General features: G+C 45.1%; 6 protein-coding genes across 15 annotated transcripts in view; 3 read left to right on the forward strand and 3 right to left on the reverse strand.

Annotated features, from left to right (window-relative positions):
• Positions 1–3,301: 3,301 nt before the first annotated feature.
• Positions 3,302–24,456, forward strand: MAP1A (microtubule associated protein 1A). 3 transcript variants are annotated; one of them, XM_036734760.1, is made up of 7 exons: positions 3,304–3,399; positions 13,570–13,652; positions 13,920–14,060; positions 14,294–21,543; positions 21,640–22,160; positions 22,339–22,559; positions 22,800–24,456. In XM_036734760.1, exons 4-7 carry the CDS (start codon positions 14,444–14,446, stop codon positions 22,953–22,955), a joined length of 7,998 nt encoding a protein of 2,665 aa, XP_036590655.1. In that variant the 5' UTR covers positions 3,304–3,399; positions 13,570–13,652; positions 13,920–14,060; positions 14,294–14,443; the 3' UTR covers positions 22,956–24,456. The 3 variants fall into 3 exon arrangements, with proteins under 3 accessions (XP_036590656.1, XP_036590655.1, XP_036590654.1); XM_036734761.1 differs by having other exon boundaries at positions 3,302–3,399; positions 14,294–22,160; XM_036734759.1 differs by lacking the exon at positions 3,304–3,399 and adding an exon at positions 9,555–9,627 and having other exon boundaries at positions 14,294–22,160.
• A 930-nt stretch (positions 24,457–25,386) lies between these two features.
• On the reverse strand, positions 25,387–67,937 carry PPIP5K1 (diphosphoinositol pentakisphosphate kinase 1). Of its 6 annotated transcripts, none has more exons than XM_036735320.1 (31): positions 67,886–67,918; positions 63,958–64,132; positions 63,263–63,458; positions 62,802–62,892; positions 62,502–62,587; positions 62,104–62,258; positions 61,857–61,958; positions 61,102–61,263; positions 60,829–60,950; positions 60,564–60,665; positions 60,243–60,329; positions 60,080–60,155; positions 59,821–59,930; positions 59,639–59,721; positions 59,291–59,422; positions 58,993–59,114; positions 58,498–58,680; positions 57,312–57,453; positions 56,876–57,099; positions 56,419–56,546; positions 56,099–56,213; positions 55,805–55,912; positions 55,098–55,214; positions 54,834–54,998; positions 50,111–50,201; positions 46,905–47,030; positions 46,223–46,285; positions 42,472–42,654; positions 40,661–40,792; positions 40,278–40,391; positions 25,518–27,333 (listed from the first exon to the last, which is right to left on the reverse strand). In XM_036735320.1, exons 2-31 carry the CDS (start codon positions 64,102–64,104, stop codon positions 26,516–26,518), a joined length of 4,482 nt encoding a protein of 1,493 aa, XP_036591215.1. In that variant the 5' UTR covers positions 64,105–64,132; positions 67,886–67,918; the 3' UTR covers positions 25,518–26,515. The 6 variants fall into 6 exon arrangements, with proteins under 6 accessions (XP_036591218.1, XP_036591219.1, XP_036591215.1 ...); XM_036735321.1 differs by lacking the exon at positions 67,886–67,918 and adding an exon at positions 64,392–64,429; XM_036735323.1 differs by lacking the exon at positions 42,472–42,654 and having other exon boundaries at positions 25,387–27,333; positions 67,886–67,932.
• Positions 67,938–72,573: 4,636 nt separating this feature from the next.
• On the forward strand, positions 72,574–77,061 carry LOC118828858 (creatine kinase U-type, mitochondrial). Its single transcript, XM_036735745.1, has 10 exons — positions 72,574–72,867; positions 73,013–73,037; positions 73,451–73,709; positions 73,954–74,049; positions 74,473–74,694; positions 74,856–74,941; positions 75,063–75,186; positions 76,098–76,232; positions 76,426–76,551; positions 76,834–77,061. Exons 1-10 carry the CDS (start codon positions 72,711–72,713, stop codon positions 76,948–76,950), a joined length of 1,347 nt encoding a protein of 448 aa, XP_036591640.1. The 5' UTR covers positions 72,574–72,710; the 3' UTR covers positions 76,951–77,061.
• Positions 77,062–77,365: 304 nt separating this feature from the next.
• STRC (stereocilin) lies at positions 77,366–93,580 on the reverse strand. Its single transcript, XM_036736798.1, has 29 exons — positions 93,517–93,580; positions 92,391–93,173; positions 92,274–92,298; positions 90,462–91,716; positions 89,059–89,121; positions 88,789–88,899; positions 88,418–88,584; positions 87,727–87,913; positions 87,310–87,425; positions 86,099–86,231; positions 85,527–85,709; positions 85,157–85,195; positions 84,858–85,025; positions 84,639–84,704; positions 84,034–84,159; positions 83,588–83,646; positions 83,029–83,152; positions 82,788–82,900; positions 81,407–81,542; positions 80,807–81,003; positions 80,513–80,603; positions 80,149–80,305; positions 79,511–79,680; positions 79,145–79,300; positions 78,558–78,700; positions 78,232–78,380; positions 77,907–78,004; positions 77,677–77,824; positions 77,366–77,454 (listed from the first exon to the last, which is right to left on the reverse strand). The coding sequence occupies exons 1-29, from the start codon at positions 93,578–93,580 to the stop codon at positions 77,366–77,368; spliced, it is 5,316 nt and encodes a 1,771-aa protein (XP_036592693.1).
• A 24,453-nt stretch (positions 93,581–118,033) lies between these two features.
• Positions 118,034–134,494, reverse strand: CATSPER2 (cation channel sperm associated 2). 3 transcript variants are annotated; one of them, XM_036734335.1, is made up of 11 exons: positions 134,425–134,494; positions 133,048–133,151; positions 132,741–132,900; positions 132,026–132,196; positions 131,727–131,795; positions 123,367–123,539; positions 122,914–123,069; positions 122,527–122,651; positions 120,840–121,018; positions 119,114–119,302; positions 118,034–118,181 (listed from the first exon to the last, which is right to left on the reverse strand). In XM_036734335.1, exons 2-11 carry the CDS (start codon positions 133,051–133,053, stop codon positions 118,150–118,152), a joined length of 1,260 nt encoding a protein of 419 aa, XP_036590230.1. In that variant the 5' UTR covers positions 133,054–133,151; positions 134,425–134,494; the 3' UTR covers positions 118,034–118,149. The 3 variants fall into 3 exon arrangements, with proteins under 3 accessions (XP_036590230.1, XP_036590229.1, XP_036590231.1); XM_036734334.1 differs by lacking the exon at positions 134,425–134,494 and adding an exon at positions 134,125–134,263; XM_036734336.1 differs by lacking the exons at positions 133,048–133,151; positions 134,425–134,494 and having other exon boundaries at positions 132,835–132,888.
• Positions 134,495–134,501: 7 nt separating this feature from the next.
• Positions 134,502–141,008, forward strand: part of PDIA3 (protein disulfide isomerase family A member 3) — a 19,972-nt gene continuing 13,465 nt past the window's right edge. Inside the window, exon 1 of the mRNA XM_036734333.1 lies at positions 134,502–134,841. Within this exon, the coding sequence (XP_036590228.1) occupies positions 134,666–134,841 (176 nt within the window). The 5' untranslated portion in view covers positions 134,502–134,665. The remainder of the gene's footprint in view (positions 134,842–141,008) is intronic.

Raw genomic sequence — 141,008 nt, forward strand, 5'->3', positions numbered from 1 at the left:
CATCTGCAGTTTGATCTCTTTGCCTGGCTTGATGAAGTAGTGAAACCTGTAGCTAAATGCTGCTAACCCCTATTGCAGGGTCTAGCCCTAGACAAGGGCCTCATCTCTAGCACGTTGCCATAGGAACTGCTCATTCCTATTCTTCCTGGGCTCTTCACCAGCTCCATATCATCACTTGGCAGTGTTTCTAATTCAAAAAAAAAAAAAAGCCTATGATACGCCCTATCCTTTTCCCCCTGTTCAGGGGCAGATTTAGAAGGCAAAGACCAGAACTGGGGCCCTGTTTCATGTTGTATCAGATGTAGAACCATCCATCCCTACCCCAACTCCCTTTCTCCTTTGTACAGGCCCATCACTGAAGCTACTGATTACCCCACTATTCTCAGCCTGGTCGCAGAGCTAGATGTCTGGTTTACTATAAAGCTACTAGTTGTAAACAAGTCCACTATCTTGCCATCTAGCTATTGACAAAAATGCTTTTACTACCATGGCTATGATGATTGATTGCTCTGTCATAAAACTAAGGTTATATTATCAAATGATGATAAAAAAACATCACTTTTTAAAAACTTACTTCATTGATATAGGTCACCATTGATATCCCATGTAAAGAGGACCATTCTAAGGGCCAACTGGGTAGGAGTTAACCTGAGGAAAGGTACATCTCAAGGATGCAAAATCTTTTTTATTAAACCACTGGCCACCTTCCTTCAAGCTTTCCAGGGGTCAGGGGAATCTGATACAGAGTCCATTTTTTTAAATAGCAATATGAAATAGAGATTTGTGGTTTCATAGACAATCCTCTTTTTGTGTTCTGTTGTCCTTTTCTTTCCAGAAATGCTTAAGTTCAAAATAAAAAGAAGTACTATATAATCCATCTGTACCCTCTCTTGCAGAATCAATCAAGTTCTCCCTCCCTCTCAGAATGTTAGGCACATGGGACAGAAAAAGAGTACCACTGCAATTTGCTGAGTCTCTGAGGATTATCTCCCACAGTATGAACACTTGGTTAGAGTCTCCTTTGGAAGATGAGCAGTCTACAGACCTGAATTAGAATGAGTGTGCTAACAGAGGAAGAACATAGGATGCGGAGTGAGGGAGCAAAGAAATTCACATCGTTCAGCCTCATACGCAAGTATATTCCTGTCCATCACGCACCATTGTTGGAGACTTCCAGAGGTCACCTCTTCTCTGCTCCCGCAGTCAGAGAGTTAGCCTCTTCCCCAGCTCAGAGAAGTCTCTGCACCCCCTCCCCCACAGTCTGGAGAAGTCTTGGGTCTTATCTAATTCCCCCTCACTGCAGTTTGAGCTCACTCTCTGGTGTCCGGCTTCTTCTTAAAGACAGAGAACGGCCCCCACCATCCTCTAAATCACAACGTCCCCCTAGAGATTTGGGCATGGAGGGGAGGCCCTGCCTGCAGCGCTGGGGTAGAGGGAGGTGGCCGAGGGGATGAGCATGAAGGGGAGACCCTGTTCAGGGCAGGTGAGGTTCAGGGCAGGGATGGGAATGATGGAAATCAGGTATCGCACGCCTCAGGCCAGCAGCGCATGAGACGCTAGCCCAGTGTAGGATGACAGAGATGAAGAGAGCCAATCTGACAGAGATGGAGAGAGCCAACCTTACAGAGACAGGCTTCGGGGAGCAGCAAGATGGCTCCCCCCTAGGCCCCAGGAAAAAGTCCTAGGGATCAGCTCTTGCTGCTGACCAGCCGGACCCCTGACCCTTTCCTTTGGTTCCCTTACCTCCCTCCGCCCCTGCCTCGTGCCTCAGCCCAGGTCCAGCCGCTGCAGGTTCGAGAGAGGCAGGTGGGAGGAGGAGGGGGAAGGGAGCTAGGGATGAGGAGGGGAATCCTGGGGAGGGAGAGGTGGGGAAGGAGGGAGGAAGGTCCCCGCCCCTGCGCATACAGAGCCCCGCGGCCTCATACTGCCCGGTCTTCCGACTAGACCTTCGGCCCCGCCCCTGCAGTGTCGGGGCCCCGCCCCCTGACGGGATTCAGCCAATGAGCGGCCTCACCCGTAGCCCTTTAAGAGCCGCGCACTCTCCCCTCCGCAGCCTGGCTCTCGCTGGCCTTGCGCGCCAGCAGAGGTTTCCATGGAGACCGAGGCTGGGCCCGGGAGGCCTGCCGGCGTTGCCATGGAGACAACTCCCGGGCTGGGGTTCTGCAGCCCCGGCGCGCGGTTGGTTCAGAGCCCCGGGGAGGTGCCGGGCGAGGCTGGGGTGGCGGCCGCACGCTGGGACCCGCGGAAGCACTCCATACTCATCGTGATCGGAGACATCGGCACCGAGAGCCAGCTTCGGGCCGTTCGGGTCCACCTGGAGCAAGGTGAGAACCATGGTCCCGGCTGCGCTCAGTGCATCCTCCGCCCCGTGTTGCTAGTCCTATCTGCATCGTCTAACCCGTACATCTTCATCCTTCATCTCAAATCTCCACATCCCCAGCATCCTCTGTATTTCATTTGTCTATACCATGTACCTAAGGTAGCTTCCTTCTCCGTCCTATACATCCTCTATTTCATTCGACACCGGCTTCCCTCATGCGTTAACCATGCCTTTTCCGCACTCCCCACTGCTCTCCCGCAGTCTCCAGGGGCTCTGTACAGCCCCTCACGCCTGCCCGGGCTCCGCCTCCCCACCCCCATATCCCGCAGTGTCTCAGGACCGCGAATCTTCCCAATGGTCCATTTGCCTTTCTGGAGAGTTTTTAAGGTGGTGCAGCTCCCAAGTCCCATGCCAACACCCTCAGCCATGGCCCCTGGGGGATGGGGGAAACACCAGGGCTCTTTTCAGTTGCCTCAGACAGGTCTCTGAACCTCTGGGAGCTAAGGTGCTAGCTAGGGACCATGATAAGACTTCTGGGGCCAATGGCGCAGCACTGCAGAGACACCACCTGCGGGGGACTCTCAGGCTACTGTGGGGTGGAGCGGAGGAGGAGGGGGCAGAGAAGGAGATTCTAGAATCTCGAGTATCTGAAAGATTTGAAGCAGGAATGACAGCAAAGTGAGGACAAAACTGGTTTTTTGGCTCCTACAGTATTAAGAAAACTTTTATAGAAAATTCTTAGATTAAAACTCATTCTTTACAAAGTTTATACCACCCTGAAATAGCCTGAAGAAGGTGAAAGTGAGGACAGATAGGAGAAATTGTTCTTAGCATTTCAGAGATATGGGTGAAGCTGATCTCTGCGACTATATTCTTACCCCTTCTGCATGCCTTGCGGCTCTTTTCCTTCCTGCACCTGCTACTTCTCAAACCTTGACCGTTTTGACCCTATCCCTCTCTCTCTTTTTGTCTCTCAGGGATTCTTTCATGGAACATTGACTTATCCGCCTGCAACCTGAATCAGCAGCTGAGACTCTTCATTACCCGGCACTTAGCCCACTTCTCCTCAGAGGTCAAAGGTCAGGTCCATCTGCAATTGTCTATATCCTTTGGGTGAGGGCTAGGCAGATGGGTAGGACAAGGATCTTGGTACTGGGACTTCAGACCAGAAAGGGCTGGGCCTTCTGGGAATTCCAGGATCCTTGACACTGATGGGGAGGAGCCCAGGGCTTTATTGGGGGGGGAGGGGAGAAGGGGAGGGCAGTGAAGATCTGGCTCAGCCAGAAGAGACGGATAATTTGGTGACAAATGTTACAATGACATTCATTAGTCCTATACCTGGGAACTGGCCACTTCTCCAATTTAAAAAAAATAATTTGGCATGCAGAACTTGGTCTTCTTCTACCTTCCTCTTCTCTTTCTTCCATTTTCCTTCTTCAGAGCTCCCATAGTCACTCCCCATCCCTTTGCTCAGCATTTTTCTTCTGGTCACTCTCATAGTCCATCTACCAGTCAGTCAGTCAGCAAACATTTATTATGGGTTTACTATGTCAGTATGCTAAATACTGGGGAGATACAAAGAAAGGTAAAAATGATCCCTGCCTTCAACCAGTTTCCTTGTTCTTCCTGTTTATCGGCTCAGCTCCTGTCAGGGTTGAGTCCTAGGAACCAAGAGTGAGGAAGATCTCATAGGTTTTCAGTGAATCAGAGGTTCTTAGGTCCATTATTATAGGGCCAGTCACATCTTGGGGGAAAAGCTAACTCATAGAACAAAAGTCAAAGGTTGCAATTTCTTAACTTCTTGGGTTGGAGTTAGGTTTAGAGACTTTGGAAAGCATAATTTTAGGAACTCTGATCCTTAGTTGCAAAAGCATTTTCATAGATTCCTAGGAGCCATCTAGTCCTAGGCTATGAGGAGACTGGGGATAGTGTTACAATCCCAATATAAAGCCACAAAGAGTCATAGCTCACAAGAAGCATGAGTAGGCACATTATTGGCAAATTATTGGCGTATTGAGTTCAAGTAGCTCTAGCTTCACAGGTATACAGCATCAACTGCACAATCCCTTCATCTGATTATATTCACACCCTGAACAGTCAGCTTCTAAATTATCTAGTGTATGGATTATCCAAAAAACTCTCCCTCCTCTTCTTCCTTTTCCTATTCTTCCCTCCTATTACCTGCTCACTGACACCTCTAGAAATAGTGCTTTTCCCCCCCCCCTCTTCTTCTTTTTCCTAATCTTTCCTCCTACTACCTGTTCGCTGACACCTTCAGAGATAGTGCTGGAGAAGGGAGAGAAGAAGGTTAATATAGTCAATTCCCCATTATCTCCATATGGGTTGTATATTTGATGGATTATCTGCAGCAATTTTTTTTAAATCCCAGGCTGACCTCCCTTGGAGACCCAGCATACTTTTGGGCCACATAGTCCCTTTGCTGTCAGATGGTACATGCTTGGGGAATGACAACTAATTTTCATACCAGGCTAAATAAGCAAAACTTGACTAGGTAAATTTGTTTTCTAAAAATAAAACAATGTTGTATGAATTCAAACATAAATTGTTTTTGGATGACCCTCTGAATTAGATTATCCACACCAACACTTCCTCCATTAGCAATGATAAGGGAAAAAAAAGCAATTTACCACTTTTTACTACCAGATGCTCTGACAAAAACTGGATGGGAGGAGAGCAGAATAAAACTGACACCAGAATTGAGGTTTGGGGTTCTCTCTTCATCTTAATTATCCATGATTAACTATCATTCCCTTATGACTGCGAAGAGGCGATTACAATGATGATGACATAATTTACGTTTGCGTCTTGCTTTCCGTTTAACAAAACGCTTTCCTACGTAGCATTTCTTTTTAACTTCCCAGCAGCCTGATGGAATAGACAGGCATTACTATTCCCATTTTACAAAGGAGGAAACAGAAGTTCAGCTTCCTGATTTCTAAATTGCCCAAGGTCACAGAACTAAGGATGAAAAGCCTGATGCTCTGAATCAAGAGTAGGCTGCGTTGAAGAATAACAAAAGAAAAGCAGATCAGAATTTAAACCAAGCAACTGAATCATATTTTTAAGTCAGGATACAGAGGAACACAAAGAATATCACATAGTCACACTCAGATACTCTCAGACAAAAATGCAGATACTCAACCCAGCCCAGGTTTTTTCAGCCACAGGCCTTGTCATGGGAATTGGGCTCAGATATCCTAGGATCAAAGCTTCTCTCTCTCTCTCTCTTAGAAAGTGTACTGGTAAAAAAAAAAAAAGTGTACTGGTACTATTTTAGACATCAACATTTGTTTGGTGGCAGATCAATGTCCATGAGCATAGGGGTGGGGTGTCCTGGAGAATTTCCAGGAAAAAAATAAGACACTGCTGAAGACAGTCCCAGACTCACCCTGCTCTGTTTCCCCTCCTCTCTTCTCCAAGCCAAACACTTTCAAATACCAATAGAAATACATACTACATCCTCACCAGCTGTCTCAGAGATACCAGCCAGGCCAGAGCAGCTGTAAACACTTCTGGGATGTTTGTGGGAAAGCAAGGTACAGATACAGTCATAGAAATAGAAGAAACCCTGTTAATCATCTAATCTAGCCTCCTCCTTCTTCAGATGAGGAAAGCGAGGTCTAGAGTGGAGAATTGTCTTACTCAAGGTCACAAAGTGAAATTTATTGGCCCAACCAGGGACTAATATATTATGACATTTGTGTATTGCTTTAAGTTTACAAATCATTCTATAGTATCTTATTTGAACCTCACAATAACCCCATGAGGTAGGTATATATGGTTTTTTTAAATTATTTCTGAGGGAACTAAGACCCAGAGAGGTTAAGGGACTGGCCCAGGATCACACAGCTAAATGTGGAAGGAGGGGAGTTCACATCCAGGTCTTCCTGAACCCAAGGCAAGGTCTCTCCAAGGCACCACACTACCCTTCAACACTGTGCTCTGTGTCTGATCCCCTGTGCTTATCCCACAGATGTCCTGAACCTTTTCTCCGCCCTCCTCTCCCCACAATGCCATGACACAACCCTATTCCAAGAAACTACTGAAAAGGATGGAAATTCTTCTTCCAAGAGTAGAATAAGGGAATAACATCTCCTTGCCCCTACTGCCCCTGGGAAGAGTGGTCTTCCCTAAGAAGGAAACAGCATCTACCTGCTTAATGCCTTCTGGTGGTCAGAGAATGTTGTTGTTGTCCCAGAGGATAAGTCCCGCTTTACAGAACATGAGCCATAAATGGTTACCTGGCATCTGTCCCTTCAGAGCCTTCATGAGCCGCAGTTCATAGGATCATCGCTTTAGAACAGGAAGAAACCCTAGAGGTCATCTGGTCCGAGGCCTTAATTTTACAGAGGAGGAGACTGAGGCCCAATGACTTTCCCAGGGTTACACAGGTAAAATGGCGAGACCAAGGTTCAAATCTTGGTCTTTTGGCAACCATTCTAAGCACCCTTTCCATTGCAAAGCAATACGATATTTTAGTTTTATTAGCACAAACCTAGAACCAAATAAGCGTCATGGATTAGGATGACCTTCCTACTGCTGAGTATTGGCAGGGGGCTGAGGGTGTGTGAGGTAGGGTGCAGGGGTCTGAAGAGAAAGAATATAATTCTGAGGTTGATTATCTGGGATGGGGGCCCTGGGCTACTTGTTTTAAAGAGCACAGATAGTCCTTAGAGCCTGAGAGACCTAGGAAGGCTTCCAGATTCTCTCCCAAGTCATTAGCAGGTAAATTTATCTAACTCTTCAGAAACCACAACCAGGAGCCACAAGGTCTAAGCTGTTGTCTGACAAAGTGGAGGGCTAAAGGGTGCTGACCTGCCCCTTTGGAATCACTGGACTCACCACAGACCTTTCCGGACCCCTCTGTAGTATTCTCTCCTTCCCTTTAAAGGGAAATAGAGTAATGTGCTTTTGAAAAATTGTGCTTAAGTAGGCATATGTCTTCATCAGTCTATGGGTTTTTGCTCTGCTCTCTTCAAAATGTCACTCCCTAAACAGGCCAGGGGCTCAGTGGGTGGGTGGAAGCAGAAGGAGAGCTATAGGAAAACTATTGTCAGAGCTGAAACTGTGTCCCCAGAGTATCCCCCTCACTCGTTTCTCAACACAAGGTCCCTAGAGATATGTATGAGCGGAGCAGGGAGTGGGTAGAAAATGCCTTTTAAACACCATCGGGGAATAGGCATGGAAGATTGGTGGAGAGGGCGTTTCTTGCTGTTATTCCTATTACTGGTGGTAAGAACCCAGCCTAGCCAGCCTTTTGGCTTAACTTTCCATGTTTTACCTTCTTAGCCCCGCCCTTCCCCGATCCTACTCCCCCTCTGCACTGGGGAAGGGTGGGGGCTCACCCCACCCTGGTACTGTGGCTATTTTACATCCCTGGATCTGGACGGTAACCCCTCCCCCTTACTAGGGTACTCCATGACTCAGCTCCTCCTCTTACTGCATAGTTAAGAGGGGGATGGGAGATGCTGGCTGTCCAGGACCAGAGACTGATTTGCTTTCTGTGACCTTCTAGTGCTTGCTCTCTGAGGTCCGGGGGATAAGATTTTTGGAAAGAGGTCACACAGTAGAGTGGAAGGCAGCAAAGAGGGTGGGGAGATGATGCAGGGGAAAATGGGTACAGTTGTGGGGATAGGTTGGGAAAGAGGAATGACGGACGGAAACAGGGGAGGAAATAGCTCGGTGAAGAGCCTGAAGACTTTGCAAATGGAATGAAAGCATTAAGGTTCAATAAGATTTCACCCCGATTACTTAGAGCATTTCACTTAATGTGAGACAGAGAAAGGACAGCAGGAATACCGAGGCTGGGGGAGGGTAGTTTAGGGAGCAAGACACCAAGCATTCAGAGACAGACCCAGAGGGAGAAAGACAGGGAGTGATCCACCCCACCCCACCCCCCATTTTCTCATTAACATCATAAAACATGTCATTTTTAAGTGGATGGAAAGAATACATCTTAATGCATAACTTATGTGAATCATCGACTTAAGGTAAAAGAAGCTTGAGAAGTGAGTGGGGGAGTGGGTAGAGAACTGATGTGAAGTTAGGATGTCTCAGGTTCAAATCTCTCCTCTTGATAGGTGCTGGGCAAACCACCTAACCTCTCAGTGCTCTCAGGCGACTCTCTAAGACTCTTGTTGCAGATGAGTGGAGTATCTCCATTAGTGAAGAGAGTTTCCAGACTGGAAATTCTACTTCTGTGATCTTGGGCAAGTTAGTTAAGCTCCCTGGGCCTTAGTTTCCCTACTTGTAAAATGAGGGGATTTTACTAGGTGTCCTCTGAGGTCCCTTTCAGCTCTAGGTCCATGACCTTAGGATTAAATCACAGGTCCAGACAGACCCCCCCCCCCAAAAAAAAAGAATTTGACTTGGGTTTGACTTCTGCAGGAATTCTCATAGAGGGCATAGCAGCAGATCAGAGGCTCCTTTCTTCACACCCAGTAACTGGAGAATAATGAACCCTGGAGGAACTCTAGGACATTTCCTCAGCCACACTTGTCTAGGAATTCACAGGGTGTTGTCCCTATGCCCTATCAAAACAAAAACTGCTTTAAGTCCCTGCTTTAAGATGGGCCTCATTTCCATTCACTCCTTAGTTCAGCTATAAGTTCAGGACCTGACGTTGCTTCATGAAGCTTTGCACTTGGTTCCCTCTCACTGCTTCCCCCACTCCCCAATGTTCCCTTTGCTCTGTCTGTCTTCCTCACCATCCTTCATGGCCTCCCTCCCCTCCAGCCTCCTTTTCTCTTACTGACTCCTGGGACATGGGGAGTGCTTCCTTGAACCTACCAAGTGTAGAGGAGATGGTGCTTGACAGAATGGGGGAAGGGACAGTCATCTCCTGCTTCTTCGAATCCCCCCACCTGCCTGCCCCATGCCTAGCAGAAAGTCCTGTGCATACAAAGTTCAATAAATATGTCTTAATTGACAGTGTTGGGGAGAAGCCCATGCTGGGAGGGCTGGGGGTGAGAGGGAGAGGTTGTATCTCCTGCTTCTTTATGGCCCCTAGAATCTCCCCAGATTTCTTTCCCTCAGTATCTTCCCAAAGAGAAGTGGAGACACATAAGCAGCTCTAAAACAGAGTAGAATATAGTGAGGGTGAGGAAAGAGTTAAGACTCTAGTGCCTCGTCATGGATCCAGCCCCCCATCCCCGCCCTGATCCCGCCTACCTCCCCCCAACCAGCCTAGCCCTCCCCCCCCCAAAGTGCTGCAGACTCTTCCCTATCGCTGCTGGTTGGGGCTGAAGCCACCCGCCTCCATGAGGGCCCCCCTCCCGCACCCCAGGGTAGGAGCCGGACTGGAGGAGGGGAGGGGAGGGGAAGGCTAAGGATGGGGGACCGGTGGGCACAGGAGGAAAGGCTAAAGAGGAACTGGGGAGTGGGCGAGGGGAGGACAAAGTGGGGATAAATAATTTGGGACTCTGGATTCTCAGGGTGGGGTAGCAGACAGGCCCAAGGATGGTCAGAAGAGGGAGGAATTCAAGGGTGGGAGACCAGGGAGGACCAGGACTGGGGCAGGAAAGCAGCCTAGTCTGTGTCTGTGACAGTCCTGATATAGACCGGGTGGAGCTGGAGGGCTCTGAGTCGGAGGATGTTGCATGATGATCCCAATACCTAAGCCAGGACCCTCACTCCCTGCGCCTCACCCCCCTCCACCCCATCACTTAGTAGCCTGGGATGACACAGACATGGAGGGCAGAATCTTTGGTGTAAAAGGAGGGGATTTGAGGGGGGGCGGGGAGGGGCAAAGGCTGGTATAGGGAATGTGCCTTAGTGGGAGGGTCCCTGAGCCTCAGCTGCCAGATTTCCCAGCTGCTTGGGGAGGTGGGGGTGGGAGGGGGCACGGAGGGAGTGGAGATGGCACTGCAATGGGCTTCTGCATGGGAGGGAATACGGTGAGGGTATTGGGGGGGCGACTGGAGGAGGGGGTCATTGAAACGTGGCAGGAGCGTCCTCCAGGACAGGCTAGTTTGTAGACGTTATCCTTTACTGTCAGTGAATGTCAGTTCTAGGCTTCTAGAAACCCCTTTCACTTGCACCCCCTGAGGCCCTCCCCCTTGACAGGCTGGAACCATGGCTGAGATTGGGAGCCTCACCCTCACCCTCAGCCATCCTTACTCTCCCAGACTGAGCCCTTGAGGTTTCCAGGCCAATCCTTGCCTGTGATGTCCCTGTAGACCCCTCCTCATCTTTGCTTTTCATTCGCAAAGTGAGGGTCCTTGCTTCGAGGGGCACACTCTGTTCCTGCTTCTCCCACACACTCCTACCCCTCACCCCACCCCCCTTGCAGAGACAGCCAAGAAAATGACTTGTCATGGTGTGGGGGGGAGGAGAGAGAGGAGGAGCCGGAGCTGAACACACACACACACACACACACACACACATACAGACACACACACACACACACACACACACACACACACACACACAGACACTGCGGCACACTGCAGCTGCTGGAGCCATCCCCCACACACACCCGGCCTTACTGCGGAGCCACCTGCCTCCTCCACTGCCCTGGCTCAGCACCCCGCCCCCACCTCCCACCCAGAAAAGGGCCCCAATATCCCTGAGCAAGGGAAGCAGTTAGGGAGCCTTTCCTAAAGGAAGAGGAAGAATGGGGTAAGGTCCTATACCCTAGGCTCCTCACTCCAGTGAAAGGAGTTCAGAGAAAAGGGGAGAGAGATGAGGACCCATGGGAGTATGGGGGCAATGAGGTAGATAAACATGCGTTTAGTAGCTGGCACTCTGGGTGTGATGGAGACAGAGGGAGGGGGTCTTAGGTACAGGGGACTGGATTGGACTCAGAGAAGACCATAAGAATAAAGAAGAAGGGGGGGTTCAGGTTGATTTCTTAGGGCCAAATAGAAATCCTTAAGAGTGGTGCCGACCAGATTGTTTGTTTTTTACCTTTTCGATTGTAATGTATGACCTTTGGAGTGTGAGGAGGGGAGATGGGAAGAAGGCTCAGGCTCTTTCCATAAAGATAAGTTATGGCTGACCCCTCATATTTCCCAACCCAAACACAGTCCAACCTTTTACTCCCAGACCAGCTCCCCATCAGCTGAATAGATTCTCCCTCCCCCCACCCCCCAAGTTCCCTTCCTCCTTTTAAGATTCACTCCTAAATAATATTGGATTTTGTACCCTCTCCATATCTCTGGATTTCCTACCCTTCCCTCCATTCAGTTTGGTCTTGATATCAATATTCCTCTTCCACATTCCTTCCAAATTACATCTTGTGGTTTGGGGTCAGATGCATCTTTTTCAGAAATGCCCTTATTCCAAATCACCCTGGCCTGGGGAGCTGGAGAGGGAGGGCAAGAGGGACCCAGGACTAAGACTTATCAGGCAGAGGCTAGGATCCCACCTTTATGTCCCCTCCCAACCTAGACCCGTGATAACTCTTCTGCTACCTTGAAATCCATGATTAAAAGGCTAAGGGTAAGCATAGGGGGTGCTGGCTCTTTATTCATCTGCCTGACTCACCACCTGATTTTTCTACGCCAGTTTGATTTCTTGCTAAAATTCCAAGAAATGAGACAGGATTTGAATTTGCAAATGGGCATAGAGGGAGAGAGGAACTGGAGCATTTCCTTTCTCTCCTTCTCTGCAACCCTTCTCTGCATACTCTGCTCTCTGTGCCTGGACACAGGGAACATAGTTAGGAGATGGTCAGAGGTGGGAAAGGGGAATCACAGAATCACAGAATTTTTGAACTAGAAGAACCTTTAGAGATCATGTAGCTCCGGTCCCCTCATTTTACAGGTGAGGAGACTGCATCCAGAGGTTAAATGACTTTTCCAAGGTCATACTGCTCTTTCAGTGGCAGAATCAGCACTTAAACTTGGGTCTCCTAATTCCTAGCCTGGAGAATTTTTCTATTTACCACAATGCCTTCTCAGATCACTCCCTGTCAGGATTCTTAGGGAGGTTTTGTATTTTTTTTTAATCAAACTGGGACTCTTGGGGGTTTCAGAAAGTGATACGGGACAGGAAAGCTCTGAGACTGGTTGGTGCTTGGTATATAATGGGACTTGGGGTGTCCAGTATGCCCACAGAACAGAGTAAGGGAGTAGGGCCGTCTTTCTATTTCTGATCTGTTAAACATAGGGATCTAGATACTATGGACTTCTCTGAGCCTTTCTAAAAAGAATCCTGAAGTGCAGTGGGGGTGGGGAGAGAGAAGGGAAGCCCTGGACACTGCTCAGAAGATACCATCTATCCATTCCTAGCCCCACTGAAGGTATAAACGTCCATGGAAGGATACAACTGGTGGGAGGGAAGCTGAGTGAGGATTGTGGTCTTGGGGGACCTCCCAGCTGGCTCCCCCACTGCCCAGGCAGCACCAGGAGCACAGGGCTCGAGCTGGACAAAGGCTTCTTGTCAACCAGGGAGTCAGAGGCAGGAGTCCCAGTAGACAAAGCATTGGGGTGGGAGGGTAGAGGGGGAGGACTAGGAGTATGCCTGGGTAACTAGAGGAGAAAGCGATAACCAGTTTGGAGGGGGCGAGCTAGAGGAGAGGTAGGGTAGCAGTCCCTGAAAAGGCTAGGAATGATTAAAAATAAAGATAATAATAGCTAGCATTTACATAACACCTACTATGTGCTGGGCACTGTGTTGAACAGCTCTCTCAGTTTTATCATCTGTAAGATGGGGGTGATAATAGCACCTGCTTCCCAAGGTTATTGTGAGGATCAAAGAGATGCTAATTGTGAAAGCCTTAGCACAGTGCCTGGCACATAGGGAGCACTATATAAATGTTAGATTATTTTGGGGTTTTTTAAAGGTGTGTCAAATATGTTGAGCACTTTACAAATATTATCTCATTTAGTCTTCACAACAACCTGGGAGATAGATGCTATTATTATCTATAATTTACAGTTGAAGAAACTGAGTCAGTATTTGGTAAATGTCTGAAGCTGGATTTTAACTTAGGTCTTCCTGACTTCGGTCCCAGTGCTTTATCCACTACACTATCTTGCTGCTTCTAGAAGAAGGGCCAGCTACAGAGGTCCAACATACTGTACCCTTGATCCAGCCAGCTTCTTTTCTTTCCCAAATTCTCATGCTCCCCAGTATCCTACTCCTTCCCAGCCCTGCCTTCCCAACCTCCATCATACATTCATCAAGTCAATGATTTATCTTTTCATTTAACAGTCCTATACTACCTCTTCCCACCTTATTCTGACCCCCCCCCCATTTCAAAAATGTTTCTCTCTCTATCACAGGCCAACGGACCCTTTGTCATCAAAGTGAGACCCTCGAGACAGTCATCCTGGTAAACCCCAATTCAGGGAGCATCAGCTCCGAGGTGAGGCAGCAGCCCAGTGCTTTTCGTTCTTAATGCTGAGATACCCTCTCCCCCCACTCCCTACCACATGGCTAAGAGTCACCACACATGACCCCCAATTCTCCTTTCCCACCATCTCTGGGTCCTCCTTCCAGAGGTATCATACCAATCCCAGTCTTGATCCAAAGTATATATGCATAAAGGGGACTAAGGAATCATCCTACAGGACTGAGTAAGGTGAAGAGAAAAGTACAGTTGTCTTTTTGTCCATTTCTTACCTCTTTCTAGGTTTACTCCCTCCTTAGCAGCCCATCAGCTCACAAGCTGCTGATCTTGAGTGGACAAAGTTCAGAGCCTGGTGGGGACCTCATCCTACAGAGTGGCACCTATTCTTACCAGAATTTTGTCCAGGTCCTTCACAATCCAGAGGTAAGCTTCATTTTGGAGTTTTAGGTAAGGGAACCTAAAAGCAAGCAATCGCTAGGACACTGGGGACTGAGAAGGAAGGAGGGCCATGGAAGACATTTAAAGGTTCTTGTGTTAGAGCCCTCAACCTTGGGAAGGATGGGGGTGGGGACCCTGGTCAGAAGTGGAATCCAACACCCAGTGAGAGGTAGATCAGCTCCAGTGACCTTGACTGGGTATTTATGCTGTCCCTTTAGGTTGCACAACTGCTCAGCAACAGAGAGCCTGGTGTTCAGGCCTCCCTCACTGTGTCGTGCTTGGGCGAGGGTGACTGGAGCCGCCTGGGCCAATACAGCTCCCAGGAAACCTTGCATCTTCGGCTAAACCCAGAACCCACATTGCCCACCATGGATGGTGTGGCTGAGTTTGCAGAATATGTCTCTGAGACTGTAGATGTGCCGTCTCCCTTTGACCTGCTGGAGCCCCCCACTTCTGGAGGCTTCCTCAAGCTTTCCAAGCCCTGTTGCTACATCTTCCCTGGCGGACGAGGGGACTCTGCTCTCTTTGCTGTCAATGGTTTCAACATCCTAGTGGATGGTGGCTCCGACCGGAAGTCCTGCTTCTGGAAGCTGGTGAGGCACCTTGATCGCATAGACTCGGTCCTGCTCACACACATAGGTGCAGATAACCTGCCTGGCATCAATGGGCTACTGCAGCGCAAAGTGGCAGAGCAGGAGGAGGAACAGTCCCAAGGCTCCAGCAGCTACAGCGACTGGGTCAAGAATCTCATCTCCCCTGAGCTTGGGGTGGTTTTCTTCAACGTCCCCGACAAGCTGCGCCTGCCGGATGCTGCCCGAAAAGCCAAGCGGAGCATCGAGGAGGCCTGCCTGACCCTGCAGCACCTGAACCGTTTGGGCATCCAGGCAGAGCCACTGTACCGGGTGGTCAGCAACACCATCGAGCCACTGACTCTCTTCCACAAGATGGGTGTGGGCCGGCTGGACATGTACGTCCTTAATCCTGTCAAGGACAGCAAAGAAATGCAATTCCTCATGCAAAAGTGGGCAGGCAACAGCAAGGCCAAGACCGGTATCGTGCTGGCCAACGGCAAAGAGGGCGAGATTTCGGTGCCCTACCTCACTTCTATCACTGCCCTGGTGGTCTGGCTACCAGCCAGTCCCACGGAGAAGATCGTACGGGTGCTTTTCCCTGGGAACGCCCCCCAGAACAAGATCCTAGAGGGGCTGGAGAAACTTCGTCACTTGGACTTCCTCCGCTATCCTGTGGCCACGCAGAAAGACCTGGCCTCTGGGTCTGTACCGGCTAACCTGAAGCCCGGTAAAATCAAACAGCGGGCCGACAGCAGGGAGAGCCTCAAAGCATCTGCAAAACCCGCTGTGGGGAAGCTGGCCAAACGAGAGGAAGTGCCTGAAGAAGGGGCAAAGGAGGCCCGATCAGAGCTGGCCAAGGAGCTAGCCAAAAGCGAAAAGCGGGCAAAGGAGCCCCCAGAAAAACCTCCGGAGAAGGCAGCCAAGGCTGAGAGGGTCCGAACCGAGTCCAGCGAAGCGCTGAAGGCTGAGAAGAGGAAGCTGATCAAAGATAAGACTGGGAAGAAACACCTGAAGGAGAAGGTGTCAAAACTGGAAGAGAAAAAGGACAAGGAGAAAAAAGAGATCAAGAAGGAGAGGAAGGAGATCAAGAAGGAGGAGGGAAAGAGGGAGGAGAAAAAGGATGCAAAGAAGGAAGATAAGAAGAAAGATGCTAAGCCGGAACCCAAGAAATTTTCTAAGCCAGACCTGAAACCCTTTACTCCTGAGGTACGAAAGACACTGTACAAAGCTAAGGTCCCAGGCAGGGTCAAGACAGAAAAGAGTCGGGCGGTCCGTGAGAAGGAGGTCTCCCTTGAACCCCGGACCCCTCCGGCCCAGAAGGAGGTGGCACCACCACCAGCAGTCACTGCGCCAAGAGAGCTGGTTTTATCCTCACCGGAAGACCTCACCCGAGACTTTGAGGAGATGAAGCGTGAAGAAAGAGTTGTGCTTGAGCAAAAGGACAGTGACCTGGAGGTGAGGCCCCAGCCTCCTGAAACTAGGGAAGAAGGGCTCCCCAGCACAGCTGGTCCGGATGCTGTGCCTTCTGGCCCAGGCCTGGATCGCGATGAGGCTGTGAAAGGAGAGAAAGAGGTTGCCCCAGAAACCCCTGAAGGACCCACCTGCAAGGTCGGGAGCCCCGGTTCTGGGACCAAAAAAGAGGAGGGTGAAGATGCTGGGGAGGTCCAGGATGGGAAGCAAAGGGAAGCTGAGAGGTTTCTAGAAGGAACAGAGGCCAGAGAAGAGAGCGAACCAGAGACGAAGGAGGATGTGATTGAAAAGGCTGAGCTGGAAGAGATGGAGGAAGTACATCCATCAGATGGAGAGGAGGAAGAAGAGGAGGAGCAGACAAAGGCTGAGGGTTTCTACCAAAAGCACCACATGCAGGAATCACCGAAGGTCACCTCACAGGGCAGGGAGGCCCTTGGGGGTCGGGAACTGGGGCCACAGGGTAAGGCCCCTGAGAAGGAGACATCATCATTCCTCAGCAGCCTGGCTACTCCTGCAGGAGCCACAGAGCATGTCTCATATATACAGGATGAAACCATCCCTGGCTACTCAGAAACAGAGCAGACCATCTCAGATGAGGAGATTCATGAGGAGCCTGAGGAGCGCCCTGCCCCACCCAGGTTTCCTCCCAGTACCTACGACCTCTCAGGGCCTGATGCTCCCAGCTCCTTTGAGACTAGCCAGCCCATTGACAGTACTACTGTACCTTCTACTCCTGCCAAGGGTTATGGGGCCCCAGAGACAGAACTCCTCACTTACCCTCCTAACATGGTGGCTGCCCCCTTGGCTGAAGAAGAACACGTATCCTCAGCCACCTCTATCACCGAGTGTGACAAGCTGTCTTCCTTTGCCACGTCAGTGGCTGAAGACCAGTCAGTAGCCTCACTTACAGCTCCCCAGACTGAAGAGACAGGCAAGAGTTCCTTGCTGCTGGACACAGTCACCAGCATCCCTTCGTCTCGCACTGAAGCTACTCAGGGCCTAGACTATGTACCATCTGCCGGTACCATCTCTCCCACCTCCTCCCTGGAGGAAGACAAAGGCTTCAAGTCTCCACCCTATGAGGATTTCCCAGTGCCCAGTGAGACTGAGAGGAAGGGAGAGATCCCAGGAAGAGGCCTTCCTGGAGAAGGAGCTGCAGAAGAGGAGGAGGAAGATGAGACTCCCAATGTGGAGCTGTCACAGAAACTGCAGGGTCATTATGGGTCCCCACTCTTTGACACTTCTGGATCCACTCTCCACTCAGGGGAACCAATCCTTGGGGAACCAGAGGAGCGCTGCTTCAGTCCTGATGACAGCACAGTCAAGATGGCATCACCTCCCCCATCAGGCCCACCCAGTGCTGCCCACACACCATTCCACCAGTCCCCAGTGGAGGATAAGTCTGAGCCTCAGGACTTTGATGAAGCAGTTTCCTGGGGTGAGGCTGGCCGAACACCAGGAGTTGGTAAGGAAGACAGTTCTAAGGAAAAGCCCAAATCAGAAACAGTGGAAAGAGAACCAGAAGAGGAGAAAGAGCACACCCCAGTACTCAAGAGCCCTCTCACCCAAGAGACAGCTGTGAGCAGAATCCCAGAGATGCCAGAACAGGACAGAGCTGCCATCTTAGAGACCGTGGAGGCTCCAGCCCTGATTCCTACGGCAGAGACCCTTCCTAGAAGTCTGGAGGCTTCACTCCAAGATGCAGACAGAATCCAAAGAGATGAACCACCCCAGGTTTCTAGCAGAATCCCCTCACCAGAAGATTCTGAATCCCTCTCAATACCCAAGGCAATCTCCCCAGACTCTGCCAGCAAAGGACCTGCTTCACAGTCTCCTCAAGGCTTAGCAGAACATGACCTACCCAAGGACCACTGGCCAGAAGTCTCCCCTGAGGATACCAGGTCACTTTCTCTTTCAGAAGAGAGTCCTAGCAAGGAGACCTCTCTAGATATCTCCTCCAAGCAGCTGTCACCAGACAGTCTAGGTACTCTCCAGTTTGGGGATCTGAGCCAAGAAAAGGAGGAGAGAGTGCCTCAGGCCCTGGCTGAGCACACCCCTCATCACCTGGCCCCTGCGTCTGACCATCCAGCCACAGGGCTTCCTTTCGTGGAAACATCCCCAACACACGCTGCTCAGAGCCATGTCCCAGATGACAGCCCCATCAGAGGGACATCTGCCAGTCACTCCTCTCACACTGAGGTACTGGGAGACTTGAAGCTTTCTCCCGGAATGACTCCAGGCCCTGGGCAGGACAATCTGATCCTGGACAGCTCTCTAACTAAAGGCCCTAAGCCCCCTCAGAGCCCAGCTGTGAAAGATGCAGTCCCAGGGTGGGAGAGTGAGGCCCTAGGGCAGGACAGTAAGGCCCTGGAGCAGAAGAGAAAATCCCCAGAACCAAAGGATGAGGCTCTGGAGCAGTATGAGACCTTTGAAGAGAAGGGCAAATTATTGGAGGAAAAGGATGAGGCCCTGGCAGAAAAGAGCAGGGATCTGGAGAAGGGCAAATCCCTGGAAGAGGACAAGGCCCTGGAGAAGGGCAGGGAACTGGAGGAGTATAAGGCCCATGAGAAGGACAAGGCCCAAACGGAGGCCCTGAAAGAGAAGGACAGAGTCCAAGAAGGGGAGGACAGAGCCTTGGGAGCGGACAGGGACTTAGAGCAAAAGATCCCAGTGGGGGAGGAAAGAACCTCAAAAGAAAAGGATGAGGTCCCAGAAGACACAGACCTAAAGCAGGGGGATAAATCACCATATGAGGCCCCAGAGCAGGTAAAAACACAGAAAGAAAATAGGGTCTTAGAAGAAAAAGACAAGGCCCTGGAGCAGAAAGAGAAGACTCTGGAGGACAAAACCCTAGAGAAGACCAAGGCCTCCATCTGGGAATACAAGTCCCAAGAGCAGGAAGAGAAATGCTGGAGGGAACGGGAAGATGTGAGCAGCGAACGGCAGGGCACAGCCCCAGCGAGGGAGTCTCCAGCTGGGGAACAAAAAGAGACTGCTTCAAGGTGGGAAGACAGGGCCCATGAGCAAGACAGGTACTGGCAAGACCCAGAGGACAGGGCAGCAGAAGAGGAGACATACTGGAGGGAGCTGAGTTGTGAGAGAAAAGTCTGGTTCCCACATGAACTGGACAGGGCCCCAGGCCAAGGGGCCCGACCCCGGTACAGTGAGGAACGGGAGAGCACCTTCCTTGATGAGGGACCAGATGATGACCAAGAGGTGCTCCCTCTGGATCATACACCCAGGAGCCCCTGGATCCCAGATTATAAGAGTTTCCAGGAGGCGTCACCACAGGGTGAACTGGAGATGGAGCGCTGGCTCTCAGAGTCCCCTACTGGACTTCCGCCAAAGGAGGAGAGGGTAACTCGTTCCCCCTTTGAGATCATTTCTCCTCCAGCTTCCCCACCTGAGCTGTCTGGGCAGATGGGTTGCTCAGTCCTGGATCACACTGCTGCTCCTTCAGTCCTAGGCCAAGAGACCCCCAGCCCAGAGCCCAAACCAATGCCCACCACACATAAAGAACCTACTACACCTTCATGGCTGGCTGAGATCCCCCCATGGGTCCCCAAAGACAGGCCAGTCCCCCCAGCACCTCTTTCCCCTGCTCCAGTCCCCCCCACGCCTGCCCCAGAGCCACTCCCTCCTGCCCCTTTCTCTTGGGGTATGGCTGAGTATGATAGTGTGGTGGCTGCAGTGCAGGAGGGAGCAGCTGAGTTGGAAGGAGGGCCATATTCACCCCTAGGAAAAGACTACCGAAAGACTGAAGGAGAAGGAGAGAGTGAAAAGGAGGACGGGACTTCCGACAGAGACCCTCAAAGCTCAGAGGTTTCCAAGGCTAGGGAGTACTCCAAAGCCAAGGAGCCTGAACCCACAGAGCCAGAACAGAGGGAGCCCACACCATACCCCGAGGAGAGGAGCTTTCAGTATGCAGATATCTATGAGCAGGTGCTTCTGTCTGGCTTCAGTTCAGCTTGTCCAACCAGGGAGCCCCCACTGGGTGCAGTAGGGGACTGGCCCCCCCGAATCTCAGCCAAGGAAGAGGCAGCTGGCCGGCACACCCCTGCCGAAAAGGAGCTGTCATCTCCAGTCTCCCCTAAGGACCGAAGTACAGACGTAGCCTTCCACTACGCAACATTTCCTGGACAGGGTGCACTGAGGCAGGAGATGGAGCAAGACCAGGATCTGGAGCCCAGTCCCATCCCTCCAGCTGTGCCTCCCCGAGCTGCTGCTCCAAGCAAAGCCCTTAGTCCCCTTCCTGATGGAAACATCCTGAGCTGCAGACCAGAAGGGGTGACCCTATCCCCAAAGGAGTCAAGTAGAGGGCAGGCAGAATGTTGGGATGAACATGCCAGCGACTCTGAGCTGGAGAAGGGAGCTCGAGAGCCGTCAGAGAAGGAAGCCCGGCCCTTAAGTCCCCCATCCCCTACCCCTGCTGAACCTTCTATCCCCAAGGCTGGCTCTGAGGTGCCTACCAGTACTTCCGCTGGCTCACCCCCTGCCCCAGCTCGGCCTAGCCTGGACTTTCCTGCCTCAGCCTTTGGTTTCTCCTCATTGCAGCCATCTGCCCCACAGTTGCCCTCCCCAGCGGAGCCTCGATCTGCACCCTGTGGCTCCCTTGCCTTCTCTGGGGATCGTGCGCTAGCTCTGGCCCCAGGACCCCCAACAAGGGCACGGCATGATGAGTACCTGGAGGTGACCAAGGCACCTAGCCTAGACTCCTCACTACCCCAGCTTCCATCCCCCACCTCTCCTGGGGCTCCTCTCCTGTCCAATTTGCCCCGTCCTGCTTCACCGGCCCTTTCGGAGGGCTCCTCATCTGAGGCTACCACTCCCGTCATCACCAGTGTGGCCGAGAGCTTCCCCCTAAGCTTGGCAGCCGGGGAGATGGCAACAGGAGCAGAACCAGAAGGCAGAAGCCTCTGGGACCTAACCGCACTGAGCCCAGCCCCTCCAGCCACACTGAGCCCTGCCCCTGCCCCCAGCCTGCCTGGGGACATGGATGATGGTACTCTGCCCTGCCGCCTTGAATGCTCTGGAGCAGTCACCAAGGCACTGGGATCCTGCTCAAGCCCGTCCAGGGACTGTGCAGCTAATGGCCCTACTGAGGCCAGCCCCAGTCCCCCAGGGCTCCCCACAGCCAAAGAAGTTGAAGAGAAAGCTGAGCTTCGCCCAGACTGGGAATGTGCAGACTGGCCCGAAGGAGCGGAGAAATGCACCCGGCCAGCCACACTGTTATCTCCAGAGCGGCCCTTGTGTCCAGGAGAATCCATGAGGAGCCGGCCTAGTAGTGCCTCCCCTGAGCCAGAATCTGGGCCTCAAGGATGTGCTGCTGAATCTTGGCCCAGCTGTGGAGAGCTGTCCCCATCTTTTCTCAACCCTTCCCTCCCCAGGTCCATTGATGATAGCGATCTATCCACCGAAGAGGCACGGTTAGTTGGGCGAGGGGGACGGCGCAGGGTGGGGGGACCAGGAGGCGTTGGGGGACCAGGCCCTGTGGCTGATGAGACACCTCCCACTTCTGCTAGTGACTCGGGCTCCTCACAATCAGACTCAGATGTCCCCCCAGAGACTGAGGAGTGTCCCTCCATCACAGCTGAGGCAGCGCTGGACTCGGACGAAGATGGTGACTTCTTACCCGTGGACAAAGCTGGGGGAGTCAGTGGGGCACACCATCCCCGCCCTGTCCATGACCCACCCCCAGCTCCCCAACCTGACCCCCGCCCACCCCCTCCACGCCCTGATGTGTGCATGGCTGACCCTGAGGGTCTAAGTACAGATGCAGGGCGGGCTGAACGGCTTAGAGAAAAGGAGAAGGAGAAGGGGCGGAGTGGGCGAAGGGCCCTAGGCAGGGCCAAGCCAGCCTCCCCTGCCAGACGTCTGGATCTTCGGGGCAAACGCTCTCCCACTCCTGGGAAGGGCCCCATTGAACGCACCTCCAGAGTCCCACCTCGGCCCCGTGCCACTGCAGGCCAGGTACCACCTGAAGAAAAGGACGGACACAACGTTCTGACCAAGGGACTGGTCAATGGGCTCAAGGCTGGTTCAAGTAAGTAATAAAAAGAAAAGGAAGAGAGTTTGATCTGGGATAGGATATAGAAAGCTACTGCCTGAAAGAAGGTGGTAGTATAACAGATGTGGAGAGTTAGTAGGAAGAAGGGAGAGGTGGGTCCTGTTTTTGCTCCCCTTTATTATAACCAAGAATTCTGACATTTCTTTATCTATAGCTGCCACAGGCCAGAAGGGTGGCTCTGGCCCTCCAGTGTATGTGGACCTTGCTTACATCCCTAATCACTGCAGTGGCAAAACTGCTGACCTTGACTTCTTCCGCCGTGTGCGGGCGGCTTACTATGTGGTCAGTGGAAATGATCCTGCCAACGGAGAGCCAAGCAGGGCCGTCCTGGATGCACTGCTGGAGGGCAAGGCACAGTGGGGAGAGAATCTGCAGGTGAGTGGAAGCAGGAGCTGGCAAAGAGGGCTAAACCCTAGTTGTGATCAACTGTCCGAAGCAGAGATAGAACATAATCTGAATCTTTCTGGGGACCTTTGCGGGGAAAAACCCACTGGATTTGGGAGGATACAAAGATTTCTCCCATCCTTTCACCCATATCCATTTTTAGAAATTATCCTATCATGCTCTTACTTCTCCTTGGCATATGTTTTTCCTCCCAACCCTATCCCCATTCAGGTAACTTTGATCCCTACCCATGACACAGAAGTGACCCGTGAATGGTATCAGCAGACACATGAGCAGCAGCAACAGCTGAATGTCCTCGTCCTGGCCAGCAGCAGCACTGTGGTCATGCAGGATGAATCCTTCCCAGCCTGCAAGATCGAGTTCTAAAGGGACCACTTATCCCTCCCTTTCATACCCCTTTCCCCAGCTTTCCCAGAGAATGGCTGAGGCTGAGTCCTTTGGGAGTGGGGGGCTATGGAGGCTGAATGAGTTCTGGGGGCTGTGTTGAGTGGGAGGCATCATTCCTCCCTCCTCCCCCCTCCCCATACACAATGTCTCCTTCCCGTTTATCCACAGGCCTGAGAGAGGTCTCAGAACCAAAGGATTTCCCCAGAACCAAAAGGAGCAGGGAGGTGGGGTAGGCACAAAATGGGGACCTGGGAAGGTCACTTGCTGCCTGGGGACCTTGGAATAACTTGATTTCTTCAAGTACCGTCAAGGGCTGGAGTATAGGAGTGGGAATAAGTACAGGACCCAGGGTTCTCATGGAGAGCAGTCTTCTAAGCATAGAGGAAGATCACTCCCCACTCCTAGGGGACCTCCCTATCTCAAAAGTATTTATTTTGCATCCCAGGATTTACAATTATATGACCTGGGACATGATACTGTCAGTTAAATGCCCAGAGCTACAACCCTGTCTCCCACCCCCTTGCACCCTCTAATTCTGGCAGGAGTTGGGGGTGTCTTGCTGCTACCCTGCCCCCAGGATTCCTTCACATCTGAATGTCTCAATCCAAAACTTGAAGCTCTTTTGACCAATGGGCCGAACTGGGGAAGAGGGGACGTTCTAATTTCCCCTATCAGCCTCTGCCCCTCATCGGTAGGCAGCAAAGGCAGGGATCTTGCCTCCAATCCCATTCATATGCCAAGGGCCTAATGCCCAGGCCAGGCCTGTTAGGCAGCACAGGGGATGAGGGAGGAATCAGACCAGCCCAATCCCAGAGCTTTCCCAAGCCCCCGGACTCCATGGCATATTCCCTCCCATGCTCCTGTCCAAACCTTTCCTGCTTGGCTTCTATGCATGTGGCCATCTATGCTGGCCTGGTGTGTAATGGGTGAAAAAAATGCCACTGCCTGAACCCTAACATTTGACATCCCAACATTGTGCAATACCCCCAACATTTTCAATACCCTACTGCCATCCTGTAGTTGAGATGGGGATACCTACTTCCTCCCTAGCCCAGAGTTCTCAGAAATTAGAGCTGGGAGGTGGAAGCCATAGCAGAGGAAGACTGGGATGGGGGAGGTGGGCAGTGCAGGGGAGGAGGTGGAGCTAAACTACAGCTCACCCCGGCAGGATCAAAATAGGCTGAACATGGCACCTTAGAAGAAGGGACATCCTCCCCTCCCCCAGAAAGTCCATGTGTTGCCCTGCCAGTCTGCTGCCAGATTGTGAGGCCCAGACCCTGACACAGTTGGTTGAATGGGCTCAGCTCCTATCCTGAAGGGAAGAAACCAAAATCAATTATTTTCCTTGCTCCCTCCCTTTGCTGCTTTGCTCTTCATCCCTGCCCAACCTTCCTTCCCTGGCCCCCCACACACTCATCTTCCCACTCTTGTAAAGGAGCCACTTTGAACGTTAACAATAAACCAACTTTGTGGCAGTTACCACCTGGCCTGGCCTGGCTCTTGTCGACTTCACATATTGCTTGGTCCATGGACCCCAGTTTCTCCCTCTCTGCTCCTCCCACTGGCGCCCCTTCTCCCAAGGGGACTTAGATCTCGTATGATTCACCATAGCTTCAACGGAGGGTGACTAGAAGCTTCCAAAAGACCACGTAGGTGTTCGGGAAGGGATGGGATATCCCTGTGCCCCACTGTGCTGGTTTCTGAGAACAGGTAGAAAAGCTTAAGCATAGAAAACAAGCGTTTATGAGTGGGAAAGAGTCAGTGACAACTTAGGGAGCATTCCTAATCAAGGGATTTAGAGTCCGGGAAGCAGGGTCTGAAGATTAATAATGAACTAGGATTACAGCCTAATTGTAGGGCCCCTCACTGACCCAGAATCTCCTAGAGTTCAGATCCCACCATGAAAATTCAAACCTATAGAGCAGACTATGGTAAAGTGGGGAGCTGGGTAGGGTCCCCAGTAAAGCTATGATTGTACAGACCTGCTGTAAGTGGTCAGGTTGCAAGGGGTGGGGAGAGAGAAGCTGCAACTATAGGGACTCTCACTGTCCTGGGAATAGGATCTACACTTGGATTGAAGGAGGTGGCAAAGAAGGCATAGCCTCTCCCCAAAATGTTCCTATAAAATTCACAACCAAGTTCAGGGATGGCGATCCACAGTAGGGTGACTCCACCAATCTAGTAAGAAACTGTGTAAGAAACCCAGAGTTCTAGTGACTCAGATACCTACACCCTCCTTCCTGACCCCCACCCCACTGGCCAAACTCCTCAAGGCTTCCCCAGGTTAGCTGGTCCACAAGAATCTGCTAGAATAGCTGGCCTCCATTTGCTTTCTACTGCATTCCGATCCAACCACATCAGTTATCAACACTGAATCTTATACCAGTCATCACTCACCCAGCGACACATGGTATCACACTCACACTTAGACCATCATACCATTGAAGTCATTATTTTATATTTATTGAGCACTCACAATGTTCCTGCCCTCACCCAACCCAAATGACTGTATCTCCCTTCCCACCCTTCCCTCCCCCCTCCCCCCACCATCTTTGGGAAAAGCTTCACAATCACATCTGGCCCTAAGGACACAGAGAAGCAAGGATGAACCTCACAGGGACCCTAGAGTGCTTGGTCCCCAGTGGGCCCAGCCTCACTACAGAAATATATATATATATACACACACACACACATACATACACACAGAGGCACACACACACACACAGGCACACGCGCACACACATATATATATATATTAAATCTTTGCTCCTGTCTGTACAATAGTGATCTCTTCTAATTGCTTAAAATAAAACCTGATTCTTTCCTCTATAGACTCTCTCCCCACACTAAGCCAAGATACCCCTTAGCAGTTGGCCAAGGGTCCCCTGAAGGCAAGATACCCCTAAAGCAGCTTTAAGTGATTACTCTTAAATCTTTAGAGCAGTCTGATACCCATCCTATGCCAGAGCTGTTGTCCAGATGGATAGGAGGGGGGCACTTAGGGATAATATGGGAATATCTATAGCCCAATTTCAGTATCAATGGCCACCCGGGATGGTTATTTGGGGAATGGGATCCTCTTTCCCTCTCCCAATTTGATTGGCCATCCTAAACCTGCCCAAAGAACACTGGGTAGACCTCTTGAATGCCCCTGGGGCCCAAGGGACGTTAGGAGGTTATTCACCCTTTGCTAGGGCATTAGCCAGAATCCAAGGCCCTCACCTGGGATTCCTTCTCTTATCTGTGCTGGTCCTCAATTGTCTTTAGCAACAAACGGACATTTCATTCAACTCCCAGTTACCCTCTGGCCTACTCTGAGGAGTTGAGAACACTAATTAGGCAACCAAGGGACCCTTAGCAGAGTTGGCTCCACCCCAGCCTAGCTCTTGCCCCAATAATACACCTCTTAATGAGGAGAGAGGTTGCTTCCTCAGAGCCCTCTGGTTGGAGCCAAGGCCTGTAACTGGTAGGTGAGGTGGCCAGCAGAACTGCTGCTGGTTCAAATGACTGGTGCAATGTGACCACTAATGGCAGAGTGCTTAGTCATGTGGTGCTGGTGGGAAGGGAAATTGCTGGTTGAAGGTCAGGAATTGGTCTAAAGGGTCTGGGTCACTAGACAGGTGTTGGTCTTGAAGAACATTCTTTCCAAATAGCTGATCAACCTCCTTCGTACCCTCTTGGATTGGCTGGTCAACCTCTTCAAGACTGTCTTGAGACAACAGGTCAGCTTTCTCGGGAGCCTCCTGGGGCAGCTGATCGACCTCCTTACTACCCTCTTGGGTGGACTGGTCAATCTCCTCACCAGCCTCTTCAGTGTACTGGTCAACCTCCTCATCAGCTTCCTGGGTTGGCTGGTCAACCTCCTCACTAGCCTCCTGGCTCGGCTGGTCAGTCTCCTCAGGAATCTTCTGGGACATGAAGCCAATTTCAAGGGCTTCTTTTGAAAGTGGGTCAACATTCACAGTAATCTCTTGGGAGGGCTGATCAACTTCGATAGGGCCCTCCGGAGACAGCTGGTTGACCTCAGAGGCTCCCTGAGTCAGCTGTTCAACTTTCACCAGAACCTCTTGGGATGCCTGGACTGTCTCTTCAGGTAGGGCTTCCTGTAACAGCTGGCCATCCTCCGCAGGCATTTCCTGAGATGGCTGGATGATTTTAGAGGGCTCTTTTCCCATCTCTGTGGTCTCCTTGTCCCCATCCTCAGGGATCTCCTGAGGCTGCCCATGACTTTGATGCTCCTCACTCACTTGAGAACTCAGGTTTGGACGGTCACTGAAGCCAAAATGTGAGCCACCATCTACTGAAGTAGGGGAAGAGGGGCCAGCACTAGACACAGTGCTAGAGGGACCACTGCTATCTGTAAAGCAAAGCAAAGGGATTGAGTCAGGATAGCCAGAGGACTATGCACCACCCTCTACATGTAGCTAGAATTGCCAGACTGGATGGGTCAGTGCCAGTCTTGCTCCGGGGGAAAGAATGGGCCCTAAAGCTCAGGGGTCTGAACTCTAACTTATCAGAAATAATATTTAGCGTCTTTGACTTTTATCACCCTATTAAACTGTAAACTCAATGAGAGCAAGGACCATGTTTTATTTAAACACCATAGCTCTCCTAAGGGCCTAGCACAGTGCACTCAACACAGCAGGCACTACATAAATGTTTCGTAAATATCTTAGTGAAAGAATGAAATGAGTCAGAGATAAGTTAAGAATATACAATTTTTAGGGGCTTGGCACTATAGAAACCTTCAAAAGAGAAAGGAGCAGGGCAGCTGCAAGTTCATCATGAGACACCCTAACGCTCAGAATGGAAATGTTTAAGGCCACATAGCAAAGTACCTTCAAATGAAACATCTGCAAAGCACTTAGCACAGAGCCTGGTGCATAAGTATTTGATAAATGCTTGTTCCCTTCCTCCTCCTCCCCAATCCTTCCCCAACCCTGGGTGAACTTGTAAAGCCTGGGGCAGCTGCAGAGTGGAAATGCGTCATAAGCGAGGGTTGGAGGTGGGGTCAGGGGGGTCCCCATGCAGGCATAACAATGTGTAAAGATACACACGTATGTATGTGTATATATATTTTATATGGAAATTGTGCACATATACACATGTGTTTATGATCATCTATAACTCATATAGGTAATCACCCATATCTGAGAGAATAGAGATAGAAATAGCAACTTGAGGCTTAAAAAGTACAATCTTGTAATACAAGGAAGCATGTTTTGGGAGAGACTTTCCACTCTCCCAGATCTGGCAGCACTACCAAACCAAATCTGCCCTGAGATTGGATTCTGAGGAGCTTGTTAGAACATCCACCCTCTCTCTCACACAAGAATGGAATGAAGTTGGGGCAGCTAGGTGACGCAGTGAATAGAGCACCAGCCCTGGAGTCAGGAGGACCTGAGTTCAAATCCGACCTTAGACATGTGACGCTAGCTGTGTGACCTTGGGCAAGTCATTTGACCCCCATTGCCTTGCCTTCCCCCATCAAAAAAAAAAAAAAAGAATGGAATGAAGTGAGAAAGGAACTGAGCCTGGGAATCAGAAGTGTGCTGCATCAGCCATGCCAGTTTGGGATTAGATTTTACTTATTCTGGGCTAAGAAATCCACATACAGTTGCAAAGAAAGGGATTAAAACATAAAACTTGGTCCGTGACCTGTGTCAGGTTGAATTCTGATCTGAGATGATGTGAATACTGTAACTATTTTGGATTCCTTTGAATTTCCCTTGGTGAGGGAAGGGGAAAGTTAGCTAAGGTAAAAAAGGTAGAGAACTACAACCTAATATGCCATCAGGAAGCTTTCAGATTGGCTGAGAATTAGATAGATGCCCAAACTGGCCAAATAACTAGTCAGGTCAGACTAACCTCATTTCCATTTATTAGGGTTAGTGGATCAGGAGAATGCTAAAAACATGGTACACCTGGATTTCAGCAAAGCTTTTGAGAAAAGTCATTTATGCTCTTTATGGACAAGACTGAGAGATGTATACACCAAGGCAGATTCATAACTAGCTGAGTTATTAGACCCAGAGAGCATTAATTAATGTCCTGAGGTTTGGAGGCGTCTTCAGTGGAGTGCCCCAGGAATCTGTTCTTGATACTACTCTACTCAAAATTTTCTCATTGGTGACTTTGATGAAAACATGCTTTATCAAATTTACAGATAATACCAAGCTGGGGGTGGAGAAATAGTAAACAGAATGAATGTCTGAGCCTAGCTTCAAAAAGACATTAATGGGCTACAACATTTGGGTAAATCTAATAAGATGAAAAGTAACTGAGAGCAGTTTGTGTCAGCAGAAGGGAGAAGTTGGGGGGTTGGGAGCTGCTGTCCCTTGACCAGTGAGACAGAATGAACTAGCCCAGATCAAGCACTGGTTTGGAAGCCCCTCCCCTGAGGGAATCTATTAGATTGGAAACTATCACTCCATCCTGAGTCACTGCAACAATGATGAAGCCAGAGTGGAGCTGCTATGGCTTAACCAAAGTAAAAGTCCCACTTGGGGGTTGGATTTGGGGGCCTCTTCTCCTCCACGGCAGCCTAATCTACCTTGAGTCATTACAATAATACTACAGCTCCCCATTACCACCAAACAGCCAACCAAGTGGGGGCTTCCACTAACAGGAAAGCTTCTGCCCCAACTGCTATTCCCCCTCGAACTCTTTATCATTGGACCTCCTGCCCATGCTTGGTCTGGGGGCCTTCTTGCTCTTGACCAATGCCCCACTTGGGGACTGCCCTACTCGACTATGTGCCATCATACCAAAACTACAGCCCTCCATTCAGCATCAAGGGACAGGGGGACCAAAACTTTTGTTCTAACACCAATTCTTCCATTCCCTATCAGTGATTCTGGGAGAGTAAGGCAAGAACTCCTATGCCTCTCAGGGACTGGATTTGGAAACCACCTCATTCCAGCACTTTGCGGAAGCTGTGTCTGCCCAGTCTTGTATCAACACGACCTTGCAGACCTTCCTTACCAATATATGCCCAGAAAAAAAAAAGCAACAATACCTTCATCCCACTCTTCCTACAACCCCCAATAACCATAAGAACCTGGACAAACCTCCTGCCACCAAGATCCCACTCAGGGCTTCTTGCAATCAGGACCTTGTTTAGGGCTCAGACATCAAGTCTGACCAGAAGTCATTCATATATATCCTGTGCAGAGACTGCATTATGCAATGTCCCCTGCTACTTTAGGATGAGGCAAAGGAGCTGGCACTGAAAATAAATTCAGTCATGCTTCTGAAGATCTGATCACCAGATATGTAGAGACCAGACCCAGACAGCCAATTTGATATCCTGTATTCCCCAGTGCTTGAGAAAAAAAAAATCAATTGATACTGCCCTCTGTCATCATATGACACTTGCAAGTAGAAGCCCTAGCCCAGTGGTATTTCCCTATCCAATACTTAGCAAATTCCTACTTTCCTCTTTCAGAAGCACTAGCTGCCTAGGCAAAAACAAACCAAAAAAGCCCTTCAACTGCTACCAGTCTCTACTCTCTCACTTCCATCCACTCTTGCCCTATCTCTCTTGATTCCCTACCAACTACTCTGCCCAGTCCCTCCCATCACGCCCTCTGAACTCCCATCCTGGTGTTCACAAAACTAACTTCATCTTTCACCTCTTCTTCCTACATCCTTTCCATCTTCTTGCACTCACACATACCCACCACTCTCCCCAATGCTGGGGACACCTCATCTCATGCCTCCAACCCCCTGAACCAGGAGGAGGAGACATCCTCCTTGCTCCTCACTGCCATTGTCGCTTAACCTTTGAGATTCACTCCATACCATCACACTCTTGGGATCCTCGTCACAGTCCCCTATGTGTCCTAGGTCATTCTTTCTCAGTGATGTTAGCACCTGGGTCACGGTATTCCCATCCACCCTATTCTCTGCACTTATACTCAGGGGCTTCAACATACAAGTAAATGCCCCCTCAAAACTCTGGCCTCTCAGTTCACCTTCTTCAACTCTCATAACCTACACTTTCCAACTCAACCACACAGCTAAGTGGTGCTGTGGATAGTGAGCTGGACCTGGAGTCTAGAAGACCTGCGTTCAAATTTGATCTTAGATACTTACTAGCCCTGTGACTGTAGGCAAGTCACCTAACCTCTGTCTGCCTCAGTTTCTTCAAACTGTAAAATGGGGATAATAATAGCACCAATAACCCAGGGTTACTGTGAAAATCAAATGAGACATTTGTAAAGACTAGCATAGTGCTTGACATATACTACACGTTTAGGAAATATTTCCCCCTGCTCATCAGCATGGAAGCTTTGACTTGCTCCATTTCGGATCTGGGCTGGTTTCTCTCTCTTTAGTTAGTCTGGTGACACCCTGCTCCTATTCCTTATATTGGTGCTAAACTTGGTGTGAATCTCCAAAAAGCTTTGGCCAAGGGAAATATGTTTATTTAATATATTAAATAATGCATACATTTTAACATGTTTGTATTATATAAACTATATGTAAGCTTCAATATATGTTTATATTACATTAATAAATGTTTAACAACTGTCTCTAAAAAATTAAAAATTACAAAAAAAGAAACATTTCTCCCTTCCCTCAGCCCCTTTCAGGGACAGCAATACCCTTGATCTCACCCATAACTCATTACTGTTGTACTCCCATTACCCACAACTTTGAAATTCCTCTCTTGGATCACAACTACCTTTCTATCTCTCCTTTAGCCTTTCTTCTAAGTGCATTCTTTGACCTCACCACAATCTGCAATCACTCCACTCCTCTCTGCTCTCCCAGGACATTACCCCTGCTCTGGCCTCATTTTTCTCCCTTTGCAGTAGTAAACAGTATACAGTAGTATACAGTAGTAAACCAGTTCAATTATACACTGTCCTCTACCCTGCAATACCCTGCCCATTTGTCACATCTCATGTCTTACCAAGTCCTACACCTTACATCCTACCATATACTTTCCTTGCTCTCACTTGTATGTTGTTAAATGCCACAGAAGGAAGTAACACAATTATGCCAACTGGGTCCACTATAAATTTGTCATCTAATACCAACTGAGACTTCACTCCTGGATGGTAATTCTTATAATAAATATACTCTGTGTGTGTGTGTGTGTGTGTGTGTGTGTGCATGTATACATGTGAAAAGCTTTGAATACCAGAGGATTTTATATTTGATCCAGGAGGTTATAAGGGAGTTACTGAGTGGAGTGGGGTGGGATGGAGTGTGTTTGTGACAGTCAGATCTTTGTTTAGGAAGATTACTTTGACAGGCCTTTCCCAAACCCCACCCTCTCAGTTGAGAACCTTATCTTATATTTTACTGAAAATATTAAGGCCATTCACTGATAACTCTCTCTTCCCTTCTCTTCCTCACATTACTCAGATGCTTTTGACCTCTGTGTCTCCTTCACCCCAACTGCATATGAAGAGATGGCCCTTGCTAAGGGCCTCTATATGCACAGTGATCCCATTCCATCCCATTTTCTCCAACATTTTGCCCCCTCTATCATTGCCACTCTCTCCCTTATCTTCAATTCCTCCTCATCTACTAGTTACTTTCCTACTGCTTACAGACAAGACCACATCTCCCCATCCTCAAAAAAAAAACCCTCACTTGACTTCCCCCACTCCCACCCCACCACCGCCCATCACTGATCACTATTATCCCGTATCTCTCCTGCCTTTTGTGGCTGAACTCCTTGAGAAGGCCATCTACAACATGTACCTCCACTTTCCCTCCTTTCACTCTTCTTAACTCTCTATAGTCTGGCTTCCAATCTGAACTGAACAATCCAACTGAAACTGCTCTCTCCAAAGTTAATAATGATCTCCTAATCTGATGGCCTTTCTTCACTTCTCATCTCTCTTGATCTCTCTGCAGCCTTTGATACTGCTGATCACCCTCTTCTTGAAACTCTCTTTTCTCTAGGTTTTGGGGACACTATTCCCTCCTGATTTTACTCTTAAACTATCTGAGGTCCCCTTCTCAGTCTACTTTGCTGATCCTTCATCCAGATCATACCTATTAACAGTGGACATCCCACAGGACCCTGTCCTGGGCTCTCTTTTCCCCTCTCTCTTACTATTTCAAATGGCACTCCCATCAGTTCCCATAGATTCAATTATCTCTATGCTAATGATTCTCAAATTAACTTTTTCAGCCTTAATTTCTCTATTGATCTCCAGTCTCCTATCTCTAACTACCTACTAAACATCTCAAACTGGCTGTCCTATAGACATCTTAAACTGAGCATGTCCAAAACTGAAGTCATCATCTTTTCTCTAAAACCTTTCCCTCTTCCAAACTTCCCTATTACTGTTCAGGGTACCACCATCCTCCCAGTACCCCAGGCTCACATCCTTGATTCTCTCTCAACCCTCATATCCCACCTGTTGCCAAAGTCTGTTGATTTTACCTTCATAATATCTCATATATGCCCCCTTCTCTTCTTTGACACTGCCACCATCCTGGTGCAGGCCGTCATCACCTCATGCATAGACTATTGCAACAGCCTGCTGTTTGATCTCACTGCCACAAGTCTCTCCCTACTTTAGTCCATCCCCCATTCAACTCTCAAGGTGATCTTTCTAAAAAGCAGGTCTGACCAGATCACCACCCTTCCCCACTCAATAAACTCCAGTGGCTCCCTATTACTTCCAGAATCAAATATAAAATCCTCTGTTTGGTGTTCAAAGCCCTTCATAACCTGACCCTCTCCACCTATCTCTCTAGTCTTCTTATACTTTATATCCTACCACATACTCTGTGATCCACTCATTCCTCAAACAGGACATGCCATGGGAACCTAAAATATTCTCCCTCCTCACCTCTGCCTCTTGGCTTCTCTGGCTTCCTTCAAGTCCCAGGTAAAATCTCACCTACAGGAAGCCTTTCCCAATCCCCCTTAATTCTAGTGCCTTCTGTTGATTTTTTTCAATTTATCCTGTATATAGCTTGTCTGTACATAGCTGTCTGAGTGTCGTACCCCTCATTAGACTGTGAGCTCCTTGAGAGCAGGGACTATCTTTTACCTTTCTTTGTATCCCTAGAGCTTAGCACAATGCCTGGAACACAACAACAGGTGCTTAATACATTTTTATTGACTATGTGTGTTTATGTGTATATAAAAGATAGACAGTATAGCATAGCAAATAGAAAACTGACTACAAAATCAGAAAGACATGGGTTTGGATTGTACCTTTGACACATACTATTTGTGTGACTTTGGACAAATCACTTAACCTTTCAGTGCTCTCAGCAACTCTCTAAGACTAAGTTGCAGAAACAATGAGGACTGACAGACTTGACGCAGACTTCCTCATTTGGGAGTTCCCTACAGTGATGAAATCACAGGTCTGGCCATATATCCAGGGTTTCACAAAGTCTTAGTGAAGTTTTAAACTATTAAGCTTAAAGGTTGGCTAAGACTTCTGGGATGCCCTTTATGCATTTACATATGCCTCAGTCTTTGGTTCTTAAAGGCTATGATAAGGGAGCACAAGCACTGGCATGCTCTACTAAGATGGAAAGGCCTTGAATATGTGCCCCGTGACACTGTCTGCTGTTTTTATTTTTATCTTAGCTAAATATGGAGAAGCTCATCATCACTAGGTTGGCTGCTAGGTGTGGAAATCTCAGGCCATGGCAACCCAAGAAACAAAGAAAAATAGAGAATGGCTTTCAGTCTTGTGTATACCCCACCCCACCCCCATCCTTAGCTGCTTCTGCTGTAATACTAGCAAAATGGTGGAAGAGTAGGTTGTGTTTGTCCTTCGTTTTCAAAGAGGACCATGACATCAGGGAAATACTGACATGACTTGCAGTTGACTTTGATCTGAGGGAGGGCTGTGCAAGGTCACCAGCCTCACTTTCTCCTCCACAGCCATCTGGGTCCAGTGACCTGATATTCATCAGGACAACTGGTGCTGACCGAGGATGCAATGGAAGACCCTGGCCCTTTTAGGTTAAGGCCTTTTTATGTACTCAGAGTGAGGTAATGCTCATTCAGTGAACAGGCCTCTTTAAGAAGTGAGTCAAGGAATGACCCCTTTACTTAGAAAAAAAAGAAAAAAAACTCAAACTGGGAGGGGAAGACCCTCAGGGTTACTGTTCTAAAAAGAAACAGTTACCATTGACATTCACTCTAAGCCAAGAGGGCCCAAAATACAGCCATTAAGTGGAGCTTGGGCAGGGACCTACTGTGGTCAGAATCACACAAGCTTTAGACTGTTAACATTAACTTAGCTACTGATACTCTAAATGTGAAAAACTTGTTCAATGGCCAAAGAATAGATTTTTTACTGGAGGAACGAACCATATCAATGAGGGCATTCTTTCTCGAACTAGGAGGAGAGAATAGGATCTCTTTGAAAAGAAAAATTAAAGAATTTGCAAATTTGGTTTTGGTCTCTGAGCCCAGAGACAATAAAGACACCTGATCGCACTTTGCTGTCCTCATGATGAACATAAGCAAAGAGATTAACATGAAAATAATTACTGATTACACATCAACATCTATTGCAGAGCATGAAGTTAAAAAAAATTCTTTGAATAATTCAACAAGATCCTCCAAACCAAGTCAATATGTATGTGGATACTCCGTGACATCCATGCAAAAGTTGACATAGGAGAGAATGGCAAAAAACATTAGAAAATATGATTCAGGAGTAAGAAACAAAAGATGCCAAAGGCTTGACTACTCAGAAGACTCTTGCCTCTATCTATTTATCTATCTATGTGTGTGTGTATATATACACACACATATAGAGAGAGAGAACATATCATATACAGACACATATACACATATACACATACACACATATACAAGCACACACACACACACACACACATATGTATATCCCCAATAATGTTTTGTAGATGATAACTAAAAAGTACTGGGCATGATGAGCCTGAATGTTGTTGTTGTTTAGTCATTTCAGTTATGTCTGATTCTTTGTGACCCAGTTTGGGGTTTTCTTAGCAAAGATACTGGAGTGGTTTGCCATTTCCTTCTCCAGCTCATTTTACAGATGAGAAAACTGAAGCAAACAGGGTTAAGTGACTTGTCCAGGATCACACAGCTAGCAAGCATCTGAGGCCAGATTCAAACTCAGAAAGATGAGTCTTTCTGGTACTATTCAATGCACCTTCTAGCTACCTTATGAGCCAGAATAACATCACAAAAATGAAACTACTGAATAACTGACACCTTATATAGTGATATTACACTTTGCAAAATATTTTCCATTAACATATTTAAGCCTCATGAAAATCCTGTAAGATAGATATACAGATATTATTATCTTCATATTACAGATGATAAAATTACAGTTAAAAGAGCTGATGCTTCTTGTTCATGGCCACACAGCCAATGTCAAGAGGTGTGGTGTATCTTGACAGAAAATGACTGGTTAATGATGTTGGGAGCCATTTTTAGATTATGGGTCTGTGTGCAATCAGATAATCGATTAGTTGGATGAAAGTTAAAAATACCAAACTAAAAAAGGATAACTATGAGAAGATGATATAAATACAACCTAACCTAGTCAGACAAACTACTGATGCCAAAAATTGGGAAATGGATGATTGAAAACTCATTGATTACCACAATTTCCTAAAGAAATTTAGTTGATATAATAAAGTAAGGAAGATAAAAAAGCCCAGAAACAACCTCATAATCTCTTTGCCAAGTGAAGAGACACAGAAGCCAGAAGTAAAATCATTTGCAAATCAATACTGAGAAGGAAAAGAGGAAGCTTAAAAGCAGTTTTTTGTTTTGTTTTGTTTTTTTCTGCAGTATTTCTTTCATAATGTAGCAAAAAGTAGTGGAAGTGGAAATGAATCTGTAGAAAGTGGAAAATGAGTCTTTCAGAAGGCTTGGTTTAAGATCTATCTGAGCAGATCATCAAACAGCATCCATATATAAAATTGGGAAAACAACAAATAAATGAAAAATGAAATAATATTTACCATTGTTTAAAACATGTATAAAAGCTGGAACCACCACATTTGGACTAACTTCTCAACTTCTGATGGTCCAAATTGCTCAGCAACTTTTCTATAGTTTACAAAATCTTTAACAGTCCCTAACAGCTTAGGGAGTTGCCTAGTACAGTGAGGCATGGTCACACAGGTAGTATGAGTCAGAAGTGAGTCTTGATTACTCCTAACTTGAATACTGGCTCTCTAGCCACTATACTACACTACTTCTTGATGTCAGGAAAGTTTTTCTAAAAATCAGAGCTATCCAACAATGGAAGGCAGAGAGGCAGAAGCTGAATGACCACGTTAAAGAAGAGATTTCTTTCAAGTTGGGCTGAACTAGAGGGCTGCTAAGGTCCCTTACTACTCTAGGATTCCATAGATAAGCAGTCCCTAGGATTGGTACATCCATATATCTTGCATAGGGACTACAGGTGGAACATAAGATGGGCCAAGAATTGCAAAGGGAGCAAGCTAGATTGTATTTGGGATGTCACACAATTGCTTGCCTTCTCAATAGGTAGGGAAGGGGCTAGAGGAAGAGAGAGAATTTGGAACTCAAATTTTTAAGAAATGAATGTTAAAAATAAATAAAGGGATAATACACAGTGCTTTTAATGATTCCAAGCTGCTACCAGACATAAAACCTAACTTTTTTTAACACCAATATTTAACCACAGTATCAAAGTAAATATTCTTCCAGAGATGCTGTATGGCCATGAATTGTGAAACGCCATTATCACTGAAGAATCAAAACCAGAGTCACCTAAAGAACAATAGAGGGGTACATGGTAGATTGCAACATGCTACCAATGATGAATTGTACCCAGGAAGTGGCATAAAAGTTGTCATCTAGGAAACATATTATGAAAAAAGCAGATAGGCAGAGTGGCTAATACAACAAAAAAGGAAAATGTTGGATGTTGGAGGGGATGTGGGAAAACTGGGAGACTAATGCACTATCTGAGGAGTTGTGAACTGTTTCAACCATTCTGGAGAGCAATTTGGAAGTATGCCCAAAGGGCTATAAAACTGTGCATACCTTTTGATCCAGCAATATCATTGCTAGGTCTATATCCCAAATACATCCAAAAAAAGGGAAAAGGACCTATTTGTAATAAATATATATAGCAGCTCTTTTTGTGGTGGCTAAGAATTGGAAATAGAATGGATGCCCATCTATTGGGGAATGGCTAAACAAGCTGTGGTACATGATTGTTGTGGAATATTATTGTGCTATAAGAAATAACAAGCAGTATGGTTTTAGAAAAACCTAGAAAGACTTACATGAACTGATACAGAATGAAGTGAACAGAACCAGAAGGACACTGTACATAGTAACAGCAATATTGTTCAATGAAGAACTGTGAATGACTTAGCTATTCTCATCAATACAATGATCCAAGACAATCCCAAAGCACTAATGATGAAGCATACTATCTACCTCCAGAGAAAGAACTGATATTTACGGAATACAGAATGAAGCATGCTATTTTTCATTTTCTTTCTTTTTTTATTCAAGTCTTCTTGTACAAAATGACTCATCTGGAAATGTTTTACATAATTACACATGTATTGCTTACTGTCTCAGGGAGGGGGAGGGGAAGGAAGGACGGATAGAATTTGGAACTCAAAACTTAAAAATGTTAAAAAAATTTTTTTAAGCAGATTGGCTAGTCACATGGCAAGAGCAAAAGATAAGAAAAAGAGAGCCTGGATGTAGCACTGGTACCTCTTAAATGCTAAAATATCTAGCGGAAGGTCTCCCAACAACCCATCCTCTACGGAGGCTATAAGGGAAGACATAGGCCAGAATCCTACAGAATGAGAAGGCATGAATGAATTACAATCTATATCCCTACAGGGAATACCTACAGCAAGAAGATCATGAAACTCCTGAAATATTAAATTGAGAATAACAGTCAATTCGCTGGATGACAGAATCAGAATCCAAAAAGATGCTGACAGGACATAACAACGAGGTAATCTAATTAATAGGTATGACTGTAAAGTTCTACACTTCAATTCAAAGAAACAACTTTGCAGGTTTAGAGTGAAGAAGGCACGGCTAGGTAACAGTCTGTGTGAAAAAGATCCGGGGATTTTAGCAAACATCAAGTTCAGGACGAGTCAATGATAATAAATCTTATTTAATTGAGTGATTTCAAGTTAACCACACACTTTTCTGACAACTAGTACAGTTCAATAGGAGGAAAGCTTTGTATCAGAGCTGTCTGAAAACTGAATAAGCCACCTTGAAGCGTGGTGAGTCCCCCATCAATGGACGCATTGAAGTAAAGTCTATGTTACCACTTCTGGGCCATGTTGTAGAAGAGATAAGTGCGTAGGTAATGGTTGGACTAGATGACCTTTAAGATCACACTAAACCCTGACATTCCAATGGTCTCAAACGGCAAGCGCTGCTCCATAACCCTGGTCACTATAGCCCACATGAGTCAAATAGGAGTCTCTCCCTCAGCTCTTCCTCTGATGCAATCCAAGCAAAATAATGAAAGTAAGTTACATCTGACCTCAGTTGTTAAGCAAAAGATAAGCATTCCGAGGAAAGTCTCTCTAACATCAGTATCTACAGCCCAAAACCATCACCCAGTGATTTTTCTACCCCCTGTTCATTCTTCCCTCCCTCACTGCCACAGCAAAAGAACATCTTGTGACCTGTCCACAAGGAAACAAATGGCTAAGACAATCAAGATGACCAAGGACCAAGGGTGGGATAAGGAGTTGGGGTAGGCAGGTTGCCACCTCCCCTTCCCCAGTGTCCTTCAAGTTCACTGGAGAACTGGCACTGCCTGAGATTGAGCTGAGAAAGCTGGATATGGAACAGTCAGTAGCAGGCTTTGATATACTATTCCTGTCTTTTCTATATATCCATCTCTCCTCCCTAGGCATATGTTCCTGGAAGGAGATAAGTAGTCCAACTAGGGATATAAAGGGAATCGGGTTTCTATTCTTTCCTCCTCAGCGGGCTCTTCTCGCTCTACACTCTCTGATTTGGTGGCCTTCCTCCTCATTATCTCTCAGGCTTACCTCCAGTGAGGAGGAATGATGAGGCAAGGTGGGCCAAGAATGCAGAGGTGAAGAGGGAGAAGACACTCCCCACATTACAACTTCCTAACCTCAATTATAGTGGATGGGGATATGTCACCCTATAAGATGTCTATTTTCCTCTTCCTAGTTCTACTATCTTTCATCCACCTGCCTCTCATCCCACAACCCTCCTGCTCCCTTCCCCATTCATCTATTTTCCCATCCCTTCATCCCTTACCCCTTATGCCCCTATTCCCTCCCCGCAAGAGCACTCACACCATGGGGGCTTCTCAGAGCGCTGCCGGAGCTGCAAAGGGGGTGAGTGAAGGGTCTGGGGTGGAGCAAATGGGCCCCCAGGAGCCTGGTTGCTGTGCATGGAATCAAACAGAGCTGGAGAGGGAAGAAAGAATACACATGAGTGGGAGTTTGAGTGTGGGGGGTCCAAGGCCTTTCCTCACAAGTCTCAGCTACCGTACCCCTTCTCAGCCCTCTCATGTTGAAAACTGGGAAGGAACCATTTCCAGAGATGCTAGGGGTCAGCAGAGGCCTATCTACGATCAGATGTTTCTTCCTAGCCTTGCCCAGCCCTATCCTACCATGGTCCTCCAGCTCAGACCATACCTTGGAGGAAGAGGAGGGGTAGGAGGGAACCTTCATACCTGCAGATACTTGGGCATCTGTGTGCCGTTGGCAGACTGAACTCAGGAATTCATTCACTTGGCGAAGGGAGAGAGCATTGTGCAGAGTCTCCAGTGGGTAGATGGTGGGTACCATGGAACAACCTTCAAATCCTGCCAGGGTTAAGATTTGAAGTGAGCAAAGTAAGCAAAAGAAAAAAAAGGCAGAAGACACCTGACCGGGCCTCAAGGAAGCTGGGAAAGTGAGTCCCTAAGGCACCAGGATAATGAGCTATCTCTAAAAAGATAGTACCACACTTCTTGAACCCCTAGAAAAGTGAGATTTTTGGAATTACTAGGAAAGGATATTCTGAGGATCCCCTGTTTAAGCTTACCTCTTTTTCCTTCAGTTCCCCTGGACAGCCTAGCCTCCCAAAAAAACTTGCCTCTAAAGACCCACAACTGCCCTCCTCAGGAAACCCCAAACTACAAATGCCTAATTTAGGAGGCTACTGCAATGCTACTGGAATCAATCCCTAAAGTCTTCTGGGAAAAAAAGATGTGAGTGTAGAGCAAGATACTATAGTATCTGACATGAGGTGAGGTCACAGGATTGGGAGGAAGTCGAGGAATCTAGGATGAAAAGGCAATGGGACTACATGGAGGGTAATGTTCAGTCTTTAACAGTGTATGGAGTTGGAGGTGGGAGGATGGGTGGAACATGCAGATTCAGGAAGTGGGCAGGGGAGGTGGAATGTTTAGAAGTTGAAAGGGCATGCAGTACACAGAGTTCAGCCCAGCAAAACCACATGCATGAGCAGGCTGGAGGGTGAGAGTTCTTCCTTGGTTAATATCTGTCACATCAAAAATCTCACCTTTGGGAGGCCTCAGCCCCTATGGACAGCAATTTGCCTATCAGAAGACTGGGTCAGGTTCTCTCCAAGGAAAACCACTTTCTTGCCCCCTTCCCAATAATTTCAATGTTGGTCTCCACACTCATTGTCCAGGGTAGTGACAAGAACAAAGCTAGATACATTTGTGATTTTTAACTCCAAGTGCTGATATGGAGCAAAATCTCCCTCTTGGAAGACCAAGTATGCACCTGAAAAACTATTTAATATAGTCCTTCCCATATGTTGTCTACATATCCCTAGGGGTATTGGAGGGAGAATAGGACAAAAAAGGTCCTTGAGACTCCAATTTCTTGTTCCATAAACTGGACCAGTTTTGTAGCTCAAAGGACTCAGTCCTCTCTTTGCAGCTCTACCTTAGCTTCTCCCTGCCTCTGGCCCTCCCTTTATCCCAGGCCTTGCTAAGGAAACCAAGGAAGGCACTTTCCAACAACTCTGAGCCTCCCTATTTTTTACCCTACTGTGCAGCAGTAGTGGTGGTGGTGTCTCTTCGATCTTGGGTAATGTGCTTCAGCTCCTCAGATAAAAGGAACAAGTAGCCAAAGGGAATTTTCTTTTTTCAGTGAGGAGTCAGAGAGGAGAGTTTCTTTCCTTTCTAAAGTGGAAGATGGTAGTAGGGGGGAGAAGGAATTATGGTAACAGAGTGAAAGAAATTCCTCTATGTTGAACAGATTTGGGTGCCTGGGGAACAATGGTCTGCAGATCAGTTCTAGGAATAAGGACAGTAAGGAGAAGATAGAAAAGGGGGCAGTAAGAGGCAGCAGGGTTAGGGGGTGGGGGAAAAAGGGCAGCCAATGCTACAGCTACCAGACAGCCTGGCCCCAGCACCATCTAAGCTGCTCAATGCACCATCATGGAGCCTCAGGAAAGGTACAGGTAAATAGGCAGGCTCCCTTGCTAGTATAGCAACAAGCAAAGCAGCCAGCTGGGTAGAGAGGGTACCGTAGAGGCACTCGGGATCATCCTGGCCTGAGCGTAGCCAGTTCCGGAAGAGGCGAAGGTGGTAGGAGCACTGGTGCAGGTGATGCGCCAGCGTGGCATCCAGGGAGATTGGCCAGCCCCCTGGGCAGTCGGAGGAGAAACTGCGCAACAGCTGGACCACAGGGTGCTGGTCATCCAGCAGCTCTGCAGGACAGGGCCATAAAGGAAAGCAGAGAGAGACAGAGAAACAAGAGGGAGAGTGAGGGGGGCACTGGCTAACAGAAGCATAAGAAGGAGGTGGGGTCGTGACCCCAGTGTATGTGGACTACCTGGCTCCAAACATGAGCTAAAAGAGGAGAGATGGACAAGGCCACAAGATATCTCCAGCAAGAAAAAAAGGGTTGGACAGGAACACAAAATGCAGCCTGAAGGGAAAGCAAAGACTTGAGGCCCCTGCCACAGCAGCCTCTCTTAGGCCAGCTCTGTGCATTTTTTTTTTAAAGATGCCTGCAGACTTTGTTCTCAGCAGGGATGGGCTGGCAGCAGCATCCTGACTTGAGCACCCCTTGATGTCTGCTGGACAGTACTAGCAAAGGGCTGCTACCAAGATCAGGGAGTTCTTGAGGATAAGATGGAGGTGATGAGAACCAAGGGCACACAGAGAGACAAGAATGGGAGAGAGATGAGCATCATCAAGGCTGAAGCTGAAGCCTGAACTGTTTCCAAGGGCTCATGCCCGGCCTCTCTGAGCCACACTCTGGGAGAACCACAGCTAGGTCCAGAAGACTGGGCAAAAGGTCAGGTACAGGAATACTGACAAAAGCATGGAACCAAGCCAATCATGTTTCAATAAAGTCATTGTATACGAATGCCAGTATCAACTACTATTGCTGGTTATACAACACGATGACCCCAAACCACCACATCTCCCAGCCTGGTACCTGTAAGATTTGAAAAGTGGTTTGCAGAAGTCCCAGGAGCCACTGCAGAGAAAAGGAGTCGTCCAGCTCTGAATTCATTACATGGGCCAGGTTTTGGACTGTTTTTCATTTTCTGTCTATGGCTATTAAGTCTGACTGCATTTTATTCAGCAAGTGGGTGGGAGAATCTCAATTTCATTCCATTCATGTGCTTGCTGAATATTGATTTTTTTGATGAATTGCTCCCCGCTGATTGCTGATCTCTATAATGAAACTGCAAAGGACTGCAGATGTGGAAAGGCCCAGAGGGAAGGTGCAGGACAGGAGAAGGGACAGATTCTTAGGAGGATAATAGATTTAGAGGGCCTGACCCAAGGACGGGGGCAAAGATGGCTGGGTGGAGGCTGAGCATAAGGCCAGATAGAGAAGCAAATGTGTGACTTAAACATTCGTGGTCAGGTTTGAGACATTATATAGATGAGCTTGGGCTATAGGCACTACTACAGATCACACTCAGGATTCTCAGATTTAGTCTTGCTCCAGAGACTGATCTGAGGAGCAGTAACTGTGGCCATTATCAGAAATCCCAGGAACTTTTAGGTACACAGTGACAACAGCTTAGTCATTTCACACAGTCCTGGTCTCTTCTTTCATGATATCTCGACTTCTTCAAATAGGTTTAGATTGTGGTCTGATAACTGACCACATGTATGGTCAGGTTTACTCCAATCCTGCGATGTGTTCACATGATATGATTGTCTTCACAAGGGACAGAGAATTCAGGACTAAGATCTTCAGGGGTAGAGCTGGGCCATATACTGGCCTCACATTTTGGGGAGGAAAGAAAGTAGCTCTGCCTTTCCTCCAAATCTAACTTTTCCAGGCATTGCTTTGAAGCCAAGAATTCCAATGAGATGATGGATGGTGCTAGGAGTACCCATACATGCTGCCACGTGCAACAGAGACACACGTCTCCTCTGTGGCTATGCTATCAGCCACGCAAAGCCTTGGCCTTACCAGAGCCTCAGTGACATCCTGGGGGCCAGGAGTAGAAACTAGACTGTCTCCTCCAATGTGTAGCTTCCCTTATTGCTACTTAGCAAGCATCAAATCTAAGAGCTTCTTGGCCAGTATAACTTCCAAGCTGAAAGGCAAGAAGACTGGCTGAGGCCATAAGAGCTCTGAGGAGATAGGCAGGGTTGGCAAATAAGCAAAAGAGAACATGGCAGCAGCCCTTTCCTGCTTGGTCTTTGAGTTCTCTCCAACCTTGCCTTCTTCTCTATGGGAGGGCTGCCACCTCAGACTTCAAGAAAGGAAACATCAGATTCTAGACTTCATTTTCTGGATTTGGAGGGTTGTTTTGCATATGATTTCAAAGCTCCACACTCTGAAGCTGGGGCTCCTGGGGTTCCATACTCCAGGAATGTAGGTTCTAGGCTCTGCTCTAGAGATGACCATGATTCAGACCTAGGAAAGCTCAGAATCAGCTCCTCTTCAGCTGCATAAGCTGGCCTGGCCTCCACACTCTGAATGGGAACACTTCTACCACAAATTCTCAGGGAGGCTGGAGCATGTTCTGACTGGGAAAGTGGGGGTTCTCAAGCCCAGAAAGAGAAGGCAACAGGGCCTAGTGCAGGTGGTGAGACTGGAGAGAGGACAGTCAAGGAGACCCCAGCACAAAGGCCTGATTATGCCCAGGGTCACAGTGGCAGATGGAGTGGGGTTAATTTAATAAGAGAGCCCTCCAGGTGGCTGGGCTTGCCTCTAATTCCTTTGGAGGATCTTAGCCCTTAGGAAGAAAGAGGTTGTGGCTAGAAAACTTCATTTACTCTAAACACAGATCCCGAAGACACAAACAAGTCTACAAAGGATTAAACTCCATTGCTGCGATGCCACTCCCTTCCCAATCCCCTCCCATCCAGGATCCCACAAAGAACTCACAGGTCGACAGTCCCTGGATTGGTGCCCCAAAGCCCTCCAGGTCAGGTACCTGCAGTCCTAGCTTTTCAACTCCCTCGGACACTGACTTAATCTCTCTACTTCCAGATTCTTTGGGGCAAGTTATGCCCTGGGTAAGCTTGGGTTGTATAGAATGGATGTTGATAAACTGAGGCTGTAGTACTGCTTCTCAGTCTGATGCTGGAACTGACTCCCTTCTTTCCCCCTGCCTCTACCACAGACACCCCTCACAAACTACTTTGGGTTTCTGCCTTCCAGGCCCAGATGCCAGGTTAGTAGCAACATGAAGCAGATGGCAAGAGCACAAGAACCACGAAGCACACACACAATGGTAGGAATAAGAAGATGGGAAGAAACTTTGTACCCCATGGACTGAAGGTGAGGAGAATGAGTCAGGGGTGGGGCATGGTCTCCAAAAAGGAAGGAATTAGTCTGTTCTCCTATACACAAAAGGTAGGGAAGGACATTAAAAGATCCAAGTTACATGAGCTGCAGGGGAGAAGGAAAAGGGTATGAGGGTTTAGGCATTATATAGTACTCTCCCTGAGAATGGGAATCATTTTTCATATCTGTACAAGGTCCCAAATTGGGAATGTTATGAGAGGGACTTAGAGTTTTAATGATGATGGTAACAAAGATGACAATGGGGGTGATGGTGATGGAAGGTAAGACTGAGACTAGTCAAGAAGATAGGAACAGTGTGGGGTGTACACAGCCAAAGTGGTCATGGTCAGAACAAGAGAATATTCAGGCAGGGGACCCAGTGAGGGACACATCAAGGTGTCAACACACAGGAAAAAAGGAGAGAGGTCAGTGCCAGGGGTCAGATGTAAGTATCTGAGTCAGTGAAGGTGACATGATGAGGTAGAACATCAAGTCAGAAGCAAACGTACCGTTAGTCGGATGCTTTGCAAACGACACAGAAAATCGCTTTACAGCCGGGACAGACAAGAACTCTGAGGAGAGAAGACATCATGGGGATTATACCTGCATCTGTCCCTTCCCCCTACACTAAACTCTACCTGCAACATACCCTCTTTGTCCTCTATACCCAAACCTGACCCTTTCCCACCTACCATACAAACACTTCTCTGACCATTACATAAATCTTTCCCCTTGTATTATGTCTCCATGAGGAATCATATCCCATTCCTACCCTAAGCCTACTCCATATATTCTCATCTTCACCACATCCTGGGTCTGCTTATCTGGAAATCAAGTCCCAGTGAGACTCTTGGTCCCTAGCCCAGGTGCTGCCTCAGCCAGATCTCTTACAGTTCCAGCCGTAAATGTGTCACACCCCTCCCTGCTGCTTGTTATCCACCCATGTGGTCTAGAGCGCAGGAAAGAAAGGGCACAAGGTGGAAGTAAAATGATTGAATGCACTTGGACAGCTGTGTGGAGTGAAATGTACCTAACATTAGCAGGGGGTGCTTCTTTCACCCACACAGCAGGCCACTTCTGCTGCAACATCACCTGGGAGACTAAATGGTTCCTTTGCCACAGGCTCATCAGGGAGATGAAGGGGAGATGGGGTGGGCCAAGGAAAGGGACTGCTGCCCCCAACCCACATACCATCTCGGTGCATCAGGCTGGCAGGTGGGAGTTTTTTGCCATGGCTGCGAGCGTAGTCCTGGAGATTCGGGGCGCTGGATGAACCCCCCAGCACTGTGGTGCTGAACAGCCCTGTGCACTGTGAGCCTGCAAAGCCGGAAGCACATTAGCAGCCAAACAAAGCCGCAACTACTACACACTTAACAAAGATAAAACACACATACACACACACACACAAGGCAAGGCATTCATAGCTGCCACACCACCGCACATAGCCTTCACTGCCACACACTACTACATTTGGCAAGTTAATGAAGGAGAGGGGCCTTGTGCACAGGCCCGTGGCAAGGGGGAAAAGTTGCTACTCCATGCAGTTTAGTCATTTTAGGGGAGTCAAAGCTGCTTGGAAGGATAAGTTATACTTTGTCCTCCTTCAGATGATTCCCTAAAATGCCAAGGGGGAGAGCTTCTCCTGGATTCTCCATACCTATTTGATGTTCCCCCATCCTGAGAACAGAGCTTGAGGCACCCCAGGCCCTTAGGGGCAGAGAGAGGAACAACTTTGGGTGAAGCCACAGACCAGATACCAGGATCTTAATGGCTCCCTTTCACTCTCCTCATAGACTTTCACTCCCTCTGCCTTCCCAACCAAGCTTTCGGGACTTTAAGCTTTCTCCAAGAAAGGAATCATGGGATTCAAATAATTTCAGAGCTGTAAGAAACCTTGGAGATCACCATACATAGCCTCCTTCTTTTACAAAAGAGAAAACTAAAACTCTGAAACCTTACGTTCACTTGTACAGGTCTCCTGACAGTCAGTTCAATTCCACCAACAAACAAAAAGAAAGTTTACTTCCTGAAATGGTGTAGAGCCCTCTATACCTGTTTAAACTGACACATTGCTCTTACCTCCCCCCCCAAAAAAACACCTTTATAAGGCACTATAGTGAGCTCCATAGTCAATGAACACTGTGTTAAATGCCTACTATATGAGGAACACCATTCTAGACAATGGGATACAGAGGAAAAGATAACAAAAATAAAAGATATGATTACTGGCTAAAAAAAGGCTTACTATCAATCAACAACTACCTTTACCTAAACGCAATACTGAAAGTCCACATGGTAGGGACACACAAAGCCCTAGAGATTATATGATTTTAAAGCTGAAGGAGGAGCAGCTAGGTGGTAGAAGTGAGTCGAGCACCGGCCCTGGAGTCAGGAGGACCTGAGTTCAAATCCAGCCTCAGACACTTGACGCACTTACTAGCTGTGTGTCTTTGGGCAAGTCATTAAACCCCAACTGCCCTTCCTTCCTTAAAAAAAAAAAAAAAGCTGAAGGGACCTTATACATTATTTAGGCCAACCATTTCATTTTATAAATGAGAACACTTAATTTCCCAACATTAGAGAGTAAAAGTGGTAAAAATGGCAGAGCCCAGGTCTTCAGGTTCCAAACTCATGGCTCTTTCCTTTACAACACTTTTCTTCTAAGGGGGAACTTCAGAATCATAATACCAAAACAGAGAAAAGATCTTGGTGCAGTCCACCAGGTACAGGATCTCCAAAGGAAAGGAAAGACAAGAAGGACCACTACCCCTAAGCTCTTTCTGTCCCACAATGGAAACAAGATGCCCCTAGATGGACCTGTCTTCTGCTCTGAATGGGTTTTTTGCCCTGCCAATGATTTTAGTGAGAGGATGCTCAAGCTGCTGCCTGAGGTCCTGTGACTGGCAGCTCCCATTCCTACACTTTGTGAAGGCTCCTGACTTGCATTTACAAGAGAGATAATATCAGACCTGTTGGGGAGTCCTTGAGTTTCCCTTGAGTCTATAGGGAAGGGGCCAGGATCACAGGGGCAAAAGGTCTACCTAGATCAAGGAATAAAAGAAAGTAGTTCAGATAACAAGACTCTGCTCTGGTTCTCAGAATCAAATGGAGAACTTTTAAGTCAGCATTCTATTCCTAACATAAATGGTTTGTTCACATCCCTCATACTTGAATTAGGCTCTAGGATGAAGGCTCTAAGAAGAGAAATGAAGAGAAAGGAACCTGATCTCAACAATCTCCGATCTTCCTCAAAACAAATTAGCTCCATTTCTAGACCTCACTGGCTCAGTGTCCCCTTTAGTCAGCCCCACCCTATTCGTAGAAAAGACTCTAATCCTGTTCTGCTCAGACCGAGGGTATAATCTCTAGGGAGTTTTCTCTGGGTCCCACAACTTCTATTGAAATCTAGTTTCTCTCTTCCTACTCTATCTGTGCTATTACCACCATTTAACTAGTACTCCTAGCTGCTCTTCTGGGGGAGTAGTTTCTTTTCTAAGGGAAAAAGTGCTCTAAAGCACAGATCTATACACCACCTTTAAGAGATTTTCAATGCATCCTTTGCAGCAAAGAATGGTAGGGCAGTGAACAAATACCCTTATCTGGTATTCTGATCAAGTTCTAACTTGCTGGAGGCCAGGGTGGATTCCATGGACAAAGGTAGTGAGACCTGAGAGAGCTAGGCAAAAGAGACTAAGCAGGATAATAAGAAGCAACAACCTCAAGCCACTGGCCTAATACCAAGATACTAAGATAAAGAAGATTCTGAATGGATGGGCATTTCCCTTCTACTGACCAACAATCCCTCCTCCCCACCTCCCAAACACTAAGATTCTTTGGTCTCTTTAAGAGACATTCAATGTTTGCCTTCCTCACCCAGTCCCCCACACTTACTAGAGATCTCCAGATCAAAGAAATACCACCCCCTTGCAATTTTATCTAGGATTTATCCATTACTTTTAAAAAGGAGAAGAAGGGAATAGGGGAGAGGGCAGAGGAAGAGGGCATGGGAGTTGGGAAAGAAAAAGCAGGATTAGGATTTGGGAAGAAAGAAAGTATGGGATAACTCAACGGTTCTAAATGTCCTTGCTCAGAACTCTATCTCTGATGACTCTGCTGGCTCAGAGCCTCCTAGTTCCCTTAAGGTCCAGTTTGGATTGGAAGAACTGAGGAAACCTAGGGAAAAAGACTGATGCAGAGAGTCAAGGGAGTGATTTTTCACAGATGGAAACCAGTCATTTGAGATCAAAGTTCACATCCAAAGTATAATTCCTCCCACTTCCATTCCCAGTTGGCAACAAAAAACTTGGGTATACCCAACTCCCAGGGTTGGGGATGGCTGCAGTCACAGTGCAGACGTCCCTACCCAGCACTGAAGAACAAAGGTTGGGAAACCATACCCAGGCCACTTTGCTTCATTTCTGTGGGGGGACGTGAAGACTGGAATAGACGGTAACTAGCAGGTCGTGAAGATGAAGTCTCAGACAACACCTGTAGAAAAAGGATCATATGTTACCATCTCCCTATATGAGCCAGAAAACTAAAACCCAGGTCCTGAATCCATGGTTCCCTCTAAAGTCAAGCAGCCAGTATCGGAAGAGCTGAAAGGCAAAAGGGCACTGATGGGAAGATGTGAGCGAAAGACAGGTATAGAGAGAGGAGAGCTACCCAGGTTCTCTTCCAAAATATAAACCATTTTGTTCCCTTTCCCCACAGCCCCTTCCATTCCAGCTAAGAAACAATCATTCCTCCTACTCCATAGTCCCAGTAGAGAAAGCTCCCTGTTTCCTATGCTCCTTTCTAGGATTCAGAAGTTTATAACGGCTCAATCCTAAACAGAAAACAGTCTGGATGACCACCCCCTCCCCCCAATCTTTGTGTTAATGACTCCTTTTTTCCATCTTTACTGGTACAGGAAAAGCAGAAAGTTCAGTGGTCCTACAGCCACACCCCTGAGTTCCATTTCCCACCTTGTCTAAACTGTACCCTATTCTACTCTAGAAATTAAAAATGAATTTTCAAGTAGACCACACCTGATCATTTCCTCCAACCTCCACGCCCTGCCCTACCTAGAAGATGTGCTAAGTACCTAGGTCCCAAGCATCAGAGACAGAAAGTGGGAAAAGGAAAGCAGATGGAGGGGGGAGGGACACTTACATACAGGATGCCAGGAAGGTGGTGAACATAGCCCTGCTGTAGGCCAATGGCAGGGAAAGGCCAGGGGAGGTCTCTTGTACCCCACTGGCCATCCCCAAAGGGTCATTTGGTTAGCCTGCCTGCATATTTGTGATCTGCAAGCAGATCAGATAAAGGGCTGGTCACGGGGTTGCAGAAGGCCACCCCTCTAACCTCCAGGTCTTACAAAGCAAAACTAGTTAGAATTGAAGAGACAAACTACTTGGGATTCATATGGTATCAGAGTCACATACTGATATAGACATGAATATGGAGAAAAGGTATAATGCAAGTAGTACAATGAGAAAGGATTGATTAAGTGACAAGGAACAGAGAACAGAGAAAAGGGGTTTCCTACTCTTTAGACTTAGATTAGAGAACACACCTAGGTAGGCCAGGAAGAGATCAGTCCTTCGTAGGCAGAAGGCTGGACTGGGGTTAGGGCAGAAGGATCCCTACAGACTCATAATGAGGAAGTTAAATGATCAATAATCAAATGAAAGTGTTCAAACCATCTAATGAAATAAGAAACACAAATTAAAACAACTCTGAGATGCCACCCTTCACCTATCAAACTGGCAAAAATGGTTACATATGATACTGGTACTACTATGGAAAAAACAGGCGTGCTTTTACTGGTTCATGGCTGGTGGAGATATGAATTGGATTTGATTTTTCTGTTAAGCAATAAGGTATTATATGAGAAGCAGTATGGGGCAAAGGATAGAAAACAAGCCTTGGAATGAGGAACACATGGGCTCAAGTCCCTCTGACACATACCTGTAAAATTATGGATCAACCTCTAGCCTCTTAATGCTCCAGGCAACAAAAACGCTAGGTAATAATTAAGTGGCTGACCTGCATTAACGGGGAGGATATACAAACCAGTAGCTCTCTACACCAATAAAATCACAGGGCAGGACTCCAAAATGGCATTAAATAATATAGTTACAAAACTTTTCACATCTTTCGGGCCCAGGACTCCATTACTAGGATTATATCACAAAGCTATTATTGACAAAATTAAGAAAAAAAACCTGTACAGAAATATTCCAAGCAATGATATCTGTAATATATCTGTATCTGATTAGAGAATGGTGGAACAAACTGGCATAAGAATATAAGGTAATACTACTATGCCATAAGAAATGACAACTATAATGAAGAACAAGAATTCAGAGAAACAAGGACTTATATGTGCTTAAAAGGAGAGAAGAACCTGGAAAACAATACATATCATGACAACTATGTAAATAGAAAGAACAGCAATACAACAAAAATCCCTGCTATATAATTATAATATTATAATGGCATTCAAGAAGAGTTTAGAAAATGTCCTTCCTTCCCTTCGTTGCAGAAGGTACAAAATTATGCATATTATTCTGTCAGATGTGGTTGGTATACTGTTTAGTTTTTCTGGGCTGATTTTTTTTCTCTTTATTTTTTAAATCTTTGCTGCTAGTAATGGCTAGCTGGTGGCACAGCAGATAACGCTGGGCCTGGAGTTGGTAAGACCTAAGCTCAAAAGTGACTTCAGACACTTACTAGCTGTGTGACTCTGGGCAGGTCACTTTCATTTTCCTCAACTATAAAATAGGGATAATAACAGCAACTACCTCACAGAGCTGTTGTGAGGATCAAGTGAGATAACATATGGAGAAAAATGCTTAGTACAGTGCCTGGCAAATAGAAAGCACTATATAAATTTCCCCTTAACGAGAAAGGGAGAGAGGGTATATCTGGAAATGTGGTGTAAAAATAAAAGACATCAATAAAAATAACTTTTTTAAAAATAAAAAACATTAAGAATATAAACAAATACAGAAAGACTTATATGAAGTAATAGAAAGTGAAGAAAGCAGATGCAAAAAAGCAATATACGCATTGACTTCAACTTTGGAAATAGTAATAGAAACACCAACATAATCTGCATAAATACAAATAAATAAAGAAGTTTAGATGGGCATATGAAAACTAACGGGAAAATTTTGTTATCACTTTGTTAAAATTAAAATATGTTTTAAAAAACAAATTATAAATAACAAGTTAACACTTTCATGTTTAATCAATTACAATCTTTTATTCTTGTATATTTTACTGTTTGTGTTTATCTGGGGATATTAAGAGTACTTTTTTTTTAAGCTAGTTTCCTGAAGTAGAAAAACCAAGAACATAGAAGTTTTCATCATTCCTATGTCACCTGCCTAAACAATACCTAAGAGGCATCACACACCAGAGGGCTGGTAGAAATGCTGATCAGCTAAGTAGTGGGTGTATTCTGATGCTAGAGATGGTACCTTTCTATCTATGTCCAGCTTTTATTTTGATATGTATTTGTGGGCGCTTCAGAAGATGCTGAATTATTAGGGGAAAAAATGTAGCACTAGCTTTATTTTACCTAAGAAAGCTACCTTATGTATGCAGCTTTAAATTCTTGTTAAAATAATCATGAAGTATTGAGGTGTTTCATATAAAAGTCTATACAAACAAGGAAGAAGGGGAGAATGAATGATACCTGAACCTCACTCTAATTTGAACTGGTCAAAGGAGGGAATACACACATACACACACACACACACACACACACACACACACACACACCCACCCACCACCACCACCACCACACCACATCCCCACCTCCCCCATACACACACACACACAGAAATACTTTTCACTCAATGGAGAGGGAGAGGGGTGAGAGGGAACTGGAAGGCAAATTAAGGGAGGGATTAGTCCTAAGCAAAACAGACTCTAAAGATGTACAAAAGTATTTGTAGCTCTTTTTGAGAAGGCAAAGTTATGGTAAATGAATATGAAGAAATGCTATTATATTATAAGAAAAGAGGAACAGGAGGATATTGTAAAGACAAACAACTCTGAAAGACTTAATGACCAACCATGATGCCAACAGACTAATGATGAAACATGATATTCACCTCCTGATAGAGGTGAAAAACTCAGAGTGCAAAATGAGACCTTTATGTATATATGTGTATACATATATGTATATATGTGTATACATATATATGTATATTTGTGTGTATTTTGGGGGACACTTGACCAATACAGAAATTCACTTTGATTGACAATACACGTTTGTAACAGAAGGTTTGTTTTCCTTTCCTTCTCAGAGCGGGGAAGGGGTGTGTGGGACAGGAAGAAGAGAAGGCAGAGTTTTGCTGACTGAAAAAAAATTTGATCTAAAAAAAGATAACAAAGAAACAAGAGTTAATTCCAAGGAAAAGGTAGTTTCTATATTGGCTCTCCAGTCACCGATTTAGTCAGACCTTTAAATCATGGACTGACTATGAAAGCCAGTTTCAGGTTATCCTGAGAGATCTTCATAGGGTCTTGAGGACCAGGGAAGAGAAAGATGCCTCAAAACACAAAACTGAACAAAAAACAAAATATCCCAGAGCAGAAAACATTACAAAAAAGGCTCTGAAACCAAGATTAATCACGGGGCCAAATAGATTGTCTCTCCAGAAAAAAAAAAATGGGTTCACATGGCTCAGTGAGGATAACCCATCCTTTCCAGGAGAGACTTTGACATCTGGACAAAGATTTTTGTGAAGGTCACATGGCAATGGAAAGTATCCAGTTTTAGCCTCCTAATTTTTAAGAAGCTGCCCTTCCTCATATTGCCCAGATATCTTCTCAGTCCCACATCTCAATACTCCTAACCTCTGCATCACCACTCTTGCCCCTCCATCACTGGGATTTCTCTAGCTTCAAACTAGTTGATCTGGGAGAGCTCTAGAAGCAAGGGAGCATCTGGTGGAATCAGGAGGCTAAGATCACTCTGTTAACAGGGGGTAAGAGGTTGATGCTACTTTAGAGCTCACAAAGTCACTGAGTATGGGGGATGGAAAGGGCAGTGATTGAGAACACATGGATAGTGTCCAATATGTCCCCTTCCCATCTTTTCTTCCCTCCTCTCCCCATTACCTCCATAGAGCCAGCTTTACGGTTACGGATGAGTGGTGATCTTCTTGGGAGACCAGGGATCTCAGGCGGCTGAGGCGATGTCTGCAATACCCGATCTGGCTCGTCTCGACCCTTACTCCGGCACAGGTCTTCCATACTGCCCTTGCCTGTCTGCAGCTCCTCGTTCTGCATCGACACAGAAGGGGTGACCGCCTTCTCTACATCCGGCCCTTTCATTCCCTGCCACCAACTTCCTGAGATCCAGATTCTAGCACCCTTTCCTACCTCGGAAGAGGCTGGGCGGAAGCCACAGCCAGTGGGGGCACTGCCCTCCTCCTCAACACCTTTCACTCCAGGGCTGAAGTGCAGCTCCACGTGGAATCGCTCCTCTGATGAGGGATCCTAGAGGACACCACCAGATGAGAGGATGTCAAAGGATGGGATGGTAAGAGGCAGGGTGATGATGATGAAAGGGAGTTCCAAAAAGAAAGGTGCCTAATTCTCAGTCTTTTGTGTCCTGCCTCCTTCTCCAGTACCACATTACCGTGAATCTCTTCTATTGTAGTATCTAGGGTCAAGGAATCCTCCCTTCCCTAACCCTGTGGTCCCTTGTTCATGCAACTTGACTAAACATAAATGTTATTCCTTGACCTCCCACAGGAACTTGGTCATTACATAATCCACTTAAAGAAACACATATGAAGCTTAGAGAGAAAGATGACTTATCTGATCTTGCTCTCCTCTCACCTTAGCCCTAGGTCCAGTGGCTGGGTTCCATATTGTTCCTTCTGGCACTACTTATTCCCAGAATTGGTTCTCTGTTTACCAGGAAGCTACTAACTATCCTGGTTCATGCAGTACTCTATAATCCACATGATCTCCCACATGGTGGTCCACAGATCATGGAGACGGGCAAAGACTTCCTTCTCTGAGCAAAGGTTGGGGGTAAAGAAAGTAGATCTTTTTCTGATCCTACCCTGACATCTCCTCACCTGGGTGTTGTCTTCGTATAGCATGATGACAATCTGAGTCATGTAGTTGAGCTCTGAGATGGCACTGAGATAAGCCAGAGCCCGCTGCCACTGTGCATCCTGAGATTCCTACCAAATATGAGGAAAGGCATCTCAGGGCTTGAGATAAGAGAGGACAGAGAATGAAGGGGGTGGTGGGCCTGAGGCTGGGATTGGGGGAGGACCGGGAAACAAAAAGGCTTGCTTGGAGACCAAGGAGAACTAAAGAAAGGAGCTTCCCAGGATGACAGGCAGGTGGAGACAGAGGGTCCTTACATCAAGAAGCCCTCCATAACGGAAGACACTGAGCAGGGAATGGACATGGCTCTCACTGGTGAAGTAGAGGCGGGTGCGGACATGGCGGCCTGGGGAGAGCACTCCTCTGGAGTACCTGAGAAAGTTGCCTGATCATTCACAAGTATGTAGTCATAATACCACCCCTCCACCACCTCTTTCTTTCTTCCCTAAAGAGGACCTTTCCCTAACATTCAGTAGTCCTTCTGTGCCCAAGCCTCTCTAACTGTTCCAGCTCTGACCTCCCCAAGAGTCCTTTACGTGCCCCACCCCCATGCAGTACCCCCTTAACCCTCCCTCACAGGGGGTGCAGCTTGTTGACAGACTCATCCTCATGGGTTCGCTGTAGGTCAAGCTGAATCTTCCTCAGCAATGGGAGACAAAAGCCCACAGCAATCTCCAGTTTCTCCTCCCGGCTGATCCCATACTCCTAGAGAATCAGAGGCTAAGTAAGCACTCAAGGGAGCCTGTGTTCCTTTGGCCTCTGCCTACTCCCACTCCGCCCCAAACCTGACATTATCCTCCTGTCTATCATTCCTGGGTCTCTCTTCAAACCCACTGTTACTCCCACTCCATGTGTTATCAGGATTCTCTACTTATGCCAGAATCCTTTGCTCTTACTCATAGAACAAGGGCACCTATCAAGTGTGGTTGGTCATCAGAAGATGGCTGAAGCAATTCAACTAATCCCACTCTGCCTCTATGCTTCCTCTCTCCTACCCTTCCAGACTCCAGCCATGAGTCATTTCCAGAACCAACCTGAGGAATGACCACATCAGCCAGTGCCTTGGAGAGCCGCAGCAGTTCTGCTGTCCCCTGGAGCCCCAGGCTCCCATTGTGCTGTACATCATATTTGACACAATCATAGATGTCAGGGATTTTGCTGATATCAAAGCGTCCACTTTTCTGCCGAAAGTCACGTTCCAGCTTGCTCCAGCGCTGCAGCATCAACTCCAGAGTCTCACTGTGGTACAACTGCAGGTCTGAAGGTAACAGGGAAAAGTCATATTAGGCAGAGAGAACTAACACGAGTTAAGGACCACGATTTGGGCCACCATCACTATCCTGAAGAGCAAATAGATTCCAAATATGCAGGGTCCAAGAGGGAAGATAAGGATTCCCCCAGACACCCAGAGGAAGAGACAAAACAACCTTGACAATATCCTGGGGGAGAGATGGCAGTGCTCTTACCCACCTGCTGACTTGGGGTCCTGCAGTCGTTCTCGGATCTGGTGTGTGAGGTTCTCAATCAGGGCAAAGACCTGGTTACAAATCTCTACAGGATTCTGAATTATGGCCATTGAGTTGAGCAAAGAGAGGCTGCCAGTAGGGGCCAACTAGGGGAAACCAAGAGGAAAAGAGCATCATGAGCTCAGGGCCCCTCACCAGACCCCCAGATCTGGGTAATCAGAAAGCAAACGCATGCTAGCTCCCTGTGATAGACATTTTATATCTATTCATGTCTATGGATAACTAGTATCTAGAGACACTAGCCTGAGTTCTCTATTGCCTGAGACAATTAGTGTCAGTAAAGGGGGCAGGGATAGAGAGAAGGGCCTGAGGTCAGCACAAGTGAAGAAGGATTTGTCAGTGAAGGTGATTGTTCTTAGTCATATAAACAAGCCCTAAAATGGTACAGAGATAATTCACGCAACCTAGAACCCTACATGTCCAACTTATAGTAAATGCTACAGGACGGAAAAAATGGATAAAAGGTCAACTCTGTCCAGCTGCATACTTAGCAAGGTGCAGAAAAGTAGGTTACGCATTACATCCTGGTCAAGAGAAGAGAAAGTGGAGTCACTTAGCCCTCCTTACATCAACCCACATAAAGTATCCAGCTACCCAGTCCATTCAAGTTCCCCCAAAAATAACAAAAACAGGAATAGTAAGGGGAAATGGAGAGATGTTGTTTAACCTCAATTTGGCAAATGGTCATCTTCTTACCAGGCCTATGTTAACCCTGGAGATCAGATTGTCTTAGGGACAGAGTGACTCTAAACCAGCCCTGAATTTCAGAAAGGAACTTAGACAGGGAATTCCTTTAATAGGCTGGGTTTAGAAGAGCTCCTTACATGCAACACCAAGGCAAAGCAGGTCTCCTGCCTAGATTCCAACCTATAATACAAATGCAATCTGAGTCCATCATGGTTTTCATTTCAAGACCCTGAGGCATCCTCAGTCATGAAGCAGGGTCACTGGAGAAGGGGAAACAGCGCCTTAAGGAATCCCTAGGATTCCACAAATACCAAAAGATGAAGACAGGACATCTAACTATCTAAATGCAGTTACTGTGTAATTAGCAGAAAAGGGTGTGGACAGTATTATTTATGGGACCCAGAAAGAGATATCTGGAGGACAGGGCACAAGGAAGCTCAGACCTGCTCATAGTCTCCAGGGCCAAAGGGTGTATCCTGTTGTAGAATGTGATGTAGTCGTGCCTTCACACGGTGTTGGCAGCTGCTCAAAGAGTCACCATCACTGTCCAGAAGCCCATTCATGTTGGCACTCTTCACCATTTGCACCAGGATGGGCGTCAGCTCCCCCTCCAGTGCCAGTAATCCCTATGACAGGAGCCATGGGGAGTGGGGGCGTTGTTAATCCCCTCTCTGGGCCAGCAGCCCTGATGGTGGAGGGGTGGAATGGGCCTAAGGGACTATGGAGAAGACACAGAGCTGGCTTGGTGGGGGCAGGGGTGCCCCTACCTCCCACCTCCTATTCCCAGAAGAACAGAAGTGGGTCAGATACAGTCATCCAGCCACCAACCTATCCTTCTGTGATGAGCACCCAAAATCCCTGCATTACATTAACCCTCCATCTAAATTAGCAGCTTTTCCAACTGCCAATGTCCATGACTTTGGGGTTAGGGTGGACACCTTGGCAAAGGCTGCAGCCGTCATCTGTACACGACCCTCATCTGAAGCATAGATCTTGAGGTCATGGCGGTAAGTGCTATGGAGTCGTAGAAGCCCACAACCAGGGAAGCCAGCATAGTCCCCTGGGAGTGAAGAGGACCACAAATAGATAACTGTCAGGATCCTAAGGCAGGGAAGAAGGAATTTATTCCTCCCCCCCTTCAACTTTTCCTTGCACAGTGATTTTTTTTTATTCCCCCACTCACCCATATTTATCTTGTTTCAAACCCACCATACATTTACTCCTCAACACACTCACCCTGGCCCCCAGGGTACATGCAACGAAAAGCTCGTCCTAGCTCCTCAGCCTGGACCCGACCATCAGGAGTCAGCTCCCCACCCCACTTTAACACCAGCAGCAGAGATGGGGCCAGGATTTCCCGCTGTTGATCTAAAGGTAGAAAGTAGTGAATTCGGTCTGGGTAACCTTCTAAGAACATCCAAGTAGTACAGAGTGGAAGTCTGGTTGTTAGCCTCAATAATTCTGAGAAGGAAGAGGCTGGGGGATGAAACTATAAAAGCATGAAGGAGGTAGGGCAAAGAATGGGTGTTCTATAGGTCTAGGAAGCTAGAGATTCAGAGAACTAGAGTGAGTTGTATATCTTACCTTGCTCCTCATTAGAGACTCTGGTTCCATGGGGGTAGTAAGTCAGCTGTACCTTTCTATTGATGCCTGAGAAGTGTCCATACCTGCCAAGAACAAGGTCCACTGTCCATTCCAACCCCAGGACACAGATTCCATGCTTAACAGCCCATATCAGGCTCCCTTATTCTCACCCCACTCCTTACATCTCCAACACAGTCTTTAGCTGCTCCAGCTTTCCTGTTTTCTCTTCAATCTCTCCACCAGGGTCCTTCTCCAGCTCTCCCAACAACAGCCGAGTGATGTCCAGCACCTCCTGAAGTGGGGGGGAATAATGGGATGTGATCAAAACTCTTGACCAACAGTTACCTATCTTAGGATCACTTTACATTTTTCCCAGACAGATTTCCCAAAGTCATATCCCTTCCACCTACAGTGAGTGCCCTTCACAATCAAGTTACCTACCTGCAGCTGCTCTGGCCTCTTCAGTTTCAGTTTCCCAGTTTTGTAGCCACCATGTTTCTCAAACAGTGCAAAGAACCTGGGAATGGATGGGTGAAGAAAAACGTAAGTGAGAGAGTCAAGAACTACTATCTGCCTTCACTCAGTATACAGACCCTCCTCTTACCTGGGGTGTGTAACTTCCATCTTCATTTTCTGTTTGGGAGTTCGATCCCCATGACGGATGATGGCAATGACACAGCGGAGTTCCATCCTGGGAAGAAGGAATATGTTAGAGCAACCTCAGTGAGCAAACCTCTTCGTTAATGCCTAGGAGGGAAAAGGGTACCATCTGTAGTAAGGAATGGGGGTGTAGCTAAGGAAACTATGTGAAAGGAAGCGCCTTGTCAGTCTAGGGAGAGGTGATAGGTGCTTATTAGTCAGTTCTGGGAATCCCAAGCTCCAGATATCTTTGTGAGTAAATAACTACAGCTTCTCTCTCTCTTACATGGTGCCAGATGTGGTGGGGACAATAGGAATGTCTTCAGCCTCTGTGGGAATGGACCACGGAATCTGAAACTGGGGGGCAAGCTCTCGCATTATGGTATTCCTAGAAAGAAGAAGACATAGAAAAACAATGGAATATCCTTCCTTACAAGGGTAAAAAAAAAAAAAACTGCAAAAGAGAAGATCTCTGTTAAACAGGAAAAAAAGGGTAACTCCAATCCTAGACTGGCTTCCCCTCACCCAAACCAATGTCTCCCATATCATACCCCAAGATCTTGGCACAGTCATCATAGTATTTCATTGAGTTCTTGACAAAGCTGAAGCCATTGACATCACAGACAAAGGAGTGACCATTGGCACGGAGAAGGTCAAACCCACAGACTGTTTGCTGTGGGAGAATAAGGTATCCTTATAAAACCAGGCTGGAGGAATAATTTCTTCCCAAATTCCTCGTGCCTTTAACCCTGCCCCACCATCCCATTCATCCTATATTCCCCTTCACCAAAAACACCATCCCACCAACTTGGATCTTCCTCTACCTTGAAAGCAACACAGACTTTCCTGGCCACTAGCTTCTCCATGGCAGTCAGCATGACTGGGTATCGAATCTCCTTCCCTTCACTGTCCCTTTCCACCTTTCCATCTAATGCTGGAGACTTTCGGGCTTCAGCATGGGCATAATCTGGCCCCACCGTATATACCTACAAAAATCCATGTCACACAGTTCCCTCAGGCCAATCATGACACACATACTTGGAGAAACTATGGGAAATAAATCATTTTAAAAGGAGAGACTTTGGACATTATGTTTAGGCTTAGTTTAGAATAAAGATCTTGAACCTAAGAAAATCAACATTCATCCAAGACTACAGAGGCAGACGTATGCTCTACCATGACCCAGTGTTATCCTCCATTTTCTATTTTAAAAAACCCTCACTGCAATATACCAAATGCCTTCCCAGCCCTACTTCACAAAAGTCATAAATGTTTCAAACCCACTATCTTCACTCTTTACCTTGTAATTTCAGTATATTACCAAACCCACACTCAGCTTTTATCTTGTAAGACCCTTTCTTATACTTCCAACTGCCCCACCCCCACAATAACACCTTAACTGTGTGACCTTGGGTAATTCATTTAAATTCTCAGAGCCTCATTTTCCTCATACATAAAGAGAAGGAAATGAATTTCTAAAATGAGAGGACTGAATTACATGGCCTCTGAGTTCCCTTCTGCCTCCAAAATGGTGATTTGTGTAACCTGTATACCCACACCCTGTTCCCTCCCCTGCAACCTTGACATCAGTGCCATCTGTGGGCATGAATTCCTCATAGATGTAAGATCCAGTCTTTCGGACACTGCTCTCAGGGGAGTACACACTGCTTCGGCTGCCAATCTACGGAAAGGAGAGGGAGTAAAAAACATGTGGGTCCACCCTCCCTCACCATTTTGTTCCTGAATCCTTCAGCCTTTACCCCACAATTCCATCCCTATCCTTCCAATCTCTCTGCCCCTCCCCATATCCCTGACTGCCCCCACACCTTACGAAAGAGGCGCTGGCTCCCCCCACCAGCTGTGCTGGGATAGTAGATGTAGACGTTGTGATCCTCAGCACTCACTGGCTTCTCCACAAATGGTTTGGGAAACACAGCTCCATTCACCTCCACCTGGTCCTCACCCTCTATCAGGTTGCACTCTGAGAGGTAGAATATGGTCAGTCCTAGGGGCCTTGGGCACACCTCTTCTACCACTGGAATCCCCCAGCGCCTCAATCTCTGCAACCTAGGAACCACCCCAGAGGCCCTATCCCAAGACCCCTAACCCTCCCATCCATAAAACAACCAAAACCCTACTTAGTTGGTAATAGCAGAAAATCTGAAGGACACTGAGCTAGGTTGAAGCCCAGGGGGCTGGGCAAAGGATAGAGCTGGATACTCACCCTCTGGCCGGGCAGGGTCACGATTAAGCACAGCATATCGAGGCAGATCAATGCCCTCTTCTTGTAGGATTCGGTATACTTCCCGCCTGCAACCCCAAAACTATTAGCTAAAGGAAGTATGAGGAAAAGGGTGGGGGTGGGATGGAGATGAGGGTATTAGAGCGCAGTGTGAGAGAGAACCAAGTTTCTGGTTTTGCCCTTCCCCTAAATGGGCTGCCCAAATACTGGAGACTAAGTCTGTGGACAACAATGAAGGAAGACGCAGTCCCATATATTTGACTGGCCAGTAGGAAGCCATACCTGTCCTGGATATAATACTGCATAGTCAGATCATTGATGAGGAAGGGATTTCGGAGCTTCGCATAAGCAACAGCTTTGTCCAGAGGAAAGCCTAGCAGAAAGGCAGAACCCAAGACACAAACATTATAAAAATGAGAATTGTCGGTTTCCACTGAGCCCCTCTATATATTGACTCCAGCACTACCCCTGACTCACTTCCCAAAGATCCAAAAGAACCTTTGGAATTATTTCCAGGAGCCCACAACTTCCTATGGTTCTAGAAGCTATGGAACTGTCCTAAGATCTGGAGTGTGTAAGCCCCCACCCAAAGTGGCATTTTTTTTTAAATGTGTCGGGAGGGATAAGCACCCCCATTCACTGTCACTCTCCCAGTGAGATGAAACTGTGAAGGGCAAATCTAAACTCCTAAATCCCACAATTTCCAATCCCATTCTACTCTTTTTTCTTGCTGAGGTCCCTACCTTTGGAGTGGAAAGAGATGAGGCAGTGGCAAGGTGGCCAGTTCTCCACAGGCTCATTGAGGATAACATCCTCACCCAGAATAATCACAGTTAGGTAGTCAAAGCGGCATAGTCGTTCTAGGATCTGGGTCATTGGTTTGGACTTGGACTTCTTGGTCATGGCACAAATGCCAACAATAATCTGCCGTTCAATGGGCTACAGGGTGGAAGATGTTGTCAGAAACCTTCCATACAAGGTGTCAGGACTTCCTAGGGACACAAAGCCTCCCCTTTTGCCAGGACATTGGATTCCCCCATATATAAACTACAGGACATAGTCAAATCTAGGGAACACTGCTCCCACCCCTAGGCGTACCCCCTCCTCCTCCCACCCCAAGAAAAATTTAGGGACTCCTGCTGTCAATGGAATAATGTCTTCTCCATAGGAGCATGGCAGGGTATTTTTGTGACTAGGCATCAGGTTACCCAGACAGCCAGCAACCCCTTAGATTCTAGAGAGTTTACTAGAGCAAAGGTTCTATAAATGAAGTAGTTTGTTTTATTACTCTGCCATCTCTTAAATCAGAAAAGAGCCATGTGCCAATAGAAGGCAGATAGACCATGCCTTTCTAGAGGGTGAAGAAGTGGTCACCACTGACTATTACCCTTGGTAATAGTGGCACCACCATTATACCTTTTATTCTTCATGTACTTACCACTTCATCTTCCTCATCTTCGAGGAGCTCACTCTCACTCTCTTCCATACTCATGCCTGCTCTCTGGGTGCCCAGCCCCTCATCCCCAGCTCCAACAAAGAAGCGGGGCGTGGCACTCTCGATCTCACTGGCCGTCAGCGACCACATTCCCACCAGGAGACCCACTCATCCCGATCTGTAGAAGACAGCACTCCATCAGACGATATAGAATATATCCAATATAGAATAGTAGAGAGAGAACTACATAGGACACTAAGGAAAGCAGGGAAACAAGACTGAGAAGATTACACTGAGACCATAGCAGATCACAAACAATAGGTGCAAGATGATAAGTAGGGAAGAAAGAAGGAAGATGCCAGGTGAAAGAAGTTGTGATAATTAAAGGTTAGAAAAGCAGGCAAAAGGGAATAGCCAAAGGTTATGAAAACTATTACCAGAGTCAGGAAGTTAACCCTTATGGGGCTGACATTTCTTCAGGTATTCCAATGGAAAAGTGTCTTCAGCAACGAGTGGGAGGAGCAGCCCCTCATAAAAAGGGCTGTGGGGGGGAGGGGGTGTTCTTTGCTGAGAAAGACGGCTGACAGTCACATTCTAGACTTAGAACTCAATTTAGAACTTTCTTAGTCCACCTCTCTCACTATCCTCACAGTGCTAAGCCTAGGGACCCTAACAAAAGTGGAATGAAGCCAGCTGTCATTGCCTGAGATCATTACCCCCAATTCAACCCAGAAGTCCACTGCAGTGTCAACTGCTTCAAAGCCTTTCACATCCTAGCCTCCATCTAACCCATAGCTTTTCCAATTCAAAGAAATGTACAAAAGACTAGACGTCAAAAAAAGGCCATAAAACTGTTAGGGAGATTGGACTAACAGCAGTCACATTTCTACCAATATACTGTCAGACTGAGAGCTGAGTGCTTGACACACATTTCTCTCATCAGGGATCTTAAACTCTAGGTATCACAGGACAGGGTTCTACCTTGGACAACAGCCAGCAAAAATTCTCAAAAAAACAGCTTGAAAGTTCTGTAGAACGGCTTATAGAAAGAACACCAAAATTAGGATCTGAAGACCTGGGTTCAAATCCAGACTCTGCCACTTGCTAATGTGGGCCTAAGCAAGCCACTTAATTTATCTGAGACTCAGTTTCTTCAGTTGCAAAATGAGAATACTCCTACTTGTACTCCCCACCCCACAGAGTTGTTATAAATAAAGACTCTGGAAAATGCTATAAATGTTTACTTTAGCTTGGGAAGAAAGTTATATATTTAAATTCATCCAATCTTTTAAAGTGTTCTTCAGTAATTTGTTTTGATTTTAAATCTTCCCACTACAAGTGGTGTTTTCTCTAATTATGTAATTATAATTGACTTGTTCCCACAGAGACCTCCATCTTTTTTGTCTTCTGTGTATGTCCTTTACCTATCCCCCAACCATTATTCAAAGAACTGCATTTTCCTTGGTCCCTTCCTAGGCCTTGAAAATATCTTCCTATTTCCTTTTGTGTGTTTTGTAGAATGCCTCTGTGCCTATATCATTTTGTTATTACTCTGGACTCAGTGACCTGGCCTGATTTTCATACCTTATAAGTGTTCCCAAGTCTCTGTACAGTTCTGAGTTTAAGCAGCTTAGATTTTTTCTGTCCTCCCTGTTCTTTCTCTGCAACAGAATTTCCTCTCATGTTTAGGATTCTTCTGATCCTGTGCACTTCCACCCATGGAGTCCCTTCTGGTTTTGCTCTAAATTCACAACAGCTTGTCTTCTTGACTTCACATTTCATTTCAGTGACAGACACAAGGGTGTTGGGTTAAAGTATTCAGAATAAGAAGCTCCATAAACATCAATAAGGCTGGGCTTGCTATTAATAAGGCTTGTGTGGGGGAATAAGAATACACTTTGATTGTGTCAGGGTTTACTTAACGAATGTGAGAAGTTTTTTTATGACTATAGTTAAAGAAGAGCTGATGGCTATCTCTCAAAAAACTAGCCCAAAGAGAAGCCCGAGAACAGGCAAAAAAGAGGACCCCCTTACATTCTCAAATATGTCTGTAAAGAGCAAGATGCCCATATTTAAGGACTAGAAAAAGGATAAACAAAGTAACAAAACCAGGTTAATGACAGGTGGAGTCATTATTCATCAAGGGAAAAGACTCCTTGAGATCAGGAAAGAATTACCACTGGCTATGCTCTGAAATCTTAGAGTAAGGGTTCTTAATCTGAAGCCCATGGATAGATTTCAGGAGGTACATAAACTTGGATGGGAAAAACAACATCTTTATATTCACTAAAGTCTAACTGAAGTTTAGAATTTACTTCAATTATGAATGTAAGCAAACTTTATTTTGAGAAGGGGTCCCTAGGTTTCACCAGACTGTCAAAAGGGGTCCATGACACACACAAAAAAAGGTTAAGAACCCTTTCCTTAGAGGAGGACATCAAGAAAGTGAGAACAGAAAATGTCCACAGCAATCATAGGCCTGGGCTTGCTATGAAGGAGGCTTGTGTGAGAGAACAGGCATATATTTTGATTACAGTAAGATTTACTTCTATGTATCTTTTCAAGAAGCTGGGGTCAGTATATCCCTGCCAAGCCCCTCCCACTACCTTTCCATTCTCTCCCTCCTCCTCCTCCTCCTCCCCTCCAATATAAGATGGTAACAAAGAATAAAACCTCAGATTCTGCTCTAGGCTAAATGGCAGCCTCACTCACTTTGAACTGAATCAACAGAGAAAAAGGAAAGCAGTCTCCTCTCTAGGGGACTCCTGCACTGGATCAGGAATGGGGGGCTGGGGTAGGGAAGAGCAGAGGTGGGGTGGAGTGAAGGAGCAGGAAAAAACCTTGAGATGAAAGCGAAACTGGGATGGGGGGTGGCCAAGTTACAAATATATTGAGAACCACAACGAAGGGTACTTTTAATATTGATTTTTATGAATGCACACTTTTTTTTCTGCCAGAAAGTTCCGCTCTCCATGGCACATAAGTATTTATTTTGTGATAAGATGCATTGCTACAATGAAGGCTCAAAGCCTCGCAAGGAAAGTGGGAGGAAGAGGAAAGAGGGTTTGGGAGGGAAAGGGAGTACCGGGGTAGGGGAGAGCGATAGGAGGAAGGGAGGCAGTTGGGGGGGTGGGGAGCAGAGTGGAAGGGCTGACGGAGGGTAGGGGGAATGGAAAAGTGGAGGAGCTGGTCAAAATGAGGGAAGCAACATTTTCAAAACCTTGCCTAAGGCACCCAAATTCCTTACCCCATCCCTGAATCAAAAGCATTTCGGGAATCCTCTTAATTAGAATTTAGGGCTGCATGCAACAGTTCCAAGTTAGAACATTTCATGGGGGTTTTCGTGGATGGGAAGAACGACTTTAGGCTCCAGGCAGAATTCTCCCCGCCCCCCAAAACAAGAAGCATCCCACGTCTTCCAGCACTCTTTTCACCCCCAAGGGGGATTCCCCCACCTCTTTACTACACCAACCTTCCCCAGATCCTTGCCTGTCTCCAGAGGGCTCCTCACACTCACCCCCCTTCTCTTCTGCACCCCCACGTTCTCCCCTTCCCTTCTCTTCCTTCCCTCCCCTTCCCCCCCCCCCACCTCCGTAGCAGAGAACAAGCCGTGATTTGCTCCCTTGGGGCTCCGCAATAACCCCTGACAATGACCCTCGGATGACCCCTCACCCGAAGGCCTCCTCCCCCTCTTCAGAAAGCTCTCCCCCCTCCCCCATCGCCCCCGACATTGACCGCCCCCCCACTCAGCCCGGGTCACACAGCCTACGCTGACACGGACCGGTGTCCCCTGAGCCCTTTTCCAAACCCGGAGCTCGCACCTAAAGACCGCGACCCCCAAGCCCAGGCGGCCCGGGGCTTGCGACCACCTCAGACACCGCCCCCGACCCCAGCCCCCAGCCACTCCCCCATTGCCGGGGCCCTCACTCACCCGCCTCTCTCCGCCGGCGCAGCCGAACCTGCCGGCAGCGGGCACCTGACAGGGACCCAATCAAAGCGCGACTTCCCCTCCCCCGCACCGCCAATCAGAGGCGGGCGCGCTCCGGGACGAGCGTCAGGCTGCGTTGGCCGGTGCTCTCGGAGGAAGCGCGCCCCCTGGTGCTACGTTGGCGGAAGTGCAGCCTAGCTCTCTCCTTGTGCTGGTCACAGCTACCACTAGAAAGATTCTTAAATCCTTTTCTTTACACCTCCTCGCATCCTGCAACTCTTAACCCCAGGATTAAAGACAAAGACCGGGAGCCAGATGAAGAGAATGTGACTGGCCGGCCGACACTTAAAGGAGATGAGAGAGGGGAGGAAAACAACAATATATGAACTATGTATCCCCTAAAGGTCAAAGGGCCTATCTCCCACTGTTTTGTAAATGCTAATTCAGTTTGAAGTACTTTACGTTGCACACATACAGAATAAGTGATTGAAAATGTTTACAAACAAAAGGCACAGACAAAGACAGACTATAGAGACTGGAGAATACCAAAATGAAGCAAAGATAGAAATTGAACAAAAAGATAGCAGAAACAATAAACAAGCACTTATTAAGCGTCTACTGCATACCAAGAGCTGTGCTAGTCTCAGGGAATACAAAGACTGAAATGAAAGACTTTCTTTGTTTGAACATAAGCATAGACGCAAGCATACATATTCACAACAATAAATTCAAAGTATTTTTGTGGAAAGAAGGTAGTAACTGAGCTGAGTTTTGAAAGGAGTCTAGGGATTCTAAGAAGCAGAGATAAAGAGGGAGTGCATTCTAGGAATGGGTTAGAGCAGTTTCAAAGGAATGGAGATAGGAAATGGGATGTTTTTATTCCTGATGAACAGCAAAAAGCTCACTTTAGCTAAAACGAAGAGAGAGTAAAGGTTAAAAAGGTGCTAGGTCGTGAAGGCTGTTAAGTGCCAAATGGAGGAGTTCATGTTCGATCCTAGAAACAAAAAGGAGCCCCTGGAGTTTGTTAATCAGGGGAGCAATATGGTCAGGTGTTTACTTTAAGAAAATCACTTTGACATTTGTATAGCAGATTGGTTTGGGGAAAGATTTTGAGTTTGGGAGACCAATTAGCCTGTTGTTGCTATTGTTCAATCTTGTCAACTCTTCATGACCCCATTTGGGGTTTTCTTGGCAAAGATACCGGAGTGGTTTGCCATTTAATTTCCCAGCTAATTTCACAGATGAGGAAACTGAGGCATACAAGGTTAAGTGACTTGCCCAGGGTCACACAGATAGTAAATGTCTGAGGCCATATTTGAACTTAAGAAGATGAGATTTCCTGACTCCAGGGTGAGTGTTCTATCAGCTGAGCCCCAGGCTATTGCAATAGTATAGGTAAGAGGAAATAAGGACCTGAAGTAAAGTGACCATGTGGGTAGGAAGGATACAGATGCAAGCCAACTGTTTGTTAAATGTTGAGCATGAGCATTTATCCCTCAGAAATCCTTCAATTTCTACAAATCAAGGCTTGATTTATTGTTTTGTTGATTGTCTAGACCCTTAAGATTGTCTAAACCCTTAAGAAAGTGTTTATAATGCAGATTGAACTTAAAAGTATGAGTCAATACACTATTTCTGGCCCTTCCCCAGCCCAGTTGTCAAATATTTACCAGCACGTCTCTGTATTGCTCTATAAACCACAGTAGAAATGCAGTTGAAGACTCAGAGAATGAAGTCATCATCAGACTAGAGGCATGGTGACTATAGGTTAATAATAATAATAACAATAGTACATATTATTATTATTATTGACATCGATGTAGTGCTTTAAGATTTGCAAAATGCTTTTAAACATCCATTATCTCATTTGAGCCTTCACAACAACCTAGGATTCAAGAGATGTCCTGGAGGTAGATTTCACAAGACTTGACAGCTAATTCATAATTTAGAGTGAGGAGGAGCTACAAATAGAGGGTAATTCCAAGATTGTGAAACTGGATGACTAGAAAGATGATGAGTCCCTTGACAGGAAAAGAAAAATTAAGAAGAGGGTAAATTTGAGGGAAAGATAATGATTTCCGTTAGACATGTTGACTTTGAAATGCCTATGTGATATACAGGTGGAAATGTCCAGTAAGCAGCTGGTGATTCAGGACTCGAGTTCAGGGGAGAGACTAGAACTTCATATATGCTTAAGTCAGGGACACCACAGAGAAAATTAATGCAAGTTGAAGACCAGAGAGATGAAAAGATGCCTAAGTAGAAAAGTTTTTAGAGAGGAAAAATGCCAACTTTCCCCCTACTTCACTCAACCTGATCTCTATCAAGTCATTCTGTATTGAAGGTCTCCATAAGGGAAGTTCCCCCATCCATTATTGATTTCCTCTCCTTTCTTCTAGAACTGGGGAGTTGATCTCATCCTCAGAAGTTGTTAGATCCCTGACACTTCACTACACTATTTTTACCAGACTCCACATTATGCTAATGTAAAGGCCTAAAGAAAGATGGCAATGACTCCAAGGACTGACCCCATAGATATTCTAGGCACTTTCCCTACAATTTCTTCATTGAAGTAAATAACCTTCTGACTGCATATTATGCCTTCCTCCTGATAATTATATCCCTTTGACCAGGTATTCTCCAAATGAGGTAATTATCCTAACTACCCTGTTAATGTAGGTAATTTCTTGGCTCCCTAGGCAAGTCCCTACCCTCCTCCCACACGTAGTACTTCCTTCCAACCTTTACTTTCACCCCCTAATTCTCATAACTACCCACGCTCTGACCGTAAAACTCTCTTGCTACACCTGATTTACTCCTCCCTCTCTTACCTGAGCAATTATGTTCACTTCCAATGAACTTTATCCCTCTCTCCTTTTATCTGAATTATAATCCCACAAGCACAAGTAATATTCATCCTCTTCAGAGGTGTAAGTTCATCCACATTTTAGCAATTACTCCACCTCAGGAAGGATTGTTAAGATCCCTGGAGCTGGAGAGAAGCATTTGTCTGATGGTTTCTGAAGGTACCTCACTCGGAGGAAAACTTTGCCCAGGGTGGAGAGAACAATAGGATCTTGAAGAGAATGAAAGTGCTAAGATCTCAGCACTAGGAAAGAAAGCTATTATGGAGTGAGAACACCTCTTTCTCAATTAATTCTCCCCAAAGATTTCCATACAGACATGGAGTTTTGGTTTGTCAGGTAAAGAAAAGAAATCGCTGGACTGCTTCTCTAGCTAATCTGCCCCACTCTTCCCTTTCTCTACACTCCTCCCCTTTTGGTTTCTCTCTTTCTTTCCTGACACGACAGGCTAAATTTGAAGGTCAAGACACACCTGGAGCCACACCTATAACTGCTGGGGCCAAGCCAGCTATTCATTCAAAGTCACTCAAGGGAAGAGGGAGGAGAAAAGATGGGGTTGGGTGGTGGTGTATTGAAGGGGCACCAGATCCTCTGATGACCCCATGCCCTTGTGCCTGAATAGACCTTAAAAGCTGGATTAATCAGCATTAAAGATCCAAGAGAGGAAACGATTACGTTGGGTTGAAAGGCCAAGAGCTCTGTGCCTGCCAGTCCTATCCCCATATACCCAATCTCCTAACCACACCCCTACTCTTTACTCCACCCTTCATTCACTCCCCTCCAGCCCTGAGACTGGGGAAAAGGAAGAGCCGAGAGAGGAAGAAAATTCCCTGGCAAACCAACTTCCACACTCCACAAAGTCTGACAGAGAAGCTGACCGGAAGCTTGTGACTTCAGACAACTGATCAGGTCCAGGGTTGAGAAAAGGAAAAATGGGAGGCAGTAGGGTGGAGGGAAAGATGGGCTGAGGAGTGGGGACTGGGAGATTCTGGGTGAACAGGGCATCAGCTTTGGACCATGGGGCAGGTGCCAGGGTACACAGTGTAAGTGGAGGCAGGAGTTTTTTTTTTGAGGGTGAAAAAAGGCTCTTCTGAATCTCCCCTAACCTTGTGAAAAAGCAAGCACAGGGCTGGTAGCCAGACACCTGAATCTTCTTCCTGTTTCTAAGGAAAGGGTGACCTTGAGCAAGTGGATGCCTCACCCAGACTCCACTTGCCTCTTTCTGCTTCTCTGTGTATCTATGTGACTGCTTGTTTGCATTAGTCTATGTCGACCTCAGTCTCTGACCCCTTTGCTTCTCCCTTTGGTGTCTGAGTGGGTTCCCCCTTTTCTCTAGGTTTCTAAGGCGCCGCCTCTCCTAAGGAAGAGATGGTGGTAGGGCAAGCTCAGTAAAGAGGAAAAGTCGGGGGTGTCAGACAATGTCGCCTTTCACACCCACGTCGTAGACTTCTCTGGTTACAAATTAAACTGGGCGTTCCAGGGGCTGGCAGGTATCCGGGTGCCGCACCTCCTACGAGCGCTGTCCGCTGTTTGGTGCTGAAATTGGGAAGAAGAGAGCCCCAGGATTGCTGTGGGCGTTCCTTAGACTGAGGGGCCCCTCCTTCTTCCCTCTCAATTGCCTGCTCCTAGATGACACAACACCCCCCCCCCCCCATACTGCGAGGGTAGGGTAGAAGGCGGGGCCTCGGTGAAACCCTCCCCTAGGGACTGCGGCTCCAGCCTCTCCCCCCCACCCTTTCTGTCCCGCATACCCCCCTAGCTCACTGCGCTTCTCCACGCAGCTCGAGTGCCAGCCTCTGGCTCCAATTTCTACCCGGTCTCCAACCACTTCGCCTTCTGCTCCAGCATCGGTTCTGGCCCAGCTCCGGCCCCCTTCCAGCGCCAGATCTAGCTTTCGGCCTCTGGTTCGCTTTGGGCCCCTGCTCCAGCTCTAACTCCCAGATCGAGTACCCGGCCCCCACGCCATGGCTAGTTCCTTCTCCCGATTATTCTCTGCCCGCCCAGGACTCAGGCTTCTTGCTGTGGCCGGCGCAGGGTCTCTGGCTGCTGGGTATCTGCTCCGCCCGGACCCACTACGAGCCGCTGGCGATCGAAGAAGGCTGTACCCACCCAGGTATCAGCGCCTGAGGAATGGGGTGCCCAGGGCGGTGATGGGAAGATGAGGATGGAGATTGGGAACCAGGGTTCGAAGAACGACTATATTAACCTTGACACTAAAACAGGGAGGCTGTCACTGGAGGGTCAGGGATGGGAATGCGAGCTGAAGCCATGGGACACATTCCTGGAGACCTGTTACTAAATGCCCCGCCCCCAAAGCCCCACACTGCCCTGTAGAGTTCTGGTCACTCTCTATCTGCTCAGGCAGGTTGGGGGCTCTCTGATCTATTCCTGCCATTTATAATTCTTCTGCCAAGCATCCTCTGCTAGCTCATTCAGATTCCTCTCTTCCCTGAGTCCTACTTTTGTATTCCTGAGAGAATGGCACTGAGTAGGTTTGGGAAAACTGAGCTGTTTAGGATGTGTGGCTAAAGATTGTATATGACTGACGTAGGGAGAACAAGCCAGAAGGATCCCTAAAGCGATTATTACAGCATCTCTCTCTCTATAATCCCTCTCTTCTCCACATTGCACATCTTCCCATTGTGGGGGGAAAAAGACAATAGGAGGTCACACACATGAGCTTAAGCTTCTGGGCAGATCCCAGTAAGGCTATGCTTGGTTTCTGTCCCGTTTCCCCTATGATGACTCCTGTACCCCTCCTCAGTGCAGAGTACCCTGACCTTCGAAAACATAACAACTGTATGGCTAGTCACCTGACTCCAGCTGTTTATGCCCGGCTCTGCGACAAGACCACGCCCACAGGATGGACACTAGACCAGTGTATCCAGACTGGTGTGGACAATCCTGGTCACCCTTTCATCAAGACTGTGGGCATGGTAGCTGGAGATGAAGAGACCTATGAGGTGGGTGGACCCCTGAACTTCTCCCATTGACCCTAACTCCTCTTTCCCAGTGACCTCCACCCCTTCCTCACAGAATCCTGGTTTCTTCTTTCCAGTGACCCCAAACCTTACCCTCTGACCCTGTATTCTCCTGTACTCAAGTTTTCTGTCTCAATGAAATCAATCTAAGACTGAGTTCCTGGAGGATAACATAGGAAAATTTGTCTTTCTCCATTGGTCACCCTTCCCCCCATAATTTCCCTAGGTATTTGCTGAGCTTTTTGACCCTGTGATCCAAGAAAGACATAATGGCTATGATCCCCGAACAATGAAGCATACCACAGACTTGGATGCCAGCAAGGTGAACACTGAATACCCAAACAGATTCTAAGCCATTTAATTTGTACCATTTTTGTCTCATGATCCCTCTGAATTTTTGGTGTTCCATTCCCTTGACTTTGCTGATTTCTTGACCTCCAAGACCGTATATAAGAATTTGGCATCTGGATCCTCATCTTGATGTGGGGGAGGAAGCATCTTAAAGGAAAGCAAGTTCAGGAAGAATAAGATAGTTCCTGTGGTAGAGTTACCACATCACATAGAGGGGTGTTTTGAAAGAATTTCCACATTTGGGGAAATGACTTATGTGGTATCCTATATGCATCTTACCTCCTTGTGCATATGCAGGATAGAGCAGCTAGGATGTCCCTAATCCCTAGGACCTCTTAGGTCCACATACTATATCACGCTTTAGTATCCTTAACTAATCTTCCAAATCTTCTAGATTCGAGCAGGCCACTTTGATGAGAGGTATGTATTATCCTCAAGAGTCCGGACTGGCCGAAGCATCAGGGGACTCAGTCTACCCCCTGCCTGTACAAGGGCTGAGCGACGGGAAGTGGAACGAGTTGTAGTGGAAGCACTGAGTGGCCTGCAGGGTGACCTGGCTGGACGATATTACCGGCTCAGCGAGATGACTGAGGCTGAGCAACAGCAGCTTATTGATGTGAGGGGCCCTAAGGAGGAGTACTGGGAGTGGGTAGGATGAGAAACAAGAGTTGGGAGAGGCTGAATGAGGTGTGACTAATGAAGCTGGGACAGGCCCAGAGGCTAAAGTGATGGAAGACCTGCAAAGATGTTTATACCATTCCCCTTAACTCCCCCCAGGACCACTTCCTATTTGACAAGCCTGTGTCTCCCTTGCTGACAGCAGCAGGAATGGCCCGAGACTGGCCAGATGCTCGAGGAATATGGTATGCAATATGTACCTTTTCTTCTTCAATCCTTTGCCCTCTATTCTTACATTTTTCCATGACTCTTCACTCAACCCTCACTCTATTCCTACCTCCTGATCCTATACCTCCACTCCCTCAGGCACAACAATGAAAAAAGCTTCTTGATCTGGGTGAATGAGGAGGATCACACACGGGTCATCTCAATGGAAAAGGGTGGCAACATGAAAAGAGTGTTCGAGAGATTCTGCCGGGGGCTCAAGGAGGTTGGAGGGGAAGGGGCTGAGGAATTGGTTGGGAGGCTAAATGGGAAACAGAAGATAAAGATATTCATGTCTTTGAAGTAGGTGGGGACCTTGGGGGATCCCTGAGGGGAAGGAGTATATGATCTGATTTAGAATGACAAAGCCTAGGGGGGAGGCTATGTGTGAGATTGGGTAGAATTTGAGTCATGCCCCTAGATTCAGCCCAAGGGAAATCTGTGGTTCTATACAGAGAAAGGGAATGAGTGTGTTCATTACTGTAGTAGAAAATACTCCATCTTCCTAGTTCTAACACAAGGTAAGCCTAACTTCTGGACCCTTTTATTTTTATTATGGTACTATGGCTTTAGCCAATGAGTGGGATGGCTGAGGTTCCAATTGGCTAAGTGGCCACTGGAATCATTTGAGGAGTGTAGGAAAAATTTCCAAAGTTCTAGAGAAGGAAGAAGTCACCAATTCTATTTGGAACTGAGTTCCCATGTTAAGTTCTAACTTAAGTAGCCCCTCTATTTCAAATTCTACATGCATGTTCCCATATATTTAATTCTAGCTAAGCATTTCAGGAGAAGAGAGAAGGGAATTCCTGTGTTCCAGTGTCTAGATGAACAATTTACACAGCTTCTAGCAAGTATGAGGGAGAATTCCCAAACCAATGGGAAAACTTATTGTTTCTCTAATTCTGCTACTAATCTTTGTGTCAATGGGTTTCTAACTGAAGGAAATAGTTCTGACAGTAAATCAGGAGCCTCTCCTATCCTGGTTTTAGTCCCTAAGGTAACTTTGTCTTTAAGAATCTACCTAGAGAAAGTGTTCTTATTTTCCCAGTTCTATCTAGATTCCTGAATCCTTGTCATTTCACCTAAAAGAGGATCCATGTGCCCATGATTTTAGCTAAGAGAGTCTATGTGTCTCAGGTGGAACGTCTAATCCAAGAACGTGGCTGGGAGTTCATGTGGAATGAGCGTTTGGGTTACATCCTGACTTGCCCTTCTAATTTGGGAACTGGACTTCGAGCAGGCGTACATGTCAAACTGCCCCTGTTAAGCAAGGTGAAAGAGCTGAGGGAGGGGAAGAGTAAAATAGTGTTGGGGGTAGGCACACATTGTTGCCAAAGGGAAAGTGGGGGGATAATGGGAGAATTCTGAGTAAGACGAAGAGTTCTAACAGAATACTCAGCCCCAGGCCATGGAGGACCTGCCTTGCTCTTTCCTAACTCTGTCTTCCATGCCATTTCCCCTCTAGGACAGTCGATTCGCCAAGATCTTAGAGAACCTAAGGCTACAAAAACGTGGAACTGGTGGGGTGGACACAGCAGCCACAGGCAGCACTTTTGACATTTCCAACTTGGATCGGCTAGGCAAATCAGAGGTGAGAACCTGCAGGAGGGTATTTGGGTATCAGGGGACAGGGGTTAAGAGTGGCAGATCCTAGAAAAGCTAGAAGGACAAGTCCAAATGAAATCCAAGAAGATGGTGCAAATCTGAGGTGAAACTTGGGGTTGGGGAAGTCATTGGAAATGAAATCTTAGGGGTTGGTTAGAAGGAGGGAGGTGAGGATCAGGAAAGAACCTCCAGGGAATATGGATGACAAGATCTGAGTCTTTTCCCAGAGTGCATGTTAGGAGAGTCAAAACCAGTCAATGCCTTCCAGGTGGAGCTGGTGCAGCTTGTCATTGATGGGGTCAACTACCTGATTGACTGTGAGCGGCGGCTAGAGAGAGGACAAGACATCCGTGTGCCTGCACCCATTGTCAACACCAAGAATTAACTTTCCAACTGCCCATAGATCCTCCCAAGCTCTCAGCCAATTATTCAGCCAATACCCTCTCCTGCCAACTGTGAATCTGACCCTTGACCCAGTAAAACCCACTTGTTATGCTCTAGTTGTCTGTAATTTCTGATGCTATATAGAGTGACAGGAAACTAATCCTAAAAAAAGAAAAGGGGAAAAGGTCTGAAAGAGGTAGTAAATTGCTGGAGGTAGACAAAAGATCTTGGGGGCCAGGCCATGCTAAACTTCAAGTAGATGGGAAGCATCAGCATTTTCCTTTTTAGCCTTTGTTATATATTACAAATTACAAATATAAATAACAACTAGGCACCCTTCCATTTATACTTTACTAAATGTGACCACAGGCCCTTCTTCCATCAGCTTCCCTTCTTGGCTCCCCAGACCCTCAGCTTCAAGGTAAACAGCCAAGTAGGAAAATAATCAGTATTGGGGTCCAGAAAGAAACTGTCTGTTCCTGGAGGCCCCAAGCTGTGTTACGCCCTGCAGAAAGATAAAGAAAAAAAAAGGGATTGATTTCTACTTCTCAGGGATCTACTTGGAACCCAGCTCCTCTGTCTATGGACCCCTTCACCCCAGGTATTGCCTAGACTAGTAGCATGAGGGACAAAGAACCATATATCACAGGAGAATAGGGGTCAGATCCTGGGAGTCAAGAACAGGCTGTGGAGATGGAGAAATCAAATTACAAAACTGATCACTCACCCAGCTGTTCTAGGCTCTCCTTTCCCTCATGCTGAGCCCAGATGACTGCTTGACGCTGCTCAGGGCTCAGGAAGGCCATTTGCTCAGGTGTGATGGCCAGAGCCTGAGCACTGGTGAAACCAGAAAGCTGGACAGGGCCGAATACCACCTGGTGAATTGACATTATTCTCCCTCAATCCCAACTCTCTGTGCCCTGCTTTCCTGTACCCAATCCCACTGTTGGTACTCACAGCAAACTTGGGTGCTGGCATAACAGCAATGGCTAATGGAGTGAGGCCCCTGATCTGTCCCCGAAGCAGTGCTGAAAGCGCCAGGTCTGGGAGCCCAGCTAGAGAGCCAGTTAGAGTGAAGCACTTAGGTCCTACTATGGACTGTGCCCATTAATCCTTTATTCACAGACTCCCCCCAAATCTTTCACCTAGACCCCTTCCTCATTTCTTCACCTTGAAAATCCCATTAGTCCCTTAGAAAGTACCCTCCCCCACCACTCAAACCAGAGACCCTTTGCCCATTGTTATTGCCCTCCCCTATCTCCAGCACATCCTGTCTTCCTACCTGCAACTGAGCCAACTTCAGTAAAGATCTCAGGCCCCCAATTACTGACTAGTCCAAAGCCTCCAGGCAACACAAGCAGGTGAGCCAGGGCCTCTAGCTGTTCCTCAGAGCACTGGAGGGGCAGGAAGCCCAGGAAGAGAACGGCCTTGCTGTGGACAATTGAAACCAGGGCATGGTCGTAGGGCAGAAAGGAGCTACTTTGACAAATGAAACTTAGCCTCCGAACTGGGATTTTCTTTCTTTGCCCACACTTTCCTAGGGACCCCTGTTTGATGACCTTTGCCAATAAACCCACCCTTCCCCTCATTGTCCACACCACAAAGGACCTGAACTCCCGATTGTTGATATGCTGTATCTCATCTGGCCGAAGGCCACAGATTGCATGGCCAAGGGCAGTTAGGTGAGTAAAATCCAGGTTCCTCACATGTCGGCCACTCTGGCGTAAGAAGCTGGAGACAATGACCTGGAGCTGGAAGGTACGGGGATATGGGAACCAAGGGGGAGATGATAGAGGGGAAGGCATCATGGTTATAGAAATTTAATACCAAATAGATTCTTTAAAAAATTTCCAGTTTTAAGAAGATAGGTACATGCCATATAAGTGAGATCCCTTTCAGCTCTGTGATGCTCTCAACCATTGTTGTGATGCCATTGACCGCACAGAGCCTAAGGGGAAGGCTAAGTGTCCAGGGCTGAGGTCTAGGGACATATGAGAAGTTGAAAGGAATATATGGAATAGTTGAAGGAGACCCTGTAGCACAGAGAACATGGCATCATAGGGTTATAGGGATGATGGGGGAAATTAAAAAGAAAAGATGTAGGGTGGTTGAGAAACAGAAGTCTCAAAGAAAAGATCCAAGAGCCTGGACATACCTAAGGGTCTGAGACCCCTGAGTCCTTTGGAAGTAATCACCTGATTTTTGCTCCAGCCTTCCAACTGTCCCAAGGCTCCCAGCACTGCCCAGTCAACCAGAGTCAATTCCTGGAGCTCACGCTCTCCCAGCCCTATTAATAGCCGACCCAGCTGGAGGATCTGCTCAGGATGAAGTCCTTGAGGGGGACCCCACAACTAAGAGGAAGGAAGTTTGAAATTCAGGTTCCCTTTAGGGAAACATAGCAAACTATTCCTTTGGCCACCTGCTCAAGAAGGGGTTCTGTCTGGCCCCTTTTCTCCTGTTGCCATCCCCTTTCCTCTCCTCATCCTCAAACATCTTTGTTTTCATGTTCCTATACTGATCACCCCCATTGACTTCTATGTACTCCCAGCCCTCTGCTTGACCTCTTTTGCCTTGCCCATTGCTGCTCGTAATTCCTCAGGCCCAAGACTGGGGTCTTTTGCAAACAAGCCCAGGCAGTCCTCGAAGTCAGAGAGTCCCATTTCTTCAATCTGTGCTGTTGACCAAGCTCCTGGGAATGTCCCCCGAACATCTGCACAGGTGGGCACAGGATCTGAGGGACAAGGGAGGGCCAGAGAGAGGCAATGCAGAACTAAAAGCCTGGCCTCACAGGGCTCCTCTGAAAGCAATAGCCCTTACTTTTTTTATGAACGAAGAGGGGCATCACAGTCTGCCATTTTAATGGTTGCCATATCTGCATCAGAGACAATGATGCAGTAAGACATTGAGGAGAGGGAAGGTGGGGCAGAAAGCATTGGGGAGAGGAGAGATATGGTGGAAGGCTGAGCTAAGAGAGTCCAGGGAGCAGCAGAAAGGTTATGGAGAGCTATGGAATCACAGCATGTTAAGAGCCAGAGAGGACTTTAAATCTTCTGTTTACAAGCAAAGTCACCAAAAGATGAAGTTACTTGCTCAAAGTCATAAAGCAAGTTAGTGATTAGAATTAGAACTTGTCTCCACTCCCTGTGTACCCTTTCTTATTGCACCATATAGGAAGTCTAAGAAGTTGGGGGGCTCTCACCTGGTTCATCTTCACCTTCTGCCTGGACAACCCCAGTCACCAGGGCTGCTTTTCTGAGGCCTAGCTCTGGAATTCCACACAGTTGGCCAGCCCTGCTCTGCTCCCAGCTCTGCTGCCTTTCTAGAAGTCGCTCCAGGGTCTCAGGCCCCAAGGCCTCCTGAAATCAAAGAGGTTGGAAGACATGGAGGCAGCCAAAGCCAGATGTCTCGGTTTAAAGCCTTTGCCCCCTCTATGGCCCTCCTCATACATGCCTAATGCCTCTCTCCTTTTTCTGCCCTCCCTCTATGTTTCTTCATGCCCTACTAATTTATGTGTCAATTACCCACTTTTTAGTGGATGGAATTCTATGCCCTCCCCACCTCACCCTGGGCAGTAGAAGAATGGCTTGAGAGGATAAAGTCAACACCAGGCGTCCAGCCTGCTCCACTTCATCTCGGCTCCAGAGTTCTGGCCGCCTGGGGAATTTGTGGTGAAGTCAGTGCCAACAGAAGAGGGGATTTAGATCAAGAAAAAAAACCAGGAACCTAGGAGAAGGAGAGCTGGAGAAGACTAGGGGTCGAGAAGCAATATTATAAATGAGGTCTTAGAAGTTGGGTAGAGTTAGGATTCAAGGATTCTGAGCAAAGAAATGGAGTTCTAGACTCCTGAAGGTCCATACCCAAATGCAGACTCATGCAACAGCAAGCATCCCAATTCTGTGGTAAATGGTTCTCCCAGGCAGAAGTTCTGCAGCCGGTTGAGGTGGGCCAGCAGAGTCTGTGGAGGGATCCGGCCTATGCTCTCTGTCCCCAGGGATCCAACCAGAGGGCCCAAAGCCTCCAGCACTTCCCCTGAGAGTGGGATGTCCTGTGGAGCCTGAGGAAAGCAGCAAGCCCAGGGCACTTTGACCTCTGTCTCAAAACACCACAATTACTGACCAAAGTCCCAAAACCTCTGACCTTCCTGGACCCTGTGATTCTTTGATTCTCCATTCCACTCTGGCCCTCAAAATATTCTTGAACAATGAGCCCAGCTAAAAAAGGCTAGGCCTGGGAGACTGGGAGTTGTTCCCTGAGATTCTTCTTGATCTGGACTCTGAAGAGATAGAACCCGGGGGTAGGTGAGATGCAGGATTTGTGGATAGGTCTAGGAAATAGAATAGGGAGGCCCTAGGAAAGAGTCTAATGCCTAAGGGAATCTGAGATCCTGAAGGATAAGGAAAACTCAAGTGGTTCAGAGGGGCAACGCCTTTTAAAGTATAAGAAGGGAAGGCCCTTACCAGGCTTCGTAGTGCCCTCTCTGCCAAGGCTTCTCGTCGGAGCGGGGGCAGCACCAGGAATTGCTCAGGGTCTCCTCGTACCAGCTCCAGTACCAAGAGAATGGAATCATTGGACAGCCTGTCAATCAGCTGGACTCTACAAGAGTTAAGTATCAGTTAGTAACTAAGTCCAGTCAGAAAGTGACACCAGATAACCCCAAAGTCCCAAGACAGCAAAGTGTCCCTGAATAGGCAGTGACATCAGAGAGGCCACAGCTACAGTACAATACCAGCAGAACCCCTTATTCCTATTCTTGAACAGGAAATGAAATGAAATATCCCTGACTTTTTCCCCCAAGATTGCACTTGAAGTGAGAGGAGAATAGAAGTGGTATGGTTTCAGGTCCTCTGAAAAGGACATGGTATTGAGACAGCCCTCCAGTTCAATCCACTTGATGCTGGCTCCAAAAGACCGTGACATAATGGAATGTACCAAATAGGAAGGGACAATAATAGAACCTATCATTTTTATAACACTTTGCAAAATTTTCAAGGTACTTCCATATCCATTACCTAATTTGATCTTCACGACAATACTCTGAGGTGAGACAAAAATTAATTTTAATTTAATAATCCATTTTACAAATTACAAAACTGGAACCCAAATAGGGTTGTCCAAAGTCACAGCACAAGGGGAAAGACAAAGCTAGGAAACAGGTCTTCTGACATTTTCCCATTCTACTAAGAAGTTGGGGGAGGGGGAAGGGTGCAGTCTCTCAGACAGGAAGTGATGTAATAGAACCCACACATCTTTGCATGAAAATGACACTGGAAGTAGTCCTATTTCTCTGATATAGGAAACCAGAGATGACAACTTTGAAATTGGGCCAGACAATATAGTTAGTTTTAGTGGAGAGACTGAAGTCTCTGGAGAGGCTGGAGAAAGGTTCAGAAATATGACATTAGAATTTACTTTTTATCACTGCTTCATTCCTAGGTAAGCACTGAGATCATCCCCACTCACTTCCCCAAAATCTCCAGCAACACAGTTCACATACATGTTGCAGTGGAAGCAAAGCATGGAGATAAACATGAAGACGATGTACTCCTTTACTTCTCTCACTCCTGGGGTGCATTTTTGGGTTGCCAACCAATAGAAATAGTCATTTTAACCAGAATCCTTACTTACCTATTGATCCAGAAGTAATCTGAGTGACCCAATCCAATCCAATCCAACCCAACCCTGCCCAACAAGCACTTATTAAACACTATGAAAGGCACTGTGATCCAAGGCAGGAAATAACCACTTTTGACAGCATCTCCTAATGGCAAAATTCCCATCTTCCCCACAGTAGGCCTCCTGGAACTTTGTCACCCCATGACATTGGACCCCAGCACCTACGGTAATTGGAAGAGTAGTTCCCGCTGCAGACCATTCAGGTCTGATCCCAGGCCTCCTAGCTCCAGCTCGGACATTTCCATCCTTCTTTGTAGTTCCTCCCAAATACAGGCCCTCTGTGGGAGGGGGTGAGGAAGTGTTTTCAGGAACCTAAATTGGATATCTGATACCAACATTGCTCCTTCCTCCCCTCAGTGTCTGGTATCACTATTTTTCCTATAGTGCACGTAGTAAAGTCTCTCACCAGACTCCCTCGAACCCCACCAGGCAGTTGGTAGAGCAAGACCACCACTTTAAGGAAATCTGTCTGCCAGCTGAACTGCTGCAGCCATTCACAGGTCATGCCTCCTGCCAGGGTGCCCAGAGACCTGAGGGAAAAAAGGAGAAGCAATTAAGCCAGACAACAGCCTGCCACCTGCCCCCCATTCCCAGCTTGACACCTATAATGCTGTCAAAATTGTGTGTGCGCGTGTGTGTGTGTGTGTGTGTGTGTGTATCTGTGTATAAATGTATGTCCAGTATCTTTGCCAAGAAAATCCCAAATGGGTTCAAGAAGAGTTAGATATGATTGAAACAACTCAACAATGGCATAAATGTATGTATGTATGTTTGTAAGGAGAGGTCATCTATCAGTCTTAGATGATCTTGGCTAGAGTCCCTAGAGACATCTTGACTAGACCAGACATGAGAGACCCCTATTTCTCTTCTGCAAAGGTCAGGTTGGAACAAAAGGAAGAAGGCTGTCTCAACAGGGGCAGAGGGAACAGAAGAGAAACTTCCTGCTTCTGACATAAGACACTCACCGCAAGTTCCTTAGGGTCAGGTTGGTGGTCATTGACATCTTCTTCCAGAGAAACTGGGCCTGCAAAGGAAGTGAAACGAGAGAGGCCTCTGTCTGTTAAAGACTCAAGTCACCCAGAGTCTATTTCATCCGCCCCACTAAGGGCCAGAACCATGGCTAGCTTTCACCCGCCCAAAGTTCCTATGTCTTCCCACATACTTTCTCCCCAGGGAAAGGGAAATGAAGAAATGGAAAAGAGGCAGGGTTAGGAGCCAATATGGGAGGGCTCATAGGTGTCAAGTTAGATTGGGTGTTGAAGTGAGAGTGAGAGAGAGAGAGAGAGAGAGAGAGAGGGATAGAGAGAGAGAGAGAGAGAAGAAGAAGAAGAAGAAGAAGAAGAAGAAGAAGAAGAAGAAGAAGAAGAAGAAGAAGAAGAAGAAGAAGAAAGTGCCAGGCAGGGAGTGTTACCTGCTGTTCAGACCAGGGCAGCTCCTGATAGGGACTGAGATTGGCCAGAAGAACTGGGGTGTCCAATTGTAGCAGCTTTAGGGGCAGCAAGGGAAGTAAACACGCTGGCCAGATAAGAGAACCTGGCTGGTGGGGTTAGGGCAGAATTGAGAGGGGTAATGTTTAGCCCTTAGAAAAGAAAAAGGAACCGTGACAGTTGGGGGAAAGGGAAGATGAAGAGGAGCCACAGTATGGTCCATTTGGGCAGGGGTGGGGATAGAAACATTTCCCTACCATTTCAGGATTTCTTATCGGTGGGCCATTCCACTTCATTCTGTAACTCATAAGATAGACTTTGGGAGTCCTTAGGTTTCTACACAACCAGGTGCTCAGACACATGAGGTAACTCATGAGACACACCTGGACTGCACTTCTTGAACCTGGACCAGCTCCAGGATTCTGGAACCCCTCCCAAGGGATGAATAAAATCTATTGCAGCTTAGGGCAGGGAGTAGAACAGGTCTGACTTCTTGGAGATTATTGGAGTAAGGAAAGTCAGCACCAGGTAAATGAAACTGCCCTGAGACCTGTGGAGCTAGAGTGGAGTGAGGAAACTTCAGACATACTTGGTCAGCAGGGCACACAGTTGGATTCGCACCAATTGGTCCCGTGATTTGAACTCCATCTCTCACCTGAATAAAAATTGCTGGCATTATTTTTGTATCTCTATCATTTTGGGGATGCCATGTTTACAAGAAGGGCAGAGGACAGAGCTAGATGCATCTGCTACCCTCCCAATCATTAGTATTACTTATCCCCACTACTCCTTCCATCCACTTACATACCCGGAAAGACTGCAGCAATGCTGCTTTTTGAGCTGACGAAAGCCTAGACAGCATGGGCGACAAGCAGGGACAGGCTGCAGCCAAGACCTCTGTGGGGATGACTCTGAGAGACTGTGGGCTAAGGCCCGGAAGCAGAGGACGGAGAGCACAGAGCTCTTCCACTGACAGCTGAGGAGAAACCAGTACAAGAGGCCTGAGGAAGAGGTGAGGCTGAATGGCCGGGTGTGGTGACTGTGGTGGTGGGGAAGAGGGTTAGGGATCTGCCAGGGAGACGTTGGGAGAGAGGATCTGCTGCTTACATCTTCTTGTGGGAGAAGGCGTTCAAGCAACAGGGTAGCCTGAAATGAGGAAGAAGAATAGGAGTGAACTTGTTGTTTAAAAATATTTTTATAATTGTATTTCAGTATAATTGGGTTCCTTGGTAATCCTGTGTATTTTAAAAACATTATTCTGAGGATTCCATAGATTTCACCAGATTGGTCCATGTCACACAAAAAGATCAAGAACCTCTCTCCTAAAACCTCTTGGTCCTACCCTTAGACTCCCCCTACTCAGTGCTCATTATCTCTGTCACTCAGATCACAGGGTAAGGCACAGTGCCAACAGGGGAAGGTTTCTTTGAGGAATAGGAGCAAAGAAGGCTTCCTAGGGGATCAGGGATGTTCTTACCTGGCCAAGCGTGAGGTTAGTTCTTTGCAAGGCAGGGAGAATGGTTCTGAGTTGGGGCTCTGACAGCTCCTCCAGGAAGCTGAGCCCAAGTTGAGAGAAGAGGGGGCCCCAGGCCTGCAGCTCCTGGGGACTCAACTCTGTGCCCCCAGTTGAACGCAGCACCCGTAGCAGTTCTTGTGCCACCTGCAAAACATAAGGATTCTAAACAGGAAATGGGAGACAGGCACCTGGATACCAGCCTCTTAACTTCACCTTCAATCATTCAGGGTGTTTAGGCCCTGGCCTGGGACCAATGTGGAGGGGTTAAGGAGAAGGAGGAGGATGAGGAGGGACAGGAATGGTGTGGGCCAAGAGGGGATGAAGTGGTACTGGTGGTAGTGGAAGTATCACAGACCAGGGGGAGACAAGGCAAGGAAGAGGTAGTAGCAGGGGGCCCATACATGGAGACAGGAAGGGAGGAAGGGGCCTCACACCACTCCACAAAGGCCTGATTGGGTCAGATGAGTAAAAATTATCTACATGGGCACAGCAAGGTAGCCCTGGAACTAGGGTTCTTCTGTCAAGGGACTCACCCGTCCTTCAGGGCTGAGGGTTCCATTGGCTACACATTCAAGCAGTCCTCGCTCTACTGATCCCAAGGGATCACTCAGGGGCACAAGATTCTGAAGTTCCTCAGTACTTAGGAAGCAGGCAAGGGAGCCTAGCCTGGGAAATCACAGAGCCATTTTCTATGTGGGTACTAACATGGGCATGAAGGGAGGAATCCTGTAGATACTAGGCAGGGCTCTAAGTTGGCATTATAGGTGCTGAAAAAGAACATGCAGGTACTCTGTGGTACCAAGCTTGGCTTTGTAAGGGCATCACTTGAGCTTTGTGTTACTTGAGGGTACCATGTTCTTCCTTCTCTCTTCCTCCCCAGATTCCAGCAATTTCATTTTAGCCTTTTCCTGCTCCACTGGCTCTGCCAATGGCTAGTCCTGTTTTTTCTTTTCTGGAAATTAAATCTTTTACTAGAAACATAACGTTAAGCATCAGTACAAACAGCTAGACTTTCTTAGTACCTATTTACATTTAAATCAATTAATTTCGGCACCTAAAGTATCATAACATCTTTTCATTCCCTCCTTCTAAATCACCATAAGAATTCCTTCTCCATTCATTCTCATTCACTTTTCCTCTTATGATCTCAGTTGGAGTCTTTTTTCTTCACTTTTCATTATTTCATAAAGTTCTTTCTAGATTTTCAAAATATTTGCCAATCTCAATGAATTATGATAGTTCATCACAATATTACTATATTTTATCAAACCACTCTCCTATGGTTGTAAGGTTACTTTCAGTTTTTATAGTTTGGTTTTTTTAATTACATGTAATGTTGGGACAACTAGATGGCGCAGCAAGTAGAGCCCCGGCCCTGGAGTCAGGATGACCTGAGTTCAAATTCAGCTTTAGACACTTGACGCACTTACTAGCTGTGTGACCTTGGGCAAGTCACTTAACCCCAATTGCCCTGCCTTCCCCCCTGCAAAAAAAAAAAAATACATGTAATGATGCTCTGAAAATCTTTGAACAAGTCCTTCTGTTTATTTTTGGATGACACTTTCAGAGGATATTCCTAACAATTGAATTATTGGGTTGAAGGTTCTGCTTGTTTGTGTATCTGTTATTGTGTTTTGCTAGACTGCTCTCCAAAAAGGTTTTACAAATTTGAAATTCCAGTTGGTACTGTCCATTTCTAGCTCTGCCCACATGGTCCTTACCCCTTAACTCCACAGCCACTCACCTTCGCACCTGTTCTTCACCATCTGGGACACTCTGATTCACCAAGCTGCGTAGTACATGCCGGGCCTGTCCTGGTCCCAGCCCTGCTGCCGGCCAGCTGTCCTCCAGAGCCTGGATCTAAAATGGACAGGCTTGAGTCATTGTTCAGTCAAGCTGGTCTTGGTGGGAATTACTATAGGAGTCACAGTTGGGCCCAGCCTTCTCCCAACATGCTACAAGAAAGCCCTCTTTCAGCCTAAAGGTCATGACTCTTGGGGTGGGAGGGAGAAAGGAAAGAGAGAGCATAGACCTAACTAATCCTGACCACTAGTTCCTATCTCATTCAACAGGGGCAGGGCAGGGACAGAAACCAGTCAAAGTCAAGGGTCAAGGCCAAGAGAAGAAGCCTTTTCACATTCCTAGGAAGAACTGTCAGTACCTGGTGGGGACTAAGTTGCAGGAAGTGTTCCAAAGGGAGGTGGGGCAGCAAGGGTAATGCAGCCCACAGCAGCTCCTGAGACCAGGCAGGCACTTCCCCAAATAGCTCAGGTGCCAGCAGCAGCTGTGCCAGGGCTTCCTTTTGCTCAGGTCTCATGGCTGGACTACGATCACGGATGATGGCCAGCCTTGGGGAGGGAGATGAGTGTCACCCCCTAGCCCTTTCCCAGACCCTCAGTTTTGATGTCAGTACTCAACTCAGTGAGGCCACCCAGGGTTTATCTTGGCATGTTTGGCCATGTGGTATAGTGAAAAGTGTGCTGGATTAGGAGTCAAGGGACCTGTGTTCAAATTTTGGCTCTGCTGCTCACTACCTGTGTGACTATGGGAGAAGCACTACCTCTCTTGATCTCATTTCCTCATTTGTAAAATGAGGGGGTTGGATTTAATGGCCTCTGAGGTCTCTTCCAGCTCTAAATCTGTGATCCTATGAATGAATGGTAGGTAGGCTGAGACCCCAGAACGGGTGGGAAGCAAGTAGGGAAGTGTCTACCATGGTGAGAAGCAGGGGGAGAAGGAGGAGGATAGGGAATGAATATGGAGTCTTCACTTCATGGTGGGATAGGGTTAGGTCCAGGGCAAGGATGGTGGTGGGGAAAGAGGACAGCTCATGGCAAAAGCAAGTATCTCACACGCTCTCATTGGCCAACAGGGAGGGTGGGAATCGAAGCAGATCATTTACAGCCAGGAAGGGGATGAGCGGTGAAAGCTCAATAAAGAGCTGAGGCGTGAGTTGGGGGAATCGCTGGAGCAAGAGAGCCGTCAGTCGGCCCAGGGCCCTCTCCTCTGATGGGGGCACCTGACAGAAGCACAATAGTGATCAGTGACTTCATCTTGAACAAGCTCTTCTTCCCACTGATTAAGCCCCTCCCAAGTCATCCATGCATGTCCCTGTGCATGGGTCTCTAACCCAAAGTATCCCTTGCTTCTTCTCTCTAGGCTCCCCGCTGTGCCTCAATCTGGACCAGTGACCCCCTTGTGACTTCCCCCAGTGACTTCCCACCTTCAGCTGGGCCCATGAGTGATGGATGAGTGCCAAGAAACCCTGAGCTGCCTCACTGTCTGCTGATAACACCAGCTGCTGGAGATTCTCTGGGGGCATGTGCAGGTACTCCTGGAGGATGGCAGAGGGAGGAGAAGGTAGAAAGGTAAGAAAAAGGGGTGGTAACATTGTGGTGAGCATACTCTCAAAGCCTTGACAGGAACCTGAGGTTCCACTGACTTGTGAAATCCAAGTCTTATGGGTCACAGTCTCCCACCCCTGGACCATTACCTGAACAAGGATCTGTAGGACCCAAGCACTCTTCTCCCTCTGGAGCAATTCCCAAAGCAAAGGCTGCCATTGGGAAAAAGAACACATCAAAGAGAGGCAACCCTTCTCACCAGCCAGTCTCATAGATCCCCCAGGTACTCTACCTACTTTGGAACTGGCCTTAGTCCCATACTACTTCATGTCAGGACTAAGGAGCTGGTTGGATATCAACGTACTCAGCCCTAATTAAACCCAGCCTAAAGTTGTGTAGTTCTGTTGTTTCCTCAACTACTCTGTGTTATATGGTAAGCTCCTTATGGGTAGGGACCATATTTATTTCTGAATCCCCTTGATCAATGAACATAATACTGGCTTGATGTAGGTGACAATAAATATTTGAAATTTTGTTGATTGTTGTCAACCAAACCACCTCCACTTGTTGTCATCCAAGGTTCAATAAGTAGGGTGACATAAATCACAAAATTTTGAAATTGAGGGGATTTTTGATGTCATCCAGTATAATGCCTTCATTTTATAGATGAGAAAACCAGGGTGAATAAAGTGGCATGCCCAAGGTCAGAAAGATAATTATTGGCAGAGTTGGGCCTAGAACAAAAGTTTCTTGGCTAATTATAGCCATTCTACTTTGAATTTGGGTTTATTCATTCATTCATTCATTTAATGACTTGTTAAATGCCCGGGATGTGAAAAGCATGGCCCTAGTAAGTGATATGGTAAATAAGATATGGTCCTCAGGAGCTTATAGTCTAGTAAGAGAGATAAAAATGTATACATATTTAGGATACAAAATAGGGTGAGATAAGTACATAAGACACAGATAAAGTGCTATGAAAGTTCACAGATCAGATTGATCACTTCTGGCATGGTGATAAGGAAGGCTTCATGGAGAAAATGGAATTTGAGGTATCATTTCATAATTCTTGGACATCCAGAAGCCACTTAGGAGAACAAATAAACCTGTGATTTCACTGAAATAAGGAACTTCCTAGTGAGGCAATTCCCTTTACTAATGAAGGTATGCACCTTTCTCTGTAAATTGTAGTCTTAGAGCCTAGTGAATATCCTGAGTGTGAGAAGGGGAGAATTGCCTAGAATGCTTAAATGCTTTGCCTGCAGTCACACAGGCAGTATGTGTCAGAAGTGCATGTCCAGGTCTTTCTGGTTTAAAGACCAGATATTAAACTTTTAGATATTCTCACTTCAGATACCACCCTAGCTCCACAGACCTTTCTAGCCTCCTATTCTTCTACCTTCAGCCCTAAAGACCAAACTCATCTCTCCACCCTGCCTTATGAAAGAAGAGTATAAGGTGGGGTTGAGGGGAGAGGGTAGCAGTGGCAAAAATAAACCTCTTTTGGTCCCCCAACAGGTCCCCAACTCCTCTGAAAAGCCAGGGCACTCACACTGTAACAAGCTAGTAGCTCCCTCTTGCCAGGATCCTGGATGGGGCCATCAGGGGGGCCAGGACCAGGTGGTGTCAGCCTCTGCTCCTGCTTCAGGTATTCACCCACTGACCGTAGCATGCTGCTCCGGCCCCATGGGTTGAAGGAGTCCCAGAAGGAGCAGTTGTCAGGGAGACTGGAGAGTAGCAGAGCTTGGCCCAGCAGTCTCTGGGCCTCTATACCCCCAGCCCCTGGGCCCAGGAGGAATGCCAGGAGGCGAAGAAAATAGTGTAGGCGGGTAGGGTGGGAGAGGGTGGGCACTGAAGCCTGACATCTCGGCAGCTGGGATAGCATGCCAAGCAGAAAGGGACCTGGAGCCAAGCAGAGGGGAGAGGGCCCCAGAGGAGGCAACGGGGGCAGCAGAGGACCAAGCAGTCCTTCCAGCAAGCAGGTATCGTTACCCCCATGGCTAATTCTACACTGTCCCTCTAGCCAGGGCCAGAAGGGCACGAGGGAGTCATATAGAGTATCATTGACACATACCATCTCCAGGAAACTGCCCCCATTTGGGCAACGCTCCCCACAGGGCCCAACATGACAGGGTGGGAAGGCACTTGCATCAGGGGTTGGACCCTGGCACACATGATGCACCCAAGCCTGGTTCTGTGGAGGCACTGCTTCTAGGCCCTCTTCCACACACATTCGCTCCACCCACAATGTCTGATTCTCCAGAAAACAACCCCAGAAAAGCTCTGGGGTAAGAGGAATGGGAGGCAGGCCTTCTGGGCAACTGGTGGGTGGGGGGAGGAGACTGGCACAGAGCCGTCTCACCAGGCCTCTGTTGGGTCTGGGCAGTGACATCAGGGAGAAATTACTGCAGATGACCTCCAGGAACTGTTCCGGGTACTGATCATGGCATGCCTGCAACCAAAACTGGGCGCTCACCTCCAGAGAGGTCACATACCATGCAGCTGTCTCACAGGTCACAGCCATGCTGGAAGGTGGACGGGGAGTGGAGGGTTTGGCATGTTGACAATACAGGTGGATGGAGAAATTGGAGATGCTGAAGGGTAAGTCAGAGTCTGATTCGTTGTAGCAGATTGTATCCATGGAGAAGGCTCGAGGCTCTCGAGAGTTGCTTCGGGCTGAATGTTGGGAGGCCCGGGGCAGTGGTACCCCAGTGCTCAAGCAATGTAGGAGGGCAGGCGGTGGGGGTGGAGTCCCAGATAGAAATCCCAGTGCCTGGGCATCCCAGGATACATTGTGCAGTACACCCCTGAGTACAGAAGGAGGATGTAAGATAGGATCAGTCAGTTCAGAGCTTGTCACTCACAGGGTTCTTCTAACCCTGTGTCCAGAGTCATGTATTGGGGTGGAGGTGAGGGGGTGATAAATATAGACTGTGCCACAGGCTAGGTCCTCTGGGAGTCTAGGTATTAATGAGAATGGTCCATAGAAGGCTGGCAGGTGGGAATGGGTCATAGTACTAAAAAAAATTCCTACCACAGCATGAAGAAAATTGAGGGACAACCCTCTCTGCATTCTTCCTGCCCACCTAGGCCAGGTTCTAGATAATTCAAAGACTGCCCAGGGAAGAGCTCCTATGAAGCAATCAGCCTAGCAATGGGTGATGTCATCAACCCTTTGAAGGGAGGGGTAGGGGTAGGGGGGGGTGGGGAGGGGGCAATCTAGCTTAGCCCTCCCCTCTTCTTTGGCCAGTCCCATTGCTACAACATCCCTCTACACTATAGCCCTCAAGGCCGGGCTCCCTCAGCTTGTCTCCCTCAACTGGAACAGCTCAATCTCTCTCAGATCTGGTCTTTGGTTACTCACCATAGGAGCAGCTGTCTCAAGTTACCTAGGATGGAGAAAGAAAAGGAGATGACCCCATCACAACCCAACCCCCCTCTTCCTTCTAGTGCCAGTTCCTTACCCACAGGCACTACTTACCCCCCATGCACTGCCCACTAGTGTCAAGTTCTGGTTGCCCCAGCATGGCAAACACCTCATCTTTCAGGGAGTGAGTGATGCGCAGCAGCCCTCCCTGGAAGGCAGCATAGAGGGGAGCCCCCACTGTACGAAGTAGGCCCACCCAAAGGGGTCCTTCAGCGCCTGGCTCTTCAGGTGGTGGTAACAGGCCCAGGAGGCCCTGCAAAAGTCGGGGTGGTGGTTCCCCCCAGCCAGGGTCTGTGAAGTTGGTGTCAGCCACAGGAATCATCTGCAACAATGCCTGCCAACGAGTGCCCTCCAGCAACAGTAGAAGTGAAGGTAACCAATCAGCGGCCAGATCACAGTCAGGGGGTCCATCCCGAGTACAGGGGGGCCGGGGAGGCACTGTGGACTCCTCAGGAAGCAAGACATTCAGTAGCACCTCTGCCAGCCCACTTAGGGTGCCTGCCTGGTGCCCTAGAAAGTCCCGAGGTGTCTGCTCATGTCCTAACAGTGCCAGGGTGTCCCCTAGTAGCTTTATCAGGGGTTCCCAGTCCCGGCTGCCTCTCAAGGTCACCAGAAAATCATGAAGCCGTAGTGCAGGGGGTCTTAGGGTTGGGGGTTCTTCTTCACCCATATCTCTAGGCTCTAAGCCTTCCAGGGTAGAAGAAATATTGTCTAGGAAGTCAGAGAACTGTGAACGACTGAAGAAGCTTGGCGGGACCATATCCAGGGCCCCTAAAAGTGACCCCAGGAGAGAAATTACAGGGTCTGCGTCCTGGGACTCCACAGGGGCCAGGGTCACTGTGGAGGAAGAAGTCAGAGGTCACTGTGGCAGAAATGACCCAAATTTGGGTCCAGCTCCAGCTGTCCCTATTCTCTCTGCTCAGAAAGGTAAGGACTGGGCAAAGTGGGGAAGTTATATTCTATCATTGGCCCATGGGCAGGGCCGGCCCAACTTCTGATCCTTCCCATTCTCCCATTGATTGGCTCCTCTCTCCTTTAGCCCTGGTCTACCTGTTCCTCTCCCCTTTCACCTTCAACCCTTCGGTTCAATTCAACAAACAGGTATTAAGTTCCATCAATAGTCCCTCCCCACAGACTTTCCCCATCCACTCCCCACCCCATCCTCTAGCCCCTCCCTCACCTGCATGGGGAAGGAGCAGTAGCAGCAGCAGCAGGAACAGCAAGGGCCAGAGGCTCAGAGCCATGTTTCAAGGTGAGCATTAAGATGTTAGGAGGTAAATACCGGGCAGCTACTTTTCCTAGGGGGAGCTGAATGGGGGCAGGACACAGTAGCCATGGACTCCAGCTATCAACACCACCCAGGCCTGCAGGAAAGAAGATCTGTAACCTAACAGATGGGTAACCTAACATGGTGTCGTCACCTGAGCTTCTGATCATCTGATCCTGTGGTCATAAGGAAAGGTGGGAAAGGAGTGACAGAGAAGTCCAGAGGATCTTAGGAAGGGGCTAGAGAGAGAGAGGGGGGAGAGAGTCAGAGAGGAAGAAGGTAAGCAAGGGAGAGAGGGAGTAAGCCATGCAGGAGAGAAATAATATTGTGAGAGGTAGTCAAGGGGTAATGAGCTGCAGAACCAGAGATGGGAGCCCAACTGGAAAGGAGGGAGGGAGACGAATAGGAGAGAAGTTTAGAGACTTTAGGGAAAGAAAGGAGCTGGGGTGTGAAGGAGACACAGGAGATAAGGAGATAGGGACCCAGAGAGTGGAGGCAACGAAAAATGGGATTATGGGAGAAAGATGTGTATCCAGAGAATATTAGCAGGAAACCTCTTCCTAATCAATCAATCAATAAACTTTTATTAAGTACCTACTATATGCCTGGCACTCTGCTGGGCAATGGGGATACAAAAAGAGACAAAAGACAGTCCCTGCCCTCAAGGAACTTATGATCTAATGGGGAGACAACACACAAACAAATATATACCAAAAAAATCTATATACAATATAAATAGAAAGTTGAGAATGGAACATTCCAGGAAGTTAGGAACAACATGGCAAAGGCCCAAACAGTACTGACCAAGAAATGTATGTGCAGGGAATTGTGAGGAAATCTGGGAGGCTACCCTTCCATCTCTCTGTGCCTCTGACTGCCAGCCAGTATTAGAAGGAGATAGGCAGTCACTTAGGGTCCGACAAGGTGAAGGGAGGGGACAGGGAAAGGGAGGTATATTAGTAGAGGGCAGGTCCTGTGATGACTAACCCTGATAGACTTTGTTCTTCTCAGCAATACAAGGTTCAAAGACAACTCCAAAGGACTCATGACGGAGAGAGCTATCTACATCCAGAGAAAGAACTATGGAGTCTGAATGCAGATTGAGGCACACTGTTTGCTCTCCTATTTTTCTTTTGTTTTTTTTTCTCTTTTGTTTTTGTTTTATTTTTTGGTTTTGTTTCTTCTTTCTCATGATTCATTCCATTGGTCATAATTCTTCTTTACAACTTGACTATTGTGTAAATAAGTTCAATGCGAAGTTATATGTAGAAGATATATCGGATTCCATGCCGTCGGGGGGAGGGGGGGAGGGGTGGAAGAAAATCTGGAACTCAGGATCATGCGGAACTGAGTGTTGTCAACTGAAAATAAAAAATCTTTAAAAATTTAAGAAAAAGAAGAAAGAAAGAAGGTTCTATACATGGCAAAAACAAATATCAATAAAAAGCAAAACTTATTTTAGTTCTACTAACAAAAATTCATCTTGATTGATCAAAGGGATATTTCTTAAAATGACTACAGACCGAATGGACTCTGCTCGCAGGTATCTCTGAACTGATCTTTCTGGCAGCTGCCATTGTTGAGTGGTTGGCCACCTGGGCTGGCACAAACTAAGGTGAGAAGTTGCAGGAGTAAGAAATACCAAGGTATTTCCAAGGTAAATACCAGCACAGAGGAGAAAGAAAATGGAAGTGGCCAGGGCAGAGGGAGATCGTCGGGGTGGGCAGAAGAAAAGAAGGTGGGAAGTATCGGATTTTTTTTTTAAGAAGATGGGGGATCAGCTAGGTAGTACAGTGGATAAAGCCCCAGCTCTGAAGTCAGGGGGACCTGAGTTCAAATCCAACCTCAGTCGCTTAAGAGCTGTGTGATCCTGGACAAGTCACTTAACCCCTGTTTCCTCTCCACCCCTAAAAAAGAAGATGGAAGTGGTGATGCTGCCATGTCACTATCTGACATGTCTTTGCAGAAGGGGGTGGAAGCGGTGATGCTGCCATGTCACTATCTGACATGTCTCTGCAGAAGGGATACCATTTGACCTACAGCTCATCCTGTGGGAGTATTGTTATTGGCTTTTTTTCCATTCCTGCCAATGATGGACTTGATGGGCCTGTGCTTGTGGCCAACCAATAAAATCTTTCCCACGCTTGCTAATGCCAACTCGAAGCTCTAACGTAGTTATAAAGCACCTGAGACCTCACCCTTTCAGGTGGGATGCTGTGGCTGCTGGATTTTTCGGAACTCAAAATCTAGTGGCTAGGCTGGGAATCAAGATGGAGTTCCTTTAGTGTTCATCTGTAAGAAGCCCTCTCATAACTAACCCTGCCCCAAAGGCCAACAGTGGCTCTAGCACAGCAACTGAAACCAAGACTCACTGGGACTTGAGGTCCTATTATTAAGTGCTAGAAGTCAGAAGCTCAAGGGCTGGTGGTTTAGGATGGTGAATGTCTGCAGCATTTGAAATTACTTGTCATTTAATGCTTTTTCTTAAATTGAATTTTGTTGTTTTCAGTTAGCAAATATCTGCCCTCTCTCCTCTCCTGTGTCACTCTTTATCGCCCAACTTGAAAATAAAAGAAAAAGAAAAATCTCAGTATTAACACACATAATAAAGCAAAACAAATTTCCCTGTTGGCCATATCTAAAATAAAAATTTGTAAATATATATATATATGTATAAATATACACATACCTACACACATAAACACAAACAAATGTATTATGTAAGGAGTGCTCTAGGCTTGGACTCTGGAAGACTTGATATCATTTTGGGCCTCAAATACTTTGTAGTTGTGTGATCCTGGGCGAGACACTTAACCTCCATTTGCCTTAGTATCCTCAACTGCAAAATGGGGATAATAATCCAACCTATCTACCAAGTTTGTTATGAGGATCAAAAGGGATATTTGCAAAACATTTAGCACAGTGCATAGCACATAGTGGGCACTTAATAAATGCTTGTTTCCTTCTTTCTTTCCTTCCTTCCTTCCTTCTTTTCTTCATTTCAATGCAAGTAGTTATTATTTTTGCTTATGTTTATATTTTTATAGTTCTCTTAACTCCTATATTCAGACTTTGACATTTCTACTCAGCTCTTGTCTTTTTATTAGGAATGCTTGTTGCTGTTCGATAGTTTCGGTCCTATCTGATTCTTTGTGACCCTGTTTGGGGTTTTCTTGGTAAAGATACTGCAGTGATTTGCCATTTCCTTTTCCAGACCATTTTACAGATGAGAAGACTGAGGCAAACAGGGTGAAGTGACTTGCTCGAGGTCACAAAGCTAGTACTTGTCTGAGGCCAGATTTGTACTCATGAAGATGAATTTTCCTGACTTCAGGGCTGGTACTTTGTGTACTATGGCCCACCTAGCCACGCCACAAATGCTTAGAAGTCCTATATTTCAGTAAAAATCCTTTGTTTCCCCTATACGATGATATTCAGTTTTTCTAAGGAAGCTATTCTGGACTGTAAACCTATATCCTTTGCCTTCTATAATATTTTCTAAGCTCTCCACTCCTTTGTAGTGGTGACTGCTCAATTATACACCATCCTTACTATGGCTCCTTGGTACTTGAATTCTTTCTTTCAGACTGCTTACAGTATTTTTTCTTTGACCTGGAAGCCTGGATTTTGACTATAATGTTTCTGGGAGTTTTTATTTCAGAGTTTCAGGAGGTAGCTGGAAGATATTTCCTATTTCTACTTTACCCTCTGGTTCTAAGAGGACAGTTTTCTAAGATTTCTTAAAATATGATGTGTAGGCTACTTTTTGTGTCTGTTAGTTTTTCCTTTTTTTTTTTTTTTTTTTGTTTTGGCTTTCAGGTGATTTCAATGATTCTTAATTTTTTCTTTCTCAGTATGCTTTCCAAATCAGCTGTTTTGGCTGTGAGAAACTTTACATTTACTTCTCTTTTTCCAGTCTTTTGACTTAAGTGACTAGGCAACAACTTTTTATTGTCTCACAGGGTCTTTGGCAGAGTGCATAAAGGATTGAGCCTGGAGACAGGAAGACCTGAGTTCATATCCGTGACTCTAGGCAAGATATGTTACCTCTGTTTGCCTCAGCTTCTTCAGCTATAAAATGGGGATGATAATACTTCACATAGTTATTACAAGGATCAACAAAATTATGTTCATAAAGCACTTAGCGTAATGCCTGGCATTATATAAATGCTAGTTATTGTTGCTGTTATTTGATCCATTCTAATTTTCAGGAAATTTATTGCTTGGATGAGGTTTTGTCCCTCTTGTGCCAAACATTTAATTCCCTTTCAAATTCTTTCTTCCATAGTTATCAATTCTTTTCCAATTTTTTTCTCTGATGTTCTCATTTTATTTTTTTCCCACTTAATAGTATTTTATCTTTTCCAATTACATGTAAAGATAATTTTCAACATTCACTTTTACAAGATTTTGAGTTTCAAATTTTTTTCTCCCTCCTCCCCAGAGTGGCGAGCAATCTGATATAGGCTCTCATTTTATTTATAAAAACCTTTTTAACTCTCTTTTTAAACTCTTGCTTCATCTCTTCCAGGAATTCTAGTTGAATCTGTGCCCAAGCTATGTTTTTATTTGAGACTTTGCTTGTCGATGTTTTAGAGCCATTCTTTTCTTCTGGGTTTGTGTTTTGAATGCTCCTGTCAACAACTTTTTATAGTGGGACTTTTTTCTTTGTTTGCTCCAGCCTACTTCCTAACTTTAGACTTAATGTCAGGAGGCCCAGCCTCCCCACCCCCACCCCCAAAGAACAGTCTCATCATTCTCTGATCCTGATCCCCAGGGGGTCATCTGAGACTGAACACGGGGACCATGATGCTGTTGCTTTATATAGGATAGAGGATCTCAGAGCAAAACACAACAAAGAACAGAGCCAAAGTACCATTGCTCTGACTGCAGGAGCAGGACAACAAACAAAGCAGACCAGAATTATACAAAGCCCCAACATTGCCTCTTTTAGAGTATTCAGAGCCTTGTTATTGTTTGTCCTTTGTTCTCAAAGAGGACCATAACATCATGCAGGTGATGCCACAACATGCAAGTTGGATTTAAGTGAGCGAGGGCTGTGCTAAGTCATCAGCCTCACTTTCTCCTCCAGCACCATCTGGGTCCAAGGGCCAGACGTGGATGAGTGGAGGTGGCCATACAGAACCTAGCCTCAACACAAAGTCCCAACCCAGGCAGTAAGGCTGAAAGTATGAATAAAAAATATTAACAACAAATAAAGAGTTGTTATGATGCCAGAAATGCCCAAGTCACAAAGCCAAAAGAGGAGAATAACTCCAAAACACCCTCCAGCAAAGCCTCTAAGAAATAAACAGCTTGCCCACAAAATCAATTCAAATTCCTAGAAAAAAAATGATCTGAGTTTTTTTTATAAAGAATATAAAATAATATTATAAATGAATAAGAGTGACAGAGGAAAGAATTGGAAAAGAAATGAAAACTACAGAGGAGAGAATTCGAAAGAGACTTAATAGCTCAGAGACTTAATAGCATGGTCAAAAGATTGAAAAAGTAGAAGAAAATGTAAGGTATTTCATGCTTTTAAAAAAGACTGACCTGGAAAATAGATCAAAGAGAGACTATTTAAGAATCACTGAACCCCTGAAAGCCACAACCAAAAAAAAAAAAAGCCTGGATAACACATTTCAAGAAATCATAAAAGTGCCCAGAACACATTAAGACAAGAAAATAAAGTGAAAATAGAATGAATTCACCAATCACCTCCCAAAAGAAACCCCAGTATTCCCAGGAATATCATAGTCAAAATCCAGAGCTTCCACAACAAAGAAAAAAATACCATAAGTAACTACAAAGAAAGAATTCAAGTACTGAGGAATTAGTCAATATCACATACAATTTAACAACTACAACATAAAGGAAGAGAGAGCATGGAATTCCAAATTCCAAAAGGTAAATGATATAGGCCTACATCCAAAAATAACTTACAAAGAAAAAGTGAATATAATTATACTGGGGGATGGGGGGGTGGTGGTGGAAATGGACTTACAATAAAAAAAAGACTTCCAAAGACTAGAGCTGAACAGAAACTTTGAAATACAAATGTGGGAGTCAAGAGGAACATTGAAAATTTATTAACAACAACAACAACAAGAATAGTTAGCATTTATATAATGCTTTAAGATTTGCAAAGAACTTTGCAAATCTCTCCTTTAATACAACAACCTTGAGAAGGATTCGGAGCATTAAGTTGTTTGTATGTATGTGAAGAAAAACCAATAAAATATATAAACCTTTAGCTGATTTGATTTAAGATAGGGAAAGAATGGCTGGATCCATTCACAACTCCACCAGCAATGTAACAATGTTCCAATTTTCCCACATCCTTTCCAGCATTTATCATTTTCCTGCTTTGTCATTTTAGCCAATCTGACAGGAGAGATGTGGTACCTAAGAGTTGTTTTGATTTGCATTTCTCTAATCAGTAGCGATTTCGAGCATTTTTTCATATGCCTATAGATATCTTTAATTTCTTCCTCTGAAAACTGCCTGTTCATATCTTTTGACCATTTCTCAATTGAGAAATGACTTGTATTCCTATAAATTTGGCCTAGTTCCCTGTATATTTTAGAGATGAGGCCTTTATCAGAGACACTAGTTGGAAAGATTTTCTCCCAATTTTCTGCTCCCTTCCTAATCTTTGTTGCATTGGCTTTTTTATACAAAAACTTTTCAATTTAACATAATCAAAATTATCCATTTAGCATTTTGTAATGCTCTCTATCTCTTGTTGTGTCATGAATTCCTCTCTTTCCCATAAATCTGACAGGTAAACTATTCCTTGCTCTCCCAAATTGCTTATAGTATCAGCCTTTATTCCTAAATCATGAACCCATTTTAACTTTATTTTGGTATATGGTGTAAGATATTGGTCTATGCCCAGTTTCTGCCCTACCATTTTCCAATTTTCCCAGCAGTTTTTGTGAAATAATGTATTCTTAGCCCAGAAGCTGGATTCTTTGGGTTTATCAAAGAGTAGATTGCTATAGTCGTTGACCACTTCGTCTTGTGTACCTATCCTATTCCACTGATCCACCACTGTGTTTCTTAGCCAGTACCAGGTAGTTTTGATGACTGCTGCTTTGTAGTACAGTTTAATATCTGGTATGGCTAGGCCACCTTCCCTAGAATTTCTTTTCATTAATTCCCTAGATATTCTAGACCTCTTGTTCTTCCAAATGAGTTTTGTTATTATTTTATCTAGCCCTGTAAAATAATTTTTTGGTAGTTCGATTGGTATGGCACTGAATAGATAAATTAATTTAGGTAAAATTATCATTTTTATTATACTAGCTTGGCTTAACAATGAGTAATTGATATTTTTCCATTTATTTAGATCTGACTTTATTCTCATGAAAAATGTTTCATAATTATGTTCATATAGGCCTTGGGTTTGTCTTGGCAAATAGACTTCCAAATATTTTATAGTGTCTACAGTAACTTTGAATGGAATTTCTCTTTCTATCTCTTGCTGTTGGGCTTTTTTAGTAATGTGTAGGAATGCTGAGGATTTATGTGGGTTTATTTTATATCCTGCAACTTTGCTAAAGTTGTTTATTATTTCAAGTAGTTTTTTACTTGATTCTCTAGGATTCTCTAAATAAATCATCATATCATCTGCATTCTGGAGAGCAATTTGGAACTATGCCCAAAAGGCTATAAAAACATTCATACCCTTTGACCCAGCAATACCACTTCTAGGGTTATATCCCAAACAGATCACACAAGTGGGAAAAGGACCCATATGTACAAAAATATTTATAGTGGCTCTTTTTGTAGTAGCAAAGAATTGGAAATCAAGGGGATGCCCATCAATTGGCTGAACAAGTTGTGGTATATGAAGGTAATGGAATACTACTGTGCTATAAGAAATGGGGATGATACAGACTTCATAATATCCTGGAAAAACCTACAGGATATAATGCTGAGCGAGGGGAGCAGAACCAGGAGAACATTATACACAACCACAGATATATGGATTCTGTGATGACTAACCCTGATAGACTTCGCTCTTCTCAGCAACACAAGGTGCAAAGACAAATCCAAAGGATTCATGATGGAGAGGGCTATCTACATCCAGAGAATGAATTATGGAGTCTGAATGCAGATTGAGGCACACTTTATGCTTGCCTTTCCCTGCCCCCCCCCTTTTTTTCTCTTTTGTTTTTGTCTTTGGTTTTTTGGTTTTTCTTTTTGGTTTTGTTTCTTCTTTCCCGTGATTCATTCCATTGGTCATAATTCTTCTTTACAACTTGACTATTGTGTAAATAAGTTCAATGTGAAGTTATATGTAGAAGATATATCGGATTCCATGCCATCTTGGGGAGGGAAGTGGGGAGGGGGAAAGAAAATCTGGAACTCAAAGTTATGTGGAACTGAGTGTTGTAAACTAAAAATAAAAAATCTTAATTATAAAAAAGAATGTAGCAGTAAAAAAAAAAAAAGATAGGGAACGGACAAGTTGCCAGTATCAAAGATTTAAAAGAAAAATTCATATTAAATGACGAAGAAATAGGAGATCTTAGTAGAAACATTTTGACCAACTCTATGCCAATAAAACCAACAACTTAAATGAAATAATGTCCTTCTTTCAGGAGGCAATGAGTGGATTCTTTCTGTCTTTACTTTGCCTTCTGATCCTAAAAGATCTGGGCACTTTTCATTTATGATTTCTTGAAATATAGTATCCAGGCTTCTTTTTTTTTAATCATGGTTTTCAGGGAGTCTAGTGATTCTTAAATTACCTCACTTTGGCCATCGTCTTCTTCTTCTTCAATCTTTTGATTTTGTTCTAATGTTTCTCACTGTCTTGTAGAGTCATTGATTTTTGTTTGGTCTGTTCTAGCTTTCATGGATTCTATTTCTTGAGTAAGGTTTACCGCTTTCTTTTCTAAGTTGCTTATTTTCTTTCCAGTTCTTTCCCCCAGAGTTTTTATTTCATTTTTGTTTCTGCTTCATTTCTTCTAGTTATTCATGCTTGTCCTTATGGAAAATGCTTTGAATCTCTGCTTGCAATTAAACTCCCACCTTTTAAGAGATCTCTAGATGTTCAATAATTTACCGAAAAAAAAAAATACTGGTTGATGTTTCGTTTGATTTACTTACCTCCCCAGCATTAGTTTCTGAGATGGCACTTTGTGTGAGGGTCAGGGCCTATATACCCTGATGTGCTTTTGAGGAGAGGTGATGAGGTTTAGACTGTGGGAACCCCCTTGAACCCCACCCTGAATCTTTCCACTTGATCTGGCTTTTCATGCCCAAATAGCCTAGCCTGGCCTTCCATTGTCTGGCTACCTCTGGATTGCCTTCTGGCTGTTTCCCGCCCTTGATCCTGATCAAAATGTCTATACCCTAGCTCTCTTATTATCTGTCATCTCCAGGTAGGCTTCAGCTATTTCCCACCCTGGAGTCTGACCTCATCCCAGTCACCCCATGTCTGCTCTAAACCCCTCCTCTAGTCATCCCAGACTACTCAGGACCACCCCTCAATCCCTCCCACAATCTTTCTGTATATAAGTCTCATCTTGCCTCCATGAAGTAGCTCAGATTCAGTCTAGCTCAGCTCAGATTGCTCTGGCTGGCTGGTATTAACGTCACAAATGCTCAGGCTCCTTAAGAGTCTACCCGATATGGTGAATCCTTAATAAACTTTGTTTTTCCTTGACTGAAAAGGCTTGAGTAGAATCAGCAGGACCTGGCATGTCAGTACTTTGGGGTCTTGAGTACCCCTCAACTCCAAACCTTACCGTTTTGGTTCCCTGAGACTGGGAATACTGCTAACCTCAAATTCTTCTCCAGTCAAGAATGGAAGGTATGTAAGCCTCCCCCTCTCCCTATCCCCTTCTAGCTCTCCCAGGTACCTTGGAGGTGTTTTTCGGGCCTGACCTCAGCAGGTCCCAGTAGGTCAGACAGCTAGGAGGCTGTCTTGTACTCAGCCTCGGGTGGTTCTCAGTCCAGTGGTTATATTGGAGGCCATGGACCTAGGCACGGCTTCTGAAGCATGGAGGACACGGACAGATGCTCCATCCAGAAGTGTATGCCAGATTCTTTCAATTCTCTTCGCACTAGGGAATTGGGAAACTCCAGCAGGTATGTTCTTGTGGGTTTTTTTTGTCTTGTTTTATTTTGTTTGTCTCTCTACACTTACTCCTAACTTCTCCTTTACTACGGAGGAAGGGACTTCCAGCCCAAACTCCCAAAAAGGGTCAATCTTTTTCAATTCCTGCAAGTTTGCCTTTGAGTTGTCTTTTGCAAAATTGGGAAAAATCTAGTTTCTCTAAAGAACTTAAAAAGAACCCCATCCTCAGAAAAGGTTGCAAGATGCTCGTAGCTAGAGCTGCCCCACAAAGGGGCAATGGGGGTGAACAGGACATTTTGGATGACCCCCTTCTTATGACCCACAGGGCTTCAGCCCCTCCCCCCTTGGTGACCCCTGCTCAGGTCCCAGCCAAGGGTCTTATTGAGGTGCCTCCCTCTGTGGCCCCTTCCCCGGAAGGGGTCCCTACTCAGGTTCTGGCCTCTCAGCCTGCCCCTACTGCAGGCCCTTCAGTATCTAGCACCACGGGCCTTGCCCCCATGGCAGTCTCTGGGGTATCTCCCTCTCTGACTCCTTCCCCTCCTCAGGTGCCAGCTGACGTTTTCCCTTGCCAGCCAGATCCCCTGGTCTTGCAGTCCAATACAGATCAATTGGCACTGTCCAGCCCCTCCCTCACAAGAAGTGGGACTTCCTTTATTCCTCCCCAATCCTCAGTCCCCACAGAGCCTTCAGGGCTTTTTCCCCTGAGGGAAGTGCCTGCCTCACCCTGTGAGACAATCAGAGTGCATGTTCCATTCTCCATTTCAGATCTCACTCAGGCTAAAGAGAAACTGGGGAGATACTCAGAAGACCCCACTAAGTCTACTGAGGGTTTTAGGGGCTGTCCGACAATTCCAACTTTCTTGGGGTGATTTGCATATCTTCTTCTCTACCTATTGTACCATTGAGGAGAAGAGGAGGCTGTGGGAACAAGGCCCAAAATTTGGGGATAGTTTGGCTAACAATAACCGCACAAAATGTCCCCCAGGTACAGCTGCTGTTCCCATTAGTGACCCAGGATGGAATTATCAAAAAAGAGAGGATAGGGGAAAGAGAGATCATATGGTAATTTGCCTGTTAGAAGGCCTAAGAACAGCATTTCAAAAGCAGATAAATTTTCAAAATATTAGGGAAATTACTCAGGGAGAAAAGAAAAACCCTGCCCTTTTCCAAAACCGGCTAGTAGACGTTATTAAAAAGTATACAAATTTGGATCCTGATTCTATAGAAGGGATGGTAATACTTAGCATGTATTTCATTGATCTGTCTGCCCCAGATATTGGGAGGAAACTGCAGAAATTGGCAATGGGATCCCAAACACCTCAGGCCCAATTACTGGAAATGGCCTTTGGAGTCTTTAACAACAGAGACCTAGTTGCAGCAGAGGAAAGGAAAGGGAGGGAAAGAGCTAGATACAGAGAACATGCTCAATTCTTGGCTGCTGCCATGGCCAGGCAAAGACCCAAGGAGCACCACTCCAGGGTGCCCCCTTGGAGGAAGCCTGGCAGTTTGGGCTGTGGGGGAACCTGCTTTCAATGCCACAAGGAGGGTCACTGGTCCAAGGAGTGTCTTTCTAGGATGCTTCCCCAGAGGAAGCCCCCAGGATCAAAACCTCCAGGACCATGCCCATGTGACGGGAGGGACATTGGAGGAAGGATTATCCCTGAGGTGAAAAAGTGGTAAAGTCTCCTCTCAGTACCCTGTCCTCCAGTCTTCTCAAGACTGGGAAAGATGGGGAGCCTGGAGCTTGGCAGTGCTCCCACTTTCTCCACCTCTCTTGCTGAGCCCTGGGCAAAATCGAGGCTGAAGGTAAGGTCGCAAATTAGCGTCACAAATGCTCAGGCTCCTTAAGAGTCTACCCAATATGGCAAATCCTTAAAAACTTTGTTTTCCCTTGCCTGAGAAGGCTTGAGTCAAATTGATTGGGCAGGACCTGGCATGTCAGTACTCTGGGGTGTCGAGCACCCCTCAACCACTTTCACTGCCGTGGCCCAGGTTCAATTCCCAGTCAGGGAACCAAAATGATGAGGTTGGGGGTTGAGGGGTGCTCGAGACCCCAAAGTACCCACATACCGGGTCCTGCTCAAAAGAATTCAACTCAAGCCTTCTCACAGCCAAAGAAAGACAAAGTTTATTAAGGATTTGCCATATTGGGTTGCCATTAGAAATCTCACTATTTGTGATGCTTATTTTCACAAGCTGGCCAGATTCAATCTGAGCTGAGTTAGATTGAATCTGAGCTCTTTCATGGAGGCAAGATGAGACATATACAGAAAGATTGTGGGAGGGATTGAGGAGTGGTCTTGAGTAGTCTGGGATGACTAGAGGAGGGGTTTAGAGCAGACTGGGGTGACTGGGATGAGGTCAGACTCTAGGGTGGGAAATAGCTGAAGGCTACCTGGAGATGACAGACAATAAGAGAGCTAGGGTAACAGAGCTAGGGTATAGATATTTTGATCATGATCAAGGGTGGGAAACAGCCAGAAGGCAATCCAGAGGTAGCCAGACAATGGAAAGGCTAGGCTAGGCTAGGCTATTTGGGCATGAAAAGCCAGATCAAGTGGAAAGAATCAGGGTGGGGTTCAAGGGGGTTTCCACAGTCTAAACCTCATCATTCCCCCCTCAAATGAACGAGACCCAAATTCTTTTGGGGTCCAAGGGGGTTCCCACAGTCTAAACCTTATCAGTAGGTTCTGCTTAGTCTTGCCTTGGATCTTCTAACTCTTAGGATTAGATCTCCTTGGCCCAGAAGTTCAGAGTGATAGATCTTCAAGGCACTCTCCAGGGTCTTAAGACCAGAACCCTTGGACCTTAGCTGTCCTGGTCTGAGCAGTATGGTACCTCATTGGTTGCTACTTGCTTCTACTCTCATTCCTGTTCCCTGGGGTTTCCGAGATACCCACTCTAGGACTTTTTCAGGGGAGCTTTCCACTCTTGCTTTAGAAAGAAAGCCTTATAGGCTCCACATATCCTGTCTGGGATCATGTATGAAGTTGCTGAAACTGGTTTTGCTGGGTCGGGAAAGGGACTTTCCTATTGCCCATACTGGCTGACTTTTTGTGTAGTTTTGGGGTGGAAAAAATTCTAAGAAATGGTTTCTTGGCCATTTTTTGGTCTGGGGTGAACTTTAAGGTTAGTAGGTATGTTTTAACTGGTTGGTTTACATCTCACTAAGGAAGCCATCTTGACTGAAAGTCTAAATGCTTCTGTCACCTTTTTAGAGGCAGACAATCCTGCTCCTCATAGCACAGAGACATTTATTTTGTGGTAAGTCGGATGTGTTACATTAAGGTCTCAAAGCCTTCAATGAACAATGATACATAGGGGACACAATTCTCAAGTCAGATATGTGTGGGATAGGCAGAATGCAATTTTCAAACTTTTCCTAACTTGAAGAAATACCTTGCTCTGGTCTGATTCCTTCTAAAATTTTCACTTTACATTGCCACCCCAAATTCAAAGAGGGCAAAGCTTTTCACTTTCACTTCCCTTCTGAAACACCAGGTCACTTTACCCCATTCTTTTACCCTTCTTTTCAAAATGGTGAAGCTAGGTCCAAACTACCCAGACCTATTCCATCTCCTACTAATGGGTCACAGTTATGATCATATCATCTAAACAGTCACAAAACTACACAATTCTTTGGACCTTGGTATTAGCCAGGTCAAGAACTTTGGTGTCCACAGCAAGCAAAGAACAGAGTGTCCATGGGTTCCATAAATAATGCCAGTGTTTCTAGCCATAGAAATAGGAAACTTTTCTTTATTTTCACCTGATCTTTTGGCTAACCTAAACTTTGCCTAAATACTTAGCAAATGCGTTAGGAAATAGCAAAGATTTTCTTTTTTAATTTTAAAATAATTGTTATTGATGTTTTCTGCTTCTTACATCATCATAGTATCCCATGTATTTCTCCCTTATTCCCTCCCTGAGAGTTATCTCATATCATAGTGGGGGGTTTTCAGAGAGGAAAGAAGAAATCAGCAACTGATTGATACATTGAGAAAATCCAAAAACATGTGGAATGTGTAACATTTGTAGACTTCCCACCTCCACAAAGAGGTAAGTTGGGATTGTCTTTTCATATTTTTTTATTCAGGTCCCATTTAATCTTTATAATTTTGCTACATTTACTTTTGATTTTTTTTGGCATGTTGCTTTTTCCATTTATAATATAGTCTCTATGAATAGTTTCTCTATAGTCTCTGTATAGTTTCTTGACTACTTACTTTACTCTGTATCAGTTCATATAGATCTTTCCATACTTCTCTGTATTCATCACATGCATCATTTCTTATAGTATAGTAGTATTGAACTACATTCATGTATCAAAATTTGTTTAGCCATTCCCTGGTAGATGGGTATCTACTCTGTTTCCAATTCTTAACTATCACAAAAAGTGCTACTATAAATATTTTGGGGGACTTTGGGGGACTTTTTTCTTATCCACGACTTCCTCAGGGATATAATCCCAGTAATGGGTATCTTGCTCAAAGGGTACAGATATTTTTGTCACTTTATTTGTATGATTCCAAATTGCTTTCCAAAATGGTTGTACCATTTCACAGCTCCAGCACTGACTATTGCCATTTTGGGGTCATTTTTTTTAATCACTTTTCAGGGTGTGAAATGAAACCTCGGAGTTGTTTTGAATTGCATTTCTCTTATTGGTGATTTGGAGTATTTTTTATGTGGTTATGAATAAATACTTTTGAGAACTGTTTGTTCATATTCTTTGGAGATTTATCTATAGGGGAATGACTATTAGTCTTATATATTAACTTGTTTACGTAGCTTTGATACAAATCTTTATTGGGAAAATCTGAAAAAAATTTTTCCCATTCAACTATTACCCTTCTTAGCCTAGATACATTAATGTTTTCTGTACAGGATTTTTTCAGCTTCAACTAATCAAAATTATCTATTTTATCTTGTTTAATTGTCTCTATCTCATTTGGTTAGGAATGTATCTTTTACCCACAGCTAGGAGAGGTACATGATCTGTTTCTCTTCTAACTTTTTATAGCATGATCTTTAACATTAAGGTCATGCATCCATTTAGGATGTATTGTGGAGTGTGGCGTAAGTTGTTAGTCTAAATCTAATTTCTGCCAGACTAGTTTTCCCAATAGTTTTTATCTGTAACTTGTGTTTTCTACTTCATCAAACCCTGGGTTATTTAGTTCTATTGTTTCTTAATTTCCCTTGTCTAGTCTGTTCCATTAATCTCTCTATTTTTAAAACAATACCAAATAGTTTTGATGACTGTTCCTTTATAATATAGTTTGAGATCTGGAAGTGCTATCCTCCCTTCCTCTTTACTTTTTTTCATCATTTCCCTTGATATTCTAGAACTTTGGTTTTTCCAAATGTACTTATTATCAAGCTCTGTAAAGTATCTTCTTGGTAATTTGATTAGTATAGTAATAAAAGCATACATTAATTTTGGTAGGATGGTCATTTTAATTACGTTGGCAAGGCCTCTCTCTGGGCTTGGAATCAGGAAGATTCACAGCAAACATACCTAAAGCTGACCACAAAGGAATTTTGCCACTGGCAGTTGTGCATGATAAAGACAGGAATGTAGACCAGTGGGTAGGACAGTGACCCTAGTTTATCTTTTTTCGTTTAACTATTTGCATGCCAAATCTGGAGAAGATGTTGGGAATGCTTTACTCCAAATTACATAGTTATCTGGAGCCTCCTCCCACACCTATAAATTTTTTCTTTTTTTGGAGGGGGAAAGGCAGGGCAGATGGGGTTAAGTGACTTGCCTAAGGTCACACAGCTAGAAAGTGTGTCAAGTGTCTGAGGCCGGACTTGAACTCAGGTTGTCCTGACTTCAGGGCTGGTACTCTACTCACTGCACCACTGCGCTGCCCCTCCACACCTATAAAGTACTTGATCTTAGACTGGGGGTGCTCTGCCTGGCTTTTGGTAGTTGGATGTGGTGGCTGTGACTGAAGAGCAGTCAGTCTGATCTTGTTGTTCAGTCGTTTCAGTCTTGTCATCTCTTCATGACCCCTTTTTAGGGGTTTTCTTGGAAAGGATACTAGAGTGGTTTGCCATTTCCTTCTCCAACTCATTTTGTAGATGAGGCAACTGAGGCAAACAAGGTGAAGTGACTTGCCCTGCATCACATAACTAGTAAGTATCTGAAGCGAGATTTGAGCTCAGGTTTTCCTGACTCTAGGCCCAGCTCTCTAACCACTGTACCACCTAGCTGCCCCATTCCTTATTAGGAAGAGGATTTAGTAACTAGTACCGCAGAAGACTGAGGTGGCCATTGGTTGGTTCTGAGGAAATAAACCCCAAATCCTGGGAAGCAATGCCTCCCAGGAAAAATTTCAACAGCCACTACGGGAGGCCATCTGAGACCAGTGTAACAACACACAACAGTACTGCACCCAGCAAACCCCCAAGACCATTGTTGGAGAAATACCCAGGTGAAAATATGCGAGCACCAATCACTGGCAGATGATATACCCGACGGTGAGCAGGATTGGTAAAACCAGTGAGATTACTTCACAATTTTTCTTGGTATACCGCTTCATTAAATGCCTTCGCTTTGAACTAATTGTGTCCTCAGGCTGACTAGAGTAAAAAACAAACACACAGATGGAGTCTTTTGAGTAGATTGGATCTGGGGTAGCTTTTCTGGGGGCCCCCTTGGGTGAGAGGTGTATTATATACTACAAATGCCTATTGAATGAAGACTGAGCAGAAACATGCCTCAGCCTAGGTCTCTTCATAAAACCAATATCAAAGGGTTCCGCGTGAGGTCAGAGGAGCTGCACTTGGAAGCACTCGGCTCTGAAGAAAACACTGAAAGGGGAGCACCTACAGGGAATGATTGAGAGCTGGGAGAAGGGGCAACAAGTAATGAGTAAGGCAGCTAAGCCAGAGGAGCAAATGAGAAGAGAAATGGACCCAGAGCTTCCTTTGATGCTCCTTACATAATTTCCAGGCCTGGGGTGGTCTCGGATCAGCAAGATTTCTGGAGAACAAAGAAGCTGCCCTACCCTTTAGAATAATTTTCCTTGCTCTGCTCACACAGCTGTCCTCCTAGTTAGGCACCTCCAAAAGCTTCTCCTGATAGATTACTGCTTCTTCCAGCAGTTTGTGTTCCAAAAGTGTGTTTATAAGATGGCTATTTGGATAGCAAAGCACATTTTCCTTGAGGAACAACATCATAGTGTTTAGAAGCCCAGGTCAGCTTGTCATAGACTAATTGAAGCATAGCAAAAATAATAATAGCTGATATTCATGGTTTACAGAAGAGAAAAATGAGGCACAAAGAACTTAAGTGACTAGTCCATGGTCATACAACCAGGAATGCCAAAGATAAGATTTGAACCCAAGTCTTCCTATACTTTTAAGAAATCTAGGTTTCTTCCCAGTGTACACTTACTTCTGATTAGTAATATACTGAAATGCTTATGTGTTTTCTTATGTAGTGTATGTAGAGTGTGTGCTTCCCATGTTGGTTATATATGTGCACATGGGTTATATAAGTTTCAGGGAAGAATTGATAGATATCTCTGGAATCTTGCCCTATCCCTCCTCTTCAAAGGAGACTCTGAGGACTGCCTGGAGGGGGAGAAAGATATGAAGTCAAGTCTACTCTGTTCTTCAAAAGAGAGGGGGTGCTAGATTGCAGTTATATCTGATCCCTCCCTACCCCCCTAAAAATATATTGCCGGTCCAGGGGAATAGCTTTTTTTTAGGTTCAAGTTGCTTTTCTGGTTTAAAGGCAAAGGGGTAACCCCAAGATTACATACATTGTCATTTGATATAGTCATTTGACTCTTCCCATTAAATGCTAGTTAGGCAAAAGACACAGTCAATAAGGAATAAACCCATTTATTTAAGCAAATAGCAAACAGATGAGTTCTACAGATTAGAATATAGCAGAAAAAGAAAAAAGCCAGAGATGAGATGAGCACCCACACTAGGAGCTCAGCCGAAGTAAGAGAGTGACCTGTATCTCACCCCAGGACAATTCTCTGAAGTCTCTAGGCAGACAAGCTGGAAACAGGGACATTCCGAATGACTAGCTCCTCTATCTGCCTGCTATTTCTCAGTCTCTTTTTTCCTCTCTCAATAGGGCTTTGCCCAAAGAGAGTTTGGAACCATATTTGCCAAAGAAGGAATGAAGAAGTTGTTTCTTCTCCAAAGCTCTGGCGCAACTTTGCCCCTCGTGCAGGCATTCAGTGAGTCACATCTACCTGGCAGCACACAAATTCCCTGGGTATTTTGAAACTCATGTTATACACACATACACACACATATGTATGTCTATATGCATACATACATACGTGTATGTACACACACACATCTATTCCTAACCACCATGCATAGTAATGTTTCCATAGGAAAATGCATTCAGAATTCTAATTGGAGATTCCTGAAACACATTCTCTGTCCCAAGTCCTGCCCAACTACCCTAACAGGAGAATACTCACTCCAAGCTCTCCCCACCTGGGAATAGGGACCCCTCCAGTTCAAAGTACACAATATGTGTGCAATAAATATTGATTGAATGAATGAATGCGCTCTCTTTAGGGATGAGTCACCAAAAAAAGAAACCACCAAGTAATGAATGAAAAAGCATTTTTCAGTAGTGTCCAATTCTCTGTGACCCAACTTGGGGTTTTCCGGGCAAAGATACTAGACTGGTTTGCTATTTTCTTCTCATCTCCAAGGCAGGTAGCACAGAGGAATTATAGTCAGGAATACCTGAGTTCAAATCTGACCTCAGATGCTTAATCCCTATGCGATCCTGGGAAAGTGACTTAACCTCTCTCAGCCTCAGTTTCCTCATCTGCAAAATGGGAATAGTAATAGTCCCTACCTCACATGGTTGTTGTAAGGATCAAATACCATATATAAAGTACAATAAAAATGTTATTATTTGACATACAGACAAACAAGACAGGCCCTGGCCTTCAAAGAGCTTATATTCTAACAGAGGAAGACAACGACAGTAGGTAAACGTACCAGCAACATGGTGTGAAGGTGACCTGGAGGAGGATGATGGTACTGGCTAATGGTCACCTATCAGAAGCCCAGACTCTCAGGACAGACCTTGGACTGCTGGTTGGTGGAGGATAGAGGAGAGTGGCAGGGAAGAAATGTAGAAGAGTAACAAAAAAAAAAAAAAAGAAAAGAAAAATGGGCTGCCCTCCCCACACCTCTATGACCTAGTTGGGATTAAAAACAAGAAAAGTTAGCCAATATTAAAATGGCTCTCCTTTTTATCTTACAAAGATTTTACAGTGCAGGGGCAGCTAGGTGGTGTAGTGAATAGAGCACCGGCCCTGGAGTCAGGAGGACCTGAGTTCAAATCCAGTCACAGACACTTGACACATGTACTAGCTGCATGACCTTGGGCAAGTCACATAACCCCAATTGCCCTGCCAAAAAAAAAAAAGCAAAAAAACAAAACAAAAAAAAAACCAAAGATTTTACAGTGGGCCCACCCTAACCACATGAATCTCTGGCTCTTTTCCCATACCTGCCCATCCACCCACCCCCAAAGGGATAAAAGCCTAAGAACTTCATTCACAGTGATAAATTTGCTGCTTTCTGCCCAGATAATGACTTTTAAGCATTCCCTGGCCTCTAAAGCATCTGGCTAGGATGAATGTAGACATTTTTATTAGTTCTAACTATAGTATATTAGTTACATTATATTTATTATATCACATATCATCATATCATGTTTATTATATTATGTTAAAGTGACAGTATTTTTTGAGCCTTAAAAAATCTGCAGGTAATAAACTTGGAAGAAATAGTTAACACACTGGATGATAAAGTTAGGATCCCCCCTAAAAAGGCCTTTAGTCAGTCAGTCAATAAATATTTTATTAAGCACCTACTATGTGCCAGGGACTGTGTACCAGGGAGATAAAGTCAGACAAAAGACAGTTCCTGCTCTCAAGGAGTTTACAGTTTAACGAGGCAGAAAATAGTCAAACGACTATGTATAAACAAGATATATAGAGGGTAAGATGGAGATAACTAACAGAAGGAAAGGCTCTAGAATTAAGGGGGATAGAAAAAGGCATCCTATAGAAGGTGGGATTTTAGTTGAGACTTGAAAGAAGCTTGGAGATGGAGATGAGGAGGGAAAGAATCCCAGGCATGGGAGACAATGAAAATGTTCAGAGTTAAGAAATGATGGAGTGTCACATTCAGGGAACAACAAGGAGGCCAGCATCATTAGACCACAGTTAAGAGAAGGGGGTGTGAGGCATAAGGCTACTGGAAAGGTAGGAAGGTGTCAGGTAATGGAGAGTTTTATAAAACAAGCAAAGGAGGTTATATTTGATCCTGGAGGCAAGGGGGTACCACTGTAGTTGATTAAATAGGGGAAGAGTAACACAGTCAGACTTGCACTTTATGAAGATCAGATTGAAAGCTGGATGAATACTGGTCTGTGGTGGGGAAGAGACCTAAGGCAAGGAGACCAAACAGCAGGCTATTGCAATAGTTCAGGCATGAGGTGATAAGAGCTTGGTCTAGGGTAGTTGCAGCATCAGAGGAGAGAAAGGGGCACATGCAACAGATGTTATTAAGTTAGAAATGACAAGTCTTGGTAACTGCTTGGATATTTGGGGTGGGAGGGGGAGTGAGAATGAGGAGTTGAGGATGTCACCTAGGTTTTGAGTCTGCATGACTAGGAGGATACTCTAGACAGTAATAGGGAAGTTAAAGGGTAGGATTTCAAGGGGAAAGATGAATTCAGTTTTGGACATGTTGAATTTAAGATGTTGAGCTGGAGATGTGAGACTGGAGATCAGAAGGGCTAGACTAGACAATAAGATCTGAGAATCATCTGCATAGAAATGATAGTTGAATCCATGAGAACTGATAAGATTGCCAAGTGATATAGCATAGGAGAAGACCACCAAGATAGAGCCTTAAGAGACACTTATGATGAGTGGGATTGATCTAAATGAAAACCCTGAAAATGAAGCTGAAGAGTGGTCAGATAGGTAGGAGAACCAGGAGAGAGTACAAAATAGCATAGAGGGAGAAGAGGGCTCAGGACAAAGTGTTGTCATTTTGATCTTTAACTTGTAGGCCAAATGTTACAAATGGACACTTATTACTATTTTTCAAATATTCATAAATGCATTAATACAAAATCATTAAAAAGCATTAATGAATTATAAGACTTCTCTATTCATGTTGATGATCTTATGGATTGGTGAATCTTTGGAACAGGGCTGGGACATGCCCATTGACACCTTGTTGAAAGGACTGAAGTCAACAAGTATTTACTAATTGCTTATTATGTGCCTGGCATAGTTGGGGATACAAAGAAAGGAAAAAAAACAGTTCCTGCCCTCAAGGAGCTCATATTCTAATAAGGGGAGGAAAACACAAATAACAATGTACCTATAATGGAAGGTAATCTTAGAGGGAAGACTTTAGTAGCAGGGGTGAGGGTCAGGATAGCAAAGAAGTCTTGCAGAAAGAAGCAGGGTATTGATGTTTGAGCTGTTTTTAAGGAAATCAAGAAAGTCAAGAATATGTTAATGTCTTGGGGCTATCCGGATGAATTGGCCGTTTTGGACTTTTTAGATGGATTCATCAGGGAAGAAACATTCCTTTTTTCTGGTGAATCAGACTGCTGAGAGACTTTCAGCCCCTTTTGGATTTTTCTCTTTCCCACTTTTACTCTAGAGAGAGCCTGTGAGTATTTCAGGAACCATTACTAGAAGTTTTAAAGGAGGCACATGGTCAACAGCATGGCCTGCATGATTTAAGCTGTCCCAAATCCCAGCTTTCTTTGGGAGCTCTTGAGTGTTTCTTCTCTAGCAGGCCCAGTTTGGAGAATCCTAGAATTATAGCTCTAGCAGGAAGGTATCCTGGGCCTGATCCCAGAATCCAGCTTCCTTGTCATAGGAGTTATTTCCCAGACAACACCAGCCTCAGGGACTGGCTTTTGAGTTATCCCAATTGATCTAGCCTTCTTTTGAGAGAATTTCCTTCCCATATTGCCTTTGAAAGAGAAGATTGCTGATGTGGCCCCCAGTGCTGGAGGGAACTGGATTTTAGACTTCACCATTAATGTAGTTTTTTGGATGGTGTGGGTCTGGAAGGGAGGTTGCCTGTCAAGCACGTGAGTTTTCTTTCTGCAGAGTCCAAACCCTTAGATTGAGGGTGTGTCTGTAGGAGTCTTTGTGGTTATAAAGGGATTCACCAAAACATTAAGGTATTGCCTGCCTATAAGCCCAAAGCTCAACATCCTTTTAAATCACAGAATGAAATCTAAAGGACTTCAGAACTTTGTGGAAAACTGGGTCCCATGAGAGGGGGAAGATTATGAGTCCTTTATGTCTTTTTTGCATCATGAGTGTTAATCTACCTTTTGCACTTTCTGCAAGGTGAAATAAAGACTGTACTCAACCCAGTAAATGCATTTGTTAGCATGAGTGCTTATAGAGAAGCTGGAGACACCTTCTGCCCCTTGTGGAAGCCTAGACATAAGTATGTTGAGATTTTCTTAAACTCTAGGTGGGGCATAAGGTGCCAAAGACTTAGTGATAATATACAGAAGTTCCAAGATCAAACCTACTCTTTGTAATCTCTGACCTTGGAGGCCACTGACCTTCTATCATGTGGAGCTCATCAACATTTAGCTTGGGAACCATTGTCCTAGACTTTAGCTTGGGCAATATCTAGTACTTCTCTCTCTCCTGGCAGATATTTCCTTTGCCCATGACATGTACATATACTGAGTCAACATGAGATATACAATGACCACCACAATGTTTTGACACCTGATTATACGATGTTTCATTATTTAGCTGTTTCATATGTATATGTCTTGTCTTCTCAATAAGGCTCTAAACTCCTTTAAGGGCAGGTATCTCCTTTTGTGTATCTCCCTTAAATTCTCTTCTTCCCCCTTTTACCTAGGTATCTAAAAAAATTAAACAAAAATTTCTCACAACCAGGATTGCCTAAAAATAGAGTGGGTGATCTCATGAGCTGATCCACAAGAGGTATTCAAGCAGAGGCTGTGTGACCATCTGTCATTATTCCTGAATTGGGTAGGAGGTTAAACAATATTTAAAGGTCCTTTTCAATTCTATCACATATTTGTTGAATAAATTTCCTGAATTGAATCCTTTTATAGGCTTTGGACCACTACCCTAGAAATGGGTAAGGCGGCAGAAAACAGGGATGCTTTTCTTCTGGGTCAGTAATAGTTACAGATGCTTATACAGATTAGAGCTACATAAAGGTAATGGCCCAGGCATGGTATCTGCCATCTTTACTCTGAAATTACATATCAGAAGCCTATAGGAGCTTAGCAGCTTTCAGTGCTCCCACTTCAGAAGGTTACAGGAATCTTGAAGAGAAACAAGCAAAGAGATAGGAAACTGGGGCAAGAGAGCCAGGGGTTGAGACAGAAAATGACAATGACTGAGACTTGGTCCTGATAATCCTGTTCCAAAGCTGCTGTACAGGGAAGCAATAACATCCCACACAATTCAATGAGTACCTTTTGCTGGCACTCTGTCTTGCTGGGAGTGCCACTGGCCTACAGTACTCTACAGAGAAATCCAACATACCAACACTGCAGTTTCTGATGCTACATTCACATCTTGCTGTGAATGAATTGATATATGCAGATCTGGCATACTGCAGAGCTGGCAGATTAAACCTAGAATGGCTCATCAAAACCCAAGACCGATGATCCTCCCCAGGAAGCTCTCCGGGAGAGGAATGGCCCTGGGAAATGAGTGCTGAGAGTGTGGTTACTTATTTGTGATTTGCTGTGTATTCTTCTTTAAGTAAATGCCCTTTGCCTTACTATGATATCACATGATTTATTGTGACAGCAGAAATGAGGACTTATGAGGTGCCGATTGAAACAGAAAATTTCCCTTTGAATACTATGGAACCAGTAGTAGTCAACATTAGAGGGCCCATGAGCTACATAAAATTTTGGAACAGGGTTAGTAGTTTATGGATAAGTTATGTTCATAGATTATTCATCACATTATGAGCAATGTCTCATATTCCTTCCCTAGCTTTCAAAACATTATAGTAACGATAGGCACAATCTCCCCAGCTAAGTCTGTTCCTTCAAGGCAGTGGGGAGAGCCTTGACAAAGGGTTCCCTTATTTTGGTAGGGACAGGAATTTGGGAAGTGGACTTTAGCATGATAGAGAGGGTATAGTGAGAAGGGAAAGGTAGAACTTAGTTGGTACTATGAGACTAGGATTAGGAATACAAAAAGACACACTCCAGTGTGTCCATGCTAACTTCAACTGAGTCTGGGACATTTGAGGCAAAGATGAGCAGATAGGGAACTTTCAGATAGATTTATTCAAACATCTTTTGTCTGGCACTCTCCCCTTCAACTAATCCTTTCTCCATCTTTCTCCTGGTCTATGACATGGTTGCAGCTATCAGTGGTTGTCCTTTAGTTGTCCTTCAGGTTTATCAATGCCTTAACTGTAAAAGAATAGACTGTGAGAATGGAGTTCTTGAGTCATCCTGAACAGCATAAACCCTTAGTGAAGATTGCATTCATTGGGTTTTGGATCCCCATATGAAAGTTGCCTTTAAGTTGTGTGTGTGTGTAGTTCCACATTTTCACTTAGACTTTGTCAACACAACCGTAGCTAATCCTAGATCCATCTTTTAAAGTCTATCTCAAGTTAATATCCAGGAACTAGAGAGGCCAGTTTTCTACCCTCTCTTCTCTCCACCAAATTATCCAAACTCTTTAGAGCAAGATAAAAGAGCTGGAAGAGTTGTGAAAGAATGGAGGCAAAATGGTATGCAAAACTTTGAAGTAGTTACTTTGGCAACCTCTCATCCTTGGTGTCTCCTTTCCCTTACTCTTGGTAGGTCTGTTGTCTTTATGTGGCCTCTGGCTATATGATCCACTTCTATAGCCCCATAACTTCTTCTCCAGGTTCCTCTTGTTCTCGTTTGGGTTGTATAGAAACTAAAGGACCTTGGCTCTCCCTCCCTACTTTACTGCTCAGGATGTGGCCCAAATTCTCTATTATATCCCAATGTAAGCATTTTCCCTCTAAGGTTCTCCCAGCTAGACTCAGCTATCTTAGTGTTATATTCTCTCATATTCTCAAATCCCCTGATTCTCTTCCCTAACCCTGCTTTGGGCCCAACCTTGATTGGAGATTTCACTTCTTGATTGCTGGAATGGGATCTGAAAAATCGAACTGCCAGAAAAGAGCTATTTTGTAAGGCACCAACTGAGCTCAGTTAATTTCTATACTTAGTCTTTGTATTGATTTCTGTGTAGCATTCATCTGCTTTGAACCTAAAAAAATTTCGAGGGAACAGTGGTCCCTCAAACCACTGTCTTAAGCACCTCTTGGTCAGGTAATTCTCTCTGGCCCTCAGATGCTTCCTACCTGCAAATTCTTGTAGCTGTTTGCGTTCTTCTATGTTGTATTGAAGCTTTTCTAGCAATTCAAAGTATCGAAAGAGTGAATCTCGGGGCCAAACCACCTGCTCATCCTGGTCCATTTCCATCAGCCCATGGAGATTCTGGTGCACATGGGTCTCCCAGTCCACTAGGCCTGGGCTATCAAAGTTAACTGCTGTAGGGAAGAGATGTTTTTGAGAAGCATGTGTGGAGTCAGGGATAGATTAAGTATAAGAGGAGATGACCAAGGGTTGTTAGAAGGGAGAGAGGGGGTATGTAAGAGGCAAAAGTGTATAACGCTAAAGTGTCAGAGCCCACATGGGAACACCTCAGAAAGAAAGTGCTAGAATGTTTGGGTCTGAATGGAACACAGTTCAGCTCACACTGGTGTTCTTGTGGAGATGTGGAGTCTTTGGGGATAACTGTCTTCTTTACGTTTTCTGCTTGAGAAGTTTCATTCCCTAAGCTTGATGACAAAGCTGGCAAAGTCCTGGAGCAGATGTATTCGATACCATGGAGAAATGTGACTTTTATTTCTTTAGCTATATCCAGAGAGTATGATTTCTGGCATATTCCTACTTCTTGTTTTGAGCTAAGCTCTAGACTCTGTAGCTCAGATTTTAGGCCATGGGTACGGTAGGGTCCAAAATGTTCACAGAATCCAGGCCTGAGTACTTAGAATGTTAGTCTGACAATATCAGCCCATATCCCAATGTCATAGTCATACCCTTGCCCCTCAGCCAGTGTCTGCCTTCTAAACCCATATCCATCCTCACATCTACCTTCCCCATTCACGTTCCCAAGTCCTGCTATCCCGTCTCCACAGCCCTACCACTCCCCACTATCCCTACTTTCCATTACCCAATCTTGTTCCCTCTGCCCCAACACTCAGCTTTGGCCATCTACTTCCCCATTCTTTACTAGTCCCTTTATCTCTGCCCCCACTCATTAATGCACACTCCTTACACAGAACTTTTGGACTTGGCTTTTCCTCCTTCTCTCTGGTAATATCTCCTGTTGATCAGAGAACAGAGAGTAAAGGGAATTACACTGGAGTCTGTTAGAAAACCAAGAAGGGAAAGGAGAGAAATAGCGGATGGAATTAAGGCCAGAAAGTAGGAAAGGGGAAAGATATTGGTAAAGATGATAAGAAAGGAACAGAATAAGCTTAGGTGAAGAGCAGGGAAGGATTCTGTGCCTAAGCACTTCTTACTAGAAAATCTGGGGATTGAGGGCTAGGCAAGAGACAGGGGATCAAGAGAAGGAGAAAAGGTGGCTTGATTTGAAGTTGGGAGAAGGAGGTAGGTCAAGGGATCCTTAAGAGGCCAAAGTTGGCTTTGAGAATGGGGAGGGAGGGTGGTGGACCTTTTGATGATTTGTCGCTTGAACATGTCAGCTTTGTGCTGCATCTCCGAATGTGTTGCCTCCTCACTGAGCTCATGCCTGATTGCCTGGAAATTAGTAACTGCCACAAAGAGTCATGAAGGAATTGGGTTAGGTGAATGCTGAGACAGACTAAGAAAAGCTGGGGGATGCTGGGGGGCTGGAGAAAACATACCTTCCAGGCCTGGATCCTACCTCCCACATCTAGTTCACTTCTACCCTCAATCACACAACACTGATCCTATCCTTCTCTCCCTCCCAAGGTACTCCTTTCTCTAAGCTTCTCTGACCTCATAGGTCCCCCACCCCCACCCACAGCCCTTGCTTACCCATCATAGCTACTATGATGTTGCGGAAGATGATGGAGCCAAGCAACAGCCACAGGATAACATATAGACTAGAAAATGTTTTACTCATTTCAGAAACTTTCCAGGCATCCTGAAGCAGTGCGTACCAGTGATCCAGGGTGAAGAGGATAAACACTGTCACCAGGGAGTTAGGCATATCCCTAAGGAAAAGAAAAAAATGGGAAATAGAAAAGAACTGAATGGGGAATAGAGAAGAAGCTAGACTTCTCAACAAAAAAGCCAGGTCCCCAGAGTCATGCTTACTTTTGAAACAACATTTCTGACTTATTTGTGATCTACTATGATTTTTACCTCCTTCTCTGCCATATTTTAATGTATTTCTTTAATCATTCTTCAGTTTATATTTGTACAGTTACACTTTTTCCTCTAAGTGAATAATCCAGCTCTCAGCCTATTTAATTTCATCTTATTCCTCTCACTTGCCACATTAGCTTTTAATTGTAATCTTATTCTCCATTGGTGGTGGTGGTGGTGGTGGTGGTGGTGATTTTTCAGTCACTTCAGCTGTGTCTGACTCTTTGTGACCCCATTTAGGGGTTTCTTGGCTAAGATACTGGAGTGGCTTGCCATTTCCTTCGTCTCATCTGACAGATGAGGAACTGAGGTTAAATGACTTGCCCAGGGGTCTAAGTGTAGTTCTGAAGCCAGATTTGAGACTCATATAATGCTTTCAAAAGTTGTGTTTTGCTTTACAGGTACTATTTAATTTAAATATTTATTAAATATTAACTATCAATAATAATTTATTAAGTATATTTGAAGTTATCACTTAATAATTTAAAAGTGGGCAGTGGGTGATACAGTGGATAGAGTGCCATGCCTTGAGTCAGGAAGACCCATCTTTCTAAGTTCAAATCTGGCCTCAGACACTTACTAGCTGTGTGACCCTGGGCAAATCACGTATCCTCAGTTTCCTCATCTGTAAAATGAACTGGAGAAGGAGATGGAAAAACCAGTCCAGTATCTTTGCCAAGAAAACCCCAAAAGGGATCACAGGGAGTTGGACACTACTGAAAAATGAACAACAACTTGGAAGTAATTACCAGGGACACTAAAAAGAACCCTACTATGAGCCTATTGGGCCAAACCATGACTACTTCCTGATAAGCCTAATGCCTTATATGTAACATCATAAATAATTAAAATCAAGATAACTTCCCCAGATTTACATGAACCATCCATTGGCAATCAGGGAACATCCAAGCATCTTCACAGAGGATAAACGAATATAACTGAAGATGTCAATTAGTTTGCTTGGTGTGTTCCATGTAATACGAAATCCCTATACCTACAGAGTGACAGTAATGATTAGAATTGTTTTTCTCTAGGAGTCTAGAAGTAGGCCTTGTAACAATGTTTGATAGCTCTGGCTGTCTAGGGAATGTATCCATGTGTGCAACTTAGCATCCTAGACTACACCTGGAGTGAATATTGTTCCCTAATCCTATGGAGAGGTCTTTCTGTTCTCAAGATTACAGTCAATAACATTTGTTATATTCTCCAATCCTCCCCTACCCACCTAATTGTGTTCTCTGGGTTCTTATGACTATGCTCCCAGACTTCACCTCCCTTTTTATTTTAGTTCTGCTCCCTAGACCCACCCCAAGTTCCTTTTACCTCCCCCAGGTTTGCCCCTGGTTCTACCTACACGAAGTACATCTGGTATTCCAAGTCTTGCAAATCTGAACGGCTATAACTCTCAAAGAAGTAGATACCAGTCAGAGAGAAAATGTAGAAGAAAAAAAGAACCAGCACCAGGAGGAAGGTCATGGTCTGGAGGCCATAATCAAAGGATAGTTGAATTAGGCCAAACTGTTCTCTCCCAACAACCCAACCCAGTCCAGCCCAGGTATTTGATATTGTAACCCTCACTCCCAGTTGTGGACCCATTCATCTCCAAATTACTACCATCCAATCACCAATTCACTCCCATCCAATCTATTAGCCATTTGGACCATTCATCTCCTACACTTTCCTCTGCTTTGTATTTGGCTCCAGCTTCCCACCTTACCCGGTCCTTGGTTGTTGCGATTACCTTAAGAGCCCTGACGAGGGCCAGGATGATGACTCGAATTTGGCGGAACCGGGCAAAGAGTTTGAGTGACCTCAACACCCGGCAAATACGTAACAACTTCATCCACACTGAGTCACCTGAGACCCCCATTAGCACCACTACCTCAGGAAGCAAAGACTGTGGGTACCACACAAAGTACTGATGTTAGATATTCTTCCCCAAATATTACCTTTCAGATTCTGTTTCCTTATCCTCATCCTCCCCACCCTCCCACCCCCAACCACTGCATGCCATTTCTAGGGCATGGCTTGCCCACCTCTCAGTTTTCAGAGGAGTAGGGAAAAGTTTCTTTTCTTTGTATGACCTAAATATAACCTCATATAATCTGCCCCAATCCATCCCTCACTCTAGACTCTTGTGGGCTGCTTCTCACATTCCTAGACTCACCTTTGAGCATCCCCTCTTAAATCTTACCAGTATGGTGACAAAAAAGTCAAAGAGATTCCAGGCACTTCTCCAGAAGAGGAAGAAATTGTACAACCACAGGAGGATAATCTCCAAAACGAAGATAAGCAAGATGAACCAAGATGCTGCCTCTAGAGCAACCATTATTGGCACCATTCTGCTATCTGTAGTGTTCACTAACTCTATATGAAGGAGACAAGTAGTAAGGGTCAAGGGAAAGGATATGAAAAGGGTTTGTTTAAATGACTTAAAGAAAACATAGATGCCACATAAACCAAACTTCTTGCCAATGTTGTCCTACTTTCCTTAGGCAGCTAGGTGGCACTGTGGATATGGTAGAGGTTGGTGTAGATAACATATAGTATATATGCTACACATAGTATAGCATATAGTACAGCTTGGTGCTCTAACTAGATCGGATACTTACTAGCTATGACCTTGGAAAGTCACTTAAACTCTCTCAGCTTTGGGTACCTCATCTGCAAAATAGGGATAATAGTACTTACCCCACAGGGCTGTTGTGAGGACCAAATGGGACAATTATAAAGCACTTTGTACAGTATCTGAGACATCATAAGTGTTAGCTATTATTACCCCCATTCTTCCAATTTGCAGTACTGCTAGTGACACATTGAGAGGGGAAGGCACAGATCACTGCCACTAGCTACTGTCCTTTACCTGATTGATAGATAGTTTTTAAAGATAAAAAGGAACTGAGATCTAGTTAAGCTTTATTTTATAGATGAGAAAATTGAAGCCTGGAGATATTGATTGGCTTGCCTAAGATCACATAGGGGAGGTAGCGTGGTGCAGAAAAAAAATAAAACACCAGATTTAGAGTCAGAAGATTTGGGTTCAAGCCTCTTTGCTATTTACTGTGTAGCATTAGATAAATCACTTTATATTTTCTGGGTCTCAGTTTCCTAATCTGTAAACTGAGGGCTTGGAATCTTAGCTATCTTCCAGTTCAATTCCTTTATCTTACACATAAGGAAGCTGAGACTTAGAAAATCCCTTAACTTCATTCTTCTTATCTGCAAAATGATAATAATACTTGCATTAATGGGCTTGTTTTGAGGAAAATTCTTTGAAAACTTTAAAGTATTAAAGTGTAAACCATCATTCAGATATTGAAGCACTAAATCTTGATCCAAAATCTTGGGAATTCTTCAGCTTAATTAGTCATAAAGACACTAGGTAATGAATAGAGTGAAGTGTTCTAGAAAAATCCACACTGGACTATAGATTAGAACACTGATTAATCAGTGAAGCTTGAAAGTTTTATGTTTGAAAGTTGGACTTTATTTAGGGGAAGTTATCTTGAGGAGTGGTGGGAGAGTTAGACTGCTTCCTCCTATTAAACAGGTCAAGTGGTTCATATGCTGCCAGACCATTTGAATTTCCAGGGATAGAGGACTATCCTCTGCTCCCTCTCATTTTCAGAGAGTATAAAAAATTTAGGTTATCTCACAGAACACTAGATAAATAACAGATTGGCTTCTAAGACTATCAGCAACTCAGTCCATAAGCATTTATGAAGCACCTACAATGTGCCAGGTACTGCATTAAGCTCTAGGCATACAAATTAAGGCAAAAGACATTCCCTGCCCTCAAGGAGCTCACAATCTAATAGGGATGACATGCAAACAACTATGCACAAACAAGCTATATACAGGATAAATAGGAAATAATCTACAGAGGGAAGGTACTGGAATTAAGAGGGACTGGGGAAGGCTTCTTGTAGAAGGTGAGATTTTAGTTGGGACTTGAAGGAAGCCCAGGAAGTCAGAAGGCAGAAATGTAGAGAGAGAGCATTCCAGGCATGAGGAACCACCAGTGACATGACAAGGTAGCTGGCTTGTTTGAGGAACAGCAAGGAGGCCAGTGTCGTGAGATTGAAGAATATGAGCTGGGGTACAAAGTGTAAGAAGACTGGGGCAGGGGATGGGGGTTGGTGGTAAGGGGAGCACTAGATTACGAAGAGCTTTGAATGCTCTTTGAACATCAGAGGATTTTAAATCTGATCTTAGAGGTGATAAGGAGCCCAACTGTGATGTGGAAAGAGCATAGCACATTATTTATAGATATGTTCTAATAACAACTCAAAGTAATACTCTTTGCATTTATATGTTTTAAGGTGTGTGAAGTTGTTGGAGGATTTTTTTTTTGGTTTGTTTTTATCACAACAGCCTTGGGAGGTAAATATTATTATCTGCATTTTACAGATGAGGAAATTGAAGTTCAGGGAGGTTTAATAACTCGTCCCTGGGTTATACAGGTTTGGAGATAGCAATTAAACTCAGGTCTTTAGACTCTAAAAATCAGTCTTCTTTCCCCTATGCCATAAGGTACAATTTGCAGATTTACCTATTAAAATCCTGCCTATACCTTACATTTTGATAGATGTTTATTGGCTTAAATAAGCCTCTACAAGTGTGAAAATATCAATTTTACAAAGTATCCCACTGACTACAGAAATTAGTAAGAACTTACAGAATTCCATTATTGATCAGATCAACAGTATAACTCACTCAGAATTTTGTTTCTGATGGTGATACCAAGAGAAATTTCTTGTGGAGGGTATTCTTTATCATGTCACCTCAAAGGGTTAGGGATGTGTACCAAACACCTTCAGTTTCCTTTCATAATTCATTATTTATCCATCATATATTGATTTATCTAAACTCATCTTGAACCCAGGTTCAGCCTGCATCACATTTTATTAGAAAATCTACTTAAGTTTACTATTTCTTATGTAACCTTACATTTCCTTTGTAAGGCGTGCCTCCTCTTTCTGGACTCAGTGACCATATCTATGTTCACCCGATTTATAGCCCTTATGGTGTTAAAGCCCTATACCAAGGCTTTGTTGTAGCATGGAGGAGATCCTGGGTCCCCAAAAGCTATGGCAGCAGGCCAAAGGTTCTCTCATATACATGTTGTTTCCCCACACTAGTCAGCCCTTTGAAGGAAAGGATTGTTTTCTTTTTGTTTCTCTAGTCTCAGGGCCTGCCACTTAGTAGGCACTTAATGCTTGTTGAATAACTGAATGCTGGGAAGGTAAATACAGTTTAGGCAACCATCTCTGCCTTAAAAGTATCAGTCTAGGTAAGTACAGACACATCCAGCACCTCCTGATGAACTATTTCACTAGTCAATCAATAAACATTTATTAAACAGCTACTATATTCTAGGCCCTGTGCTAAAGGCTGGGTACTCAAAAAGAAGCAAAAGACAGTCCCTGACCTCAAGAAGCTCACAAACGAATGGCATTATATGAAACAAAGGAAAATTTAAGATGTTCTTCAGTCCTGTATGGTCCACTTTCATTTCTGCAGTGATAGTGGCAGAGAAGAGAAAAAAAAAGAAGAGGGTGCTAAAAATCACACTGTTTTTAGACTGTCTATAAACATTAATATAACTGTTGGTAATTTACATATGAAATTCTTGTCCAGTGACCAATGAATTAGTAGACTTATATTACTGGAGGAACAGAATCATATCTATCTTGGCATTCTTATTATAAATGAAAACAAAAGATGAAAGGAAATTGAAGTTAAATGGAAGGTTTACTCATACATCCTGCCTAGAGAGTCAAATAAAGGAAGCAGATGAATTGATTTTATTGTACATCCAAGACAACAAGAAACATTTCATGGGACATTTGGTCATCTCATATTGAAGTATATGTGATGAGCATTTGCAAAAAGACAACTGTAAATAATTGTAAAATAACTGTAGTTTATGTGTCAATTTCCATTACAGAGGAGGAAGAGAAATTCTACAAAGAACTTGATAAAACCTTCAAATCAACATACATTTTAATTTTTATTAATTTCTATTCAAAAGTAAGCACAAGAGAGGATAGTGAAAAGTATGGTGGAACATGTGGTTCAGGAGTAAGACAGAAGAGAAGCCAAAGGCTTACATATCTCATAGAAGTTTCATATCCCCATATTGGTTAAAAAAACAAACAAAACTTTCTTTGAGAAGAGAATCAGGAGATACTGGACATGGGTAAGTACCAAATAACATGACAAAAAATGAAAGTGATTATGTTTAAAGTGAAAGTAAAAGTAAAAGTGGGAATTATTTCTGAAAAACCAGTCTATGTAGTTACACCAATGACGTGTTATAGCAAAGATCAAAATCAATATTAGATGAGGTGAATAAAAATGAGAGGACAGCATGACTTTCAATTTCAACCTGACCCATTTAACAAACTGTTGATGTTGAAAAACAGGGAATGGTTAAAAAAAAAAAAACACCACCAGATACTGACACAGACTACCATCGCTGAGTAAGGAAGTTTAACTGATGTAATCACCATAATGAGGCCAAAAGAACTCATAAACCCTGTTAGCCTTCAAACACTTGAGCTCCTTGCCAACCAGAGATTTATCAGTCAACAGAAATGCTTAGTTTAGAATACAAACCTGCTTACAAAATATTACAGAGGAGGATAGTGGAAGATTATAAGCTATGTTGCCCCATAAAACAAGAAAAAAACAGTAGGTGGAAAAACAAGTTTGTAGAAAGTTTAGTGAGAGATCCAACTAACAAAATTATCCTGAGGGTATTTAATGAAAAATTTTAAGAAGGAAAACAGAGAGACAAAAATTGAAGAAGATGCATAAGCAAGGGTGTGCTACAGCCAGCTTGTATTGGCCTTTGTTGAATTTTCAGTGTGAGCATTTATGCCTCAGAAATCAACAAATGCTACAGATCAGAACTTATTGTTTTGTAATTGTCTTAAGAAAGTGGTGGAGAAAATATAATGAAAATTAAACTTGAACTTGTACATACATGTTTCCCCCCAGGGAGCCATTTAAACATTCACCAATACCACAAACTCTTTTCACTATGAATGACAGTGGAGCCACCATTTTTGGACTCCAACATCCTAAATATCCTGAATAAGGAAGCAGAAATGGCACCGAAGGAAGCAACGATGAGAAGAACAGATGGATTATCCTGAGTGTACACAGCAGGAATCTATGCTGGAGACAATACTATACTCAACTGAAACTATCCTCTCCACTATCTCAATGACCTAACTGCTAAATCCAAAAGCTTTTTTTTTCCAGTCTTTATTTTTATTTGACCTCTTTTTAACTTCAGACACTATCAACCACCCCTTCTTCCTGAGATACTTTTCTCTCCCCTTGTCTTCCACAGAATACTCTTCACTGATTCTCTTTTTACCTGCCTGACCTTCTGATTCTCCTTTTCTGAATCATAGCCATCTCTCAATCAATAAGCATGTGTCCTCCAAGACCTTTGGATTTCCTCTATCTACCCTTTGTTTTTGCATCAGCTCCCTGGGTTCAAAAATCAGCTCTGTTCAGATGACTGCCAAATATATATTATCTAGCCCTAATCTCTCTCCTGAACCACAGCCCTACACCCTGGATATCCCATCACCATCTCAAATTTTATAGGTCTAAAACAGTTTTCCCAAAAAACTCACTCCTCCTATAAACTTTCCTGTTTCTGTTGAGGGTAATGCCATCTTTCTAGTCGCTAAAGATCACGACTTGTCATCTTTGACTCTTCCCTCCCCCATTACTCCTCATAAACAACCAGCTACCTAGTCATACCAATTCGACCTCTACACCATCTCTTGTATTTTGCCCCTTTCATGGCCCTTACTTCTTAGTCTCTTGCCTCAAGTCTCCCCTCTCTCCATACGATCCTAGGCACAGCTGCCTAGGTCTGACCACATCATGCCTCCCTAGTCAAGTTTTTAGTGACTTCCTATTGCCTCTAGAATAAATTATAAACTATTCAGTATGGCATTCAAAGTTTGATTCTCAATCACAATCTGGCTATCCTTCTAGGCTTGTTTTGTTACTTCCCCTTTTATATACCCTGGGATCCAAATTTGCATGTTAGCTATTTCCTATGCCTGGAAAGCATGACCTTCTCACCTCTGCCTCTTATTATCTTTAACTTTTTTCTAGGGTCAGCTGAAGCTTCATCTCCAGCAAGAAGTGTTTCAGGAGCTCTGATGTGTCTCTTCCCTCTTCCTTCCCCTCCTCCCCCAACTGTTAGTGCTTTCTTCTTCAAATTATATAGCACTTCTCTGTTAATATGTTTTAGTCAGCTGGGAAATTGTTAGTTCCTTGAGAACAGGGACTGATTTAATTTTGTCTTTGTTTTTGAAGTACATAGTGTTTAATAAGTGTTGGTGGAATTGAAGATAAGTGAGGTGATAATGAGAGTACCTAAGCTGCCCTGGATGGGATCAAGTCATCAGGCCTAGACAAATTATAGTCCAGAGTACTGAAAGAACTGGCAGATGTGATAACTGATCTGCTAACAGTGATCTCTGGATTATGTATGGAATAATACCCCCCCACCAAAAAAAATCATGAAATATTAAAGACAGGCAAATGTCATCCTGATTTTCAAATAAGTGAAGCGGGTACTGTCTATAAGCTTCAGACCGATGAGCTTGATTTTTATTCCTAGCAAAAATCTAGGAATATTAAAGAGTTAATTTGTGAGCATTTGGAAGGGAAATAACTCATCTTTTTTTTTTATCAGTAAGAGCTCATGCCAGACTAATCCTATTTGTATTTTAACTGGAGGGGTTAATGGACTGAGCGATCAAGGGAATTTTGTAGACATAATGTAGCTGGATTTCAGCAGCTCATCATATTTTCTGGACTAGATGGAGAATTCTGGATTAGATAAAAGTAGAGTTAGGTGGAATTAGCATTTACTGAGTGTAGAGTAATTTATCTTTGGTCCTTGGAACAGAACAGTTTGATATTTTTTCCCAGATTCTTTGATGAAGGAATAGATGGCATATTTATCAGATTTGCAGATGGTATGAAGATGAGGAGGATAACTAACATGCTAGATGACAAGAGTCAGCATCAAACTCAACAGACTGAATCTACCAGTATGAAATTCAACAAGGATCAATGTAAACTCACATTTGGTTAAAATAATGAACTATATAAGCACAGAATAGGTGCATGCATGCGGCTAAACAATGATCTTCTAATAAAGGTCTAGAGATAAGCAAATTACAAACTTATTATATGTGTCAACAGTGTGACATGGCAGCAAAAAAAAAAAAGTGAATGGAGACAGAGCATCCAGAACAAGGGAGGTGATAGTCCCACTGTATTCAGCTCTGATCAGATCACATCTGGCATATTAAGTTGTAGGTACCATATTTCAGCCAGAATATTGACAAAGTAGGGGGCAACTCAGTAGTACAGTGGATAGAATGCCAGGCCTGAAGTCAGAAAGACTCATCTTCCTGAGTTCAAATCAGACACTTACTAGCTGTGTGATCCTGGGCAAGTCAACTTAATCATTTTTGCCTCGGTTTCCCTATCTGGACAATGAGCTGGAAAAGAAAATGGCAAACCCTCCAGTATCTTTGCTGAGAAAACCCCAAATAGGGTCACAAAGAGTTGGACATGACTGAAATTGACATAATGGAACACATCCAGAAGGGAACCATCTGGATGGATTGCCTCTGATCTAAAGCTGGATGATCAGAAAGCATCTAGCTGAACCCTCCCATTCTATGAATGAGAAAACTGAGGCCTAAAAAGGCTAAGTGACTTGTCTAAGTTCACACAGAAGTTGAAACACAAGAGATTTAAACTTAAATTCTTTGACTCCAGATCCAGTATTCTTTTCATTGTAGCATGCTGTGGCCATGAAGAAATGGTTGAAGGTGCCAGAGATGCTTATCTTTGAGAAAACTTAGCAGGGACATGATAACCAACTACAAATATCTGAGGAGCTCTCAAGTGGGATAAATGGGTAAACATTTGGAAGGGCAGATTTTGGCTCACTGTGAAGTAGAACTTCCTATAAGAGTTGTCCCAAAGTGGAATGGGCTTCCTTCAGAGATCTATTGGTTTTGATGTTCCTTGATTCTGGTTTTTTGTGACCCCATGTGGGGTTTTCTTGGTGAAGATACAGGAGTGGTTTGTCATTTCCTTCCATTCCTCTTCCTTCTGATTTACTAATTCTATCTAAATTACCCTGCCTTCTTCATTTGGGTAATCGTTTCAGATATATGTTAAAATTTAAATGTATTATATCATTCACTGACAGGGATTCATAGCTTACAAATGAATCTGCTAAACTGGTTTTTCTTTCTTCAGTTCCCAACAGACTACCTATGCTTACTAAACACTGTACATTTTACTTTCCTAAGCCTCCCTGCTCTTCTCTCAAGGTCTCTGTGGTTTTACTATTCTTTTTGTGTTCCCCCATGCCAAGAAACTAATTTATCTGTCCCACTCTAATACCAACATGTTTCAAGAAATCCTAAGGAAATTTAAAGGGAATTATCTCTCAAGCCCTCCTCTCCTCCAACTACTCCAGGGACTCACCTATTTCAATCATGAGCAGAATGGTATTCAAAAAGATGAGGAGGTTGATAAGGTTTATGAAGATACGTTCTGTTTACCATTGAGGAAAAAAAATGTTTAAAAGTAGAGTTGGGATAGTGACTATTCAGGGTAGGAATAGGGAGAATTGGACTCAAGTCAGTTTTGGTGCTAGGGAAGCCAAGTCCATGATGGAGGGGTCTAAGGAGTATATGAGGTTAAAGGCTGGGCCAGGGAAGGAAGTTGGGTCCCATAGCCCAGGAGTGGGAATCAAAGATACCTTATATTAGACAAAAGGATACTCTCAAGGACCCAGCCAGCCCAAAGAGAAAGGGGGGCCCATCGATTACAACGAACCCCAAGTCGACACTGCTGCCTCTGAGCAAAAAGGATTCGATCATGACCAGGCCTGATACTGAAGCGGACCAGCTGATGATGATCTCCCAGCATCAGTTTTCTTTGGCGGTTAGGATCTGTTGTGAACATATTCAGGGGAAAGTGGGTAAAGAGACTATGAAGAATTGAGCTCAGGAGAGAGTGACAAATCAAACAGTTTTTAGGTAGGTCTAGGGTCTTAAACTGAGGCAGCTAGCTTAGCATGTTACTCTTTATGGCAAGTGGGAGCTATCAAATTACTAGGAATAAGAATATTGGCACTTAGCTTTTCTTACTAGATTGTTCATGAGTAGCAGTGCTCATTCTCTGAGAAATATGTACAGTAGGTTCAGGTTTACAAAATCTTTAGTTCCTTTAGTGTTAACACCTATACTTATGTAACATGGAGCTCATCTCTGCCCTAAAGAGGCTTCATGCCCCTGAAGTCTGGCCAAGAGATTATATTAATCCAGTTGCTTTACCAAGCTGGGTTCAATTTACTAAAATTAGGGCTTCCTCACATACACATTGCCTGATTTCCAAGGTTCCCCTACTCTTAGATTCCCTCTCTATCCCCTTCTAAGTTGTAGGCTGTTTTGATAGGTTGTGATCAGGAGCCCAGTGGGGAAAAAGGCTGCTGACCAAGGAATTCTCGGAGGTTATGCCGTGGCACAGCTTGGCTCAAGCCTCGCAAATGATCGATCAGAGAAAAAGTGTCAATGAGTCTGGAACGCACAGCGTCGGCTCTGGTCACTGCTGTTGGTTCAAAGATCTCAGAAATCTCAGAGATATCAGAAGTTGCCTGTGAGGAAAAAAGAAGCATTAGGCAAGGACAACGGCCTTGTTTAAAAAAAAAAAACAAAAAAACAGAAGGATTGAGGGAAAGGATGAGCTGCATCATGATGAATAGGGGGAAGATGGCAAAGTTTTTACCCTCGCTCCCAATCACCTTCATCTTTGTCCTTCGGATACTGCAGGATACCCTCCCTAATGAACTGTAGCAGGAGCAGCTGAGGCACACTCAAAAGTACCCAGTTTCACAGCAGTGGAGTTCTAAAACAGAAGACCAAAGATATGAGAGAAGTCTCATAGCAATTGGCCAAGCAGGACTGAGGAATCACTTGTATGATGACAATTCCAATCCAGAACTCTGGGACTGGTACCAGGCAAGATGACAGAGGATAGGAAAACTGAGGGAAGAATAATGGACGAAAGTAAAAAACGGAGAGGCTGAGAGAGGGATGGAGAGGATATGCAGAGAGAGAAGAGAAAGAAAAGTGAAAGGGGAGAGAAATGAACACTTAAAACAGAAGGGCAGAGGCAGAAAGAGACATAATGGAAAGACAGCAGAGTGGAGAGACAGCTAAGTGGTATAAAGGAAAACAGAGGAAAGGGGGAGATCCAGACACAGAGAGGGAGACTGATAGAAGAAGAAAAAAGAGGAGACGTCCAACAGGTGAGGGTGGAGTAAGCAGGTTAGAAAAGCAGAGAGACGGTGAGACAGAGTCGGCGAAGAGGCAGAGAGTTGAGAGGAGAAAAAGAGAAGCCAGAGAGCCCTTAAGAGTAATTCGTTTTTGCCTTTCTTCGTATCCCCAAACGCTTAACAAAGTGCCTAGGCACAGAGTAGATCCTTAATAAATACTACTAGCACTGAATCGAGAGGTGGCATAGATGAAAGAAAGACAAAAGGGTGAAATGGAGGGGGAAGAAGAGACAGCAGAGAGAGGGAAAAGAGAGGAGTGTCGAGAGAGAGGGAAAGCACAGGAAAATATAGGCAAGTAAATAGAGAGGAGGAAGAAAAGAAATAAGATAAGGGGAAAAGACAGACGAGGAGGGAAAGCAGAAGGGGTAAGAGTGAGGTGGTAAGAGACCAAGAAGTGGATGAGAAGAGAGAAGGTATGGGAAGTAAGTGACAATGGGGAGGAGGGCAGAAGGGGGAAAGCACAGACTTCCTGTGAGCAGAGGAGGCTCTTATGCGGCTAGGGCTTATGGAATTCCCCTCCCGGATCACTTCCTAATACTGAACTTTTTAATGGCTCAAGCTCTCCTCCCTCGATCCCCACTTTCTGCTCCGACTCAGCTCCAGGTTCTCTCCGACTTCATTCCAAGGCTTTCTCCCCCCATTCAACCTACACCAGCCCGGAACTCTTTCCTGGGTCTCCCTGCCCCACAACCAGAACCCGCTCCCAAACCCGAACAAGCTCCCCCTCCTCCTCAAGGCTCCGCGCAGCCGCAGGCCCGCCTCCGCTCCGTTCCGCCCCGCCTCCTCTCTCCTTGTCCCCTCCTCCAAGCTCCACCCCCTCCCTCTCGCCCATTCGGCGGTTACCAGGTTGTCCCCAGCCTGCTCCAGCTCCAGCGATCCCAGCCAATCCTGAGCTGCCACACTGCGGCACGAGCCCCGGGTGGGGGTTGGGACTTCCGGCTGCCGCGGCGGCTGGTTTCAGACAGCTCGAGGCTGAGGGGGCACATCGCGCGAGCTGTCCCCGCACTGCTGCCGAGACAACGCCTGGACCGGTCCTACCCGCCTCCCTCCCCCCTCCTTTCCTGCCTTGACCCCGCTCGCCGCCATGGCCATGCGCCGCCGCCTCGCTCTGCTCCCGGGTCTGGCGCTGCTCCTGGCAGCGGCCTGCCCAGCCGCTGACGCCACCTCCGATGTGCTGGAGCTCACGGACGACAACTTCGAGCGGCGCGTGGCCGATACGGGCAGTGCTGGCCTCATGCTGGTGGAGTTCTTCGCGCCCTGGTGAGGACACCCGGAGCTTCCTGGGAGGCCTGAGGGAGAGGACCGGGCTGGGGGGCGGGAGGACGTGGGGAGGCTGGGAGCTCGAGGCCAGTCGCCGCCGCCACTCCAGCGCACCCCGGGCTCGAACCCGCAATCTACTCTCCCAAAGGGTCCTCCTAGGAGAGAGGAGAGGTCCATCCCCGGCCTGACAGCCAGGGCTCCCACCACTCCCTTGGCCCGAGTCTCCACGAGTGGGGGTTGGGGGAAAGCCTCTCGAGCCTCGCTGGGCGCAGGGCCGGGCCACATTACTACCGGCATCGTTGCAGCACTTCCTCTTTGCAAAGTGCTTTAATCAATTTCCCCTCCCTCGTGTAATCTCGTCTTGGTTTATGTACATTTTTGTGCGATAACTTTTTCCTCCTACAGATGAGACAGCTGAAGAAAACTTAGGCTTTGTAGGCATGTATCCCGTTAAAAGAAGCCCTTGGGTTCCTGGTGCATTTTCTTACCCTTCTTGCCCCACTCCCTGCAGTCATTGGTTTCATACCAAGGTCACTTCTGGCTGTAGAACAGTCCTGAGTACTTCTTAAGGCCTTTATTGGCCATTATAATAAATATGAAGTTAATAGTTGTTCATAGGGCCTTTTCCTGAGAGGAAAAGTCGTGGTAAGTATAACATTTCATTTCTGTTTTCTGGATGAACCGTTATTTGACTGAAGAGACTTAGGAAGGTGTTGTTAGTATGAAAAAAGCCCGAAACTTACTTTTAGATAGAAATTGCTGAAGTAAATTGGTATAACATTTCTAAGAAACTCCCCAAGTGACACCAGTGTATACAGTACTTATCGTTGGAGGAGAGCGATTCTTTTTCAAAGTGATTGGTAGCCCCAGTCACAGCTACCAAGGAATGTGGATTCTGATGAAGGAAGCCTTAGTATAAATCAGCATAGCTAATTCAGTAAGTCTTTCCTTTTTTTTTTTTTCCAGAAACATCCTCTCACTTTTGCAGCTGAGTCTGGCCGGAATGCCTAAAGCTAGCATAACAAATCCATAATTCTATCACTTGACCTCCCTGATTTGGTTTGTTCTTCACATTTATTGTATTGCCTATTCCTAGTACCTCACTCCTTGGGGACTTGACTGTTTTGTGCAAGTTTTGGTTATGATTATTCAGTGTAGGTTAGTGTGGCCCACCCAAGAACTGTACTGGCTTTATGACCTTGGACAAGTCTCTTAGCCTTTCAGTACTCCAGGCAGCTCTGCTATAAATTGCAGAGAAGCTGCAGCCATGCATTGGAGGAGTAAATTTCCTATATTGATAAAGTCACAGATTTGGTCTCTATTCCGATCCTATTGTGACTAAAAAGTATGCCTTAAAATTTGTAAGAATATGGCACTCCCACAGCTAACAATTGGTGGTATCATGGTGTATCAGAAAGATCTCTATGATACTTAGTCATAAAGCCTAGGTTTGGCTCCAAAATGTAATGCCTGTGTAACCATGGATAAGTCATAAAACTTCTCTAAACCTCAGATTTCCTCATTTTTAAAGTAGAGGTGTTCACATTCTCTGCCTCATATTTGTGGCAAACTTCGAGCATTATAACAATGTGTTGGTGCTATTATTACCTGTGCTTCATGAGCTCTATAAATATGTGGTTTTTAAGGAACAGCACTTCTCAGCTTAATGATAATGCCCTACTCTTGAATAACGATTTATAATGCACATAGTATTTTCATATACATGAGTCCGTTTGATACTTTAAACAAACTGTTAAAGATTATTTACCCTCACTTTACACCTGAGGAAACTGAGGGTTGATGACAGTCACACGGATATCTGTGTGCTGATTCATACATAGAATTGTACTCTTTATAGTATGCCACACTGCCTATATCCTAATATATAGCCCACCTGTCCCCTGAAACTAGAATGAGAGAGTTATAGTAACCATCAAAGTTTGTTGATTCTTGTGGGGTAACGGCAAAAGTGAATTGCTTAGGTATGTGAATTGTCTTCCAAAGCAGAAATTGTTCCAGTTGTCCCCTCTATTCTTCATTTACTCTGATGGCTTTGAAAACCATACATGTGTTCAAAGTCCTTCTCTGCCCAGTGGAAGGTATTCATTTCTTTAAAACTTAAGATCTACCTCCAGCTGCCGGCACCTGATGGCTTCTATCATATTTCAAATTGAAGGCATTCTTTCTCCAGTAAACTGTTTAGTGTCTTTTTTCTAGACTACATCTCCCATCATGCACTACTATCCCAGGAAATTGGATGTGGATTCTTGCTGTGGTGTCTGTTTTTAATTGGCTTAGAAGATAATATAAGAAAATTTTGTGTGTAACTTGGAGTTGTTATCCTTGAATGGGACTTTCATTACACATTATTAAAATTCATGTTTTAAGACTTTTCAGCTGGAAATATTAATTGAATAGGGCATTCCTTCATAGATACACATCTAGCTAGCTACCTAGTTTCTAATCTCATGAAAGCCATTTAGTTTCATTTTCCTAATGTGTAAAATGGATAGTACTGTGCCTACTTCACAGTTCTATGGGAGGATCACATAGGATAGTAGCTGTAAAGTGTTCTGCAAACTTCAGTGCTACATAAATGTCAGCTATTACCATTATTACTAAAGTCAAAAAAGTTTCTTAGCAGAGTAAAACAGGCTTATTTTGAGCAAATACTACTTTATATTTTAAAGGGTTTTCTAATTCTAGTGGAGTTGTGTCATTATTTCGTGGATTTCTCATTCACTATCTTTTAGTTTCTTCTAACTAAATGGCATTGGTATTCCTGATAAAGAGGTATAGTAACTGTATTGAGAAGATAAGGGTAAAGTACTACTGAATTTTCCTTGTATCATTCTTTATGTTTCTGTAAGAAAATATATAGCTCTGTTTAAGTTTTCTTGAAAAATCAGGGCTAAAAAATAGATATTGGTAGCAATGGAAATGACTTTCTGCTATGGCCTCTAATGTGACAGATGCATTCTTTATTCTCTAATGGGAACTAAACATGCAAATAAAATTTTTGAAAATTGGAAAATTAAATATTTTTTATTATGTCACTTGGAATAGTGGGATATGCAATGTATTTCTACTCAAGGATTTGGATTTACATTTTGGCTATTCTTCTTTCTACGTGTGACATTAGTCAAGTCACTTTGAGTCTCTATTTTCTCATTTTTAATGTCTTGTTAAATGAAGTTGTTGACCTCTGACATCCCTTGAACTCTAAAAATCTGGTCCCATACCTTTGAACAAGCTATGTTCATTCTTACTTTAATGCCCTAACTTTATTTTTTTCTCTCATTTAGAATAACCTATTCCATCCTGTGAAAACCCACCTGTCCTGTTCAGGGCCCAAGTCCCACCTCTCTGCTAATCTTTCACCAACTAAGTCTTTTCTTTCATTTCTGAACAAGATCCTATAATACTTATTAATACATCAAGTCCTGCCTCAATCAGATTGTAAACTCCTTGAAGGAAGTACCTTCATATTTTGTATCCCCTGAGTCTTGTATTAAATAAACTATCAGTCAACAAGCATTTTAGCACTTTTTATCCCTGGGGATACAAAGACAAAAAAGAAATAGTCTCTGCCTTCAAGGAGCTTGTGTTTTATCAGTAGGATTAAGAAAACAACCATTTAATGAAATGAATTGGATGTCTAATAAGCCAGAGTTCCGAGTACCTAATTAGCTTTCCAGGTTTGACTAAACATAACCAGTAAAATGCTAAACATTCTTTGTAGTAGAGATCTTGGGATATTAGTGGTTCATAATTCAGAGATCTAAGTGTTTGCAGTTAGGTATACCTATCTTTTTGATTGGAAGAACCTTTTAAGAATCATTAGGACTATTAGATTTGACTTGAGCTAAACAGAATAAATGAATCTCTAGTCAAGAAGGAATTTTTAAAAGTCGGCAAAACCATAAATGTTTCACTTGTAACTTCTCAATTACATGTAATATAAATTAGTGTTTTGTTTTTTTTTTTTTAATTTTAAAGTTAACTATTTTGTGGTTGCCTCCATCCCTTGTTTAGTTAAGAATTCTTCCTCCAGCCATGCCTGTGAAAGGGACCTGATTTTATGTGTCCTTTAATATTTTGCATATATTTTTGAGCTCTTTATGGTAAGTGATGCAATATATTGATCTAAACTTAATTTCTGCCAAGTTACTTTCAAGTTTTCCCAGCAATTCTTGTCAAGTTCTTCCCAAATAATTCATGATCTTGAGTTTGTTATTTGTTAAACTCTAGATTGACATTGGTTGTTAGTAATTCTTCCTTGTCTGATCTTAAGATGTACCTTTTGAGGGGTTTTAAGTCAGGTTATTTTAGTGGAAATTGATATTTGGTTATTTTAAAACCCATTTTCAAAGAATATTTATATCTTAGTTGGTTTTAATTATTGTAAGTGGTTCTCAAAAGACATTTCTGGCAAATGTAATAAGATCTGTACCTTGGATGAATTTGTTACATGATCCAGTCACATAATCTTATATATCATGTTCTCTTAAATGAAGTTTCATGATGCTCATTTTTTTCCGTAGTGTTATTGCTGATGGGGCTATGTCTTTATTTTATCTCATTTGCATTTGAAGTACATTCTATGTATTTGAAAGGCAAGATGAGTCATGATTTCTTTAGTGATTTATAAGCAACTGAGGCTAGTAGTGGTCATCCTGCCTCCATTTATTGTTTTCGCCTTCCTATTTCTCTCATTGTTTCTGCTCTTAGTATCAGGGGAAATGTTAGAATATTATCGACTTCTCTGAGTAATCCCTAGGCAATGTCATTGGCTTTTGATGTGTTGATGTTCAGCTGGTTATGCTAAGAGTTTTGTGTAGTGTACCTTGCTCCTCTGATTTCATTATACGCTTGGGGATTCTATGAGTACTCTTGGGACAGAGGGGCAGGTGTCCCTAATAGCTCGATGGACAGAATTAGCTGACAGTACAACCTCCCTGATCATCTCTTGTAGCCAGGTCAGGTGAGCAATGTAGATCTGAAATTAAGAATTGCAGACTCAAATACATTATTTTTTTAATGCCATTCTGAAGCCCAATTGAGAAGGAAAAGGCTGAGTGTTTATTGCTAGTGTAAATGTTGTTGAAGTCTTGATGTGAATTGGGAAAGTGGGAGTAGTAGTACAGAACACTGATTCTAGAAGCCAAATTCAGGCAAGTCACTTAATCTTTCTGGACATCACTTTTCTTATCTTTAAAACAAGGAATATATGACCTATAAGGACCCTTTTAGTTGTAGATCATCTCCAATTCTATGAACTGATCATGATGTGCCTTAATTTTCTTTTTCTTTAAAAAAACCAAAACAACAGATTATTCTACCTACTAACGATGCATAAAAATAAAGTCTTTACAATAATAATAACCTTTATACCTCCATCTTATCAGAAAGCTTCCAAAATGGGAAAGTGGCATTTACTTATCAGGAATGGCACGTTCAGGTGTTTAGACTTGGGTATGTACATCATTCTGGAAATTCTTTGTAAGCCTTGGTGCTTCTCACTGGGAGATACTCTTGATCTCCCAATTTTCATGTGAATCCACTGAGAAGTGGTCCTGATTTTATTTCTGCTTGTTTACAAGAAACCTCCTGATCCTGAAAGTCTTGTGAAAAGACGTGGTGAGGACTTAAGATGGTTATACTATACTAGAATAGTGACAGAAGGAGCAAAAGAAGGCCAGTGCCTTAATTTTCCTTTTGTGTCCATTATTTTCTCTTCCTTACCTCACCCCATTTCCCCATTACTTACCCAGGTCAAGGAATTCTTTGCTACTTTATAACTTTTATACCCCCATTCATTCCTGTGACACTGATTTCTTTGCCGTTCCATGAACAAGACATTTCATCTCTGCTCTGGGCATTTCCTCTGGTTGTTCCCCATTCTTAGAATTCTGTGTCTCTTGGTTTCTCTGGCTTCCTTCAAGGCCCAACTATATAATCCTATGTCACCTTCATTATATCATCATATATTTATGTCTTTTTATATCACCTTCAACATATGTCTTCCTCCACCTTCCCTATCCAGAGAACCACACCCTATAACGGAGTGAGAAAAGAAAGGGGAGAGGAAAAGGCATTTCAGTAGAACTAATCAGCACATCATTGAAATCTGATAGTATTTTTGTTGTTCATCTCTACAAAGGTGA

The sequence above is a fragment of the Trichosurus vulpecula genome, chromosome 8 (assembly GCF_011100635.1).
Source record: "Trichosurus vulpecula isolate mTriVul1 chromosome 8, mTriVul1.pri, whole genome shotgun sequence".
Taxonomy (NCBI): domain Eukaryota; kingdom Metazoa; phylum Chordata; class Mammalia; order Diprotodontia; family Phalangeridae; genus Trichosurus; species Trichosurus vulpecula.

Bases quoted from the DNA above. Each gene is read 5' to 3' on its own strand.
- LOC118828858 (XM_036735745.1), top strand. From the start codon at position 72,711: ATGGCTAGTTCCTTCTCCCGATTATTCTCTGCCCGCCCAGGACTCAGG. The intron at 74,942-75,062 runs GTATGCAATATG...CCACTCCCTCAG, and splicing joins CCAGATGCTCGAGGAATATG to GCACAACAATGAAAAAAGCT. The intron at 75,187-76,097 runs GTTGGAGGGGAA...TATGTGTCTCAG, and splicing joins TCTGCCGGGGGCTCAAGGAG to GTGGAACGTCTAATCCAAGA.
- CATSPER2 (XM_036734335.1), bottom strand. The intron at 132,197-132,740 runs GTCAGCAGCCTT...TGTTCACAACAG, and splicing joins TAACCTCCGAGAATTCCTTG to ATCCTAACCGCCAAAGAAAA. The intron at 123,070-123,366 runs GTAAGATTTAAG...TGGTACCCACAG, and splicing joins ACTTTTTTGTCACCATACTG to TCTTTGCTTCCTGAGGTAGT.
- MAP1A (XM_036734761.1), top strand. From the start codon at position 14,444: ATGGATGGTGTGGCTGAGTTTGCAGAATATGTCTCTGAGACTGTAGAT. The intron at 22,161-22,338 runs GTAAGTAATAAA...CTTTATCTATAG, and splicing joins TGGGCTCAAGGCTGGTTCAA to CTGCCACAGGCCAGAAGGGT. The intron at 22,560-22,799 runs GTGAGTGGAAGC...ATCCCCATTCAG, and splicing joins AGTGGGGAGAGAATCTGCAG to GTAACTTTGATCCCTACCCA.
- PPIP5K1 (XM_036735320.1), bottom strand. From the start codon at position 64,104: ATGTGGTCGCTGACGGCCAGTGAGATCGAGAGTGCCACGCCCCGCTTC. The intron at 62,259-62,501 runs GTGAGTATCCAG...TCTACCTCTCAG, and splicing joins TGACCCTGCCCGGCCAGAGG to AGTGCAACCTGATAGAGGGT. The intron at 60,951-61,101 runs GTAGAGGAAGAT...ATTCTCCCACAG, and splicing joins AAGTCTGTGTTGCTTTCAAG to CAAACAGTCTGTGGGTTTGA.
- STRC (XM_036736798.1), bottom strand. From the start codon at position 93,580: ATGGCTCTGAGCCTCTGGCCCTTGCTGTTCCTGCTGCTGCTGCTACTG. The intron at 79,681-80,148 runs GTGAGAGCCCCC...CTTGTCCCTCAG, and splicing joins AGAAGGTGAAGATGAACCAG to ATCCTGTGCCCACCTGTGCA. The intron at 77,825-77,906 runs GTGAGTACCAAC...TCAATTCACCAG, and splicing joins TGCCAGCACCCAAGTTTGCT to GTGGTATTCGGCCCTGTCCA.